Raw genomic sequence first — 144,179 nt, forward strand, 5'->3', positions numbered from 1 at the left:
TTTTAAATATGATATTTGCATAAAGGGGTGATATGTGTTGATGTCCGGGATTTATTCTAAGAAATTCAGCAGAGTAAATCAAGAAATGATTTAAAGTTTAGAATGACTCAACACAGGAGAAAAAGAAGCCCGAGGAGACAGGGCAGCTGTCCTAGGTTGAGCAGACTCTGACTGCTTGGCCAACCCTGAATACGTACTTTCTGAGTATTCTAAAGGGAATGTGGACCAGCATAAGAAAACAGTAGGTACCTAATATAAGCTGGATGGATATATGGATGGAGTCTTTGTTAGGATTCAACCTAGAACAGGCTCTGGTTGATCTGCTATCCCATATATTTACATCTGTCTGCCTTTAAGCCCACCATGAGACAATTCAAGACAGGTCTACCATAAGACAATTAAAAATTCAGACATGAAGGAGTGGTGGTATTTGCCTGTAAGCCTAGGTAGACGGATTTTGATTTCCAGGCCAACCTGAAGTATATAGTGAGACAAGGAAGACAGAAAGAAAGAAAGAAAGAAAGAAAGAAAGAAAGAAAGAAAGAAAGAAAGAAAGAAAGAAAGAAAGAAAGAAAGAAAGAAAGAAGAAAGAAAGAAAGAAAGAAAGAGAAAGGAGGGAGGGAGGGAGGAAGGAAAGAAAGAAAGAAGGAGGGAGACAGGGACGGAAGGAGGGAGACAGGGACGGAAGGAGGGAAAGGAGGGAGGCAGGGAGGGAAAGAGGAAGGAAGAAGAGAGGAGTGGGCAGGAGGGAAGGAAAGGAAGGGAAGGGAAGGGAAGGGAGGAAGGAAGGACAAAGAAGGGGAATAAAAGCCAGGCACTGGTGGCTTATACCTATAATCCCCAGCTACTCAGGTGGCTGAGATCTGAGGACCACGGTTTGAAGCCAACCCAGGCAGGGAAGTCTGTGAGAGTCTTTAATAAACTACCTCAAGTGCTCGCTTTGGCAGCACATATACTAAAATTGGAACGATACAGAGAAGATTAGCATGGCCCCTGTGCAAGGATGATATGCAAATTCGTGAAGCGTTCCATATTTTTAAAAATTAAATCCCCCAACAAATCTTCAAAGAAACAACTGCTCAATAAATAAGTGGGCTAAAGACAAAGAGAAACTTCTCTGAAGAGGAAAGAAGGATGGCCAATAGACACATGAAGAAATGCTCAACCTCTCTAGCCATAAAAGAAATGCAAATCAAAACAACATTGAGATACCACCTCACCCCAGTTAGAATGGCTATAATCAAGAACTCTAATACCAACAGATGCTGGAGGAGGTGTGGACAGAAGGGAACCTTACTGCATTGTTGGTGGGAGTGTAAACTTGTTCAACCACTTTGGAAAGTAGTATGGAGGTTCCTCAAAAGACTCCACATAGAGCTCCCCTATGACCCAGCAATCCCACTTTTTTGGGGGGCATTTACCCAAATGATCACAAACAAGCCCACACTAAAGCCACCAGCATGACTATGTTTATTGCAGCCTTCTTTACCATAGCTAAGATATGGAACCAACCCAGAAGCCCCTCAGTAGATGAAGGATCAAGAAAATGTGGTATATATACACAATGGAATTCTATGCCTCCATCAGAAATAATGACATTGTCCCATTTGTTAGGAAATGGAAAGCCTTGGAAAAAATTATATTAAGTAAAATAAGCCAGGCCCAAAGAAACATAGGGCCCATGGTTTCCCTTATTTGAAATAACTAGTATATGTCTGAGTCAAGCAGAAAAGGTCAGATAAGTTGATGTTAGGGAAATGAACCCTAAGATACGTACTCAAATGTTTTTTTTTCTTTCATGCGATTGTTTCTAACACATTTATAAGATGATTTCTTTGTTGCTTTGTATGCCCCTCCCCCATGGTATAACCCCTGCTTTCACTGTATTTGATGTTGGTATAATTTGTGGAGGGGAAGGGAAAAATCAAATCATTTAAATAGGGATACATTTAAATAGTGTCATACATTAAATACATTAAATAGATCATTTAAATAGTGGACCCATTGCAACAATGAGACGTACAAGTCATTATGTTGAAAACGAACTTTACAACTTTGGTGGGGGGGGAGGAGGGTTGGGAGACTGGGGGGAGGATGGGAAGGGATGGGAAGGGGAAACAAAGGAGGAGGCTACAATGCTTGATAAGAAATGTACTCATTATCTTGCCCATGTAATTGTTACCCCTCTGTACAGTATTTTCACAATAAAAAAAAGAATTGTGAAACACACACAACTTTAAAATAAATAAATAAACGACCTCAAATCCAGAAGAGGGGCTATGGCTCAAGTTGTAGAGTACTAGCTTTGAGAAAAAAAAGCTCAGGGACAGCACCCAGGCCCTGAGTTCAAGCCCTAGTACCAGCACCTTTAAAAGGAAAGGATGAAAGGTGGTCAAGGGTCACCTTTTGTTTTGATTTGTTTTTTTCTTGTTAGTTGTGGGATGAGCCAGTGGTGAGCCACCAGTGCCTGGCTAGGGAGTGACGATTTATGGAAGTGTTTAGGAGGCCCTCTGAGGTCTCCATGGATACTCTGTCTCCCCAATCATAAATACTTCTGTCTCCCCAATCCAGAAACCTCAGTTTCTCCTACATGACCACATGATGGGGTTTGATTACTTCTTAGTCTCACAGTTTTGGGTCAAGATGAGGTGGCTTACAATCACCTGATCTCACTTTGGGCCTGTTGGTTCCTTGTATCCTCATCCGGACAGGTGCTGAGCCTGAGACACCCTTATGTTCTCCTAAGCTTCCAGGTCAAGATATGCTGCAGGTGCTTAGTAAGAACTTGTGTCCTAATGATAAAGCCTGCCTTGGCTGAGCTCTTACCATGGACAAGTGTGTCACATCTCCTAACACTGGTAGCCTTTCAGGTTTGCACAGTAAAACGTAATCTCAGCCAGACTTGGTAGCCCATGCCTATAATCCAACTATTGAGAAACTGAGGCAAAAGGATCTTGAGTTCAAGGCCAGCCCAGGACAAAGTTAAAGACTCGAGCTCAAAAACACAACAAAAACAAACAAAAGGGTTGAGGGCATAGCTCAAGTGGTAGACACTTTCAAAACAAAGCAATCCACCAAAATAGATGACAGGTGTTGGTATGAGAAGTTGGAGCCGTGGGGCATGCTGAGGACAGGGCCCTGGGAATGGATTATTGCCCTTTAAAAGAGTTCCAAGGCCAGGTTCTCCTTCCTGTACTCAGCAAGAAGATGAGGAAGAAGGCAGTGATCAGGAAGGGCCTGCCACTCACAGCAAAGCTGCTGGCTTCTTTTCTCCAACTTTCTGGTCTTCAGAACTGTGAGCAACAAATTCCTGTTGTCAGATCACTCTCGATGGACTAAGAAAGTGAGATACCTCGCTTGTCTCTCCAGAGAAAGTGGTTTGTTATTTTTCACTCTATTTCCTACCTCTGCTCGCACTGTGGTGTTCCAGTCACAAAGTGGATTCACAGTCTTACTATCCCGTTCCTGCTTCACTTCCTGTAATATCACTTGGCCATGCTAGTGGCCCCTGTAGCCTCAGGACTGTTTGTGTCCTAGGGCTGGGGTGGGCTGCAAATATGACTAAGGAAGCCTTGAGCCATCAGGGCCTGGGGGTAACTCAACAGGCAAACCCAGTCCCACTTAGACTCTTCCAACCAGGCCCATGTTGAAATGATTATTTAAAACAATAGCTCATGTCCTTTCTTCCACAACCCTTCAGAAGCTCATTATAGATCCAGATTGGCAAGTGTTGCCTTTTATGGAGGCCTCTTTTTCCAGAGGTCACCCTGGGAGGTATGTCCCAGGGTGCCAGTCACTCCTACTCAGCATGGGGGTGGGTGAGTGGGCAGTTTGGGCTTTTTGTCAGTCATTAGGGACAGAGGCCTTCCCTCAGGGTCCCACCGGCCCCTGCAGTTCACACTGCTGGTCTTTGCTCCTGTCTGTTACTGGCGCCCAAATGCTGTTCCTTTCCCCGTAGTGGAGGCTGACGTTAGATAAATACCAGCTGTCATGGGCGAGTTCTGCCCAGATTTTCCACTCCCGAATGCATCCTTTCAACAGGTGTCTGGTGACACAGGACCATGAGGCCCTGTCTGCCTCACAGATGTTAGGCTCTAGCCACAAAACCAGAAAAACCTGGGGTGGGATGAAAAAAAAAAAAAAAAGTGTCCAGATTTCACTGAAAATGGAGCTTTCCAGGGTTGCTGACTAAGGTGTTTTCTTTCCAAACATCTGAAGCAGTAAACAGATTGTAAATTAGGAGGGGGTTACAAGATAGTAGCTGAGGGGAGCAAGGCCTCCTGTCTTCGCGGCAGGACACAGGACATTGGTGGCCCAGGAAGTTGGATTAGGACAGAGGGAGGGTGGGGGAAGGGGAAAGGAGATGAAGAAGGCATGGACGCGACGCTAAGACCAGTGTTAGGTTGGCTCCTCATTGAGCCAACATTTTATTCTAGCAGGAGGTGGAATGCGGGGCCTAGCCTTTCTTTTAAACCAGTAGATTAATGATTTCCACCCAGATCAAAGTCCGAGTTCTCAAGGCAACTTGGCAAAAAGGAAAGCAAAGAGCTGGGTGCTGGTGGTGCATACCTGTAATCCTAGCGACTCAGGAGGCTGCGATCTCAGAAATGTGATTTGAAACCAGCCTGGGCAGGAAAGACCATGACACTTACCTCCAATTAACTACCAAAAAAAACTGGAAGTGGAGTTCTGGATAGAGTGCTAAGGGACAGTGCCAAGGCCCTGAGTTCAAGCCCCCATACCAGCAACACACACACACACACACACACACACACACACACACACACACACACACACACACACACACACACACACACACACACACACACACCAGCAAATTGCAGGCCTGCTCAAGCACCCTATGTGATATTTCCTATAAGCATAATGCAAGGAGGAAATGGTTCTTGGGAATGCTTCTCTCTGAGTAGAAATGCTGACTGCACAAAAATGTCTCTCTTGGCTTCTACCCATGGCTTGAATTGGTAAAAGGGAGCCCTCCTGTGGCTTTGCCATCCTGCTGGCTTTTTTAGGGTTCAGGACCACAGCAGCAGGAGCAGCTTCCTTTTTCCTCTCTCCAATCACCCCAACAATGCCTATACCACTGCCAGCTCAGATAGGGAAAACCGTGTTTGGCTAACGGAGAAACAGAATGAGATCAATAGGATGCTGGAAGCTGATGGCTGGCTGGGCACCAACCACAGTGACTGTGCATCAGCCTTTGGGTACCCTTGGCACATCAGTTGTAGTTTAATGGCTCTGTTGGGATGTCGTGTCATCCTCTTTTGTGTGTGTGTAGGGGGGTGGCTCTCAAGGTGAATGTGGTCTCTGATCCCTGAGCCCCTGTGAGCCGTGCTCAGGCCTGCTCAGACACTGAGTGCTCAGACACTGAGCGGTGCCCTCTGGCCTGTGGCCATGCACACAGGGCCCTCTCTGTGGCCTGGTCAGGATGGCTTCCAAGGAGCCCATAGGGTAGACAGCAGGCACAACATAGTGCCAGGCAATGTTCTAGGAGCTTAAAGACTTTGTTGGGTGGTAGTGAAGGATTTTTCCCAATAAGAGAGTATTCTGTTGGCATTGTGGAAGGTTAGATTGGGAGGATAAAGGCGGAGGAAGATCAGGAGGCTATGACCACAGAGGAGAGGTAGAAGGCCTACAGCAAGGAAGTGGGATTTAGAAGGATAACATAGGTCTAAGAATGAGAGGAGAAGATGGGGCATTGAGTAAGAATACATGTGGGCGTGGCCAATGGAAAGAGGACCTGTCAAAGGTCAGAGGTGGGGCAGGGGCATACAAGAAGGTTGTGGTACTCGTGTCTTGTGGTGCCCTCTGGAGTGTGTGTGTGTGTGTGTGTGTGTGGCGGCGGCGGTGGGGGTGGGGGGAAGTTGCTGCTAGGCCAGCAGAGGAGTGTTGTAACTCAGGAAGAGGAGGCTGGATGTTTTGAGGTAGATGTGGAGAAAATACTGTGTCAGAGAGAACAACCTTTTTTTCTGAGATGGATGTAGGACAGAGACATGGTATCTTTTGGGCTTTGGCAACCCAAGTCACTAATCTCAACACGCAGTAAAGTGGAAGAGGCTCCTGAGATAAGCCTGACCTAGAGGGCCAAAGGAGTGAAGGTTACAGCTCACACTGCCTTTTAGGGTTTCAACAAGGTGACCACCACTTTCTACCCTTACTCCTGACAGCAGAACTGTAGCGATAGCTCAGTGGTTGAATGCTTGCCCCAGCAAGTCCTGGCCTCAGGTTATAGATGTGTAATGTGCAAATCGGTTTGTTTATGCTTCAGTTTCCTCAGCTATGAGAATGGAATCATCTTTGGCTCTTAATTTTTTGTAGCCATGGAATCCCTTTATTACACAGAATCTTCTGAGGTTGCTGTTCTGCCGCCTATGTGCCAAGTGTGGTGCTGCAGGGACACCCCCTGCCCTGGGAGTGGTTTGGAAAGCATTTGGTCAGCTTATCCTCCAGCCCTCAAAGTCTCTGGTTCTTTAAGGTTTCCTCCTTAGTGATTTTTGGTTTAGGGTGCTGGAGACTGAACCCAGGGTATTGTGCATGCTATTCACTCTACTACAAGCCACACACCCCAACTCCCACCTTACATTTTTTATTCTAAAGATTCCCATTCCTCATTACCTGGAGAATCTAACAGGTTTTAGGCAAGAGACAGCCTAGATCTTTTGGCTGGCTAATGGCAGAGCTGTATCTAACACACAATTCTTGGTGTTCCTTTTACCTTAACTCGACTTCTACCCATGATTATCTTAGCAATGTTCTATCAAGATTGCTGAAAAACCCTGTCCTGTTCTCAACATGTTCTTTTCCTCCTTGGAAAAGCATCAGGAAGCACTAGATCTACTCTGGGGCATTGCATCTTGAGACAATGGTTCTGACACGCATTTCTCTGGATGTGAACTTTCTCAGTGGCTTTATATGGGCTGAGAAGTGGGAGATATGAGTCCCAGACTTCTGGTTCCCTCCATGATATGTTCTCTATTTCCTTAGTACCAGAATCCATCCAGTTGAAGATGGTCTCCCAGATCAGCTAGATATGATGCTACCACTAAGTTCTGGCTAATAGACTGTGAGTGGAAGTGTGTATGCCTCAAGGGAAGTCGAGTGCAAAAGAGAACTTTGTCACCCTTTCATCCATGATGGCCAGTGGTGGGGGTGAGGGAGTCAGGGGGAGAGGTGTGGGAAAAGGGAAGGGTCCCTCGCTACCATTTTCATTCTCTCCACCACTGGTTGTAAGAACATTATTTATTACACCACTAATAAAAAGAATCCATTGCCAGTTTAACCCTTCCATTGCTATAACACACCTCAATTCTAGAGAAATTAAAATGTGACAAAAGGATGACTCTTATTACACAAAATGCAGTATTTTAGATTTTTATTCCCCACAGCTAAGCCTAATCTTGATTCAAAAAATATGAAGGAAGGAAAAGATGACAAGTTCTAAATAAAAATCATAATCATGTAGAGGACAGGAGTTTCTATCAGAAATAACTCATAAAGAGTAGTGACACACTGAACTTCAGCAAGTTTTCCCCTCTGCCTCACTTTGGATTAGGCTGGGTGTTAATGGCTCGCTGGCTGTTTGGATCTGGCCACAGCATGGGGTGAGACCTCTGGTGTGTGCACTGATTTTAGAGTAGGACGGACACAGCTGACCACTACATCAGTGTGAGGGTTGGTCAATTGGGACTCTTGCTCCGTGGCATCTTCCCCTCTCCAACTCTGCAGGTTCTTCCTTTCCTGTGGGACTGTGAGAAGGCATGGTAGCTGCTGCCAGAGCAGCTGATTACCAGAAACTGATAGTTGACTCCCTAGGATACCAGGGAGGCGCTCAAGGCCCCACCAGAAAGTCCCCTATGAGTGTTCGAGGTACAGTTTGAGCCTAGGTGGCTGCAGAGTATTTTTGGTCATCACTATTGAAACAGTGACTTTAACCTAGGACAGTCCAATAGTAGGGTCTGTTGTAATTAAAACAGCAAAGACCATTATGACATACAACAGGCAAGACTGGATTACTGAGAGGTGGTTATAAGAGGAGATACTTTGTAAGTCATTAGAACAGGGCCACCTGATTGTTTTCCAATAACAAGCTCTTGCATTGTTATTTGATGTTATTCTTTCTCTAGTCCCTGGGACTTCACATAGATTTTGTTGCAGCTATGATCTACCACTTCTGACTGCTTAGGTGCCTTGCATCTCCTCTCATTTATTTGTTCATAAACTAGCTCTGGCTGTGTACCCTAGACTAGCCTTGAACTTTGGATCCTCCTGCCTCAACCTTCCAAATGTCAGATTCATGGGTGTGCACATCTTTTATTTAATATGTCAGCTCTATGAAGTAGATAGTATTGTTCTTATTTGTTAGAGTGAATATAATTCAAGCTCAGAGACTAGCTTTTACTAACATAGTAATAAGCAGATTTGCTAAAGTTCTCCTGAAATCTTAAATTCTCTTCTTCCACATTTCGGAAGAAGACATTCAGAATGTCTTCCTTGGATGAGAAAAGTCTGGGAAATGGTAGATGTCTGGATAAGCATCATGTCATGGTAGACTATGTGTACACTACACTCAGAGGAGTATTGCTGTAGCTGTATACCCTGGCAACCAGGAGCCTGTTGGGTAGAGGGGCAAGAGCCCACTGGGGCACTCCTGTGTGGGATGAGGAGAGCTGCTATTGGCGATGACCTATTCCTTTTGAAATTAGGATGGGGCTTTTGTCTGAAAAAAATTCTAAAAATTATTTTTAGAAATCTGTTCACCTTAATTTCATGCATACACTTCCTTGGAAGGGAAAAAAAATCCCTGCAAATCCTTATTTAACCGCCAATAATCTGAAGACAATGTTACAATGAATCATGAGAATTCTTTGATCATTTCTTGGTAAACATATAAAAACAGCTCAGCTACTGAAAGCACTATCTAATTCTTAAAGACCAGTTCTAAATTTTTCTGATTTCAAAAAAGTACAAGTCCTATCAAATGATTTCCTTTGGAGTTAAAATACATTAGTTGCATTTTCCCTCAGATACCAAAATACAAAGACAACAGGCAAATTTCTTTTAAATTATTTTATTTTTGTGTAAGCTAAAAGGAAATTTACACACTGAAATCTCAAAAGACCTTGGGCATGCACATTAACCCTGTTAGAGGTTCTTCTACATGTCTCTCTTTTTTCCATAGGAATTTCCCCAAACATTTAAAACCCATAGTTTTCACTGTATATACAGCCTAAACCATAGCAATCTATGATTATGTCATTTTACACTGTGCAAAATCCTCAAAAAATAGTGGTACAATAGAACAAAAATCAGTACAAGAAAATTTCATTGTAAGACATTCATAAAACTTGGTCCTTCTTCAAATCAAACAGATTTAAAACAGACACAATCTCTTTGACCCCTCCAATCAAGTTCTGACAATGATCCATATCCTATAGCAAAAAGAGCCATCGATGAAGTAGCTAGCAAAAGGTCAAATAGCAATATGCCAGATTGAAAAGATTTAAAAAAGAGCCATAAAATGTTAACCAAAGCCAGATCTGAAACAAACCCATCACACACAAAATTAAAAAAAAAATTAACCAGGGACTTTGGACCTTATTTATGATAGCAAAAGTAATCCAACATGTGACATGAAAAAGTAAGAGGGCATTCAATGCAACTGGAAAAGACTGAAGGGGATTTCAGACAGTGGAGATCTGAGTTTTTTAAATTTTTTTTTTATTTCAAAAGTTTTGTAAGAAGGACACCACCAGTGTATTTCACAAAGACATAAATGTATACACCCCAGCAACACAAAAAGAATAAATCTTCAAAAATGTTCATCCCCGATTATTTACATTTTTCTAATATAAATTTAGGACTTCAGTATGTAAATAAAATATACATTACTATGTATACCTTTCTAGTGCGGCTTACCAACAAATCAGCTGAAGTTGAATTTTTTTTTTTTAATCAGAGCAGGTATGCTTTTGATGGTATGGAAGGGAAAGAGGAGAGAAAAAGGATTTGAAACTGTCCAGTTCAGCCCGTGATCAGTCGGCCTGTTCTTGGGAGCTTGTAGAAGGTGTTAAGGTGGCAGGGAACATCAACACCTTGGCATGCATGAATGTCAGGTCAGGAAGGCTGGCAATCACCTTGACAGCTTCTTCACTCAAGTGTTCTTCTCTTTTTGGTTTCCTATGAATGGATGAAAAAAAGGCAAGTGTGTTCATGGGACTTTGCTGTAGGTTGGATGGGAGAAAGCCATTCTCAGGGTGGGGAGTTAGCAATCTTTGGTACTTAAGCAAAGACTGGTACTTCCTTTGGTGTATGTGCTTCTTGTGCCCCGTGCTGAATCTCTTATGAACAACAACAAATGGGCTGCTTTTGTATTTTTGTTAGGGCTAGCACATACACACAGTCAGTCACATGTACAGCTCACCTTTGCGTACGGCTAGAAATACCTGCCCAGGCATAGAGCAGTGTAATGGTGTTAACATTCTAATAACACTCCATCTAATTGGATTTTCCCCTACCCCTGTGAAACTTACCAAAATTACCTCCACACAAAACATGTGGCACAAGGTATTAGAAGTCATCTTAACCTCAGGCTTTCTTTATTCCCATGGGAAACTCCAGGAGAGGGAGCCCTTGGCCTGGCTGGGATACAGGCAGGATCTTTACCTCCTATGGTCTTTGACATGACATCTATTTTACCACACTGACCCCCAGTGACCAGTTTGGGGCCTAACACAGATATGCAAAATGCCTGCTAAGCCAGGTGGACGAGCTGTAGGAAATGCCAGTCAAATGTGACTCAAATGAGTTATGTAGAAAAAAGCGGGAACTGGTGGCTCATGCCTGTAATCCTTTCTATTCAGAAGGCTGAGATCTGAGGATCATAGTTCAAAGCCAGCCCAGGCAGGAAAGTCCACGAGACTCTCTATCTCCTATTAACCCCCAGAAAACTGGAAGTGGAGCTGTGGCTCAAACTGGTAGAGCACTAGCGTTGAGCAAAAAGAGCTCAGGGATAGCACCCAGGCCCTGAGTTCAAGCCCCACAACCAAAAAAAAAAAACATAAAAAACAACAAAAGGGATGGAGGATATAAGCTAGCTGAGAAGGAACTGAGGACATGCAGCTGGGAACAAAATCTGGATTGAATATTGGTTTGTACAAAACAGGAACAACAGTGTCTGTGAAATATGAATCCAGCCTGAATCTTTTATGAAATGAAAACTCAATGAAACCGACAGATACACATCATTGAGTAAACAAGTTTAATTCAGTATAGATTATATCTGATTTTTGTTTAAAAAATATAGGTAAGAATTTATCATGGAAAAGAGACTTGAAAAGAATGCACAACAAGGGAGTCACAGTGATTTAAATGTTAAGAATGTAAAACTTCAATTTTCTACCTTCTTACAATATGACTTTACTGCTTTTGTAATTTAAAAAAAATGGCTATTTGACACAATAACAAATGAGACTGTCTAGATGAATTTCCCCTTTTGTGGAGTACAGCTGGAATGGGCTTTAACAAAGAAACAGTGTGTAAAAATTAGTATAGGTTTTAAAAAAGCACAATGCAACTAATGTTACATTTTAGAGGCACTACCTGGAGGCAATGTAAAGTTATACTTTTAAAATTCACATAATTTACATTTGTGCATTTGTAGTTATGGGATACATATGCCAGTCTTCATAGGTAAGAATCTAATTTTGATCTTTATTCTCACTGGTTAAAAAACAAATAACAGGGCTGGGAAGGTGGCATGCATGAGGCTCTGGGTTCGATTCCTCAGCACCACATAAGCAAAAAAAGCTGGAAGTGGTGCTGTGGCTCAAGTGGTAGATTGCTAGCTTTGAGCTGAAGAGCTGAGGGACAGCACCCAGGCCCAGAGTTCAGGCCCCAGGACTGACAAAAACAAACACACAAAAACAAAACAAAGGGTGAGCCAATGCAACAGCGATACTCACAAGACACTATGTTAGAAATGAATTTTACAACTGGGGGGGAGGTAGGAAAGTGGGAGAAAACAAGGGAAGGGGTAGCACTGTTTAACAGAAATGTAACTTCTTTGTACATCACTTTTACAATAAAATACAATATTATTTAAAAAAGAAATTGTTTCTAATGCAAGGTTGATTAGCTTGGTAGTATGGAAATAGTTCTTGGAGAACTCTGCAAAGTTCTATTTGGAAATGATATTTCTATAATAAAACCTTTTATTATAGATTTATACAATATTATTAATAAAATTTATTGGGAGAATAAAATAGAACACAACTAAAAGGCCAGGAAGAAACTGTGTTTCTATATCCATTTCCCCATACATAACAAGCATGCCAAGATCTTTCCATAATACTGGGACAACTGTACATACACATGTAAAGACAGACAGGCCCTCTATGTCACAACGTATAAAAATTAATAAAGAATGGATCAGACGTAGGTATAAATCTTCCTGAATTAGGCAATGGTTTCTTAGACCTAAAGTAAAGCAACAAGAGAGAAAAAAATACATACAAATTGGCTCCATCATAATGAAAACTTTGTTATAATGGATGCTATAAAAAAAATACAACCTGCAGAATGGGAGAAAAAATATGTAGATTATATAGCTGATAAAAGTCTAGTATTGGTAATTTATAAGGAACTCTTTCAAATTAAATAATTTAAACACAGGCAAAGGGACTGAGTGACATTTCTCCAAAGAAGATACACAAATGGTTAATATTGTTAGCCACCCGGAAAATGCAAATAAAAAAAAGACAGTAAAATACCATTTCAAATCCACTAGGATGGCTATCACCAAAAAGAAAGACAGTAACAAGTGTTGGTAAGAATGTAAAGTTGAAAAGCTTATATAATTGGTAGGACTTTTTTTTTCCCTTAAAAAAACTATTATTGTAAAGGTAATTTCATAAGTCAGGTAATGAGTACATTTCTTTTTGTTGTTGTTGGTGGTGGTGGTGGGGCTTGAACTCTGAGTCTGGGTACTGTTCCTTGAGCTGAGCTCAAGGCTAGCTAGTGCTTTACCACTTGAGCCACAGCACTACTTCTGGTTTTCTGGTGTTTTACTAGAAATAAGAGTCTCACAGACTTTCCTGCCCTGGCTGGCTTTGAACTGTGATTCTCAGATCTCAAACTCCAGAGTAGTTAGGTTGACAGGCGTGAGCCACCAGCACCCGGCTGTACATTTCCTTTTAGACAATGTTATCCCTTCCTTGGCTCTCTCCCAGTTTTCCCTTCCCCCTGCTCACAAGTTGTATCATTTATAGTACCGTACTACCACTGCATTTGTTTGTTATCGTGGGACTTTAAATACTAAGACTTAAGGATATCTGAACTTCTCACTATTTTCAAACAGCATATTTTCCTTAAAAAAAAAAAAAATCGAAAGTTGGCACACTATGTTTTCAGTTTCTTTTTCCTGTGAGTGTGTGTGTGTGGGGGGGGGGGGAGCCTTGGAGTTTGAACTCAGAGCATAACATTTGCTAGGCAGGTGCTCTACCATTCAGCCATATCCTCAGCTGTTTTACTTCAGTTTTCATGTATAGTCATGTGTGTGCGTGCGTGTGTGCATGTGTATGTCCTTAGCTGGAAGTCAGGGCTTGGGCTTTTTTGCTTAAGACTAGTGCTCACTCATTTGAGCCAAAGATCCACTTCTGGTTTTTTGGTAGTTAATTGAAGATAAAGAATCTTATACCCTTTTCCTGGCTGGGCTAACTTTAAATCACCATCCTTAGATCTCAGTCTCCTTACCTTAGTAGCTAAGGATTACAAGCATGAGCCACTATCTCTTGACTGGCCTTGCATTTTTTTGCCTGGGGTCAGCCTTGGACTTTGTTCTACCCATGGTCTCTTAAATAGCTAGGATAAAAGATGTATGCTAAAATGCCCTGGTTCACTGATTTCACTTTTTGCTTGGGGTGGCCTGGTACTGTAATCCTCCTGATCTCTGCTCCTGAATAGCTGGGATTATAAACAGGAATATTCATGCCTAGTTTATTTTGTTTTAAATATAAAGTTGGGGCTAAGAGTGTAGGTAAGTGGTAGAGTCTGCTTACCATTTACAAACTGCTTTTGATTTTGTTTTTTTTTTGGTCATGGGGCTTGAACTCTGGGCCTGGGTGCTGTCCCTCAGCTCTTCAGCTCAAGGCCAGCACTCTACTACTTGAGCCACTGCGCCACTTCCAGTTTTATGAGTGGTTTATTGGAGATAAGAGCCTCAAGGACTTTTGTGCCCGAGCTGGCTTTGAACTTCAATCCTCAGATCTCAGCCTTCTGAGTAGCTAAGATTATAGGTGTGAGCCACCAGCACCCAGCTACAAACTGGGTTTTGATCCATAGCACTTTAATAAGTTAGACAATTGCCAGAGATAATTTACTGCAACTTTACCATTGCCCCTAGGATGCATGTGATAGCTTTAGCTCATTGTTTTAGTTGAGAATAAGAGAAAAATGAGAAAGACTTAGTGATAGGGGTTGAAAAAACACTCTATACACACAGTATGTTTCAAGGGTAAGTTTAAAAATCAGGAAAGCAGGCTAGTTAACGTGGTTTGGAGCTCCTCCTAATGGTACAAGGAGTACTTTTCAGCACTGGAACTTTAAAACAACGGTAAGACTCCAAGGGGGAAAATGGTGAGGAAACAGTAGGTCTGTCCCAGGAACAGCCTGACAGTGAATATATCAGGTTGGCTTTAAAGTCACACATGTGCATTTATTTGCTTTCAGTTAACATATGTAGAAGAAATGGATGAGAAATTAGGAAGAGAATGTTACCTTGAAGAAATGATTTGGAAAGAGAAGTTAAATGCCTGCACCAAGCCCATGATAGCTACGCTTACAAGGAGGTCCATGTAGTAGGAGGCTTTGGTAGTGCCAAGTGGCACCATGATGACTCGGGGCAATGGAGGGAGTCTGTGGACAGAAAGGGCCTGCTTTCAGGCTACGTCTATTCTAGGGGAAAGTAATATCTGTTGATTTAATAAATATGGTTTACAATATAGTTTTAAATTTATTTATTTTTTGGGGGGGGTCCAGTTGTGGGGCCTGAACTCTGGGCCTGGGTGCTGTCCCTCAGCTCTTCAGCTCAAGGCTAGTGCTCTACCACTTGAGCCACAGTGCCACTTCCAGCTTTTTTCTTTTTGCTTATGTGGTGCTGAGGAATCAAACTCAGGACCTCAGGCATGCAAGGCAAGCGCTCTACCACTGAGCCACCTTCCCAGCCCCTGTAGTTTTAAATTTAAGATATAGCTTTAAGACAGAAAAGAGGAGGTGGATTTTTCAATAAAATTGATAAATGTGAATTTAACATGTGAATGGTATGTGTTTATGCAAGAGAAAGCTGTACTAATCTCCCAAACAGGTAACTAACATGTAACTACTCTTCATTTATTTTTTATGCAGACCTTGGGTCTTGAACTCAGGGATTGGGTTCTGGCTCTTGAGCTTCTTTTGCTCAAGGATAGTCCTCTACCACTGGAGCCAAAGCTCTATTTCTGGCTTTCTGGTAGTTAATGGAGTCTCATAGACTTTCCTGACCAGACTGGCTTCAAACTTTGATCCTTAGAGTTCAGCCTGCTGAGTAGCTAGTATTACAGGCATGAGCCACTAGTACGTGGCCCAATATTCCTCTTTAAAATGCTGATGAATTATGGATGCAGAACTGGCAGGTCAACCAACCAGTATTTGCTCTTATACAAGTGATATTCTGGCTCATTATGACTGCCTTTCTATTAAGAACTGGCTTATTATTCTTACATGTCAAATCAATGGGTTATTCCATTGCTTACTTACATCAATTTAAAGGTTTCACAAATCCTATGCTTGAGGCCCTATCTCTGGTTCCAACACTGATAGTTAACTGCTTCTTTAAAGGCTGTATCACTAGAGTTAACTGCTTCTTTAAAGGCTGTATCACTAAGAGGTTTCCAGGAAGCTTGAGAAGGGAGGGTTTCACAGAGGCCTGGGGATTTAGCTCTGAGGAAGAGTGCCTGTTTAGGAAGACTTCATACCTCCATCAGTGAAAATCTGGAAATATGAGTGGCTATTTATCCTATGTTAACTTGGAAGTAAAAAAAAATTAGCCTAGATGCACACACTATGAGTATGAAACTTGGTTCCCAAAGATGAACTTAGTAATCATGAAGGAAAGAGAAATGTTTCTACAATGACTTCCAGATCTCAATACTTTAATCAGAATTATTTTCTCATCAATGTGGCTTTTTTTTTTTTTCTACAAAGTTGAGGGAATTGGGAGAAGGGAAGGAAAAGCCAAACAACATCTGTCAGTCCTTTCCAGACTTATGAAATAACTCTGCTTTAACAAAGTTCATTATTAGACATAATTTGGTAACATTTTCTTAGGCATCTGTTGGCTTTTAAAAAATATAAAGTAGTTTAATACAATATCCTGAAACATTGCCAATTTACACTCCTTTTGCCTTTGGTCTCAGAATTCAACATTAGGGTATAATTAACACTACCTGCTTATTTACCTGGTAGATGTGCTTGTCTTCTCTACTGTGGACATGAGTCTTGCAAACGCATCAGTCACTTTGAGGCTTGAGGTGGAAAGTTCCAGCTTAGAAGTTGTTAATTCATACAACTCTGGATCCACACCTTGTAGTATGAAATGACAGTCAGTGATGGCAAACTGCCTGGGTTACTCAATTAGCCACAATCTAAGATGCAGCAGCAATGTTCTGTAAACATCTGAGCCTCTCACAAGTTCAACCCATTTTTAGAACACTGTGATACTGTGTTTATTTTTTAAACTACAAAAATAAAACTACTATTTTTTAAAAACTCGTAATTTGAATTACATTTATCTTTAAATTTATGTAGTACCTGCTTCCCAAATATTTTAAAAAATTTCTACCTTCTATAGAAAACTTCAGCTTTGGATTGTTGTCAGTGTTTCATAAATAGAAACTCTATTTTTAAACTCCCAATTTTTAACTTTTGAGCCTTCCTCTACTTCCCTAGCCATTTTTTCTTCCTTATTTTCTTCTACAGCAAGAGACTTGGAAGCTAATATAAACTTCAAACATATTTAATGATTTGGTTATTCTACATGACTGTATTTACTTAATATATTATAAACACATTAAAAAATGAACTATTACTCAAATCATCAAATGACCATATTGTTCTTTTTCAGGTAAGAAGTGGAAAGGAAAAAATAGTTTCAGAAACAGTGACATCAAAGCACTACTACAAAAATTCTTACCTCCAGGTTATATTTCTATAGTCTTATATCTAAATTTAGCAGCCTATAGTTCAAATATCTAATTAAAATTCAAAAGGAGCCTAATTTAGAGAACTGAAATGCAAAAGTCTACAATTAAAAATCCTCCCATCTTCACAAAAATGATTTATGATTTTTATAACTGTAATATAGGCTTATATTAAATGATTACAGAAACACTAGAAAAGCTAAATATTTTAACTTACTCTAAACTTTGGGTAATAAATACACTCCAATAAAAATGTTTTTAATACTATTCTCCTTGGTTCTACCAAATTAGAGTAGAAACTTCAGTAGTTGTACACTATAAAGAAAAGTAGACTGTAAAAAAAATGTTTTACTCAGTGTTGCATGTCTGTCTATCTATGTATCTGTCTGTCTGTCTGTCTATGTATGTATGTATGTATGTATGTATCTATCCATCTATCTACCTCTTCAATTTTTACTTGTTTGGAGAGGAGGGGAGTTATAGGCATTTCAGTTGTCTGTGGTGGCCTTGAACTCCTCAGCTCAAATGACTCTTCCATCCCTGCCTCCCAGGTAGCTGGACTATAGGTGTGCATGGTTGTACCTGGCTGGTTTTATTTTTTTTTAAAAAAACCCTGCAAGACTGGATTATAATCAAACCTATTATACCTAACAGACATATTTATACTAACAAAGTCCCTCTTTTTAGGATATTTCAAGGTAAAAAAATCACAATTGGCTTCTTTCTCTGTAGATGACTGGCATATATAAACATAGAACTCAGATGTTTACAGAAACTGAACAAGCAAAAGCGGCTTCCATAGTTATCAAGTCCAAGGGAGGAAGGCTATAGAAAATGTAAGCTGATTCTTCCAAGTTCTCAATATTTCATTAAGGTATAGTTTCAAAGTGTACTTATTAAATGGTTTCTCTGGTTCTACAGTAAGTATACGGACTGCATTTAAATGCACAAATGTACAAAATCATGTCTATAAAGGGATTCAACAAACCCCAGGCATTTTTCCTCCTCTACTATTAAAGGTTAGACTCCAAGAAATTGAAGATTAAGTTGATGTCTAATCATATAATGCAGAATAAGTAATTGCATTTGACTGCCATCAGGAAAGTGCAAGGGAAATCTTAGTTGGGCTTATTAGATACTGGCCACTTGGCTGTCACATAGTAAAGTGGCTCATTAAAAATAGGGCGGCAACAACAACAACAACAAACCCTAAAAGATCACTCCCTCATCTTCCTTTTGCTAAACAAATAAATATAACCAAAGGACTCTTAAAATCCACCATAACAAATATGGTTCAAGTCTTCTGAAACAAAGCAATTACCTAGTATACTCTAATAATTGGAGAGTACTTTTTTAATGAAGTTTTTTTCTCCCACAGAACCTTAATGAGGCATAGTTTAATTACATAATTAAAGCTAGCCAACCAAGTTCTACGCCAACCTCCTAAGAATCACACACAAAATAACCGCAAGCTAAGACAAAATGACTTTCCCAGAAACAAGTCAGAAAAAGTGCAAGCAGGTGGTAAAATGTCACTAAGGCAGGTGTTGACACCTGTAGCTTGATGGTAAGTTTTAACAAAACCTAATAGCAATAAAAAGCCAAAGCAAATCTATTATAATCAAATTTATATAGCAGCTAAAGCATATTAATAGAAATACTTAATAGAAATATTTAAATGGGTTCCAAGTAAAAGAGGACTGAATTTTGACTGTGCTAATTCCACTCTCATTATAGCTCTACGCTTTTCAAACTGCTTGCTCTTTGTGCAGCTGTGTACACTGAGACTGACTGCCAGCTCAGTTCTGTAATGTCTTTGTGTTGCCAGATTATTTGTGTTCCTATGGATGGCTTTAAAATGAGTTTTTATGTAAGCAAAAATTAAATCTAAGTCAAAATTTAGATATCCAAAAGAAAAAAAGTAGCCTCATAACCTGCAATTAATATAGGTTATGACTAAATAGCAGCAAATTTTAAATGGGAGCTTCAGAATTCTTGGGACTATATTAATAAAGGAAATTCCCCCCTTATTTTGGCAATTTTTTGGCTGCTCCCTTTTATTCCATTAAGTATTATAAAATGTCATACAACTCTAGTTCATTCCAAAGATCGAATTAATAAGTAATTTAAGTAAATAGTAAATATCATCTTGAAATCAGAAGCAGACAGACTGGTTTTTTAAATATACTTGTAAAATCTTGAAAACAAAGAAAAAGGGAATGAGGAGCTTAGACTTTAGAAAAGTGCAGGGGCTCGGGTTTCACGGGACACTTTCCTAACTAGATCTGAGAAGGGCATCCCGGGTCCCTAGCTTGCCCACAGCCAACTGTAATTCTCCCCACATATTCCACTATGTTTCCTAAACTGTTGGAAGTGGGTGACTGGTCTATCCAGTGGAATAGAACAAATTCCCAGTAACTAAACTGGCTGTGAAACTGGCCACTGGTTGGGCACTGAGGGATCTTTGCTATGCACTCAGTAGCCAGCATTCATATAGCACCTAGTGGTTGGCTGATAAATACTGGGCATTATTACCAGATCATCATTTGGGATAATAAGGACTCATTAAAATCAAATACACTGTAACATAAAAATGACATTATAGCTTTTAATCTTTTATTTAGTTAGAAAATGGCAAAGTACATTAGTCTTTAGGTCAATAAACTTAGCCTCTGTATAACAGCATTCCAGTAACTTTTAATTTCTATCTTTTAGTAACTTATAGCAATTTTTTCTACTATTCTGTTAACTTTTATTTTCCTCTATGAGAAACCAGTAGTGTATTTTCTACATAAAAATAGTATTTCTGTGTTAGATTATATAAATTATGTGCTAGACTTCAATATTCTGGAACCTAATTATGTATTTAGCAGCACTAATAAACAAAATGCTAGAATCTGTAAAGCTTCTATCATTACAGGTACTATGTAAAATCTTTGTTGTATACTACTTTTCGTCATTGTTGTTTTGGTCTTGGGGCTTGAACTCAGGTCCTGGGCACTGTCCTTGAGCTTTTCTACTCATGTCTAGCACTTTACCACTTGAGCCAGATCCACTTCCAGCTTTTTTTGGTAGTCAACTGGAGATCAGTCTCATGGACTTTCCTGCCTAGGCTGGCTTTTGAACCTGATCCTCAGACTTTAGCTTCCTGAGTAGGTAGGATTACACCGTGAGACACCATGGCTGACTACTAAAATATTCTTATATTTCTAATCTTGTACTTTTCCTAATGGTTTTTAGAGACTATGCCCTTAAAAAGAAGCATGTAAAAGTAATTTTCTATTCTGAAGGGGTGAAAAAAACTTGCCCTGTTTTTATGATATCAGGTCTGTATAATACTAGAAATTACTGTCAGCTTTGAGTACTACACTGAGAAGGTTTTTTTAAAAAGATATATTTTACCAAAGTTATTTGTTGTGGTCAGATACTAGAAAAGAACAGGTAAATGAAAAAGTATTAAAAAGACATAGAATATCCAATCTACTTGTTTCCTTGTTTATAGGAAAGTCGTGTTGTGGTCATGCTTTTAGTAAATCAATTAGAATTGTGGTTTTAACACTCTGCTGACCTGGGATTGTGGTGCTGCTGCTAGAGCTACTGTCATCCACGGGCCCAAAGAAATCAAGGTTCAGAAGAGTGGAACCTCCACTAGCTTGAAATTCAGTGACCGTGTTGGTAGGCAGCCACACAGAAGGGAAGCCAAGGGAGGAGGGGTTATGTGTAAAAAGGGGTAAGACACACACTTGAACATGCAGGTTATAATTAGTAATCATTACACATCTTAAAAAAAATCAACATTAAAACAATGTGTACAGTATTAGTTTTTCACCACTAAGGACATTTCTAAAGTAACAATTTAATTCAATGTACATTTTCTCATGTACAATGTAAAGAATATAACACTCAGAAAAGTTTTGGTTAGTTCAGTTCTCTCAAAACTGAAAGCCATACCAGAAAGACCACGGGGAAAGCGTACCCGTTAAAGGGAAACAATACTTTAATCTCAACCCAACATTAGATCACTGTACATGCCCAAATAAATCTTTCATGTTAGTAATGTTGGTTCCTAATTAATGATTAAAAGCAACAACACAGCTGTCAGTTTTAGGACATGCACCAATACATCAACTTAGTTTTATTTTTATAACATAAGGAGTGCCATAACTGCCCTACCCTGATGCACAAGCTGTACTGTTCCCCTTTAACTCTGCAACAGTAACCAGAAATAGTATACAGTTTTAAAGAAGTTGGTTGTTAATAAAAAGCACTATGATTTGACTGAAGACACCAGACAACATCAAAAGGTGCATCCAGGCTTTCCTTCAGCGCTATGTTATTCAATTGGATGCTTTCCAGATATCCTAGGACCCCATCTATAAGACAAAACTCAGTGTTTTAGACAATGGTAATGATAATTGCCACTGAGATGATGATGACAGGTATTCTAGACAATGACTAAATAATTTAAGTAGCACAGGAGTAGAAGTAACTATATCTCAGGGTCCACTGGAAACTCATGGTGTAACCAGTAGCAACTAGCATTGTGTGGTAAAGACCCCGTATTACTAGAACAAGTTACTCCTTTTTCAGAATTTTCAATTAAAGCCACAAGCAACATCAGTGATCTCTGGAACTGCCTTACTAGAATCTGGAGATAAGTTTTAAAAAGGGATCAAGAAAATCATTCAGTTTCCATTTGCATGTAAGTGCTCTATAAAATATTATTAAGTCTGAAAACTACTTTGAGTCAAATATGGATTTGTCTGCACAATGTTTTTGGTTAAATAATTGTGCTTTGAAGCAGCCTGTAGCCACAAGACTTTGCATCCACAACAAAACAAAACAAAATCCCCTAAAACACCATAAAGTAAAACTACAGAAAAAAATTGACATAAATTTGTTCTAGCTAAAATATCATTTAAACTATCTAGATATTGAGAAAAAAAACAGGCTTATTTCTGCTTTAAGATAAAGAAATTAAAACTTTACTTTGCTAATACTAATTATATTTGGACATTGATACTGTTGATAATAGCAACAGTTACTATTCAGAAAGAAAGCCTGAATTTCCAAAGAGGTAAGAATAAGAAGTTATGTTCAAACAAAAAGGGAAATCAGCAGAGAGAAGTTTGTCTGAACTTTGTAGCTTTCTTAGCTCTAGCTCTGGTGCTAGAGGCTCTAGGGAGAGACGTACCATCTAAAGGGTTAGTAAGGCCGCTGCTACTCCAGTCAAACTGGACGGGGGGTAGAGACTCCTAGAGTTGAAAACCAAAAAATCAAAATTAATCAGTACAGGTGTAACAACAAAGAATCCTTAAAAAAAAAAAACAAACAAAAAAACTATTATAGCAAGACCTAATATTAGGCAAGGAAGTACCTACAGACAAAATTGGGATAACTTAAAACTTCAGGTTACTTGCAAGTATTACCACAAACTAAAACTGCAAAATTTATGAACAGTTCATCTGAGAAGTGGAACTATATTACATTTTCAAACAAATTTATGGACTTATTCTATGTCACAATTTCAATGTATTCACAAATCACAATTTAAACTATTAGGTTGATTACAAGAAAAGTATTTTAAAAATTAGTGATTAAATTTATTTTAAAGGACTAGTCATTTAAAATTTCTTAACATAAATATAACGCCATTAAGTATCATACTGAAAGTAGGCTGAATTGTTAGTGTTACTAAGTAATTAATTGTATAATCTTGTATAATTAATTTAGTTCCTCTCCTACATATAAAATGACAAGGGTCAAAGTCCAAGGTCTCTAGTTCTTTACAACTTTCCAATCTCTCCCCGCCCCTCCCCCCTCCCCATTTGAGCCACACTTCCAGCAGAACTCTCTGCCAGTTAATTGGAGCTAGAGTCTTTTGGACTGCCTTTGAACCACAATGGTCTGTCCTCAGCTTCCTGAGTAACTAGGATTATAAACGTAAGCCATCGGTACCTGGCACAACTTTCTGATTTCAAAAGAAATTATGGGCCTATATAAATGGAGCCTACATTTTTTTTAAATGCTGATTTCAGAAATTTAATTCATTATTCTTTTACCTTTTTTGGAGAGAGTCTCACTATGTTGTAGGGTAGTCTCAAACTTGTTATCTTCTTGCCTCAGTCTGCTAAGTGCTGAGATGGTGAGTGTACAATACTTTGCCAGATGTTTATTTCATCAAGTTCTCTGACTTAGAAGTTATTTAATCAGATATCAGATTTTTTTTTTTTCTGAGGCATATTCTTGCCATGTAGCCCAGGCTGGACTTGAACTCACAAACCATTTGTTTCCCAAGTACTGAGATTATGTATAGTATCACCCAAGAATTTTTAAGATAATGAAAAAGAATTATCAAAACTAATTTAACCTAGGTTTGCTAAACATACCAAGATAAACAAGGTTAAATATAAAATGGAAGGCAGTTTGAAAACATTTTAAAAATTAGCAGTCACATTTTAAGAATAGAATGAGAGGCCAGGTGCTGGTGGCTCACGCCTGTAATCCTAGCTACTTAGGAGGCTGAGATCTGAGGATCATGGTTCAAAGCCAGCCTGAGCAGGAAAAGTCCATGAAATTCTTATCTCCAATAAACCACCAGAAAATTGGAAGTGGTGCTGTGGCTCAAGTGGTAGAGTACTTGCCTTGAGCTGAAGAGCTCAGGGACAGCACCCAGGCCCAGAGTTCAAGCCCAACGACTGACCAAAAAAAAAAAAAGAGGAAAAATTGGTATTTTTATTTGTCTTTCTTGCTTTGAAGACAGTTAACTTACATATTAATAGAATCTTCAGTTGCCTTTTTATTGAATGATACTACTTACTACTATGCTTTTTTAAAAAAATTAGGCATTATGAAAAATCTATACTTTATTTTTTTTTTTTTTGGTAAAGAAACTTTTCTGTAGGACAGGAGCATCTTGTCCTATATTAATACCATGTTGATACCTGGGTTAGCAATGATAGAAACATTTTGTACACATCAAACTGACCTTTAGTAGAAATGCCTGGAGGTTGAGGAATGTATACAGGAAGTATAACATTAGCATTAAGGGTACAGAGGTTAAGCTAGTAGGGAAGAGGGAGTATCAACTATTACAATTCTTCACGATAGAGATGGAAGACTGCTCAGCTGTTGACTGCTCAAATTTAGATGAAACTACCCATGTGACAGTGATATAGAAATACACATATTATGCCAATACTTTTTCCTGGTTTTTATGTTACACTATAATTATGTAAGATATAACCACGGGAGACACTGGTAAAAGGACATAGGCTATCTCTGTACTATCTTTGTAACTTCCTGTGAATCTATAATTATTTCAAGTAGGTTAAAAATAATGCTGGTGAAATCATAGTTAATCTTCAGCTTAAGCAGAAGATTAACTAAATTCAACTTATTTCACTTTTGGGTAAGTTAGGAAGATGGAAAACAAAACACCTAAGCAAAACATAAAAACCTAATGACATTTCACAAGAAGTAAGCCAATGGCTTTAAGCAGGCAATGGCTTTAAGCAATGTACTATGAATAATTACTGCTACAGAGACCAAAAGCACTAAGGAAACAAAGTCATAACATAAAGTAGAACAGGGAAACTGGAGAAGGGAGATTTGGTTTCTAGGCCTAGATGCCACTGATGATTTTGAGTAACCATATAGCCTTTCCAAATATGTTTGCTTATTGAAAAAACAAGGAATGGTATCAGATAATCATATTTTTTTTCCAGTATTAAAATCCTGATTCACAACTAAAGTAGTCCCATCAAGTGGCTCAAGGAAGGAAGCTGCTTATAGTGACTAGTTGGATAACTCTAGTCAAGGTTAACTCTACTGCAGTTAATAGTGTGGTTGAGTATTAATTGCACTGGCAGGGGAATCAATAATGGCATCATGAGTAATAGTATGCTTTTGAAATTCAGTAGATAAAATAAACAACAGATATCACTGCTATTTATTACATGAGCTATTATTATACTTGAGCTATCTTACCAGGTAGCAGTAGCTTAGAAAAAAATATCAATTGTTTTGGAAACAGGGTCTTGCTATATACAGTCCAGGCTGGCCTCCAAGCCTCCTTGCCTCAGCCTCCTGAGTTCTAGGACTGCAATATGTGTCATGATGTTCAGCTCATTAAGTTATTAGTAAGCTTTTAATTATTTATTTACCTAGACAGAATCTTGCTATACAGTCCAGTCTGGCTCAGAACTTGCTAAGTAGCCTACATTGACCTTAAATTCATGATCTGCCTTTAGCTTTCTAAGTACTGAAATTATAAGCATGCATCACCATGCCTGGCTAATAAGTCTTCAAATTTCCTAGTAAGAGATGTAATGATCACAAGATTGACAAATCCACCCCAAATTGGTGATTAAAAAAAACCAAAAACCAAAGCCAAGTCATTGGGTAGCCAAACTAGGATAGAATAGGCAGACCCCAAAAGTATATAGTCATCATGGAAATTATAACAACTGTGCTAAGTTTGATAGTCACTGTTTAAGAATACATGTTTTATAGGGGGGAAGAGGGAGAAAAATGAGGTACTAAGTCTTTCCTGACACAATTTGTTCAGCTTCTAACTATATAGGCCATGACTATTTGATTTGAAAAATAACAGCATTGAACAGTATTACTGCATGGCCAAAAATTAAAATGAAAATTATATACAGCATGCCTAAAACTAGAGTTAAGGAAGCAAGCAAAACAATAAGTATATTATGAAAGCTCCATTTTCAATAAATGTACTAAGTACTTACTATTTCCTAATAAATAACATTGTAGGAATAAGAATGTTGATCAAGGGAGAAATAGAAATGCACTGTGGGAGAGATACTTTTGGAATCTACCTGGATAAGGCAGGCCTGTGAGAGAAGTTGATAGCAGAAGGCAGGATACGGAAGGTAACCGAGGACAGATTCTACCTACTGAGTTGTTTTGTCCAAATCATATTTTTTGCTGCTCAATCACCAAAAAATCCAGGCATTGTACTCACCAGGCCCCCTTGCCCACTAATTCTGTACCAGAAATAATCTGACTTCAAGAATAAACCACAGGGTAAGACCTGCATTTTACGTCTTTTCTATAGTATGTTTTCGAAACATTAATTCTGCAGGGGTTAGGTAATTCCCCACTCCCCTGCTAAAAGGATTGTGTGACCTGTAAGTTTGAGGAATGTGATATGCATTTCCAAGTGTGATTATAAAGACATGATATATTTCCAGATTTTACCCTAGAAGCTTACTGTAGTGATTCCTGGGGATTTGTGTGCAACAGAACATATTTTAGGAGAAAAGCTGTTCAAATGTCAGATATAATTGAAGAACATATTTTGGAAATGGTAATTTTCACTTCAAAATATTTACCCCCTAAAAGTAAGCAAAAAAAAAAAAAAAAAAGTCCATTTTTCCCCAGATAAAAAATGAGAGAACCAGGTGCTGATGGCTCATGCCTGTAATCCTAGCTATTCTGAAGATCTGGAGGACTGAGCTTTGAAGCCAGCCAGGGCAGAAAAATCTGGGAGACTCCATCTTCAGTTAACCAGAGAAATGCTTGACTGGAGGTGTGGTTCAAGTAGTAGAGCACCAGATGAGCAAAAAATGCTGAGTAAGAGCTCAAAGACATGAGTTCATATTCTGGTGCAAGCACAAAAGCAAGTGAGAACTGAATAGTAAACATGGTGGGCTAAACAAGGTAAAGGATAAAGGTAAGACAGCTTTTGTTGATTTATAAAACTTCATAGAATTTCAGGAAAAACCACAAGAGTCATGAAAGGCTGGTATAAATGCAGTGTGTACTTACAGATTTTTCTAATTAAGATCACATAATGTTCAAACTTTAAAGATACCTACTTGAAACTCTTGAAGATCAAAGGCCTGGACTGGTTTAAGGATCTAATCACCATTATCCTGTTTGCAAATTCTACCTTTGTTTTTGAAAATTACAGATAATTTGTCTACTACATTCTAAGAGATGTTGATGAACAATCAAAATCATGTCCCATTATAAATCAAAATTTAGAAATGTAAAACTAAAGGCTAAATATTAAGGACAGTAAAGTAGTAGGTGCAGACATGTTCATACATGCACCAACATATCTATGGAAATGTAAGTATTTTTACCTGGAACTGATCAGATGGACACGTGTTCATCTCTGGTGTCATGGTGGTTGTCTGACCAATGGAAGCAATTTTTTCTGCAGCTGACAGTGGTTTCAATGGTTCCTTGGTGGGCTCTAACATACCCTGAAAAAGGTATATTAGTCATTACTTGAAGGAGGGGAGTCAACCCATAAACTTTATAAAAAGATAATCTAGAAGAAAAAAAAATCATTTGCAAAGTGCTAAAGACAAAAAGGAACTATTCTTATATGTTGTTTACAGAGAATCTGTTTCACAAAGAGTGTGAGGACCTGAGTTCAAATGCTTGTACTGGCATCAGAAAACCATCTGTTCCACAATGTCTTTAGAATCCAAAGTATTTAATTTTTTATTTATTTACTTTTTTTTTTTTTTTTTTAGTACTAGGGTTTAAAATCAGAGCTTTGTGCTTGGTAGGCAGGTACTCTACCACTTGAGCCAGACCTTCAGTTCCTTATCAAGGAGAAAATACACTAGTAATTACTAATGTCAGCCTAAAATTTCAAATCTTTTAAAATTTTTATTATTTGTATTTGGCAGTACTAGAGTTTCAACTCAGCTTTCTAGCTCATGGCTAGCGATCCCTACTGAGTCAGGTCTCCAGTTATTTTGCTAGTTAACTGGAGATGGAGTCTTGCAGACCTTTCTGCTCAGGTTGGCTCTGAATCAATTGTGATCCTCCAGGTCTCAGCCTCCTGAGTAGCTAGGATTACAGGCATGAGCCACAAGTGCCTGAATAAAAGATTCCTAATTTGAATGATCACTTATACCCAAGGCTCTCAAATTGTGATCCCCTATCAGAATCTCTGCAGTACCCAAGAAGTTGTCAGATGTGTAAACTTTCAAGCTCTACCCCAACCATCCTGAATATGGTCTAGGGGTAGTATCCAGAAATCTGCTGAAGGCAAGGTTTGAGTGGTAGAGCCTAATCAGTCTAGTAAGCACATACTTCCAGAGTTCAAATCACAGTACTGTATAAACTGGAAAAAAGAAAAAAAGAAAAAAAAAGCCTGAGAACCAAGAATTAAATGATCATTTTGAGTACTATTATTTCTCTAGAAGAAATGAAAAGATTACTGAACATCTCATGTATAAGATGCACCAAGAGAAAAATTTAGGTATAATTAAATTTTTTATTTTCCAACAAACAACTTAATGAAACATGAAGACACATAAACATCAAACTTTAAAATATAACCAAGTCTTGATAAAGAACAGAATGAAAATGTCTTAGCTTTCCAGGATGGGCATATATTAAAAAAATTAACTCATTTAAATTATTAATGGAAAAACAAAGCATTAATTATGAATCCTGGATCATTTTCATTTACTATAATTTGGCATTTCCAAGCTTTTATACATCTGCATCTTCAATATTATACTATTTAATACGTGTACTAAAACAAGTATTTTTAGAGAATCTGATACTTTCATTTCTTTCTTTCTTTTTTTTTGCCTGTACCAGGGCTCAATCTCTGGGCTTGGGTGCTGCCTCTGAGCTCCTCTGCCCTACCACTTCAAACGCAGAACTACTTCTGGCTTTTTCTGTGACTAATCTGAGATAAGTCTCACAGACTTTCCTGCCTGAGCTGGCTTTGAACCACGATCCTCACATCTCAGCCTCCTGAGTAGCTAGGATTATAGGCATGAGCCACCATTACCCAGCCTTCAGAATCTTTTTTGAGAAGTTTAGAAAAGAATGAGTCCTTCAAAAATGTGTTTTTACAAAGAGTTGTAAGTGCCAACATTACCAAGGTAAAAATAATTTTGAATATAAAATACAGTATCTATACTTAATAGGATATAAAAATGTCCTGAGATTAATATTTAGATTTATGAGATCAAAAAGCAAATTATACATAAAATATATCCTTCAAATTACAACACTGACTACCCTTTTAAAATATATTTCCATTTCATATTATACAAGATGATTTTACAGGATAAATGATAAATACATTGTATTTAGACACTTGTATACTCACCAATCCTGCTGCATACATGGGCACTATTACTGGCTGCTTCTTATTGCCCGTGAAGAGCTACACACGTGTTGGAGAGAAAGAACAAGTATTTACAGAATGATCTGTCATATAATGTATTTTGTATTATTTATTACACTATGACTAATAAATATTTTAAACTTCTCATATGGAGTTATATGCTCTTAAATTTTTCCTCTTATAAAAGTGGCTAAAACGACTACCTTTTTGTTTTTGTGCTATTCCTGGGGGCTGAATTTAGGACCTGGACACTGTCCCTGACTTTTTTTTCTCAAGGCTAGTGTTCTACCACTTGGGCCATATTTCTACTTCCAGACTTTTTTTTAACTGGTCATGGGGCTTGAACTCTGGGCCTGGGCGCTATCCCTCAGCTCTTTAGCTCAGGGTGAGCACTCTACCACTCGAGCCACAGCACCACTTCCAGGTTTCTGGTGGTTTATTGGAGATAAAGACTCTTAGGGACTTTCCTGCCCAGACTGGCTTTGAACTACAATCCTCAGATCTCAGCCTCCTGAGTAGCTAGGATTACAAGTGTGAGCCACGGTTGCCTGACTCACTTCCAGATTTTTGATGACTATTTTGGTTGGTTGTGGGGCCTGAACTCTGGGCCGGGGCACTGTCCCTCAGTTCTTCACCTCAGGGTGAGCACTCTACCACTTGAGCTACAGCACCACTCTTGGTTAATTGTAGGTAAGAGTCTCATGGACTTTCCTGCCTAGGCTGGCTTTGAACTTTGATCCTCAGATCTCAGTTTCCTGATTAGCTAGAATTACAGGCGTGAGCCACTGTTGCCTGGCTCAGATTTTTGATGATTAATTGGATATAACTATCTCATGGACTTTCCTGCTTATACTGGCTTTACACCATAATCCTTAAACCTCAGCCTCCTAAGTAGCTAACATTACAGGCATGAGCCCCTGGTGCCCAACTTATAACTAACTACCTTTAAAAAAAAAAAAAAGAAACATTACTTAGAGAAACATTTAAGTAGATTTCTGTTTAGACATCAACATATTTAAACTAAATGAACATTTTAGCTAATATTACATTTTCTGGAGAACTAGATCATCATAGCATGAACAGAAATTAACAAAATTTAAACATATATACGTTGATTAAATGTACTAACAAACTCACAATGTTTCTCGTATCTATTCCCAAGGAACACAAAAGCTTCTTGTTGCTGTGGGAACCACCCCACTGGTATTTCAAGCCATGTGCATCATGGATATCCTGTAGCTCCGTCCAAACATCCAGCAGTTCTCTGAAAAGACCAGGATGAAAGTTACTCAAGAGCTTTCACTATGAATTCTAATTTCAATATGAATAGGACATATACATGCCAATTAATCTTGGGTCTAATGTAAGTGTGCTCATTTGAAATAACAAAAGCTCATTATCTGTGTTGATTTTTTTTTTTTTGGTGCTGGTACTGGAACTTCAATGTGTGGCCTCATATCTCTAGAGGACAGCTTTTTCATTCAAGGCTGAAGCTCTACCCTTGAGTAATACCTCCTTTTCTACCTTTTTGCTAGTTAAATGGAGATAAGAGTCTCATATGTCCGCCCAGGCTGGCTCTGAACCTCAATCCTCAGATCTTAGCTTCCTGAATAACTATGATTTTAGATAGATAAGATAGATAGATATACACACACATATATATGCATGTATATATAATATACACATAAAGTATATATTAAAGTATGTATCTAATCTTATACTCTTTTTCAGGTTCTAAGCTTCAAGCATTTCCTAGTCTACATGTGCCAATCTGTAGACTGACTTTGCATATAGCTTCCCTTGCCTCTGGCCAACTATGGTCTGAAACTACTAAAAGAGAAATTCTAGTAATAATTCCTAAGTTGTAACTGGATGCTTGTTCTGGCCATTTCCCTCATGCCATGCTCATCTAACATCACTACAGATGGTGAGAACCATTCAGTATTTTGAGAGAGAGCAATCATACAACCTACAACTGTTACATTAGTTTTACTAGTTATTGGTTACAATCTCTTAGCATGCTTGATTTATAAACTGGAGTTTTATCATAGGTTAGATAAATAGTGAAAAAGGAAAAAAGAAAAACAACCCAAAACCCATCACCCACTCCTGCTTTCACTATATTTGATGTCGGTATAATTTGTGGAGGAGATGGGGAAAAACAAGTCGTTTAAGGATACAGGTGGACCTGATGCAACTATGAGAAGTACAAGTTGTCATGTCAAAAACGAACTTTACAACTTTGGTGTGTGTGGGGGGGATTGGGTGGGGGGGCGGCTGGCAAGGGATGTGAAGGGTAAACAAAGGAGGAGGCTGCAATGCTTTATAAGAAATGTACTCATTATCTTGCCCATGCAATTGTAACCCCTCTGTACAGTATGTTCACAAAAAATAAAAATTAAAATTAAAAAAAACCCCATCACCTCCTCCCCCCAACAAAAACACAACAGGACTTAGTACTATTCAAAATACGAAGATCTTGCAACATATCTGCTATGGATTAGGAGTCTACCATGACTACTACTACTACTACTACTACTACTACTTTTAGTTTACATTTGTTATATAGGCAAATTTTTCATTGTTACTTTTCCATATGTTTATCACAATGTATTCCAATCAATTTCATACACCATTTTCCCTAGTACCCGTCCCCAAATAATTTCAACAGGTTTCATTGTTCTATTTTCACAGTTACAAATAATCTATTTCAATAGTATTCAACCTACCATGACCACTTCAATACCTGTGTGGTATTGGGTTGATGCACCATAAGTATTTTAGCTATAAGCGCCATAGTTCTTGGTAACTTGTTTCTATTATTTGGCTCCTATTATTAGTATTTTCTATTTTCTATTTTATGGTATGTATTATTGTTTAGTCACATTATTTCCTCAGAAAGTTTTGGATTTCAGGTTTTGGATTAAGAATGATCAACCTATGTCAAGTCCAGGAAAAGTTTTATAAAGCAAACAAGGAGTTGGTGAACAATATGAGCAGTAGTTATATGATTATAAAGAGGAAAAACTAAGAAAAATCAACAAAAAATGAGGATGCAAATATACTGGAAAGATGAAAAGAACTAGTATAGGTAAAACCTAATTCTCATTTAAGTCAGTAATAAAGGTGCATGCCTGTAATCCTTGTATTTGGGTGGCTAAAGTAGGAGGATTGCAAAAGAGACTAGTTTTAGATACCGATGAGGCCCTGTAGCAAAAACCCCTCATTTATAATACTTGGAAGTCAAAATATGTAACATTGAGTAGAACACTGATTTAGCAACATCAAAAGAAACAGTTCAAGGGCTGAGAGGTGTGGTTTAAGTCGTAAAGTTTGTGCTTAGAACACAAAATCCTGAGTACAAACCCCATATTGTAATAAATAAACAAAGCAACCTCAAAGGCAAAGGAGTTTTTTCATTGTCTTACAGTGTAACAGGATTAAACTTCAACATAGTAATGAATTAGAACTTTAATGCTGCATGGTAACCTTCTAAATTAGAACAATTGAAATTAACATAACCACATGTTATCCTAGAACTACTACTCACCCACTTTCAGCTAAGGCCTCTCTTGTTTTTACTGGCAAGGTGCTTGTTTCCAGCAAGTGCTTCAGGGAAATAACTTCCTCTTCAGCATCAGGGACAGATATGGAAGGAAAACATGCTTCGAAAATTCGCTCCAGACGGTTTAACAAAGCTGACTGCATCAAAACACCACACAAAAGTTTATTTTCATTTCTCTAGTTTTAATCATGTGATAATTTTATCATGAACACACACACACACACACACACACACACACACACACACACACACACACACACACACGCTATCCAGTAAGAGAGTGAGGGAAACCTCCCCTCAGGTATAAAAAAAACTAAATGAAAGGACTGTAACTCCTCACTGAATGCTTTTTTAAAAATGGTGCAAATAGAATAGGGAACAAATAGAGGTAGCTGCATTCCAAGAAATCCTATCTGGTACTTTATACACATTATCTTACTTCTTCCAAAATGAAATTACCACTGTATTATATAGTAAGAAAGTAACTTCAATGTTTGAATAATCTTCCCAATACTAAGTAAAAAAATCAAACAAAAAAATCCAGACAGTATTCATATTCTACTACTCATGTATTAGAGTAAATCTAGAGGTAGAGGAATGGTGAGATTGGATGGTATCACAGCTGATTAGAACTTTTCCTTGAAGATAAACACTTGAATTGTAAGATCCTTTTTGAAATATCTCAGTTGCTAATAGTGTAAAATCAGAGTAGGAAAGAATATATCTTTTTTTTTTTTTACTGATAAGAAATTCAGTAGGTAATTTATCATTTTGGCAATCTTCATTACCTTCTGTATTTTCTTTGTTACATGTGTATGTGTATTTTAAAATAGAAACCTTTCCTCTAAGAAAAGCCTTCAGATTCATTCCCTAGAGTATTTTCATAGAGAAAAAACTCATTTTGGAGTACTTTATTATTTTAAACTTGTTTTATAACTTTTTTTTGTATCACCAAGTTCACTGTTTATGTGCAACCTACAGAAACATTTTTTTCCATTTTCTGAACTGTATTTCAGATACATATGCAATATTCTTGAACACAGCCCAATGTACTATTTAAATAATAACTAGGAATACAAATTGTTAATAAGTTAAAGTCTGTTGGAAGATTAAATGTACAATCGAGCTGATACCCAGTGCAGAAGAAACATTCCATACCACCACAGTATTAATATATTTCCTGCCAAGTAACAAAAACAACATTAAATTCTGTTATGAAGTATAGTCAGTAACAAGAAAAAAGGAAAAGGGAACATTTTTATACACATATTTTCCAAGCCAATCTTCCTTTTGGAAGCTACGTTAGAGCAAAAAAATTTAACACTGCATAATTGGTCTCAAGGTACTACTCTTCTGCTAAGTCTACAAAAGTTACTCTGATACCACCTTCATTATATTTATGAGTGAGAAGGGAAAAGGTCTCATTCTCAATTATGAACCCTTAAGTAAAGAGTAGACTCAAGATCCCAAGGCTTGTGAAACTTGAGTGTGTCAAGGGGACTCAGCACTTACTTGTTTCAACAGGGGGAATGGACAGACATGACTCTGAGAGGGATCAGGTAACTACCTAATTGGAAACCTGATGAGAATTTCTCTCCTAGACAAAGAAAGTAAATAAAAACTCACCTATGACCAAATTTTATTTCTCTGTAAATTCAACCTTTATTATATCCTCTTTGTTATCTTTCTAATGTGATGGAATAAAATGTTTTTCACTGGAAGAAAGCAATGACCCTAAAATATATTTAATCAGCTGGGCAATACTACACATAACTCTTAAGTCTTAGGTATACTAGCAAAGATTATCAAATGAATGTAATGTTCTTGGGGAAAAGAAACATTCCATTAGCCTAATCACCTCAAATTTTTACTTCTCCCTCAATCTTTTCTCATAAAGGATATAATGTATATGGAAAAATTTTAAAGGAGTTTAACATATCTTTAGGATTAGAAACAAAATTTGATTGTTTCCATCCAGGAAATGTGGCAGACACATCTAATCCCAGTACTTGGGAGGTGGGTAAAGGTAGAAGGATTGTAAAGACCTGATTCTAAAAGTCCAAAATGACAATAGCAACAATTTGGTTGCTTCAAATTTTTTGCTGAATGAAATAAAGCAGGGATCAGCTATCTATTCAACAGAGATCCAGACAGTAAATATTTTATGATTTAAATATTTTAAACCTTGCAGCCCATCGATAAACAAGGGTGTGTTCCAGTAAAACTACTTACAAAAATAGGCACTAGGACAGATCTGTCCCCTGGGCCATACTCTGCCAACCCCTAAGGTAGAGCAACGAATAAACATTAAGTAGCCAGAATCTACTAACAGTCTTACCCATAACAAGACAAAATTCAGTTCTGCAAGGAAGTGGCTAATAAACATTTCAGTTAATTTGTTCTTTCAAAAGTATCAATTTCTAACTATTCATGAAACTGATTTAATGGTAAAATTTCCTGCTGTCTTGTTCATGGTAGTAAATAATGCAAATTGGTATTTACTACTAGTTAATTCCAGTAAATAAATGCCTTTAATAGAAGGTTGTAAACCCAGGTACTAAGACTCAAGCTCTGTATTTATAACCTGGAGAAGCCAGGGTCTGTCTCACAGAGTGGATGATAAACTCCTTACCCAGTGTGTCAGAGGCTGAAACTTTTTATCATTACTACTATTATTGTATAGATGATATATTTAACAATAGCTTGCCAGAGAATGAAAACCAGGCTCAAAGCTCATTAAAGGTCGGGTGCCTGTGGCTCATGCCTGTAACTGTAGCTACTTGGGAGGCTGAGATTGGGAGGATCACAGTTTGAAGCCAGCCAGAGGAGAAAAGTCCAAGAGACTATCTTCAATTAAGCACCAAAAAGTAGAGGTCAAGCATCAGAATTGGCACCTCCCCTCACCCCCCCCCCAAAAAAAAAGCTCACTAGGTCAGGCTCGGGAGGCTCATAACTGTAATCCTAGCTACTCAGGAGGCTGAGATCTGAGAATCGCATTCAAAGCCAGCTCGGGCAGGAAAGTCCATGTGACTCTTATCTCCAATAAACCAGTCAGAAAACTGGAAGTGTGCAGTGGCTCAAGTGGTAGAGCGCTAGCCTTGAGCTGAAGAGCTGAGGGACAGCGCCCAGGCCCAGAGTTCAAGCCCCATGACTAAAAAAAAAAAAAAAAAAAAAAAGTTCACTAAAGATGTTTCTCTACACCTGTTTAGTTTTTAAGTCATATGCAAATACTGGCTTCACTCCATTAATTCCTATCATATTAGAGTGAAGCAAGAAATTGGACCCAAGTTTTTTGCATCTTCTCCAATATCTTTCCAGTGAATGTGTGTTTATGTAGTTAATTTTCAAGTAGCTGTATATATTTTTCTTTTTAGTAATACAAGAGTTCAAACTCAAGAGCCTTCTACTTGCTAGGTCAGTTCTTTACCACTTAAGCCATGTCTCCAGTCTTGTTTTGCATTAATTATCAATCTTTCCGTTCTCAGTCTCCCAAGTAGCTTAAAGGGCAAAAATAGGTACTCAGTTCAAATATCTATTCTTAAGAGTCTTATGTAAAGACAATCTATTACTGCTATTCCTTCTTGCAGTACTAGAATCTGTTATTGCTACTCCAAGTTTTAAATTTTGGATATCAGTGTTTGGTTTATTGGCATTTTTTAGTTGTCTTGATTGCACTAGGAAAACAAAAAGTTTGAGTATAGGTAGGTATGCTGAAGAGCATTTTGCTTTCCCCAAAAGACAATAAAGCTAAAAGTTTAAAAGAAAAAAAGATGGAATATAGTCCAAGTAAGTTGATAGAGAAGACAAAAATAGAGAAAACAAAGACTTGATAAAGAAGACAACTAATATAATGAAGGAAATAACCTTTCATAAAGAACAGTTTCTCTTGTGACCAAATAGATTCTTAGAAGAAAGATTTTAAGAGACTGTTACATACACATTACACACACACACTCTCTCTCTCTCTCTCTCTCTCTCTCTTTTTCTCTCTCTCTCTCTCTTTCTCTCACTTTTTTTTTGGTACTGGTCCTGGGGCTTGAATTCAGGACCTGGGTGCTATCTCTGAGCTTTTGTGCTTAAGGCTCACATATTATACCACTTGAGCCACAAGTCCATTTCCAGCTTTTTTGGTGTTTAATTGGAGACAAGAGTCTCACAGACTTTGCTGCCCGGGCTGGCTTTGATTGAGATCCTCAGATCTCAGGTTCCTAGAGTTATAAATGTAAGCCATCGACATCCGTCTTTTTACAGACAGGAATTAAACAAAACAAAACCACATTTCTAACTATTTTAAGCACAAAATTTAGTGTCATAACTAGAGTCAATACAGTAAAATATTAAGCTAGAATTATTCTGTTTATGAATAAAAACTTGGTTTATAGTACCCTCCTTATGTTGACTTCTTTTATTTATATAAATAAATAGCCTGGAAATTTTTGTTTTGTTTTTGTTTTGTTTTTTGTCGGTCAGGGGCTTGAACTCTAGGCTTGGGCACGGTCCTTCAGCTCTTCAGCTCAAGGCTAGCGCTCTACCACTTGAGCCACAGCGCCATTTCCATAGCCTGGAAATTTACAGAGAAATTTACTCCTACTTTTGTTTCAGTGGAGATAAAAGCTAATTTAAAAAACCTGTAGTTGAACAATGACTGCTTTAAAAAGAATTGTAAGGTCTTGTTATGTAAACCAGACTGGGCTCAAACACAGAATTTTCCTGACTGAAGTACAGTTTCCTTATGCAGATAGGCAGTATATGTAAAAAGTAAACAGCATCAGTCTAACCCAGTTTAGGAAAGATAATAAATTCAGCAAAGATCAAAAATGCTTGGTGAACATACTCAGAAACTAAAAAGCCTGGTGTAAGATGGGTTTTGTTTAATGTTTACATAATACCATATTCCAGGCATTATTCTAAATGTTTTATAAATATTAGCTCATTTAAATCTCTTAAAACATATAAAAAAAATTTTTTTTCCTGGAGAAGAAAGTTGGTAAACAGAGCAAGTCAGGCTCAGAGAGACAAAGGGCACTTGTTTTCACTCATATGTGGAAGATCTAAAATATACTCATACATGAAAACACAGGGCATATGTATATATAATAAATGATCAAACTGCCTGAGTATGGTATACACAGGGGTGGGTTTCAATGGTGTAACAACTTTGAACTAACAGATAGTTTAAAAATGAATACCAGGAAGCTGAAACATGTCTTGTTTGAGGGGGCTAGTGGGATTTTAGGGGAGCATAACATGGAGATAAATGGGGGCAAATGCAGCCCACTCAATGTACATGTGAAAATGGAACAAATGGAAGTTGAGGGGCAGGTAGAATGCTAGAAGAGGCAACACTGATCAATATGCCTTGTATATATAAACTGACAAGTTGAATTGACTCATACTATTTAAAGATGACAAAAATAATAAAAGAAAAAGGATGCACCGAGAGGTTAAATTATGTTTAGGAAGGCTAAATAATGTGTACTAAATTTTTTAAAAAGTATTTTCATTCAAGACTGTAGGGGGCATAATTGTTCTACTTATGAAAAGTATATCTTACTGTCAGCCATCTAAATTATTCTTGTATGTAGGCTGGACCTATTTATATAATTATATTCTGTTGATAACAACAACTATATTCTCTATATATTATACTTGATACTGTACATGTATTACTTGATGAATGTTCTACAAGACACCAGATAATTATCTTCATGTTACAAACAACAAAAGCTCGGAGAGATTAAGATCATTAACCAAGTATTACTGCTGGTATCTTGCATAGCTAAGTGTACCACACAAAGTGTATGTTGTTTTCATCAAATCATAATCTTTACTTTTGGAATTGTTCAAATATTTCTAGGTATAACATTGCTGAGGTGATGTCTAGGCTTTAAGTGCACACACAATTACCATTATAAATAGTTACGATACTAACTGAATAGAAAACTAAATACAATGATCCTTAAAGACATTTAAAATTCAATAATTTGTTTAACTCCAAAACGTAACAGGAAATATAGTCTTCAGTTCTCCCTTCAATATGGAACAAGGAAATTGGTAACTGGCTTAGATGAATACCAATTTATGATAATGAAATTGGTACCTGGCTTAGTTGAATACCAATTTATTTAATTTCATCATGCTGTTTTATTCAACCATATATCAAATTCTAAGTCTATCAAACAGTAGTATATTTTGAATATTAGCATTTGAAGAACCAGGGGTCTGATAAATACAGAATTGAAACTCAAAAGAGCTTCAAGCCAAGTGCCAGATTCACATTTTAGTTTCTCTATTAGTGCCCAATGGGGGAATGCCAATAAAGTGGTGTGCTACTTGCACAAACATGTACTTGTATTAAAAAATGTTCTTAGGGGGGCTGGGAAGGTGGCTCAGTGGTAGAGTGCTTGCCTTGCATGCATGAGGCCCTGGGTTCAATTCCTCAATACCACATAAGCAGAAAAAGCCAGAAGTGGCACTGTGGTTCAAGTGGTGGAGTGCTAGCCTTGAGCTGAAGAGCTGAGGGACAGCGCCCAGGCCCAGAGTTCAGGCCCCACGGCTGGCAAAAATAAAATAAATAAATAAATTAAAAAAAAATGTTCTTAGGAACCAAAACTATTCTGAGAATATGAATTAGCCCAGAGCAGGAGCTTTTGCTTTAAAAATAGCTTGAAATCTGAGTTTATTGTCAACAGTAACAACTAGAGTTACTTCTATACAAAATTGGATGGATTTGCTTCCCTATTCCTTTCTACTATTAACCAAGCAATACAGTTAGCAATACTATTTTTTTTTTAGGTTTGGGACTAGACTTGAACTCAGGACCTGATACTTTTACTCACTGGCTACAGCTCTATCAACAGAGCCATGCCTCTAACCCTATTGTTGTTTTTTTTTTAAAAAAAGAACATTTTCTAGTAAATTTGTTTTGAGGTTATTTAGCAATAGCTAAACATTTACTGAGCATTTATTAAAAGTAAGTCTTTTTCTTTCCTATTTATTTGCTCATTCATTCACTAGTACTGTGGCAGCAGTGGAGTTTGAACTCAGGGCTTAATGCTCTCACTTGGCTCAACTTTTTTACTCATGGCTGGCACTCTACCACTATAGTCATACCTCTAATTCTGGCTTTTTGCTGGAATTTTTGCCAGCCTGGGCTGGTTCTGAACCAAGTTCCTCAGATTTCAGCCTAAGCAATGGCTAGGATTATAGGTATGAACCAGGGTTGGCCCTTGCCTTTGAACTAAACTGAAATAGAAATATTGGCTCTTTTTGGATCTTAAGGTTGCTGGCTTTTAGAACTTACACTACTGACTCACCTGGTTGTCAGGCCTTAGGGCTCTCCAGCCTACTGCCTATATTTTGAGACTTTTCAATATCCAGTAAGTCCCTGTCAGTTTTGTCATCTCTATTCACACAGACATCCTATTGGTAATGTTTCCCTAACTAATAGACCTATAAAAAGTAATAGACTATAAAAGGAGTAAATGTATTAACAAGTCTAAGCTTTCCAGACGGATGTATAAGACCAGAAGCACCTTCTGCTTCTTATGCCACTCATATGCATATCTTCTTTATATTATCTTGTATCTAAGGTAACTTAAAATTCCTTCAATACATTTTCTAGTCAGTTACCTTTTTTTGCTTTTAGGGAGCAGAAGCTGATTAGTGTCACTAGTTTTAATATCAATAGCATTAGGTTTTGTACTTATGTGCAAGTTTAGAAGAAACACAAAATCCACTGAGCAATTTAATCTTCTATGTAAGATTATACCTTGCCACCATTAAATATTAAGTAAGATATCAAGTACAATCTATACCTGTATACTAATCAATCTTAACTTGAAGCTATATACTAGAATAACCCAATTATAATATTCACTGTACTCTAAAATGATAATTTTTCTCTATTGGCACAATTTCTGGCCAACTCTACTAAAGTAATTCTATTTTGGAAATAAAGTATCAAATTTTCCAAAGGGAAACCAACAAAACAAATGCTATCCAAATATTTAAAGTAACCAAAGATCCCTAAGGCCAAAATCATAAAATTTACTTGCTTTATTTTGTTGTTTACTCCTGTTTTCAGTCAATGTTGACACACAGAAGAGAAAATACACAAATGTATGTAGTTAAATACATAAAGATGAAAATATAGGATAGACAACATTCAATGTAAGAATGCTGATTTTTCTGATGAAAAACCAGTAACTCAAGAGAGCACAAAGCAAATTATTACCATTTTTCTGTTTACCTTTTTTGTGATGATATTCAAAGCTCTCAAAATTAACATTCAGCTGAGAACATTTCCCTATTAGTATTATCAATTAGATGACTAATATTTAAAAAATGGCTTGTAGTTTCTTCTTCCTTTTCCTTCCTCTCCCCTCCCCTTTCTTTACTTCTTTCTTTCATACTTTCAAATAAGTTCTCTTTTTACTTTTCTTTAGGAAAGCAAGGAAAGAAAATATTCATTATATGTTATTTTATAACCTTTCAATGTTTCAAAAAGGAATTATGAATAAAATAACTGTGTGTGTGGATATGTATATGTTTGTGCATGTGTGCGCTGATAATGGGGCTTGAACTTAGGGATATGCACTTTCTTTTGGCTTTTCTGCTTTATAACTTAAGTTATATACCAAATGGAGTGAAAAGTGGAAATAATCTGAGATGCCAACTATATCATCTGCCTGACTTTACAAAACGAAGAACTTTTCTCCATGTTGTTTAACTGAAGTAACTGAGCTCTGAATTCCAAAAAGCTTTGAAGAAATCCTCACAACATTTTGTCAAAGTACAACTTGGACAAAATACTTGATGGCACTTGCTTCAGGACACTAAATGTAGCCAGGTAAACTGCAACAAGAATAAGTCATTTCATTGCTTTCCTAAATACTGCACTAACTAGGACAAACATTTTTAAAAAATTTAATCAGCTTGATTTTAATGAGTCTACACCTTCTCTAAAGGATGAGTAAGCATGATGTATTTTTCCAGCATTATCTGAAGATTAGGAAAGCAAGTCCAGGGAGTAGTCTCCTTCCAGCAGCAGGATAAAAATGAAAACCACCATTTAATCTTCATTTACTTTTTACTTATTAACCTAACCCAGTACTTTCTTACTTCAATGTTCTTCCCAAACTCCTTGTAGCTCCCTTTAGCAGTTTCTTCTCTAAGCCTACCATCTTCCTCCAAATTCTGTCATTAAAAAATCCATCCTGCAGCAATAGAAGCTTTGAGGCTTGAGCCAAGCAAATCTCAAAAAGTATTATGTATTTTGCCTCTTCTATTCAGTTTCTATTATTTTTTACAAATAGAATCATACTCCAAAATTTTTATCTTTCTGCAGACTTTTGTCATTCATTAAACTTTTAAGGTACCAAGTAAAGATGCAAACTCAGATCTATCAGATCCCATGAAGCCCTTATACTGTATTCAGTATCAAATTATACATAAGTAACTTCAATAAATTTGTATGAAGTAAAGTATCATACATCTGAAGTAGTTATACTTTTAAACATTAATTTTTTGATGATGTTAAAATTTCTAAACTACAAATTAAAGATCGTTCAACACTAGTGTCACTTTTGGTGAAATGAAACTAAATAGTAAAATGTCTAGGTCAAAGCCAACAGTCTTCATTTTGCATTATAATTAGCTTACTTCTTACTACAAGGTACCACCTCAATAATAAATTACTCAATAGGAATAATACACATTAGCTAAACCATATAATAACTAAATTAGCAAATAAACCTGCTCGGATACCCAAAGTTAGCTGTGTACACCAAGTAGCAATTTGGTCATTTCTCTGAGATTGCTTAATGTGTCAAAGGTACCAAAGCAATGATGCATAACCACTTCAAATAGGGTGTCAGAGTAAACAAAAAGCACAAAATTTTTAAATGCTTTCAACTGAAAGCAGGTTTCTTAGCAAAAAGTAACTGGAGAAATAAAGTTTGTGGATCTGATTTCTCTGACAGAAGAATCAAAGAATAAAATACAGATGCTAAGAAGTAAAAATATTCTCCCTCATACATCTACTCCCCAAGAGGAGAAAAAGTATGTTTATACTTGCAAGAAATTATAAGCAAATCAACAAAAGTAAGTCAGCCAGTACCATTTCTTATTCTAGGACTAAGTCTTAATTCATCTCACACTCTCATTGAAAACACTGTTGAAGCTATTAAGTTACAAGGTCCAAATTTGCTATTTCCCTGCTATTCAGATCACTATAACCTTCAGCCCAGTATGAGGTTTAAGATTCTGCTTGTTTCTCTCCTGCAATCAAACTTCAATTTCCTTGATCTTTGAGAGACAAAATTAACATTCCTTTTCCCTGATGCTTAAAATAAATCTTCTAAACCTCAGCTTAACTTTTAAAATCAATGTAAAGGTAAAAACAGAAGAATTTAGTAGAATAATTAGCTAACAAAAAAAATAAATGCTATTTAAATTCACTAACACTACAAATCAGTGAATTTCTATTATTGGCAAGGATAAAAGTATTACCAAGTGGGGCTGGGAAGGTGGCTCAGTGGTAGAGCGCTTGCCTTGCATCATGCATGAGGCCGAGTTCGATTCCTTAGCACCACATAACCAGAAAAAAAAAAAGTCGGAAGTGGTGCTATGGCTCAAGTGGTAGAGTGCTAGCCTTGAGCTGAAGAGCTGAGGGACAGCGCTTGGGCCCAGAGTTCAGGCCCATGACTGGACCCAAAAAAAAAAAAAAAAGTATTACCAAGTATGTCAGGTGCTGGTAGCTCACACCTTTAGTCCTACCTACTCAATAATCTAAGTTCTGGGGACTGCAGTTCAAAGCTAGCCCAGACAGAAAAGACTGTGAGATTTTCATTTCAAATTGATCACCAAAAGGCCACAAATGGAACTGTGGCTCAAGTAGTAGCCCACTTGCACTGAATGAAAAATTCAGGGACAGCACTTGGTTCCTAAGTTCAATTTACAGTACTGACATGCGCACACAAACACACACACATAGGTGCACAGTGGAAATTTTCTTAAGCTGAATTAGTAGTCTCTATGACAATTAAGATGTCATTAAAAAAAAAGAGAAAATTAGTAAATACCTGAACTGAAGTGGCTGACTCCTGTAAATGGCCACTAGCAACTGTTCCTTTAGAAACTGCTATAGGGACACTGTGCATCTTAGGGGTTCCCACAAAATCAGTGTTTTCATCTGTCCTATGTGACTGCCAGACTTCTTTACGATGATGAGATTCGGTAGCTTGCTGATCTCCAAAAGCAGCCCAAGAACAACCATCTTTCTGTTCATCCTCAAAAGCATTCCAGCCTACAACTTGGCTAGGACCAGCTGAACTGAAGTCTGCAAAATCATCCGAGTCTTGAAAAGCACTGCTGTCATCCTGAATATTTGGCACACCATCAAAATCTCCAAACTCGCCATCTTGCTCATTTTTCAGTTTTGAAACAGGTTCAGTGCCTGTTCCACTAGATTTTCTTGCCAATTGACATTCCTCTGATAAACCATCAGAAGTCTGTTTTGGGTTGGACTCAGTAAATACCATTTCCTCTTGGCAAGAAACAGCATTTGTATCCTCAAATTCTCCAAACTCATCGCCTGGTTCACTAAAATGTGGAAGGTGCTCTGAAGACTCTTCAAAAGTGACATCGCTCATGGAATCTTGAGTACCAGCAACAAAAGGTGGAGTAGTGCCACTGGCTGTGCCAAAGTCACCAAATTCATCTTCATTGGTATCATTGCAAGTCACAAAGTCGTTACTACTATCACCATTTTTTATACTTACAGATTCATCCAAAACATTTTCTTCAGTGAGATCAATGTGAGGGCTTTGGGAATTAGTAAACTTGCTATTTTCTTCTTTGGAAGAACTAACTTCATCAGCATCAGAAGTCTTACTAGAATCCATGCATAGGTCAGTACTTTTAGAAGTAAACAAATCGAGGTTTTCCTCAGTTTTACATTGTTCTCTCCTAATGGCATCTGAATTATCAGCTGAATCTCCCAAGTTCCAAGTCTCTAATTGAATACTTGAATTAAAAAAATCATCCCTTTGCAGTGTTAGAAGGTCTTTTTTCCCAACACTGAAACCTCTACCAGTCACTTTGCAGGTTTCTGAACCACAAATTTGTTGCTCTTCCTCAGTGTCTCCTTTATCATCAAACCTTCTAACCAAAGGCATTTCTTTTACAGAATTAAGTTCATTGACTCTGTTAATTTTGTTGTTTTCCTGAACTGTTACTGCATCTCGATCATTTAAAATTGCACATCCCATTTCTTCTAATTGTATCCTTTCCTTTTTGGAAAATGTGGCAAAATCTGCAAATTCGTCAGCAGAATTAGGTGCAGAGTCTACACTGTACTCAGTACTAAGAGGCTTCCTTCCCTTTGAATTAACTACATTGTCCAGATCATCTGTTCCCTGAGGATTTACAGTTTCCAACCCTGCAAATCCATTTGTTAGAATCTCCAGACAAGGAGGTTTTTCACCATTGCAGCTCTCTAACTGTTTGTTTTGATGAACAATGTTCGTATCAGTTCTAAAATCTCCTGGAGAGAAACTTGCAGATGTCCCAACATTTTGTCTCTGTTCTACTTTATTTAAATCTCTTGGACTTTCCATACCATCAATGGAAGCATCTGAAGTTTTAAAAGAAATTATTTCATTGCTGGTGGTAGAAAGTAAAACATCAGACTGTCCTTTCATAGGATTAGGAGGTTCAGCAGTGATATCCTTATCATTACCATTCTTAATGGACTTAAAGCTTGTAAGGCTATCTACATTTTCTGAGAAATCATGAATTGGCATAAAATGGTTTGAAGGTATAAACTCTTCCTTGGGACGAGTATAATCTGGTGCATCAAAGTCAACAAACCCTATACCAGAAGGGCTAACTTCGGAAAATCCACCAAATTCCCCAAATTCATCATCATCATCATCCTCTGCTCCATTGTCAAGTGGTGGGGGGGATGAAGAGTACATTCGAATGATGTCTGGCTCCATTGTTTACTTGCTTGCAAGTAATTAATTAACACCTATAAAAAAATAGATTACCCATAATATAATCTTTCAGCATTCTTTCAAAGCAATTTTAAAACAAGGCAGATTTATAGTTCACTGTACTATATTTAAAACATTTTTCATTTAGATAACTTTACTGGAAAAAAAAAAGGTTTTATCTGTTATAGTGTATATAACATTATCAAAGCCATTCATATTACATCAATGAAATTGGAAATTACAGAAAATCTTAAATATACATTTACAAAAGCACAACAATAAAATTCTCTCTCAGGTACATGCTTATTCTGTGAAATTTTCTTTCAAATCACTGGGAACTCAGTGTTAGCCTTCAGGATTTGTATTCATTATTAATATTTGTCACAAAAAGTTTTCTAGTAACTATTACAACTATGTTCTTCACTTTGCTTTTCAACATTTATTTCTCTCTATAGATGTCTGACTTAGGATAACCTATAACCTTGATAAACACCTAAGTTAAAATGATCATAAAATGAAAATGCATTTGAAATATTTAACCTAATGAATTCCTTAGCTCAATAACACAGTATATGGTTGTGCAAATATGTAAAAACTCTATGTACTTATTTACCTTCATGATCACATGCCATTGGGAGCTGCAGCTTAATGTTCTTAAGAGTATCCTATTGCATATCACTAAAGCAGGATAAGATCAACATTCTAAATTCCAAGCAAGGGCTGGGAAGGTGGCTCAGTGGTAGAGTGCTTGCCTTGCATGCATGAGACCCTGGGTTCGATTCCTCAGCACCACATAAGCAGAAAAAGCCAGAGGTGGGGCTGAGGCTCAAGTGGTAGAGTGCTAGTCGACAGCTGAAGAACTGAGGGACAGCGCCCAGGCCCAGAGTTCAGGCCCCATGACCGACAAAAAAAAAAAAAAAAAAAAAATATAAATTCCAAGCAAATATGGTTTATACTGAATTCATATTGCTTCCACACTCTTGTCAAGTTGAAAAGTTGAATAAATTAATGAAGACAATGCAGGATATGAAAAAGCACTTCAATAAAGAGAAATTTCCAAAAAAGACCAAACCTTAGAAATGAAAATTAATAAATCAAACAAAATGAACAAAAAGTTGCTATCTTCACCAATAGACTAGATAAAACAGAAACAAGCATATATGGTATTAAAGATGATAGATGAATTATCACACTCAAATAGTAATAAAGAAAAAAAATTGTGAACAGGACATTTAAAACCTATGTGACATGATTTGAAGACCAAAGGTAAATCAATCATGAAAACAGAAGATTTCTCAGTAGAAAATCTAAAGTTAGTGAGGGCATAGGATTATGCTATTTCAAGTACCAGCGAAAGTAACTGCCAACCTAAATTATTATATCAAAGTTATCTTTCAGATTGAAGGAGTAATAAAGGCCTTCAAAGATAAACATAGACCAGTATTATGGAAGATACTTAAAAGAATCCTACATATAGCAAGAGAAGCAAGGTAGACACAAAATCACAAGGAATAAATCTTGCTAGAAGAGCAGATAAGAACATGAGAATTAGAAGAGTCAAATATGATTAATTTAGCAAGTCATCAACCTCTAAGATAAATATCAAGACCCAACAATATGCTTCCTGCAAGAAATTCACCTCATCAGTAAAAGCAACCACAAACCAAATGATAAGATGAATAATGATAGTACAAGCAAGTAGAATCTGAAAGCAAGTGTTATAAATATGCTCTCCAAGAACCACTGTAGTCACAACAATAGACAAGAAAATAAAGAATTATCTCAGTAAGGCAAAACTTACTTCTGCAGAAGGGTGAACCATCATAAAGATCTGGTAAGTAAGCACACAGTGCAGGAAGGCTGCTTTGGTATTTATTCTTAAGGCAGAAGGCCCTTCAGACTGACTGAACTCAGGTTTACAATCTGCTCATGACTGGCTAGTTTGAATAGGGTAAGATATATTTATATAAGGTGTATATTAAGACTTTGAAATAAGATTAAGAGTAGTAAAAGTAACCTCAAAACATAACCATACCCTGGGTTATTTCTTGAACAATCTAAGATGTGTCTTCTGAGGAATGTCTTAATTCTACCTTGGAAAAATCAGTTAAGACAAAACGTTACATTTCAAAAATCTTACCTTATCCCAAAGTAGAAACTTTTAAGCAACATACTTTGATAGATAAGGCAGTTTCTTATATCAGTAGCAGCTCCAATATCTGATTAATAGACAAAATCAGCCAGAAAAGACAAAGTTACAAAATTTTGATAAGTGAAACAATCTACCAAGTAGCTATAAGTGTAAATATATATGCCAGACTGCAAGAGTATCACATTTTACAAAATAAATACTACGGTATACAAAATGAAAGACAGGCCAAAGTAATAATACCGGATGCCTTTAACACCCTTTTTCAACAACAGATCATATGGAATTCCCACCCATAAAAATCAACAAAGAGAAACTAGAGTTTTGTTATAGATCAATTGTACACAAATAACAAGTGACTTTTTTCATATGTGAGACATAAAACAAGTACAAAAATCCTAAAATGATATTTTTCCATCTTATCAGATTATAGTGGAATGAAACTAGAATCAACAGATAGCCAGATGTTTGTGGCTCATGGCTATAATCCTAGTTATCCAGGAGGCTGAGATCTGAGGATCGTAGTTCAACGCCAGTCCAGACAAAAAAGTCCAGGAGATTGTTATCTTCAATTAACCAGAAAAAAAAAGGAAGTGGAGGAGTAGCTTGTGGCAGAGTGCCAACCTTAAGAAAAAAAAAGAAGCCAAGTGCAGGTGGCTCACGCATGTAATCCTAGCTACTTAGGAGGCTGAGATCTGAGGATCACAGTTCAAAGCCAGTGTGGGCAGGAAAAGTCAAAGAGACCCTTATCTCCAATAAACCACCAGAAAACCCGAAGTGGCTCTGTGGCTCAAATGGTAGAGCACTAGCCTTGATCTGAAGAGCTGAGGGACAGTGAAAAAAAAAAAAAAGACTTCTCAAATAACCCAATGATGTGTATTTCAAGGTTTTAGAAAAACAAGAACAAGCCAAACCCAAGATCAATAGAAGCCATAATAAAAATCTGCATTAAAATAAGTGATAAACCCAGAAAACAATACAAAGATTCAGTGGAACAAAGCCATGGTTCTTTGAAAAGATAAAACTGACAAAAAGGGATACATATATGAAAGAAGGAAGTAAAATTATACTTATTGCAGAAATGATTATTTACCTAGAAAACACTAAAGATTTACCAAAACAAATTACAAGAAAAGGCAAGGCTAAATAAATAAAACCTGAGGTGAAAAAAGCAGACAGTACCACAGACAGCATTAAAATCATAGGGATATTTTGAAGAATTATATGCCAATAAATTGGAAAATCTAGAAGTAGACATATTTCTAGACACGTGACCTACCAAAAGAGAAACAAGATGATATAAAATATCTATAATAACAAGCAATGAGATTCTGTCTCTCAACAAAGAAAAAATGAGGACTAGAAAGACTCATAGTTGAACTCTATCAAGTTTTTAAATAAACTATTCCACAAAACAAAGATAGGAATACTTCCTAACTCATTTTATGAAGCTATTATTACCCTGACACCAAAGCCTGGTGAGGGTAGAACAAACACAAAAATCAGACCTATATCCTTGATTAAAATAGATTAAAATACTTACAAATTGGATTCAACAACCTACTAAAGATATCACACATCATGATAAAGCTAGTTTCATTCTAGGGATACAAGGATAGTTCAACATTTGAGAATAAAAAAAATAACACAATATATAAATGAAATCAAATAAAAAAAATCAAGGACAAAAGAAAGACAAATGAACTTGAACTTTGACTTTTCTTTTTTCTATTGGAAAAAGCCTTTAGTAAAATCCACCATTCTTTGCTATGAAAATCCTCAATAAACTAGGTATAATACCCGAAGATATAAAAGCTACTTATTGCAAATTCATAGTTAATACCATCATGACTGAGAAAACTAAAAGCAGAAAAATGATAAGGCATCCACAGTCACTATTCTTATTCAAAATATTACTTGAAATTTTAGCCCAAACAATCTTGCATGAGAATGAAAAAAGACACAAACATAAAAGGAGAAAGTGAAATTATCTCTAGTACAGATAAGATTCTATACTTGGAAAACCCTAAAGACTCACCATTAAAAGTCTCTTAGAACTGATGAACAAATTCAGCGGAAGCAGGATACAAAGTCAACATAAAATCAACAAAACCAGTAGCTTTCCTGTATACCAATAATGAACTAAGAAAGAAATCAGGAAAACAGTCCCATTCACACCCTCAAAAAACAAAGCCAAAACAAAACCTGGAGAAAACATCTGTAACCAAGGAGGTGAAAGACCTCCAGGATGAAATTTACAAAATAATGAAGAAAGATATTAAAGATGACACTCAAAGATAAAAAGATCTCCCATGGTCATGAATAGGGAGAAATCATTTTAATTAAGTGGCATATACCCAAAATGATCTACATATTTAATACAATCTTAACAGTTTTCACAGATCTAGGGAGAACCCTCCCCCCCCCCCAAATTCACAAAAGACCTTTAATAGCCAAATCAATCTTGATAGGGAATGGGGGGAATTGCAATGCTGGAACCATAATACCAGATTTCAAAATGTACTACAGGGCCAATGAAATAGTTAGTGCAGGGCTGGGAAGGTGGCTCAGTGGTAGAGCGCTTGCCTTGCATGCCTGAGGCCCTGGGTTCGATTCCTCAGCACCACATAAGCAAAAAGAAAAAAGCCGGAAGTGGTGTTGTGGCTCAAGTGGTAGAACACTAGCCTTGAGCTGAAAAGCTGAGGGACAGCGCCCAGGCCCAGAGTTTAGGCCCCACGACTAGACCCCCCCCCAAAAAAAGAAAAAGAAATAGTGAGTGCAGATATAAACCCATGTGGGGGAGGAACAGGGGAGGTAGAAGAGGGAAGGGATAGTAAAAGAAAACCAAAGGTGGGGGTAACAATGCTCAACAAGAAATTTACTCATTACCTTACTGAGGTAACTGTAACCTCTCTGTACAGCATCTTTACAAGAAAACAAAAATTTAAAAAGAAAACACTATAGATTAAAAAAAAAAACCCATGCATCTATATGCAGATTCTAAACAAAGCTGTCAAAATCATACATTGGACAAAAGACAGCCTCCTTCCCAAAGTCCTGGAAAAACTGTATAACCATATGTAGAAGATTGAAAGTAGGTTCCTATCTGTACAAAATATATACCTGATGTGGCTCAGTGGTAGAGTGCATGCCTTGCATGCATGAGGCCCTGGGTTCAATTCCTCAGCACCACATAAACAAAAAGCCCGAAGTGGTAGCGCGCTAGCCTTGAGCTGAAGAGCTCAGGGACAGCGCCCAGGCCCAGAGTTCAAGCCCTCCAGCCGACAAAAAAAGAAGGAACAAAATATATACTTGAAATGGACCAAAGATCTCAATATAATAATCCCAAAGTTTGAAAGTACTAGAAGAAAACATAGGAGAAACTTCCATCCATCCATCCATCTATCTATCTATCTATCTGAAGAACTGAATCAAATTGAAAAATCTCTGTACAACAAATGAAACAATAGAGTGAAGAAGCAGAAATGAACAATGAATATCTGGCAAAGGCCAGATATTCTTTGGCAGAGGCCTAATATTCAAAATATATGATGAACTCAACAACAACAACAACAAAACAAACCAAGTAATCCAACTGAAAAAGTAAATGGTCTGAACAAATACTTCTCAGAAGCGCCACCAATGGCGGGGCTCTGGTGGCTCAAGTCTGTAATACTCAGGAGGCTGAGATATGAGGATTGTGGTTCAAAGCCAGCCCAGGCAAAAAAAGGCCCCAAGAAACTCTTATTTCTAATTAACTGGAAGTAGAGCCGTGGTTCAAAGTGGTAGAGCGCTAGCCTTGAGCAAAAGAAGTTGGGGACAGCACCCCAGCCCTGAGTTCCAGCCCATGACCATCACCAACAACAAAAAAGTAGTGCAAATGGCTAATAAATACATGAAAAAATGTTCAGTACCTTTAGCCATGAGAACCAAAAGTACGTGTCATCCCCCTCAGGATAGCCACTGTGAAAACAGAATAGAGGTTGCTCAGAAAACTAACTAGAATTACTATGTAATTTAATTGACTAGTCCTGGGTAGATAACTTCAAAGAAATAAAAACAGCTTACAGTAGAGATCTCTGCCCACCTATGTTTATTGCACTGTTTACAACACTCTTCCCCTAATTATGAAGTTTCTGTTATTTAAAAACACCATGCCGCTGCCGCAGGGTGCTGGTGGCTCACACCTGTAATCCTAGCTACTCAGGAGGCTGAGATCTGAGAATCACAGTTCAAAGCCAGCCCAGGCAAGAAAGTCTGTGAGACTCTTATCTCCAATTAACCACCAGAAAACCCGAAGTGGCACTGTGGCTCAAGTGGTAGAGTGCTAGCCTTGAGCTGAAGAGCTGAGGGACAGCACCCAGGCCCAGAGTTCAAGCCCCATGACCGACAAAAAACAAAAACAAAAACAAACAAACAAAAAACACTGTGCCACTGTCAGTCAAAATTTTGGGAAGAGCCCCTTACAAATATTGCTGGTAAGAGTGCAAATAATTACAAGGTTTCTAGAACAAAACATAACTATACTATGTAAACAGCGCTATCCTATATAAACATGAAACAAAATGTTCCAAAGAAAGCATTTAAGGAAATTACAATATCCTAGCAATGAGATATACAGCTATTAAGGGTGTGATTTTTTTTCCAAAAATTTAAAAATCACTCATAATGATGGTGTATGCCAAAAACACAAAAAGCAGCTTGAAGGGGTTTTTACTAGTCAAATCAGGAACAATTTAAGCACACACAAAACAGATAACCTTTTCAATGAGTACTCACAGGTTTAAACATGTAAGGAATAAAATGAAAATTAGAAACGGAATCGAATATTTATATAGTTTCAAAAGGCCTCTGTAAAATATACTTAATTAGAATGGGAAAATATTACTCTACAATGCTAAAGCCTGACTCTATTCTTACCAAGGATTAACATGAATATCATCAGTAATGAGAACCTGCAATTCATGTACCACTTGAGGAGATGCAGTGAGCACAGGAGATGGAAAGAGAATCGGAATCATTTGTGAAATATTTTAACAAAGAACTTGCCTTTGTGTTTGTGTGCAGTTTTGTCCAAATGTATTTCTTATACAGAGTGTTTGCCACCACTATCAAGATACAGAACTCTCCTCTTCTGTCCTCCATCCTTGCTCAATCTGCTTACCACTTTCCACTTTCTGTTTTGTGATTTCAAAAGTTACGTACATGAAATCATATGGCAGGTAAACCCTTTAAAGTTGACTTTTGTCACTCAGTATCAGGCCTCTGAGGTCTACTCTAGTTGCTGCATATACCCATAGTCAGTCCTCTCTACTGCTGAGTAATGTTTCACTGAATAGATGCACTAGATTGTTCAACCATTTATCCCTCAAAGAACACCTGCTTTGTTTCTAGTGCTTTACTATGATAAATAGCATTGTAACAAAGATAGTAAGAATGTTCAGATATAGGCATTTGTGTAAATCTAAGTAGTCATTTCCCTGGGATAAATGCCCAAGGAATGACTTGTAGAAATCTGTAAGTGCATATTTAGTCACAAAAAGTTGCTAAACTATTTTCCAGAGTCACTGTGCCATTTTATATGTCCATAATAACTAAGTAGAAAGAACTATGTATGATGTTGTTCTCTAACAGAATCTGTGTGTAGTTAAACTGCTTTTTCCAAAACCTCTGATTGTCTTAAAAGTGAAATAATTTATTGGCTCAGGGCCTATTTCAAAATTAGCTGTAAACGCAATACAAAGACATGAATCAAGAAATCTGTAATGAAGGCAAAAACACAGGAAGTAGTCTCTCTTTCTGTCACACCTTGGCAAGGTGCTATATTTTCCCTTTCATGCTATAGACATCTCTGTGCTTCTCAACCCTGTGTCCTATTGATAGGAAGAACACTGGCTGCTGTATGTTCTCTAGCAGATGTTGAAGCAGTGGTTGATTCTGGTTCAACTTACCCTTCAGAAACCCTCAGAAAATACCAGGCATCTCAGGACTTTCCAGAAAATTCTCCTGTACAGGCCAACTCTACTTAAAAGTAGCTTTATGCTAATTAATGTTATTCCTTGTATAATGAATTTATAAATTAAGTTTGACTTAGATTATTCACTTTCTTTTGAACACAGAAAATATGGGTTTTAAATACTTCTATTTAAGATGGAACTTTTTAAAAGAGAGTTGTAAGGAATAGATAAGCTACTTTAATAATGTGCCTGGCATACAACAAACTCAGTAATTGTTCCTCATCTTTTGGAATGAAGTACTTACTCCACACCAAAAGGTATGCTCATCCTGAGGGGGGGGAGGGGAGTGAGGGGGAAGGGATGGGGTGAGAGAAAGAGAGAAAGAGAGAGAGAGAGATGGAGAGCCAGAGGGAGTGCCAGGGTTGTGTTTAACTTGCTATTTCTATGTCTGCTTAGTCCAAGATCTGTTAAAAGGGAGTAAACAAGTAATAGGCCCATTGTCTTGGTAGCTAGGGAACATTCGAGCCACAATAAATACAAATATTTGGCACAAGGGGCTCATTACTGGGTAATAAATAGAGTATGCTAAATAAATCAGAGCAGAGTACTTTGAAGATTTGTTCATGGAGAATTCATAGACTTGTTAAGATGACAAGAGACAATGTAAGTCAGAGAAACAGTCTACAAGTCCAGTAGCCATCAGTAATAGACTTGAAGCCTGTGCCAAATTAGCAGTCATGGCAACAGAGCACAGTATGTGTAAAGGTGATTCAATATTAATCTTTCACCAGAAGAGAAGCTGCACTTGAAATGGCCCTCGAAAAGAAGAGATGATGTGTCTGCAGGCTGGATGGAAGCTCTTGAGTCAAGAGGCAAGATGGGCTTAGGAAGGTGAAGGAAAGAAAGAAGGAATGGAGCTGTTAGCTGAGATTTTTTTTTTTTTTTCCATTTAAAAATAGGATCTCAGCTGGGTACCAGTGGCTCATGCCTGTAATCCTAGCTACTCAGGAGGCTGAGATCTGAGGATTGTGGTTTGAAGCCAGCCAGGGAAGGAAACAAGGAGGCTCTTATCTCCAATAAACTACTCCAAAAAGGCAAAAGTGATGCTGTGACTTGCCTTGAGCAAAAGAAGCTCAGGGATAGCACACAAGCTCAGAGTTCAAGCCCTAGAACTGGAAAAAAACAAAAAACAAAAAACAGTAACAACAACAACAACAAATAGGTTCTCAAGAAGAACAAAGTTAGGCTGGTAGAACACCTGCATAACAAATTTGAGGCCCCGAGTTCAAACCCCAATTCTGCTAAAGGGTGGTGGGTAGAAAACAAAATGGGGAACTTAAATTATCAGATAACAAAAAATGCCTACTGCAGTATAATATGGAAAGGATGGATTTTTCAAGCATAATTCACTCACTGAATATACACATGGAAGACAAAACATTTTGATTCTACTTACCCTTTTACATAAAAATGAGCCTAAATAGATCATAGGCCTAAATGTGAAAAATAAAATTCTTCTAGAAAAAGAAATTGTAGTGATCATGAGGGAAAAAAATACTTCAAACAAGAAACAGGAAGCACTAAATAGACTGATAGATTGGACATCAAAATTTTCTTTCCATCAAAAAGATGCTATTAAAATAGTGACAAGGCAAGCTGTTACCTGGGAAAAGCTACTTGCAATACCAGTCATTGTTAAGAAACTTGTATACAGAATACATAAAGAATTCCTATAGGGGGGTTGGGAAGGTGGCTCAGTGGTAGATCGCTTGCCTTGCATGCTCGAGGCCAGGGTTCAATTCCTCAGCACCACATAAACAAAAAGAAAAAAGCCGGAAGTGGCGCTGTGGCTCAAGTGGTAGAGCACTAGCCTTGAGCTGAAGAGCTGAGGGACAGTGCCCAGGCCCAGAGTTCAGGCCCCACTACCGGACCAAAAAAAAAAAAAAAATCCTATAGGCTAATGTGAGACAAGCCAAGAGAAAAAAAAAAGCCAAAGCCTGAACAGGTATTTAAAAAGAGAATATATCTAAATGTCCAATAAACATATGAAAAGTCATCAGAGAAATGCTCACTAAAACTATGTGAAGAGGCAGGACTGGTGGCTCATGCCTCACTTGGGTGGCTTATCCTGGCCTTTTGGGAGGCTGAAGTTCCAGGCTGGCCTAAGATATATATTAAGACCACATTCTACCCATTAGGATGGCTAACATTAAAACTAAATCATTCTTATCAGAATCACTTTGGCTAGGAACAACTGTAATTCTCATACTTTATTGATGAGGGTGTATCTAGAAAACTGTTTCACAGTAACTATTAAACCTATACCAAACTTGAGCTGGGGGCTCACACCTGTAAGCCAGTTAGAAAGGTCATATATGAAGTTTGAAGCTAGCCTGGGCAAGAAAATCTGTGGGGGTCTTATCTCCAATTAACCATCAAAAAGCTGGAATTGGAGCTGTGGCTCAAGTGGCAGAGTCTGGCTAAAGTGGAAAAGTGCCTGTCTGGCAAGCACAAGACCTAAAGTTCAAACTCCAGCACTGCAAAAAAAGCCTGGGTGGAATCAAAAGTATATAGTCCTTACATATTCCTCAACGGTATAGTCAGTCCCTGCCTCTGTCCTATCCTTTCTTATTCTACACTCAGGTATTATCTAACCAAAAATCTTGGGGCTCCTATTTGGTGGTGGTGCTATTTGTATCTCCTAAGTAAAAGCCCTCTAGGAATCTCCCAGAATCAAACACCATGTAGTTAACTTGTCCTTCTTGGTAAGCTAAACACTTGCTTAACACTTAACTTGCAGGAGAAACCCCCATTCTTTATGGAGAACCAGTCCAGCTTAATCAATGTATATATATCACATTTCAAGGCCCAACAGGCAGACCTAGACAATACAATCTAGCCTTACCAGGACTCTTCACTCCAAACTTACTTTATAGAAACTGAGTTGGGGGCTAGAGGAGAACAAAAACAAGAAAGTTAGTGATAAGGGAAAAGAAAGACAACTTTATGGGGCTGGGAAGGTGGCTCAGTGGTAGAGTGCTTGCCTTGCATGCATGAGGCCCTGTGTTCCATTCCTCAGCACCACATAAGAAAAAAGCTGGAAGTGGTGCTGTGGCTCAAGTGGTAGAGCGCTAGGCTTGAGCTGAAGAGCTGAGGGACACGGCCCAGGCCCAGAGTTCAAGCCCCACGACCGGACTCCCGCCCCCCCCCCCCCCCAAAGACAACTTTATATTTATCTGCCTGACTCTGATAGTAAACCATAGTAACAAGGTATATTTAATGGATCACACATTCAAAAATGTTTTAAAATCACAGTCTAAAAATCAAACCAAACAAACAAAAAACTCCCCTTCATTTTAGAAAAATAAATTAAAATGTTATATAAGCAATTAAGAAATGGAACAATTAAGTTCAAATTCTTCATAATCTTTACCGTAGTACCAGAAATATTACTGTAATATCTGTATGGTAATTTCAACATGATGTCAAAACCCTCTGTCAATGCATCTGCCCATCTAGCCTACATTTCTGCTTTGTTTACTATGTCTTAAAGAAAGACCATAGGGAACCCTAATGCATTGTTGGTGGGAGTGTAAACTTGTTCAGCCACTTTGGAAAGTAGTATGGAGGTTCCTCAAAAGACTCCACATAGAGCTCCCCTATGACCCAGCAATCCCACTTTTGGGCATTTACTCACACAATCACAAACTAAGCTATTCTAAAGCTATCAGCACAACTGTTTATAACAGCATTATTTACCATAGCTAAGATAGGGAACCAACCCAGATGCCCCTAGGTAGATGAATGGATCAAGAAAATGTGGTATATTTATAAAATGGAATTCTATGCCTCCATCAGAAAGAATGACATTGCCCCATTTGTTAGGAAATGGAAAGACTTAGGAAAAAACTGTATTAAGTGAAGTAAGCCAGGCCAAAAGAAACATAGGTCCCATGGTTTCCATTATTTGAAATAAGTAGTATAAGTCTAGGACAAGCAGAAAAGGACAAAAGCTATGGACATATGACCATATAAGATGATGTTAAGTGAAATGAACCCTAAGATAGGGACACAAGTGGTTTTTGCTTTCTTGCTATTGTTTTTGTTGTTGTTGTTGTTGTTGTTTTTTGGGAGGGGGGTGTCCTGTCGTGGGGCCTGAACTCTGGGCCTGGGCGCTGTCCCTCAGCTCTTCAGCTCAAGGCTAGCTCTCTATCACTTGAGCCACAGCGCCACTTCTGGCTTTTTTCTTTTTGCTTATGTGGTGTTATGGAATCGAACCCAGAGCCTCAAGCATGCAAGGCAAGCGATCTACCACTAAGCCACCTTCCCAGCCCCTCTTCCTATTGTTTTTAACGTATTTAAAATGTACTATGTGATTTTTTTTTTCTCTTGTATGTTCTTCCCCCACAGTATAATAATCCCTGTTTTCAATGTATTTGATGTCCGTGCCCTGAATTTTTCTAATTTGGGGAAGGGAAGGGAAATAACAAAATGCTTAAATAAGGATACAGGTTGACCCATTGTAACAATGAAATGTACAAGACACTATGTTGAAAATGAACTTTACAACTTGGGGGTGGGGGGGAGAAAAGGGATGGTAGGGGGAAAACAAAGGAGGAGGTAACAATGCTTGATAGGAAATGTACTCATTACCTTATTCATGTAACTGTAACCCCTCTGTACAGTATTTTTACAATAAAAACTATAAAAAGACCATAATATCATTTATGATATTTATATAAGGCTTTTACATTTATTCTATACTACTTTTACCAGTTTGCCCAGGATAGGTAATGAGTGGTCTTTACTCAGCACTAGAGATTTCATTATCACCACAATCAGTAACTCAATCTGTTAATCCATCTAAAATAGTAGATACAATAAATTCATTACTACCAGTGATTGTACAGTCAGTAATCATATTTTTTCTAGTGTAAATAACAGACAAAAAGGCATATATTCATTTGCAGCTTTTTAGGATTATACACTAATAAACTCAAGGAAGATCAAAGCAACCATTAGCTAATCAAATTTTGATAACTGACTTCAAACATTACAGAAATGATTGGTAGCAAATATTAGAATTATAATTTTCCCCAAAAGGTTTCCAAGTTGTTCATAAGATTTGACATTTAGAAGGAAAAAAATGACTTTTACAAGATGAAGAAAGTATAATAGAACAATGCCAAGAAACCAAGCTTTTTCAAAATTATTGTACATAGCAAATATGTACAAATGAAAACAAGACCAAAATATCTTTATACCTAAATTGATCATCCTAAAAAGGTAGACTGCCAAAAGGGACAACAAAAGTTTGCTTTCCTGGTTTTCATATCAGTAAGGATAATTCACAATGGTACAAATATCACATACATACCATCAATTACATGAGCAGCTACACATACTTACCCTTCAGGTTTGAATTACCTAATAAGAGTTATCATTTTAGAAGTTAGTTTTAAAAAAACTTATGAAAACAATTTCTTTGAACATTATAAGTACATAAGTCTGTAATAATACATTAGTGATACTTGAGTAGTTTTGTGTAAAAATTAAACACAATACATTAATAAAATTAGATCCTAAATTGTCCTATCAACTGACTATAAGGTTTGCAAAAAGGAGATTACCATGTGGTTCAGGCAGAAAAGAGTTTATTGGGAGGAGAGCAAAATGTTGGCCCTCACAAGTTGGAAGGGGAGGGGGGTGGGGAGAGGAAGGAAGAGGAAGGGAGCAGAGGAGGAAACTTGTGTTGAGAGGGATTATATAGGGAACTGTAGGGAGGCGGGGTGACCACAGCAGATACAGAAGTGATCTCAGAATCTGGGAATCTCAGAACCTCTCACTGCCCAAAGGAGGCTTGAAGGGGCTGTTCAGTAAATGACCTCAGTGGATGATGAAGTGACCTCAAAGTCTGGGGTGCTTTCCTGACTCACAGTCAGGTGACTGACAGATGATTACTGGTTTCAAGTAGGTGATAAGGCATGTGCTGTCTTTCAGGAAGAGGAAGGGGGGGGGGGGGCTGTTCTCCTGGGCAGACCTAACACTGACCATATTTGAGAACCTGCTATTTTCCCTAAAAATGACTTCAATTTGAAATGGAACAAGTAATATAAGTTAGCTAATTACTGATAACAAGGGCAACAAAACAGAAGCAGCAGTGAGGACACATACATTAGCTCCTGGAAAGAATTTTTTCTTCCCTGGGACTCAGTTTCATTTGTATAACAAAATAAATTAGCCACTATAATTTTCTACTCTCATATCCCTGAAACTACAATGAAATAAAATCTATGAGTATTTCTTTTTTTTTTTGGTCTGGTCGTGGTGCCTGAACTTTGGGCCTGGGCGTTGTCCCTTAGCTCTTCAGGTCAAGGCTAGCGCTCTAACACTTGAGCCACAGCTCTACTTCCGGCTTTTTTCTTTTTGCTTATGTGGTGCTGAGGAATCGAACCCAGGCCCTCAGGCATGCAAGGCAAGCGTTCTACCACTGAGCCACTTTCCCAGCCCATGAAATAAAATCTAAACTAAGAGGCAGAAGAACTCTCTCAAATTTATGCCTTCACACACACACACACACACACAAAACCTTGCTTACATCCACCAACTTGTCTTTAGAGAATTCCTGGACCTTTTCTCTTTTTGTTCTCAATTGTGGTTCAGGGACTCTTCATGGCCAATAATTCTTTCTCTTCAGCTAAAGGTGTTTAAGACTCTTGAACCCTCTAAACAAAAGATTTCCCTCTGTGCTCCTCTAGTGCCCCTCACTATAGAGTTTCTTAATCTCCCCACTCAGTCCTGAACTCTAGCATACTCTGGCTTCCACCCCATGACTTCATTGAAACTGCTCCTGTAAGTTCCTTGAGTTCAAGACTGAATGTTATGTGGCTAGGGCACAGGCTTCTGTGGCTGCCGCTGCATCTTCAGGGCCTAGCTCACAGTAGGACTGAATACATTATTGTTCTTGCATTTATTCTGACTGCTCTTGAATGTGTTCACTAACTCTGGTTTCAATGTTCCCACCAAATAAAGTTAGGAAACATACAAACCCAAGCTAAACGGGGCTAAAATGTGATGAATATGAAAGAAAATGAATGCAATTCTTTGTACTACAAGCTATCCAGAGGGGGGAAAATATATTGAGAGAGGTGGTACTTTTTTTTAATTAATTAATTTATTTTATTGTGAGAATACTGTACAGAGGGGTTACAATTACATGGGCAAGATAATGAGTACATTTCTTATCAAGCATTGTAGCCTCCTCCTTTGTTAAGAGGTGGTACTTTTCGAACAAGCTAGGGGGAAAAAAACTGAGGGAGGACAAAAATGTGTTAGTGTGTTTTTAACAGACCTAATTGCTTTCAAGCAATTTTTTTTTAGCATAAATGGAGGTGTCAGTTCAAGATCCTGGACACCAGAGAGTGATGCTACTCTGGATAGCCCACCTAATTCCCCTTGTTCTCTTTTCTCTGCTCCCCCAGAAACTTTCTCTAGTACTTCATGAAAACTCCCACAGGAGGTTCTGCACTTAGCTGATATGAACATTTGACAGGTTTTAATTTTTTTTTATGGTTATGTTTTAAATTAAAATTAAAACTTAATTTTAAATTAAAATTTCTTGCTATATGTTTCTAGACTGATGAGTTAAGCCTTAAGAGACCAGGATATTCCAAGAATTAAAAAAAAAATCACAGAGATGTACAAGTTGTAATGTTGAAAAACAAACTTTACAACTTTGGGGTTATGGCTGGGCGGGGGGAGGGGAACAGTTGGGAAGGGATATGAAGGGGAAACAAAGGAGGAGGCAACAATTCTTGATAAGAAATGTACTCATTATCTTGCCCATGTAATTGTAACTCCTCTGTACAGTATTTTCACAATAAAAAAAAAAATCACAACTACTTTGTGGACTTTCAAAACTAAATACTGCAATTCTAACTAAAAAATGCACACATTGACAGCTGTTCTTTGGCAGTGCTGTTCTATATACAATTACAAACATCTGTCATAAGAGCAAGTCATCTTTTAGAAAAAAGAATTATCTATTAAAGTTATAAAACTGCAACCTAATGTAGTTATAACTCAATTACCTGACTGACAGGTAATGAAGTAGCTAAACCTCATAAATATGGCCTTAAATATTGACTGTACAATAGCAGATTTACACCTAACTAACTTTTCCCAAGTAATACTAGTTTCATTTTAATTTTTCCTCTGATCATCCATTAAAGATGATGTAGACATATGAGGAAACTAGAAAAAAAAAGCAGGCTTAAATAAAATTATACACAAGTCACAGGTAAGAAAACACAATGACATTCTTGAAGGGATTATAAAACAAAGCTTTGTCAAGATCCAGGTGGACTCTGCACTGATAACTCCTTGCAAACTATGGAAAGAATTCCATGGCAAACAGATTTCTAGCCAGATGACCTTTTTAATGGTGCTTTTGCTTCATTTGTTTAAAGTTTTACTTTTCCCCAGGAGGTAAAAAGACTAAAGGCTAAAAGCAAAAAATAGAAAACACTTATTATTTGCAACCTACCAAATACTTTTGGTTAGACATGACTTGAGAATTAGCTTGTCATATGATGAAGAATCTTCCAATTTTCCCGCACATAATCCAAAGAATTCATCTTACATAGGACCCAGCATATATATTTTTATATGTTTTTTATTGTAAAAATACTGTACAGAGGGGTTACAGTTACATGAGTAATGAGTACATATCTATCTTATGGAGCATTGTCACGTCCTTTGTTTTGCCTCTACCATCCCTTCCCTCCCTACCTCCCCAACTCCCCCCCTATATTTTTTAAGTTTCATAAATCAGTATTTACTGAGTGTATTCAGATTGTTTTTAGGTGGATTTCATTTTTACTTAGAAGTTGGTGATGACTCCCTAAACTGATATTAAAAACAGAAATAAGTCCTAGTCCAAAATATAAAAAAGTATTCTTTACTTTTCCATTTCCTCTAAATCAATGGTTGCTTCCAGCATAACAAGTGAACAGCTTCCTGATCTGAAGCTTACAATTAAGATGGTTATATTATTAACCAACTAATTTGCTAAAAGTTCTTTCTTTCTTTATAGGATTTTTTTGTTTTAATATCTTAGGACCTCATTATTTCAAGCCAAACTACTCTATTCTACTTGAAACTACTTTAGTCAAGATTTCTTCTTTGCTCCAGAGAAATATGTCACCTCTAAGCTGCTGTATATATCTTCTCTTCTAGTCTTTGTGCAAAGAATCCATTTACTAAGCCTTTAAAACCCTCCCCAGGAATGATGTTTTCTATGAGGTCTGGAGAAATGAGATTACTTACAATTACTGAGTTACTGTGTGATACATACTACACAAGATGCTTACTCGTGGAAAGTAGGGCTCTAACATCTGCACTGGTATTCTTTTCATTACGTCATGCTGCTTGTCAAATTTACCTTCCTTCTTTTGTAAATTTAACAAAGCAAATCATATTATCTTTATTTCCAAGTTTTTCTCCCATTTTATGCTCTAAAACCAATGGTTGTCAACTTTGAAGTTTGTGTGTGTGTGTGTCTTTAATAAACTAGGTAGACCTTGACATCTGTACATTAAAAACAGTTTACAAAGATGATACTATGGCTAGCTAAGGCTGAGAAATACTATGTTAAACTCCCAGGGAAGACAAAAATTTCTAAATTGAACTGGCAAAATTAATGATATAGCTAAATCAGTCAAACTACCTTTTAAAAACTGTTATGACAGCACACATATTGTTAAAAGGTTTGCTGCTTATATTTTTCTGAAAATATCATTAAGAAATTTAGTATTCTGGGGCTGGGAAGGTAGCTCAGTGGTAGAGTGCTTGCCTTGCATGCATGAGGCCCTGGGTTCAATTCCTCAGTACCACATACGCAAAAAAGAAAAAAGCCAGAAGTGGCATTGTGGCTCAAGTGGTAGAGTGCTAGCCTTGAGCTGAAGAGCTGAGGGACAGCGCCCAGGCCCAGAGTTCAGGCCCCATGACCGGACCCAAAAAAAAAAAGAAAAAAAAGAAAGAAAGAAAGAAAGAAATTTAATATTCTTGAGATTCAAAATGCCAGCACCATTATGGCTCACACTTATAATCCTAGCTACTCAGGAGGCTGAGATCTGAGGATCACGGTTCAAAGCCAGCTGGGACAGCAAAGTCCATGAGACTCTTTTATCTCCAATTAACCACCAGAAAACCAGAAGTGGTGCTGTGGCTAAAGTGGTAGAGCACTAGCCTTGAGCTGAAGAGCTGGGGGACAACACCCAGACCCAAAGTTCAAGCCCTACAACCAAAAGATAAATACATAAATAAATAAAGCATTCCCAACATAAAATTTTCAGTACTTCTCTTTAAATTCAACTAAGAAAATTTACTTAAAGGAATAAATGTAATTACTCTAACAACCCTTGAAATAAGAAGTAACTATTTCAGGTAACAGCCTAGATTTATGGGAAACTTTCTGAAATATTTAATTACTAGTACTAATCAGAGAGCCTATGACTTTATTTCTTTTTGAAGATTTACATGATATGTGTATATGTGCAAATATATATAATTTAAAGGCCATAGTCTTATTTTTAAAAACCATGTTTAAAAACTAATCAGAGTTAGAAATAAACTTTGAGATGAATATATGAATAGTGACTAAAAATTGCCTTCCACTTGCAAAAACCACTTATTGGTCATCTAACTGAAATCTCAGCTTTTTATTTAGGCATAACACATTGTATTTCAAGTAAATGTCTGAACCTAATGAGAAAGTTGTTTTCTCTGTTGCACATAATGTCTAGATGAATCCAAAACATGGGAACATGTACAAAGCAATGAATATTTAAATATTCTGCTTAGACTTCAGGCAGGACAAAGACTTGAATTTTAAAACTTGAAGTGTGTGTGTGTGTGTGTGTGTGTGTGTGTGTGTACACGCACCAGAAGTGTGTGTGTGTGTGTGTGTGTGTGTGTGTGTGTGTGTGTGTGTGTGTGTGTGTGTGTGTGTGTGTGTACACGCACCAGACCTGAACTTGACCGCAGGGCCTCAGTACTGTCCCTGGATTGGATTTTTTTAAAAAACTCAAGCTAGCACTCTATCACTTGAGCCACAGCTCCAATTTTGGCCTTTTGGTGGTTAACTGGAGAAAAAAAACCAGAAACTTTTTTTTGCCCAGGCTAGCTTCAAATTGTGAGTCTCAGATCTCAGCCTCCTGAGTAGCTGGGATTAAAGATGTAGAGCCACCAATGTCCTGCCTGATTTTTCTTTCTTTTCTTTTTCTTTTTTTTGTTGGTCTTGGAGCTTGAACGTAGGGCTTCGGTGCTGTCTCCGAGCTTTTTCACTCAAGGATTATGCCCTACCATTTTGAGCCACAGTGCCACTTCTGGTTTTCTGGTAGTTAAATGGCGATAAGAGTTTCACCAACTTTCCTGCCTGGGCTGGTCTAACTGTGATCCTCAGATCTCAGCCTCCTGAGTAGCTGGGATTACAGACATGAGCTCATGTCTGTAACTAAGTGTTAGCTACTAACACTTAGCTAATTTTTTTTTAAAGGAACAAAATTCAATTATAACAAGTTAAAAAAAAACAGAAAAGCAAAGAAAGAAGTCAGGTACAAGGCTGGGGAGGTGGCTCAGTGGTAGAGTGCTTGCCTTGCATGCATGAGGCCCTGGGTTCAATTCCTCAGCACCATATAAGCACAAAGAGCCGGAAGTGGTGATGTAGCTCAAGTGGTAGAGCACTAGGCTTGAGCTGAAGAGCTAAGGGACAGCACCCAGGCCGAGTTCAGGCCCCACAACTGACCAAAAAAAAAAAAAAAAAAAAGGTCAGATACTGGTAGCTCACATATGTAATCCTACCTACTCAGAAGACTGAGATCTAAGGATCATGGTTTGAAGGCAGCCCATGTAGGAAAGTCCATGAAACTCCAATTAACCACTAAAAAGCCAAAAGGGTATAGTGTTAGCCTTGAGCAAAAAAGCTCAGTCAGGAAGTGTCCAGGCCCTGAGTACATATCTCAGGATTAGCATGCACTCAAGCACATACACATACACACACACACAAGATGAGCCAGGCACTGTGGCTAATACCTATAATCTTAGCTACTTGGGAGGTTAAGAATGGGAGGATCACATTTGAGACCAGCCCTGGCAGAAAAGTTCATAAAACCCTATCTCAATCCACAGGTAGGTGCTATGGCATGCACTTATCATCTCAAGCTATATGTGAGGCTGACACTGAGAAGATCCAGGTGCCAGGCCAGCTCCAGCAGAAAAACCCTTGAGATTCCATCTCCACAGGGCAAAGCTGGAAGCTACAGCTCATGCCTCTGATCCCAGTTAAAATGGGAAGCTTTAAAGTCAGTGGGAAGTCTCAACATGATGCCTAGTTGAGAAGCAGGAATAACCAGTGAAATCTAGGCTGAAGGCATGGTTCAGTGATATTGCACTGCCTAGGAAGTATGAGGCCCTGAGTTCTGGCCCTAATATCCCCGCACCCACCCACCAAAAAAAGAGTTAAAATCTCTCACTCTCTTTTTACTGAGGTCTGAACTCAGGGCTTTGTACTAGCTAAGCAGACACTCAACTACTTGAGCCTGCCAGACCTTCTTACTCTGATTATTTTAGAGATAAGGTTTTACTTTTTGCCTAGGCCATCGTGAACCTTCATTCTATTTACACGTCCTATTTTAGATGGGGTGACAGTCTTGCCCTGTTGAGATGAGGTATTATGAACTTTTAGTTTTTTACTTTTTATATTTTCTTTTATTAGCATCAATTAGTTGTATAAGGGGGGTTACATTTTGACATGTACATGTACATTCACAATGTATCTTGGTTAGACTTACCCTCTCCATCAATCTCCTCCTTTCCCCTTTCCCCAAGTCAATCTCCATAAGCTCCATTGTTCTGGTTTCACATATGCACAGAACATATTCTGACCACATTCATCCTCCTTTACCCTGTTCACTTTCACTTTCCCCATCCCCATGCCCCAGTCATTCCAGCTTTCAGTGAGTTTTGCTATCTTCATTCATAGGTGTACTATACTTTCTGCATTGTTCATCTTTTAATATGCTCATTCCTTTCCCCCTCTATCACCTTCAAACAGTCACACAATTGTTCTCCATCTTCTCTCTGAGCAGATAGATATGTGCATACATGCATGTATATAACTGTATGTATACATATATATATATATATATATATATATATATGATCCTCTAATTTATGTATACATTTATCTTTTCAGTTTACCATCTACTTATGAGGGAGAACATGAGACTTTAGACTTTTTCCCAGACTGGTCTGGAACTATGTTCTTCCTGATCTCAGTCTCCTGCATAGCCAGGATAACAGGCATGTGTTAGTGCACCCAGCTATCTGTTGAGATCAGTCTCTTAACTTTTTGCCCAGGCTGGCCTCAAATGGAGATCCTCCTGAACTTCCAAGTAACTAGCATTATAGTGGTGGGCTACCAACAAATTGTTTTCTTAAGTAACAAATTTAATGCTTAAATTCACTCTAAATCCACTAGTAAATTAGGGTTTTATATTTATTGGTAATCACTAGACATTTTATCTTTATTTTGATCATATAAATGTAGTCTCCACTACATTTATCTATCTGGAAGATACTATTTTATATACTTGGTAGTGATAGTATACCGTCACAGAAGCAAACTGAGATAGATTAATTTTTTTTTAATTTACATGTTTTTGCTTTTCCTAGTTAATTTTACTGGCTCTACCAATACCAAGTTTCATAGTCTCACGTTTTCCCTCATAGGTGGACAATAAACCTAAAAGATAAATGTATACATAAATTACAGAGGATACATATACATGCATATATGCACAGAAAAAAAGAGGAGAATGTGTATATAATTGTGTGACTGGGGGTGCTAGAGAGGGGAAGGAATGAGAATATTAAAAGATGATCAACACAGAAATATAACACACCTATGAATATACATCTTTCCAAACCATCAAATAAGCACTGTGTAAGATTACTTGATTACATATTTGTCCATCAGTAGTACTTATCTGATCTTCTTTCTTTCACTTTTACAGAGATACTTGAAAACAAACTGCAAATTTCTTGAACTAAATTGTCAAGTTAGTAGCATAGTCTGCCCTCTATAACCATAAGTTCTTCATGTGAAAAAAAATCAAACAACTGAGTATTAGAAATAAGGAAAAACGTGCCTGTACTGAAAAACATTTAAAAAGCTTTCTTGTAATAAACAAAATAGTATATGAATTATTTATACAGTATCTACATTGTATTAGGTATTCTAAATATTATTTAGATGATTTATATTATGTGGAAGAAAGTGCTTAGATAATAGGAAAATAGTAACATTATTTTTATGGGAATTGAGTTTTTATAGATTTTTGGTAACTGTATGTATGGTAGGCAGTAGTATCCTTAAATTCTCCATGAATGCTGAGGGAAAGCTTATGCAGGCTGTCTCCTTATTCAACATTCTGTAAACATGTACCTATGGTTCATAATTACTAGACTGTAGGGCTCCCAGGTTTATCCAGCCAAATCAGTTGTCTGCCAAATCCTTTCACTTGAATTTCCTATGACATTAAACTGAATTTAACAACAACACAGCTCAGGGGGTTAGGAATCAGATGGAGGGAGGTACAGTTCAGTGATGGATGCCTGGTAAGTATGCACAAGGCACTAAGTTCAACACCAGCACCACCAAATCACAACAAACTAACAAAAGACGACATAGAAAAAAGGTGGTACTGGTAGCTCCTTTCTATAATCCTAGCTGACATCTAAGGATCGTAGTTTAAAGTCAGACAGGAGAAGGAAAGTCCACAAGGTTCCAACTAACCATCAGAAAAGCCAGAAGTGGAGCTGTGGCTCAAGTGCTAAGAGTGCTAGGCTTGAGCAAAAAAGCTCAAACATGCCCCTCCCTACACTCCCCCCCCCCCCCCCCCCCACGAATAGATCTCAAACTCTTCTTATACCTTTGTCCTCTTCCAGGGTTCTTTAACTCAATGAAAGACTAAATCAGAAGCATAAGAGGTATATTTGATAAAACTCTTCACAGTCCATTATCTCTAATATTTATATATACATATAAATATTATATTATATTAAATATATACATACATTATATATTTATATATGCATATGTATGCATGCATCTATCTATCTACCTATCTATCTATCTATTTTTAACAGTCCTACAGTGTGAACTCAGGGCCTGGTTGCTGTCTACCTGTCTACCTACCTACCTACCTACCTACCTACCTACCTACCTACCTACCTACCTACCTATCTATCTATCTATCTATTTTTAACAGTCCTACAGTGTGAACTCAGGGCCTGGTTGCTGTCCCTGAGCTCATTTTTGCTGAAGGCTAGCACTCTACCATTTGAGCCACAGCTCCACTTCTGAAGTTTTGGTAGTTAATTGGAGATAAAAGTTTCTGGACTTTCCTGCCTGAGCTGGCTTTGAACCATGATTCTTAGATCTCAGCTTCCTAAGTAGAATTACAGCGTGAGTCACAAGGCACGCAGCTCTAAAGAAAGTTTTTAGCTTGTTTGTGAGAGACAGAGAGCAGGAAGGAAGGGAGGGAGGGAGGGAGGGTTTTAACTAATGAATCTCTTAAATACACAGTATCTCCAGCTCTGACTTTAAATTGTCATCATCATCTAGAGTACTCTCTCCAGTATTAATCATTTACAACCCAAGCAATCTTTTTAAAAGTCAAATATGGACAAATAAAGATGTTTTCGAAGTGTTTATTGGACATAGCCCTCAATGTCACAGTTATCCCTAAGGTCATACAGTTAGCTCCTTTACTACCTGTTTTAATGTTCTTAGCCAGGCTTCCCTTCAGTAAGAGACAGACAACATTCTCTTATGCCACAGTCTTTCACTTGAATTACTCTTGCCTGAAACAATCATGTACATTCATCAATTTTTAGGTGAGGGATCAAGCTTTATAACATCTTTGTTTGAGGGGGGGGAGGGGTCCAGTCGTTGGGCCTGAACTCTGGGCCTGGGTGCCGTCCCTCAGCTCTTCAGCTCAAGGCTAGCGCTTCTACCACTTGAGCCACAGCGCCACTTCCGGCTTTTTTCTTTCTGCTTATGTGGTGCTGAGGAATGGAACCCAGAGCCTCGTGCATGCAAGGCAAGCGCTCTACCACTGAGCACCTTCCCAGCCCCTTTCTAACATCTTCCCAAGTCCTCCTATACATATTTTTTTCCGTATGTAAGAATTGTAGTAAGTTATCATTTGTATTGAAATAATTCAGAAAATTGCTGTTCAAACTGTACATGTCATGAAAAACATATCAAGACGCTTAAATATAATCTGTGATTTAAAAACAAACAGCCTTCTCCCACCCCCCAAAAACTAATGTATTTAGTAATCTAGAACAATAAAATGAATCTTACATTTCTTTTCTATAAAGTCAGTGTTCATTCTAGAGTAGCACAGTCCAACTGAAACATAAAAACTATACTCACAAATTTAAATTTTCTAGTAGTTACATTAAAAGAAAAATTAATAGAAGTTGTTTTCTATAATCATATGTACCTGTATCTATCATTTGTATGTATATATTTTACTTAACCCAAAGTATTAATTATTCCCCCTTTGGAGAAAGGGTCTCACCAGCTAACCTACAGTGGTGCCCAACTAATGGTCATTCTGAATAAGTGAAATTACAGGAAGATACCACCACCACCCCACCTGCTTTAAAGTACTATTTTACCATGTAATCAATATAAAACATTATTAATATAGTTCACATTAGATTTTTTTAATCTGTATGCACTTTACACTTTTATATGGACTAGCTTCATTTCAAATACCACATGTGCTTAGTGATATTGTATTACACTTACTATAGAAGATAAATCTGTATTTCTTACAGATTCAGTTACTGTTTTTGTTGTTATTGTTATTGTTTTGTGCTGGTCCTGGGGCTTAAACTCAGGGCCTGAGTTTTTATGTTCAAGTGCTCTATCACTTGGGCCACAGCTCCACTTCCAGCTTTGTGGCCATTAATTAGAGACAAAAGTCTCACAGAGTATCCTGCCCATGCTACCTTCAAACTGAGATCCTAAGATCTCAGCCTCATGAATAGCTAGAATTACAGGGAGCTACCAGCACCTAACAGAATTGGTTTTTGTTTTTCTTTTTTGGTGCTTGTACTGGGGCTTGAACTAGGTCCCTCAGCTTTTCTTTTGTGTTTAAGGCCAGTGCCCAGCTAGAACCAGTTACTTCAAAAAAGAACATGTACTAAGAAAGTATAACTTCAGCAGGGCAAGAAATGGAGATGTTTACCTCCAATTAACCACTTAAAACCCAGAAGTGGAACTGTGGCTCAAAAGTGTGTAGAGCCCTACCCTTGAGGCAAAACAAAACAAACCTCAGAGACAGCGTCCAGGCCCTGAGCTCAAGCCCCAATACAAACACACAAAAATATACAAATAAAAACAGACAAAACCACCACTGGAAAAACACAGTGAGAAATGGCAAAATAACCTGAAACTACAGAGTCATTAATTTTTTTTTTGGCGGGGGGGGTCCGGTCGTGGGGCCTGAACTCTGGGCCTGGGCACTGTCCCTCAGCTCTTCAGCTCAAGGCTAGCACTCTACCACTTGAGCCACAGCGCCACTTCCGGCTTTTTTCTTTTTTGCTTATGTGGTGCTGAGGAATCGAACCCAGGGCCTGAAGCATGCAAGGCAAGCGCTCTACCACTGAGCCACCTTCCCAGCCCCGTCATTAATGTTTTATAGATCCTACTAACATGAGAAAACAGTACATAAAAGAAAAACTTACATGATTCATACATGGGTACATGTGTGTATGACACACATATTTACTGATGAGAGAATCAAATGTAAATGGTTTTCACTTTCTCTTTGTAACACAATGATGAGTGGTATTTCCCTTCTATTATTCCTTTTAACAGCAATAAATTATTATTATCATTATCACTAATTAATCAGTGCTAAGAGTTTGAACTCAGGGTCGTACACTTGATTAGCTGGAGTGTTTGCTTGGCTGGCAATCAACCACTTGAGCCATCTTCCAGCTTGTCTTTCTGTTAACTGGAGATAGAGACAAACCCTAGGAAACTGAACCCAGGGGCCCTGCACATGCTAAGCACTCACTCTATCACTGAGCTACACACACAGCCTTGACAGACCTACTTTCAAATCTTACTCTTCTGGATCTCAGCCTCCTGAGTAGCTAGGATTACAAGTATGAGTTATCAGTGCTCCTTTCAACTTTTATTACTGAATGCTACTTTGTGCCAGACATTAAAACAGATGGGTTCTTGCAATCATGAGCCATACTACAGTTTTCAAATTTTTCTAGAATGCTATCTTTCATAAGTTTAATAACCAGAAAAATATAGTATAGAGTAGATAATTTAAGCATATTTCTAAATTTGAATATAGCCTGAAACATTAGTTTAAATGACTAAACAAATCAATCTTTAAAATAGTATGCATAAGATTTCATTTTGGCATAAATACACACATATAAATATATTAAAGATGTATGGAAAAATATTTACTATTATATAAACTATTAACAGTGAGAATTCTATTTTTGTTTTTGTTTGTTGGTATTGGGCTTGAACTCTGGACCTGGGCACTGTCCCTAAGCTCTTCAGCTCAAGGCTAGTGCTCTATCACTTGAGCCACAGCACTACATCCAGTTTTCTGGTGGTTAATTGTAGATAAGTCTCATAGACTTTCCTGCCTGGGCTGTTTTGAACTCAGTTCTCAGCCTCCTGAGTAGCTAGGATTAAGGCGTGACCCACCAGCGCCTGGTGAGTTTTATTTTAAAATGTGCCTTTTCCTTTTTTATTTTCCACAATGCTTTTTGTTTCTGTAAAAGACTATTTTTTAAAAATTATATATACATATATGTGTATATACACACACACACATATATATATATATATATACACACATCACTATTCACTCAGCGTCTACTATATGCAAAACTGAGCAAAAGGAGTCATAAACTTAATGAAACTTACAATTAATTAAGGGAACTAATTCAACAGGACAGTAAACTTAAATATACAAATTAAAATTTAGCCATCAAGATTCTAAAAAAAAGCTCAATCACACTTGATTGGGAAGGGAGAAATGGTGAAAAGAAGTAGTTTCATGAAAGAGAACAAATTTGAAGTGAGAAAAATTAAATAGTAGGGGAAAAGATAAGCACCAAAGATCTAGCATGAAGCCATTATAAAGGCACAATAAGACCTGTCATTGAGTCTGGTTAGAATACAGGACAGGGCTGAGCACCCTGGGTCAAAACTAATCCCATCTAATTAGGAGGTGGAGTTTAGGAGGATCACAGCTGGAGGCTAGACCAGGCAAAAAAGTAATGAGATACCAATTTTAGCAGAAAATCATGATGGTGCTACACTGCATGCTTACTGCCGGGGAGGGAGTGAGGAGGGGGAATAAGGGGAACAGGAGGATTGCAATGTGTCCCAGGCAAAGAATCTATCTAGCAATAGTAAGCAAGAGGCCCTGAGTTCTAAACTCAGTACTGGTCCCATCCCCAGGTAGGACAACTAAAGGGAGTAGGCTGTGGGCTGGAATAACAGTGTGGCAGCTTTCAATTTTCAGAAGGAAGTGCTTCTGTAAATGTTTTGAATTTAGCAATGGAGAGATAGACATTTCCAATTCAAGTAATTGTTCTACCACCTCTTATTACCTCTATTGATACCCCCTTAGTTCTAGCCACTAGAATCTTGGAACTGGTAACACCGTAAACACCTTTAAATTGAGTATTTCTGCTTCCACTCTTTTATTCCTGGTCTACGTTTCTAAACATCAGCCATATAGCTCCTTTTATTTGAGGAGATGCTGGGGATTAAACCGAGGGTTTTGCATGTGGCAAGTATATTCTACCACTGACAGACAGACAGACAGACACAGATTGAGGGGGTTGGGGGAATAATGGGCATTGAACTCAGGGCCTCCTGCTTAGTTGGCAGACACTCAACCATTTCAGCCATACTCCCAGCCTTTCTGCTTTAGTTATCTTTTAGGATAGGATCTGGTATTTTGGGCCCAGCTGGGACCATGATATTGTTCACAATTCCACAGGAAATTAGTCTCCCTAAATTTTTATGCTGGTCTCAAACCACAATCCTCCTGTTCTCTCCTCCCAAAGTCCTTCTGACAGCATTAATTATCTCACACCTTTACTCAAAAACCCTGCAGTTATTTCTCATTGCACATAAATTTAAGTCACTAGACTTTTTTTTATAAGGTATCTCCAACATTTTGCACTCACCTCTAATACTGATTTTATCCCTACTTCTTATTTGCTCATTCTACTCTAAATACGTCAGATTTCCCTGCCATAGATAGTTTGACTAATCTGCCTCTAACACTTTTAATTTGTTCTGTTTCCTTCAGGTTTTAAGCCTTCTCTAACCCTATCCTTCATTAAACAGAAACTTCCACTAATTCTCTCCAACCTCAGACTATCCCTAACCCAAAGTGGAAAAGGGATATTCCCATACTGTACAAACTGATTCTTTTTTCTTCATATTAACTTCATCTGTAATTTTTTTTCTTCTTTATCAGCTTGAACTTAGGCCTCATGCTCACTCAACTTGTGTATCTGGCTGGCACTCTACCACTTGACCCATTTCTCTAGCTCTGTTCCTTGTTGGTTATTTTGGAGATAGAGTCTCAAAGTCTTTTCTGCCTGGGCTGGCTTGGATCCTCTCAATCTCAACCTCCTGAGTAGCTAGCTAGGGTTCCAGGTGTGACCCACCACTGCAATCTTATTGCTATTATTTTCTGTCCCAAATACATACAAGCCTGCATGTTTGTGCATGTGTGTATGCGTGAACACATACACATGAAAACAAAGATCTAAGAGGACAGAGATTGTTTGTTCATTTCAGTATCCTAGCACCCAGAAGAGTCAATCATAGCAGTGTTCAGTACACTCTTGTAAGAAAGAAAGGGAGACGATAACATGGTGATAGCAGTTATTTCATTGAAATACCTTGTAACATGCTACATTTATGTGAATATAATCTATAGAAAATCTATCCATTTACTACATAATTTTCCACTAATACAGTGCTTGTAAATTAAGCTCTAAACACATAGACTTTTAATCTATTAGCAATTTATCTTTAAAAAGCTTACCTTTAAGTTATTATTTGGAATGAGGGAAGTTGTGAATTGTAAGAATAGATGTGCATTTGTTTTCCTTCTCTTTTCACTTCTCTGGAACCAATGAGCAATGAATCCTCATGGCCCCTCTTCCTCTCCAACTGAATAGTTTCTGACCTTTTCTCTTTCCCACAGAATTAACCTAGTCAGGATACCAATAGGGTATGGCCAGAAATACAAACTCTGCTGAGTGCTGGTGGCTCATGTAACCCTAGCTACTCAGGAGGTTGAGATCTGAGGATCATGCCTCAGCCCAGGCAGACTCTTATCTCAAATTAACCACCAGAAAACCAGAAGTGGTTCTGAGGCTCAAGTGGTAGAATGCTAATCTTGAGCTGAAGAGCTATGGGGCAATGCCCAGGCCCCATAACCAACAAAAAAAAAGGGGGGGGGGAGGAAATGCAACCTCAGTAGTTATAGAGGGTGTTAAGATGGTGGTAGCAATTAGAGGGGAGCCAAGGCAAGAGAAGTTAATTCAGAGAAACCTGGAGAAACTAACTGTTTTTTTCCCCTCTCAATACGGGTCGGAAACTTGAGGGACTTAAGCATGTTAGCCAAGCACTCTCCACTTGAGCTGCTTAAGTCCTCCACTACACTCTCTTCTATTTCTTGAGATAAGAGTATGTAGCCCAGGCTCAGCTCAAATTGGAGATCCTCCTGCCTCTACCTTCTGAATGTTGGGATTATAAGCGTACACCACCATGCCTGGCTGCTATTTTTCATTCAAATATGTTTAAGGTAGAAGCTTTTAAAATACAAAACAACACTAACTTCTTCCCTGTTCTCTTCTGAAACAATGCTGACAGACATGTCATGCTAACATGTTTTGCAGTTCAACACCTAAACTTTAAATATTACCATGAAAGATTTCAAGCATATAACAAAGCATGGTGGTGAGTGAATAATGAAGTACCTACCATGCAATTGTTTTTGTTTTTGTTTTGTTTTACCAAATATACTTGATTTTTTTCTAAAGATTCATTCTAAATTTTACATGTTCTAAAACCATATAAATGATCTATTATATCCTTACTCTGTAACTTACCAGTTGTTTTCTTTAGGCAATTTACTATCTCTGTGCCTCAGTTTCCCCTGGAAAGAAATGGGGACAGCACTACCTATTACAGTCTGTGAGGATTAAATGAATTAATATACTGCATAGAAAGCATTTTAAAAAGTATCTTCCTGAGCTGGGATTGTAGCTCAGTGACAGAGCGGTTGCCTAACATGTGAGGGGCCTGAGGTTTCCTCTGCAGCACAAACAAAAACAAAAACAAAACAGGAAGTTTCTTGTTCATGGGAAGCAGTGCATATCATGTTAGCAATAAACATACAAATTTGTAAAAGGACCTGTGATTATGTGTGTCTATCTATAAACATATGCTAAGAAAAGTGTAAGTACAAAAATGTTATGTGTAAAATCCATATAATGCCAGATGTTTTCAAACTTTCTTTAAAACCAAATTACGAAGTTGAAGCTGAAAAGGCTCCCTAGCCTGTATATAGAGGAATTGAAGGTACTAACAATAGAGAGAAAAAGCTTTTTTGTTTAATTTACAAACGAGGTAACATTAAAATCAAATATAAATTTTTGGCCTAACTAATTCATGATGATTTTTAAAATATCTAAATACTTTGAAGCCTTCTTTTATGTGATTTGAGAGGAGGGTTAGGAGACAAGGGAAATTTCCTTAGTGAGATGCTACTGAAAGACTGCCTGTTAAGCACTATTTTTCTTGTGTTTTTTTTTAACTAAGCAGAATAAAATTTTAAAATGTTTTAAAAAAGGATTCATTTAGATTATATAATTTTTATAAAAACTGGATTCAGTAGAATTTGGCAATGCAACACATTAGCTTAGTTTTGCATAGGACCATTATCATTTTAGTGTCTAGGTAAAGAGATCAGAAAACGTCAAAACTTTAGTGTCCTACATACTATCTGGAATCCAGTCAATTTCTTTCAAGAGATTTTTTTAATGACGTGTATTTATATGTGTGTGTGTGTGTGTGACTGAAGACAAATTGATCTAATTCAATACACAGAGAAATAGCTATATTTAATGAGTATCTAGTAGGCATCATTTACTGGTCTAGAAATTTTTATGCAGGATCTTGGACGGCAAGTGAAAGATCTTCATGGAGAAAACTTAGAAGATCACCACAGATATCTTGTTGAAACATGTATACTTCTGCAAAGTGCTAGAAACGACTAGTACAAAGGACAACATTTAAGCCTGGTGAAACAAGTAAGTCGTAAGTAAACTGTGCTAACTACTTCAAAGCGGTGGAGTTGAAATAATTGTTTCACCTAGAGTTTTCCAAGTATTCACCCAGCTAAACTGAAAGCAACAATTAAATGTAACAAATGTAACATCAAACTGCGAACCTCTCCCCAAGCGGGGTGGAGAAAAAAAAAAAAACCCACAACAACAACAACAAAAAAACTCGGATTATGAGAAGTAGCCCGTGGAAAAGTTTTGTGTAAAAAAATGTACTTCTTCTCAAGTGAGCATTTCGAAACGGAACTAACGCTTCCATCCCTTCCCCCTCCCTCCAGTAAAATATTTACAACTTAAAAAGAGTCCTCCCTGCAACCCCTAAAGAAGACGGGAAACCAAGGAATGACTTGAATACACTGACAAGGAGACCACAACTATTCTCACCGTTCTCCAAAGGGAGAAAGAACCCAACACACTCACCCTCTGACCCTGCCCTGAGCAAGAAAAGGCGCAGCACCTGCCAAGCCGGACGCGTAAAGAATAATGGCTCAACTTTCAGACGTAGATGGTTTCTGGAGGAGTTCAAGGAGAGATCAGAAAAAGTCTCCCGCCTCCGCGCCCCCCAAAAGACGATGTCAGTCTGGGGGCGGGGGGGGGGGTCGTCTCCGCTGCTGGCGGGTGGATTCCAAACCCGCGGGGCTCGGCCCCCTCCGGTCGCGGCCGGCCTGGGGCCTCGGCGCCGCGGGCAGTGTTTACACCTGTCACGAGGGAGGGGAGGGGTGGGGGGTAGGGAGAAGGAGGAAGCCCGTGCAAAGCCCCAAACTTCTCCACAGCTCCCGGGAAGCGGCGGGCGGGTGGCGGCGGCAGGCCAGGGCGAGTCCGCGGCGGCAGGACCGGGATGGGCTCCAACTCCCCCGATCGGAGCCTGCGAGGGCGAGCCCGGACCGTGCCGTGCGCTTTCAGGCGCCGCCAGCGGCGTCCCCTCGCCCGCCGCGTAAAAGAGCAGAGCCCGAAGCCCGCAGGCCCGCAGAGCCGGCTCGGTCCCGCGTCCCCGGTTCCGCGGCGGGCAGGTGCTTCAGGCCAGGGCGAGGAGCCGGCTGGTGGGCCGGGCCGGGTCCCCGCACCCTCTCACCCCGCGCGGCTGGGGGAGCGGAGCGGCCGCGTTTACCTGGCTCGTCCGGGGCGGCCGCGATGGGCATGGCTCAGGGGCCCGGGGAGGAACTGGCTCCCCGGGGAAGGACCGGCTACTCGGACGTAGAGCTGGCGAGAGCGGAAGGCAGGCTGTCCCCAGCCCTGTCAGCGCAGCAGCGCCATGGACGCCCACCCGGAGTTTCAGCGCTGCCGCGGGACCCCCATCCCACTACCCTCCGCCCTCTTCCGCCGCCGCCTCCTCCGCCTCCTCCTCCGCGGAGACCCCCGCCCACTCCACACACTCTCCCATCATGCAGCGGGGGAACCGCTGCCGCCGATACGTCACTTCCGGGCGCAGGTGGCTAGGTCGGGGCCGGGCGCTGGTGGGTGCGGAGGGTTGGGGAGGGGAGGAGGACACTAGGGGAATTGGTGTCACCGAACGCTTACCCCTGCGCAGGCGCCGTAGCGCCGAACGTCGGCCGCCATTTTGGGTGAGGGCAAACTGCCCTTTCCTTGTGAGTCACTGAAGTGTTAGAGATTGACGTCCGCCCGCCCGCCCGCCCTCCGCCGCCCGCGGAGTCGCTGCCGGCTGCGGGGCACCGACGCTCTCCAGCCTGGTTTGCCGTTAGGGTTCAGCCCGGGACCGAGTGGTCTCCCCCAAATGAAACCAAAACAATCAGAGGTTTGGGAATACAGAAGCAGATCCCCACCAAAAGAAAACAGCCACAAAAACCCTGCAGGGCCGCGTTCATCAGACTCTCCACGCTAGAGTCCCTTTTGTTTTCTTGTAAGCCAGCCGGAGAGGAATCTGACCGTCCACAAATAACAAAGAGGTGATGGCGAGACCCAACGCAACAAGAGGACGCGGCGTCTCTGACTTTGCTAACGAACGGCGCCGGGGGTCTTCCTCCACCGGGCTTCCATCAACTCGAGCATCTCCCGGCACTGCTCCGGCAGAGGTCACGCCAGATGCTTTTCCAGCGCCCGTCCTGCCCGGGCAGTTGATTTGTGCACTCTCACCCCCCTTTCCCCTCCTGGGTTATGACTCTGTTAGATACTCTCCCCCACCCCGCCCCGGTACGCACGGGGGCCGGGGGGGGGGCGGGGGGAGGCTGCTGGGTTGTTCCTGCAGCAGATGACGGGTGAGGACTCTACCGTACAAACCAGAACCCGCCGGCTCCGCTTTCTGCCCACGTGTGCCGAGCCTCCGCATCCATAATCTCAATGATTTAAAATAGTTCCCACACAGCAAAACTCAGCCACGGGGTGGCGGGGGTGCGGGGGGAACAGGACAGAAAGCTACCGTTCATCCTAGACAAGTGTCCGTCCCTCCCTCTGAGGGAAGGAATTCTGTACGTCGGGGACAGAGCAGGACAATAGCAGTTGATCACGGTTTAGCCCGCTATCGACAGTCTCCTAGACAAATTAACTTGGAGCACGAACACAGACCTGCGCTGGTGCTTTTGCAACTCAAGTCGCTGCAAGATACACGGAGGCCGTATCACTTTAAATTAGGGTACCAATTGCTTTGTGGTGGTGCTGGAGGTGTGTGTGCGCGCGCGCGCGTGCTGTTTTGTTATTGCTCAGTCACGAAAGTGACAAAATCTACAAGGGCTTGTCAAATTTATCCCTATTGTATTTCGCCCCCTGCTGGTTCGTTCTTGTGCAAACTTGAAATATATATATGCATACACACACACACACACACACACACACACACACATACATATATGTCACTATAAGTGTTTATTGACCGGGAAGAAACAAAAATATTTATGTGTGTGTAGAAACTGGAAATGAATTTATTTTGAATAAGCATGCTTGTTTTTGTTTAATAACTCTACTAAAGAGAAATTTTGAGATAAGAGCATATGACAAGATCCTAAGGCAGACGACACTAAGAAAATGCTTAAATAAATGAACTTTAAACTGAAATACTAATAACATTACAAAGGAAACCTTGCTTTTGGGGAAAAGTCTTCCTGATTTCATAGATGATGTACAATTACAAAATTATTTTTGTAAATTATTTGTCACTTTTATTTACTTAAGAATAATTTAAAAATCTGTAAATTGAATAGCTATTTGACTGACTTGTGAATACTGAATACAATCAGCCAGTAATTTAATACTCTTACAGGTAATTCTGAAAACAACCTTCTAATGTCTACAAAATTGGGTTACAAAAAAGCCTGTGAATGCTTTTAACATGATAAGTATATGGTTACATTCTCATTAAAATCCATTGCATTTGATGTCAATCAATAGTGTTGTTTTACCTTTTAAATATATGATTATAACTGTATTACCTGACATTTGACATCAAGAAAAATAATAAAATGATGTTATTATTTGTTGTTTCTATTTCTTTCTCCTGCATAGATTTTTTTTATAAAATTGTAATTATAAGTAGATTCTGTATCCCTGATTTTCACCTAATATTGTATTGTCTTTCCACCTATTGTATAACATCTTATAAAAGCTGTTTTAGTGGCAACATCATAGTCAATGGAATAGACAACATGATTTATCTATTATCCTATTAATGAATATTTCCCATTTTAACTAATACTTTGATGAAAAATTTTATATGTAACTTTGCCTAATTTTTCTCACTATAAAATTACTGAGCTTGGGGGCTGGAATGTGGCTTAGTGGTAGAACACTTGTCTAGCATGCATTAAGCCCTGGGTTTCATTCCTCAGTACCATATAAACAGAAAAAGCCAGAAGTGGTACTGTGGCTCAAGTGGTAGAATGCTAGTTTTGAGCAAAAGGAGCTCAGGGACAGTGCCCAGGCCTGGGGTTCAAGCCCCAGGACACACAAAAAAATAAAATTACTGACCTTGGTGTTGATGGTTAATACTACATCGCTAAGCTAGTTGGGAGGTAGAAATCAGAAAGATCGTGGCTCGGACTGGGAAGATGGCTCAGTGGTAGAGTGCTTGCCTTGCATACATGAGGCCCTGGGTTCGATTCCTCAGCACCACATAAGCAAAAAGAAAAAAGCCGGAAGTGGCACTGTGGCTCAAGTGGTAGAGCGCTAGCCTTGAGCTGAAGAGCTGAGGGACAGTGCCCAGGCCCAGAGTTCAGGCCCCACGACCAGACCCAAAAAAAAAAAAAAAAGATCAGGGTTCCAGGGCCCCTGGGCAAAAAAGTTTGAGAGTCTATCTACAAGTGTTAGTGTACACCCAAAGTCCCAGCTATTGGAGGAAGTGTAAGTAGGAGGATTGTGACAGGCTGACAGGAAAAGGAAAGACCCTATCTCAAAAATAGCCAGAACAAAAAGGGTAGAGATATGGCTCAACTGGTAGAAGGCCTGCTGCCCTAAGTTCAAACCACAGTACTGCCCCCCACAAAAAACCCTAATCACTTACTGATGCTAAGAATGTTTTAAAGATATTTTATCATGTCATATTTTCCTAAAAATTGTACCAATATGTAAGGCCATCAGTAAAGTCAGGAGTGTATTAATTTTTTTTTAATTTTATTTATTTTTTTGTGAACATACTGTACAGAGGGGTTACAATTACATGGGCAGGATAATGCGTATATTTCTTATCAAGCATTTCAGCCTCCTCCTTTGTTTACCCTTCACATCCCTTCCCTACCTCCCCCCTACCCCCCCCCCCAATTTCCCCCCCCCCCCCCACCAACATTGTAAAGCTCATTTTCAACATGACCTTGTACTTCTCATTGTTGCAACAGGTCCACCTGTATCCTTAAACGACTTGTTTTTCCCCATCTCCTCCACAAGTTATACTGACATCAAATATAGTGAAAGCAGGGGTTATACTGTGGGGGAGGGACATACAAAGCAACAAAGAGATAATCTTATAAATGCGTTAGAAACCAATGCATGAAATAAAAAAGCATTAAAATACATATCTAAGGGTTCATTTTCCTAATATCACATTATCTGATCTTTTCCGCTTGACTCATACATATACTAGATACTGCAAATAAGGGAAACCATGGGACCTATGTTTCTTTGGGTCTGGCTTACTTCACTTAATATAATTTTTTCCAAGTTTTTCCATTTCCTACCAAATGAGGCAGTGTCATTCTTTCTGATGGAGGCATAGAATTCCATTGTGTATATATGCCACATTTTCTTGATCCATTCATCTACTGAGGGGCATCTGGGTTGGTTCCATATCTTAGCTATGGTAAATAATGCTGTAATAAACATAGTTGTGCTGGTAGCTTTAGTGTGGTCTTGTTTGTAAACATTTGGGTAAATGCCCAAAAGTGGGATTGCTAGGTCATAGGGGAGCTCTATGTGAAGTCTTTTCAGGAACCTCCATACTGCTTTCCAAAGTGGTTGAACAAGTTTACAGGAGTGTATTAATTTTTACCATCTCTTCTGCAGCAATGAATAGTGATTAAAAGAGAAAAAAACCACTAGAGTAAAATGCAAAAGAACTTAATTCACATTGTATTATATAAGAAATCAAGCAAGCAAGTGCCAAGTTCTAAAATATGTGATATTCTGGAAAGGCAATATAACAGACCTGGATCTATTTTCACCATGGTTTTGTATAAATTACTTCAGCTTGATTGACTTCAGTTTCCTTATAAATCTACGAGAAGGTGGAGCTAGACCATAGCTTCTCAACATTCACTGGGCAAGAACTATTTAGCACATGTAAGTCCTCAAGAATATGGACAAAACTTGGGCCCTTTCGATGTAAGTCCTCAAGAATATGGACAAAACTTGGCCCCTTTCGATAGAAAACACAGACACTGAAATCTCTAGACTCTTAAAGGTCAGTCATGAAACAGGTTCAGTGAGCCAGGGCTTAAGAAACCTGCTAGTGCAGGGTGTGGTGTGATAATGCATGCCTGTAATCCCAACTACTTGGGAGGTAGGAGGCTAATGGGCAGAACACACAAAACCCTAGCTGAGAAACAAAAGGAAAGCAAAAGGGGCTGAGAGCAGGACCTTAAGTGGTAGAGAGCTTAAGTACAAGACCCTTAGTATAAACACCAGTACTGCCCTTCCCCAATAAAGGAAGAAAAGTAAACAAAATTTCAGAATGAGTAAAATAGGTTGTGTATTTACTATGTGGTTTTATGCCAATGTATTCTGACTTATGGATGCACATTTTTAATAAAATATAAAAATACAGATCAGAAGGATGTACACCAAATTTATTAAGGCCTATTATGTATCAAGAAGTACTAAAGAGAGCATCTGTAATGCATGATATTTTACATTTTAAAAAAGATTTGAAGAAAGGAAACTATAATGTCAGGCACATATGTAATTTACAATTTTCCAGTAGCTATATTTTTAACTTAAGTAAAAAGAAATAGGTGAAATTGGTTTTCATAATGCATTTTATTTAATCAAATATCTAAAATAGTTTGGCATGAAATACCTTTAAATTATTAATAAGATAATTTATATTATTTACAATACACTAGAAGGATTGCTTTAACATGCAATAAATATCTTTAAATTATTAAGTAGGTAACTTACATTATTTTGGTACTAGGAATTCAAAATCCTGTGTATAAATTCTACCAATAGCACATGAGCACATACCATATTACATAGGGGTTTTGTGATAGCCATTTTAATGTATTAGTAAGAGGAGTCAATTTAGGTTTGAAACCTCTTTCCCCTAAGTCTAGGAAATATCTTTGAGGTTCTTTAGTTAAATGTTATATATCAATGCCAATTCTCATCCTTTACCCCAGGGGCCTATCCTCCACATTTTAATCCTTAGAAAGTTTTATAAAATTTGGTGGACATAAAATTCAAGCTTTTGAAACTTTTGCTGCACTAGAGCATTGCCTTTGTTAAAAAAAAAAAAAAAAAAATCTACATGTAGCCAGGTGCTGGTGGCTCAGGCCTGTAATCCTAGCTACTCAGGAGGCTGAGATCTGAGGATCATGGTTTGAAGCCAGCTAGGACAGGAAAGTCCGTGAGACTCTTTCTTATCTCCAATAAACTGCTCAAAGAAAGTGAGAAGTGGCACTGTGGCTCAATTGGTAGAGTGTTAGCCTTGAGCACAAAGAGGCTCATGGATAGCACCCAGGCCCTGAGTTCAAGCCCCAGGACCAGAAAAAAAAAAATTATACATATCTTCCTTTTTTTGTAACTCTACATCTATCTTTAACTTTCAGGAATACTAGGTTCAGTGGAAATATAGCAGTATTCCAATAATGACAATACTATAGAATTTACAGTTGTATGAAGGCCAAGATTTCTATCTTGTTTACTTTATATTCTCAACTTCAAGGACATAGCCTACCACATAATTGCTAGTAATAAATATTTGTTCAATAAATGACGTTGTTTTAGAGTAATTTTAGAAAAAAATTTAAATGTCATTGTTAATAGTTTCTTGAGCCTTGTTATTTATTATGTGTTGACTTATACTTATCAAGGTATGATATCAATTTATGATCCTATCCTTATTTTTGTAATTTGTCCTTGAAGGTTAATTAGAAATTAACTGAATATGTATTCAGCCCTAGGCTGAGAGATTAATATAAAAGAGCAGGCCTTGAGTCTTACCCATAAACTCAAGAGTTTACAGTCCAGTTAGGAAAACAAGACCAATATGCCTGAAATGATTATTATCTTGAAATTAGCGATTTCATCAAATGGACAACAATTCAACTGTGAGCTGCCTAGGACTAACAATAGGAATTACTGGAATTCAGAGAAGAGAAGATCTGTTAATAGCTGGAAAAGGCTTCATTTTGGAGATGTGTTGGCCCCAGTGTACCCAAATGGTTCTGTTGAATGATGTTACTCCAGGCTTCATGTTTCCTAACACCCATTCAGAGTACCAGCTCTTGCTTACTGGAGGAAAGTGAGCTTTAATTTTATGTTGTTTCAGTAAAGTATAGTTTGTCCAAGCATGGCTCTTTTATTTTTTTAACACTTGAAGTATGTCTCTGTTTCCGGCCTTTCATCTTTCCCAGGCTTGCTCCAAACCCTATCCTCAAATCTCAGTAGCTAGTACTCTAATCCTGAATAGCTAGGATTATAGATGTGAGCCACCAACACCCAGCATCAAGCATTGTTCTTATTGTTTTAACTCCTGAATTTTCTCTGGCTTCTTTGGAGTCTAGAATCTCATACCTTGTGTAAAGCACTTGAGAGTTAGGGGCCCACCACTTTTGCTTTAACATCTAACACTTTCCAGGTTCCCTCAACTCCCAGGCTACTCTAATGAGTATCCCTTCTCCAAGTCTTTATTAACAGCAATGCTCCATTATAACTACCTGTGGAACTTCCCTGACTTCCTTTTCCCATCCCTTCTAACCAGGTTAATGCCACTGACTCAGAAGCTCTTCCCTCCCAGAGCTGATACTCCTTCAAGACTGTCACTCACACCTTTCTTGGCTCATCCTAGGCCTGGGATACAAGTATTCTGGAAGCTGCTCTCTGGTGCCAGAAAGAGAGGAAACTACACATATAAATAGAATATTAGACCTGGTGCCGGTGGCTCAAGCCTGTAATCCTAGCTACTCAGGAGGCTGAGATCTGAGGATCATGGTTCAAAGCCAGCCCGGGCAGGAAACTCCGTGAAACTCTTACCTTCAATAAAAACCATCAGAAAACCGGAGGTGGCCCTATGGCTCAAGTGGTAGAGCACTAGCCTTGAGCTAAAGAGCTGAGGGACAGTGCTCAGGCCGAGTTCAAGCCCTACGACTGAAAAAAAAAAATAGAGAATTAAGTGTGAAAGTACAGGATGGAAGCTCAGCAACAGCACAGAACCTTGCTAAGAACTTTCCTCTACTGCTTAAGTCAAGATAATGCCCTACTTCACAGAGCTGCCATACAGGTGAGATGAACTAAAGTATGTAAAATATTCCAAAGTATATCCTTGTATTGGTCTCTTAGTGGAAAACTACTGTCACGAATTAACTTATCCTTCAAACCAGTGACTCTCAACTGGGGTGATTTTAACACCACTCCCATCCCTCACTCTTAACATTGTGACACTTAGCAATGTCTAGAGGTATTTCTGTTTGTCATAATTGAGGTGGAGGTGAACTAGCACCTATAGATAGAGGCTAGGGATGCTGCTAACTAGCCTACAGTGCAGAAGATGGCCCCAACAACTTTATCTTACCCAAAGCATCAGTAGTGCCGAGTTTGAGAAGCTTTGGTCTAGATGATTCATTCAGAAACTGCTGATGTTGCCTCTACTAATTTTCCGCTGAGACTGCAAATACTGGACTCATCAGGTGTCTGCTAAGATCATTCCTGGAGCCACACTGTCACACTGGCTTTTCAGACTGTGTCAGTGGGCAACTCTCTTCCATCTGTGCTTCAATTGGAGTGTTAGAGCTGACAGTGTGTGCTGGCCTCAAGCACATATCAGGTACTAGATCCTAAACTCTTATAGCTCAGTAAGTACATTAAATAAATATTGGTGTGCTTCTTTTGCAACCCAGATCTAGGTTGGCAATGCATAGTTGTAATCCCAGCACTCAGGAGACTAACACAGGGAGATCTCAAATTTTAAGCAAGCCTGGGATCTTAGCAAGACTTTGTCTCAGAAAACAAAAACAAATAAAGAAACTCAGGCTAGACTTTGCCAAGGCTGAGGCATGAGAGATCTATGCAAAGGGTATGCTAGGAGCTTCTTCCTCTCTGGAATACAGGAGTCTTTTCCTTAGACCGTAGCTGGTATCAAATCAGTGAAGGGCACTTTTGTGTGTGTGTGTGCTGGTCCTAGGACTTGAACTCAGGACCTAGGTTCTGTCCCTAAGATTTTTTGCTCAAGGATAACATTACTACTTGAGGCACAGCTTCACTTCTGGCTTTTTCTTTCTTTCTTTCTTTCTTTTTTTTGTAGTTAGTTGGAGATAAGAGTTTCACAGGCCTTCCTGCACGAGCTGGCTTTGAGACATGATTGTAAGAATTCAGCCTCTTGACTAGCTAGGATTATAGGCATGAGCCACCAGAACCCCGATGAAAGGCACTTTTTAGCTTTTCACTAATACCATCAAGTTCCTCTTCTAAGGTGAGAAATTCAGTCCAAAGCTATGGGCTGGCAGCTGGCAGCAGTATACAGACTGGCTGTCATGTCTCTCCACACCTTCTGTACTTTGAATTCTGTCTTTTATTATTTTGCTACATCCACCTTGGTATGGTACACATTACTTTGCCCTAGTAGATCACCAAACTAAAAGACAAAGACTATCTGACACCACGAGTCTCACAATGGGTATGATGCAAGTAAGGTGCACAGATCACAGATAAATGATACAGGTCACAGAAGTACACAGTAGTCTTACCAAATATGTCTATCTGGAATCCACATGAGGTTTTAAATCTAGCTTCCACTTTACAGGAAATACTGGAGGAGCAAGTTAAACAACACCTCAGGAAATGATCATAAAAATCTAGTACATGGATATTCTTGCTTAAAAGAGACTTAAGAGAAACAATAATCAAATGTTGTACATGACTCCTGATAAGATCCTTATTTGAGTCAGTTACTAAAGGAGAAATAATCGAAGAAAACTGAATATGAACTGAGGTTAAATAGTTTAAATATGTATTGTTAGTGTCTTAGATATAATAATAAAACTATGGATATGTACAATAATGTAGTTACTTTTTGGAAATGCCACATCCACTAATTAATTTATTTTATTTTTGTGCTAGCCTTGGGGGTTGAACTCTGGGCCTGGGTGATTTCCCTGGTTTTTTTTTTTTTTCCTCTCTCAAGGCTAGTGCTCTACCACTTGAACCACAGCTCCATCTTCTGGCTTTTTGGTGGTTAATTGGAGATAAGAATGTCATGGACTTTCCTACTTAGGCTGGCTTTGAACTGTGATCCTCAGATCTCAGCCTCCTGAGTAGTTAAGACTACAGGCATGAGCCACCAGCACCTGGTGGTAGTCCAGAAAAAAGAAACTCTACATACACAGATACAATAGAATTACAACTCTGCCCAACAAGGAGCAGTTATAATTCAGTGTTAGAAAGAGAACAGCAAGACTTACAGAATTCTATTTTTTTCTACTTTGCACATCTTCATAAGTAAAAGAAAAGAGAAGCACAGAAACAGACAGCTTGAAATACCTGAATATACAGATGAGGTCTGCATTTATGTATTTTGAGGATTCCATTCCCTAGGTAATCATTGTCAAATACACATTTCCCAGCCTGAACAGATCTTGTAAAAGGCTTCAAGGATGTCAAAAGCAGAAAACAAATAAGGACTGCAACTTCGGAATCAATTATAATTAGTTTAAGCCCTCTAATGTGCACAAATACAGTGGAATTACAACTCTGCCCAACAAGGAGCAGTTCTAATTCAGTGTTAGAAAAAGAACAGCAAGACTTATATTCTCATGAGTAGTACACCACTTAAGTGGCAGTACAGCTGACATCTTCCAATTCAATTCTCTCTGGTGCTTCTTAGAAGTTGAACCCTTTTTCTATGTTTGGAAAAAACTTTTTCCATCTAAATGGGAAACAAACCTTTTCTCTAAATGTAAGAGCTGCAAATGCCTGTTATGGTGAACTCAAATGGCTTAAAACTTTTTTTAAACTGTAGTATTCAGTATGTGCTAACTTGTGGCTTGGTTTTGACCAATAGAATGGGTAAAAATGATGCTATAAAACTTCACATTAAGAAATAGGGAGTTTTCAGCTTTATTGCTTATAAATCTCCCTCATGGGAGGGAGATACTATGAAAAAGCATACAATTTCCCTCTGCGAATTGTATTGCAAATGTCCGATTTATATGTAGAGGCCCTAAGGAAAAGAATTGATGTGTCCTGGCTCCCTGCTCTTAGCTCCCAGACAACAGCTATGTAAGGGATACATCTTGGATCCCAGGCTGAAGGCCTTTAAATGAGTAGAGATGCAGCAGATATCACTTCGGGTAGAACTTTCTAGTTGAATTCATTAAGATATAGCAATGCTAGTTGATGCTTTAGGCTACTAAGGTGTTTTGTTATGGAGTAGTAGATCATGAAAACATGCAGACACCTACTTTTTTTTAGCTTTCTTTGCAATGTAGCTACAGGCAAGTAACCTCTGCTGAGCCAATCAGATCTCTCTGCTGTGGACTTTGATTTTTTTCCAATGATGATGTGACCAGTTACAGTGAAATTGAACTTCTCAGGTGGCAGGGGCTGGTTGCTGTTTAGTGCCTAGAACCAGTGGTACTTGCCAGGTCAGCTTTAGCAACATCTCACCAGCCAGACCTCTGGCATGATTTTTTTTTAAAAAGGTTTGGCTGTGTATACTCAGAGTCTGTTTTATTTTTTCTAAGGAATTCTGATATCTACCTAATAACATTTTAATAAATTTCTGCTTAATTAGCCCATGTTGACTTCTGTTGTGTGGATTAAGAACTCTGGCAGATAATCCTATTAAACTAGTTTTTGTTTATTTTTTCCCTCTTTACATAAAATTCAAAGCTAAGGAATTACTTCTTTTGGAATCCTTCACTTACTCCCCATCCTCAAATCTGATGCACTTCTTATATAACTGGAACATATTACAATATTGGCCTTACATGCACTGTAACTTCTAATTTCCTGAACTGTCTACTCCATTAAACTGATAGCTTTAAAGGAAAGGACTATTTTTCATCTCTATATCTCAAGTGTCAAGTATAAAGCTTATCTGGCATTCTCTGGATGAATAAGTAATTAAATGAATCAAATTAATGCTATGAATTTTAGTATGCTTATAATAGTAATACAAACAGGCATCATTTCAAAGGTTTTAAAAAATCATTTTTATTCTTGTCATAATAGAACATTAGTAAAGACCTACTGACAATAAAAATGAAACAAATTTTAGAACACTACTTTTAGAAAAATGCCATGGTAAATTCTTTTAAGTTACTGCTATCTATATTATTAATAAGTTCCTTCTCAACCTAGTAACTGTCCTCCATTTATGTGTTGCCAGAAAAAAAATGCCAATGATTTCTTCTTTTTGATGTAAAAATATTAGAAGAATGGGTTAAAAACCCAAGTTAGATGATTTGCAGAGGCACCAGCTTGCGTAACCCCATCTGAGGACTTGTGTGCCGTGAGGGTATATATGACGGTGTGCGTTTCCTCAGGGAAAGGGGAAAATTCCTTCCATGTCTGGGCAAAAGTCTGGATGCCTGGCCATAAGCTTCTGCAGAAGTGCCCTGCATGCTCCTCCAATTAATCCCATAGAATGATGCCTCCAGACTCCTTCTGTGTGTCTAAGGAAGCTCACCTGCACTTTGCTTACTCTTTGTAACCTTTGATCACTAGAGCTACTTCACATTTGTTGACAAGGATTAACTCTTCCTGCTCACTAACTAAAGGTTAACTCTCATTGTCTGTATTCCTGTAAAACTGTTTAAGATTAACTTTCTGACTGAAGATTTACTTTTTATGCTTGTGTGCTGTATATAAGCATGTGATGCTCCATTAAACTTTGTCTATACCTGCATGGTGTAGTCCACTTTCTGCCTATCAGACACTGCATTCCTGGGTCTCACTATGTGAACAGCAACAGATAATGTTCCCTAGAGTATTTTAAATATTAGGGAAGAAGAATTGTAAGAAGTGAATGAATGATAGGTATTATGGTGCTTTCAGCCTTATGATTTAGTGAAGTCATGGCAAACATGTTTGCATTTGAGAAAAGTGTGGTGTTAAAGGTGAGTGAAAATATTTGGATCACCAGAAATCTAGCTGCTACATCAGGATCTCCAGGTATGGGGCTTTGGCATCTCTGTCATTCAGAGTTGCATGAGTGAAGGTGATTTGCACTAAGACAAAGGGCCATTGTTGTCTTTTGGATATTAGCTATTATCTAACCACCAATCAAACATTATATAATACGTTTTGGTTTTAATCATGAAATTTGTTCCCAGCTGGTCCCTGTGAGGGAAAGTTCTAGAATCTGAAGGAGGTAGGGCTTACCTGAAGAAAGTAGGTCATTTGGGGGCATGCCTTAAAAAAGCACATCTTGCCTTGGTTCTTTCTGGTTTCTGCTGCTTCCACTATAAAATGAGTGGCTCTCTTTACTTCCTGTCCACCATTAAATGAAGAAGTTCCTCCACCATATGTTTCTGCTGTTTTAATGTTCTTCTCAAGTACATGGAGCCAAGCAATCATGGACTGAACCTTCTGAAACCGTGAGCCAAGATAAATCTTTCCTCCTTTAAGTTGTTTCTGTCAGGTCTTTGGTCACAGTAATTAAAAAAAAAACTAATCCACATGTCAAGTTTTGATCTCAGAGCTTTGAGGACATAAAGATGAACAAAATACTCCCTATCTTCTAGGAGTTTGCAGTCTATATGTATATGTGCATTTTAAGTTTTGTATAGGTTTGTACATTTTCTGAATATACTCTACTTCAATGAAACAATTCCTAAAAAATCCTTGTTTCTACTTCATGGATCAGTATGAAGTCTAGGTGAGAGGCTGTAAATGAAGCACTGAACACAGGGGGATTACACATGATAAATACCAACAGATGGTGGTTATTGCTACGGTTCTCATTGTTATTTTATTTTATTATGTTGTATGATTAGCAGTGAGGAGACAAAGCCAGTTAGCTGTATGGACTGGAGACAGACAATGCATGCCAAGAGATGATGATATACCCATGAAATTTGTGGACCTTAAGTCTCCTGGACATCAAATGGGTCAGTGTTTCAAGTTTGCAAGGCCCTTCCTGTGGTTTACAAAGAAGTTCTTGGAATGGAGCAAGGCAGGATTGAATTTTGGGTCATTTGCAAGTGTAAAGAAGAACCCATAAGCCAAGTGCTGGTGGTTCATGCTTGTAATCCTAGGTACTCAAGAGGCTGAGATCTGAAGATCATGGTTCAAAGCCAGCCAGGGCAGGAGAATCCACTCTTATCTCCAATTAACCACCAGAAACAAAACAAAGCAAAACCGGAAGATGTGCTGTAGTTCAAGTGGTAGAATGCTAGCCTTGAGCAAAAGAGCTCAGGGACAGCACCCAGACACTGAGTTCAAGTTCCATGACCAGGGGGTAAAAAAAAAAGAACCTGTAAAACCCATATACTAGGAAATTGAGGCTGGTGGTTCTCAGCTTCTAGAAACTTTTCTGAGCTTACCATGATGCCTTTATCTTTACATTAGTCTTAGGCATTGATGATGTTCAAATGTTTGTCTAATGAATGCTCACATGTGTCTCAAAAGCACCAACAACATTGTCTATTATTATCCCCATATTTGTGTCTACCCTAAAATCATTCAAGCACTGACTTTACAAAACTACCTACTGAGATGATCCCAATTACTTTTGTAACACTCAGTGTAGAAAACTGTTACTGCAGCTTAGTTGTACCAGTTCCATTACAGATAGGCAATTTGGATCTATAGTCATGAATCTTCCAAATCTTTCAGCCAAGTAGGACAATGACTCTCTGTTGGAGTGTTTTGCAAAACTCCTTTTGTTAAGCGGGTGTCAATTGATCACTGGTCTATGAATTATTTTGGACCTGGCCACCCTTCCATCTGTTATTTTTTTTCAGTCCAACCTCCTCCATATTCAACCTTGAAATTGCTTCCACAGTAATTATCTATATTACAAATCTAATTGTGTCATTTATTACCAAAAATACTTTGCTAGATTTTCCCAAGCTGCTTGCATGATAAAAATAGAACTCTTGTGCTTAGTAAACAAAATCATTCATAATTTGTTACCAGCTCTTGTTATATTATCTCTTCATATGCACTCAATTACTCAGATCTCTCTAGACATTTTTTCAAGCAGGCATGCATTTCTCCACTTGATTCCCTCTACCTAGAACACCTTTCCCTTTTTTCCCTGGTGAATGACTACAAGTCCTATGGGACTTGCTCAAATATCACCCCCTTCAGAAAGATGTTTCCGACTTGCTGCTCTGAGAATATCCTTCTACTGGATAACACTTACCATGTAGCACCATAATAGTTATGGTTCTTGAGAGAAAATGAAGATAGTATTAGGGAATATGAGATATTGACCTTAACCAGATCAAAATTAGGTATATATGTTAGTAAATTTCAGAACTCCGTCTCTACCAAGATAGTGTAAGCTTTAATAACACTTGGGTATATTGTTTAAATGCAGAACCTGACTCAGTAGGTCTGTGTGACACTGAAGACTATGCATTTCTGGCAAACATCCACATGATGACAATGGAACTGGTTGAGGTATACACTAGTAAGCAATAGGTGATACTATATCAAGGGCATGGTCTAGGTGCTGGGAATTCTAAGTTCAGCCCATAGTTACTCTTGATAAGAGACTCATGGATTAATTGAGACGTGAAGTATACACAGAGAAAGACAAACAAGTGTCAGATAATACTGCAAAACTCCTATTTCTCTTTCTAAGGGGCAAAGGGTTATTAAATCTAATTTTTTATGTCACTACCACACCTCTATATATCACCTTTATAATAATAAAAATTTATTTTAAAATATTATAAAAATTCTCCATATTGTGTGACCTGGCTAATGCCCACACAGCCTACTTTGTCAAGTTACATAACAACAAAACAACAAAAATCTAACTTTGCTATTGGTGTCATATAAGATTATGTTCACGTGCCCAAAGAGATGTTTAGAAAGATGGGGATAGTGATTTAAATGTTTTAGAGATTACTATGTACCATGAAATTCAGAATCTATCTTTGCCAAGAATTCTCCTGTGAATAAGGAGGAGGCACATGAATATTCGGTACAACCATTTGTTACAGTAGAAGAATGGATTAATGAAATATGGTGTTTAGCACTTAATAAAAATAGACCTACATGGAGAGCACAGATCAAGCTCAAAAGAAAAGTTGGAAAAGAAAGCAAGTCATCAAGCGTTGTAGCATGTACCTATGGTCCCAGATCCTGGTGAACCTGAGGTAAGAGAATTGTTTGACACAAGCCCAGGTAATAGAGCTAGACTCTTTCTCAAACAGCAAACAAAAGAAAGCAAGTTGTTTATTCATTCCCAACATAGTGTCTAGTGAACTATACATCTTGGGGGGAGGGGAGCCAGAAGGGGAAAATCTTGGAGAGAAAAAGGGAGTGAGTGGCACTATTCAAAAGGAAACTTACTCATTACTTGTCTTGTGTAACTGTAACTCCTCTGAATATCACTTTTACAATAAAATTTAAAAATAAAAATAAAGCAAGTTGTTAAAAGGATGTGAATGACATAAAATTGCCCATGTAAATTTAAAGCTAAAACACAATGTAAGTTATTTGGAAATACGAAAGCATAAAAGGAACATATTTCACACAAAACTTCAGGATAAAAGAGATTGCTGGAAAGAAGAGGGCTGTTGAGAGTTGGGTAAATCTGTAACGAAGAGAGTTAAGGAGAGTGAGTGGAGTTTGTGAATAGATGAGTGGCTCTATATACTCCTTTAAGCTGAGCAAGGCTGGAAGAAGCTCAGTCATCTCAAGTCTGGCTTCCAGACTGGATTTTTGGCAAAGGTGGATAACCTACATTCCTTCAGTGGGTGCTTTGTTTAAGTCAGTGCTTCCGGTGTCACTGTGTCCTTCTTTCCCTGGAGTTTGCAAAGTCTTTCTTAGAGTTGGGGGAGGTAGGGCCAAACGTTGGGTCCTCCTCAGGAGGACCTATAATCTCCACATGATTAAGCTGGGTTTGTTGGTTCTCAGCCTGTGGTGGCGAGCCCTCTCTTTCCTTCCCACAATGTGGTTCTTATGAATAGCAAAGCCTTCTTTTCAAATTCCACATCTAACTTATTTTTTTCCTCACAGCTTCTATTTTTAATTTATCATAGCTCTAAATTACCTAATTAAAAAAATAAAACTTAAGTTATAAAAATGCAAAAAGCAAAGAAATATCTCTGTCAGGTAATATAATAGCAATACATTTTAAAAAATTTTTTATTGTAATTTGCCACTCCTGGGGCTTGGACTCAGGGCCTGGGCACTGTCCCTGAGCTGCTTTCTTGCTCAAGGCTAGTGCTCTATCACCTGAGCCACAGTGCCACTTCCGGCTTTTTCTGCTTATGTGGTGCTGAGGAATCGAACCTAGGGCCTCATGCATGCGAGGCAAGCACTCTACCACTGAGCCACCTTCCCAGCCCCAAACATACACATTTTTAACAGTAAAGGAAAGGTAATGCTCTATATATTATTTCATGACCTGCTTTTCTACTGGAAATAGACCAAATGCCTTTTGCTAGTAAGTATATAAAACAGTTACTAGATTCTGGAGTGTCTGTGTTGCATTGCACTGAATGAAAATACTTGATTATTTACACTGTTTACTGTTTGGTTGTATTGTGTGTCAATTTGAGATATTACAAATAGCACAACAGAATTTCCCATGGCACATACTTGAAAACTTAAGCTATGATTTCTTAGAATTGGAGCTGTAAGATCAAAGGATGTGCATATTTTAGATAATCTATAAAAACAAAGCTCAAAAAAGACATAGACAATATAAACTGGCATAAAGAAAATCTCAAACATTCCACAGAGCTTAGAATTCAGTAATTATTTTTTACTAAGAGTAATATGGAAGATTATGACATAAGACATATGGGCTATATAGTTCAAGTGGGAAACAATATTGGATTGGGTAAAGCTCAGAAGGTAGAAGTCAGTATTGAGGCATCATGATTCCTTTGTATTCCCCACTTTTTTGCCAAGTGACTTGTGGAGACCCCCAGTAATGGGAAGTGCTGGTGAGAGGGCAGATGGTGGAAGGAATCCTGATGTCTCTTCCATATCTCTGTTTCTCTGCTTTGGTGCCCTCTCCAGCGGTGATTGTGCTGCCTTCCTGCCCTTTTCTGTATGGCTCTAGCTCTCATCAGGCTTCTAGGCTGTGGTAATAATTTGCCCCTCTAGCCTATGGGTGTTGATGGCTTCCAGCTGTTGCTAATTCCTGAATTGCATCTTTGGCATGTGAGTACTTGTGACACTGTGCAAGTACTTGTGACACTGGAGGTTTTGAACTTCCCCTGTGGCTCTCTAACTGGGTCCTGATTGAGAAATATACTTTTTGAAATACTTTACATTTTGACTTCTTTGGGAAATGGAGGCATGGTGTTGAAATGATCAAGGCAGTGTCTCAGTTCGTAAAGCAGAGGCTAGAGGTCTCTGAAACTCTGAGGGACTTTTCACAAATGATGGAAACTGTAGAGAAGACCTAGCTTCTTCTAGGGATATGAACAACCGCCATCTGTCCAGCTGGGCTGACATACTCACCAGCAATGACTATACTTAAATGTCTTTTCTTGTCTGAGGAGACACCCTGGTGCATCTTTAGGATGACATAGTAGCACAGAATCAAAATATGACTCGTGGTTTTTTAAAAAGCGTTTTCTTTTTGCTATTGGTCTGCATTGTGTTATAAAATATTTTGTGGTTATAAAATAATATGTATCCATTGTAAACAGTTTGGAGACTAAGGAAAAAGCCACATTTAAATTTGAAAGGACAGCAACAAAAAAAGCTCAAAAGTATTTATCTTCCCTTAAGAAGAGGATTGTTCTTTATTAATGGATTCTACGAGGCCAACCATTTGTATCTGAACTATTTGTTGACTCAATGTTATGTTGTAAGTGCCCTGCTCTTTGCTGATAAGAAGCTGAAGGGAGGACCTAATGAACTGAACAAGAAGTCTCTGTTAACGGACTACTGGGATGGTACAGAAATCTCAAGTGAGAATAAATCTGTCTGTGTGCTGATATCTATCAGGTATTTGTTATACAGAAAAATGGAATCATCTTACTCCAGGCATAGTTTGGGGAATCACTTTTTAAAAAATTAACAGATTTCCCTGTGGTCACTAATTATAAGGGGCTAAGGAAACCATTGTTGCTAAATTGCTCTTGTGAGCCTTGTCCACATGCAATGTAAGCCTGTAATATCTGTATGGACAGAAAGGTTTGTGACAAAGGCTTAAACAGTCACCACAAGCAACAAATGTAGCAAGTATTCACAGTCTACAGATTTCCTATGTGATGAATGTATCACATCAGGTTATATATGTATATGTATATGTGTATAAATTCAAACTATCCTTTCTCTTGCTCTCTCTCTGTCACTCTTGCTCTTGCTCTCACTCTTTCTCGCTCTTCCCTTTAAGACCATACAAGGCTGAAGGCTTGGCTCAAGTGGTAGAGCACTTGCCTAGCATGAATCAAGGAGGCCCTTGGTTCAGTCTCCAGTACCCCAAGTAATACAACCCCCCTTCCCCATACAAAAAACAAAAACAAAACTATACAGTGTGGCCTCTGGTGTTCCAGTCATCAAATATCAGCTGTGTTAGCTTCCTCTTTCAGTAGTTTAAAAAGGAATAAATAAAAGTTTTTCTGATAGTTTATAGACCTAAAATTCAATGAGGAATTTTATTGCTTCCACAATATGCCAAAACAAACAAACAAAAAACCTCAAGATATTCTGAGCTGAAAAACTGCCTCTAAAAAGTAGTGATTATGTCCAACCCATGACGATTGTCAGGGTAGCTGATATCATGTCCTCAGACTAGTTTTTCTCCCAGTGCCATCTGCTCTCTAGCCTGCCTCTTCCCAGGCTGCTGCCTACCCAGGACTGGCTCCAGCTCTCTCCTGCTTCACCTCTATGCCTACACCTGCTCAGTATTTACCCTCAACCTGATCCAATAAGGCCAGGGGGTTGGGCCTCAGCCAAGCCAGGCTACCTGTTGTTCCCCAAGCCAAACCATGGGGTGTCTGAAAACATCTATGTTGTTTCTAGTTCTATTAATTTAATAAAAAGTCAAATTATTTTACTCCAGACATAGTTTTAGAGAAATACTCTTTTTTAAGCTAAAATACAATGTATAGTGGACATTTCCCCTATTCATTCACACAATGATTTTGCCGTTAAAAGAGAGATTGAGTTCAGGGCCTCCTACAAGTGTTTAACCATTTGAGCCACATTCCCAATCCTTTTACTTTTATTTTGTTTTTTTTCAGATAAGGTCTTTGTACTTTGGCCCAGGCTTTTTGGGACCTCAATCCTCCTGCCTCTGCTTCTTAAGTAGACAGGACTACAGGCATGCACCACCATGGCCAGCATTCCCTTATTGGTAATATTTTTTTATGATTACATTGTACTCTCTGACTATAACCTGTATTTTTAACCAGTTTCCATGTTGGATAACAGTAAGGTGTCTTGAGAGTATTTTATTCTGAAATGATGACTTGATTGCTTCTTGACATACTTTGTCTGGGAAATGGGTTAAAAAGTGGGGAAAAAAGTGAGTAGCAAGTTTGAGCATGTCACAAGCTCAACAAGGTTAGTATTAGGTGATCTGAGAGCATTTCCAGTTGCAGCATGACTTAGAAATAGGTTGAGAGTGAAAGGAGGAGGAAACAGCACAGCTGAGGAGTAAGACAAGGCCTACATCCATGGGCAGACCCTATACCTTCTTCCCACTCTGTTCATTATTAGGCAACCAACACTATCTCCCAGTTATTGACGTGAAGCCAGAGAAACCCTATGGGAACTCACCTATGCCTCACCTAAGCTGTAACTGCTATCTCTTCTATGTCTTCCTTTGGTAAAGCTGCTTGGGACATATTTGTGAGGGTCTTTTATTCTGTCCCAGAAGGTCTATAGCAATAGGGCATGTGCTTGGGTTCACATTTTGGTTTTGAACTCAAAAGTTGGTTTCTTAACCACTTAAGAGTTCTTAGAAGATAAAAAACAACAATTAAATTAGAAAAGCTAACCTGTCTGGCTGTACTTCAATGTAATTACTCAGCTTTATTTCCCAGGAGTACCCTATTGTATTCACTGAACTCCATACTGTTTCTACTCTTCCAAGACTATGTCTTCATAGTATCCCCAACCTCATAGCTCTTTCCGTCCAGTCTCTTTCCATCCAATTTTCCACCAGCAGTTTCATAAGACACAATTATCACATCTGGCAGAAGTTCTAAAGATTAGTACAGCCTGTTCCCAAGCCTGGTTTTCTCTAAATCATTTCTTTACCCTTATGGTTACTTTTCTTCTTCGTCTATTCACCTTCAGTCATCACTTAATGTGGAGATGGTTGTTTCCTACTAGACACATATTGCAGACTTCAGTAATTATAGCCATTATAAGTTCAGTAATTATAGAAAGATGTAATAGAGTACTCTCTCACACATTGTGTGTGTGTGTGTGTGTGTGTGTGTGTGTGTGTGTGTATTAAACTAATCTTTTCTTTTGCCTGTAACAGGGCTTAAATTCAGAATCTCTTACTGTCTCTCTTGGCTAATACTCTACTATTCCTCCAGTCCTGTTTTTTTAATAGTTAAAATTAGAGATGGAGTTGCTTGGACTTTTCTGTTCAGGCTGGCTTTGAACCACAATCTTCCAGGTCTCAGTCTCCTGAATAGCTAGGATTACATATGTGAGCCACCAGCACCTGGTTTTTAATTGCAATCTAACACCAACTCCAAATAATGAAATACTTCAAGTTCTTTTTGTAGCATATATTTGAGTCGCTTAATTTAATGAGTTTTATTTTCGATCCAGGGATGAATGAGGAGGAAGGCTTACATTCCTGTTCCTTCTGCTGCTACTCATCTATCATCCAAGCATGGCTTTACTTTTCAAACTTCCTTCATCCTTCGCTGTTCTTGGCTTCTTTTAGCAACCTGCCACAGGGCTTCTGTCTGACCTGTGTCTTTCCAGGCTACATTACTTAATTTTTTCTCTCAGGACTAAGTGAGGGTACCTCTCCCCATTGCTACCAGCCCAGAGGCTGCCCTTTGACAAAGACATGAAGCCACAGAGTGGCCCAGTTAAAAGATGGAAAGAGGTATCACCAGCCCCCTAGCTGATCTCTAGTACAAGCAGCTTATATCTCTCTTCCTGACAATCTCTTTTGACCTCTTTCTGGAGAATTGTGTTGTCACTTACCAAGACTTTCAGCCTCCATTTCTCCTGCAATTGAGGTTCTCAGTCTTTCCACAAAAGCCTGGGAGGAAGAAGCTAGGCATTTCATTCATAATTGACCACAGTGTGATATGGAAGGCAGTGGGAGTGTGAGTAAATGTTCTATGAAGCTGACATAAATGCATCTCCCAACAAAGCCCAGCTGCTGCTGTCTATCACTGACTGTGTAGAAAGCTGACTTTGTTTGGAATGCTCAGTGAAGAGATTACCAGAAAGTCAATGTGTCAAGGAGTGACTTAGGATATCAAGATAGATGGGAAAATGGAGATCCATTTATTTCATTCGTGGTGTGTATGAATGAGTGAGTGCTGGTGTGTGTGCTTTCTTTCCATTGCAAAGAGAAGACCAGGCTCCAAAGGGAAAATGATAACTGTTTCTTATGAATGGACAACTTCATTTTTCTAAGTATTGAAAATGTATGCTAATAGCTATGCTAGGCATTACTTAGTCCTTTAAAGATTTCTATCAGATTTCCATATTCAGACGGACATTCCAACAAGCATTGTGATCAGCAGAGACCTGCAAAGATTTCTAGAGTCATCAATCTGGATCCAGTGTATTTTCTAGGTTTGTTTGTGTTTCAGATTCGTAAGTAAATTTGTTGTCACAGCAACCCTTTTATTTCTCGTGACCTGTTACAGTCTTTAAGGTGACTGCTCCAAACCCTCTCATTCTTTTAGACTCACACATGACTAACTCCACACTTAAATTTACTGGCAAGGTCAAGGCCTCAGGTCCCTACCTACTATCTCCATTTAAGCTGAATTAATTGTCCATCCTTCATTTTTTCTTTCATTCTTTCTCACTATTTCTAGAGAAAGATAAATCATATCTTTGTTTATAAAGCTTAGCTTTTTAAACCCCCCCTCCACAAAGCTTAGCTTTATTTGAGGCTCCTGTCTTTACTCATAATTCTCTACCTCTTCCTGTTTATCTCTCTCTCTCCTTTCTGGCTTCTTCTGGGTGTTGACCAGGTCCTGTACATTTCTGTACACTTGGGTGTTATACCATTGCCTGGGCAGAGGAACAGCTATGTGGGTTTTTGTTTGGAAGGAAGGGCATTAGACAGCCCCAGCATCCACAGAGAGATTTCTTCTTACTATTTATTGACGGGCATATAAATAATACTCAGACCAAGTTTTTCTAACATAAGAATCCAAGTCACTCCAGATCCAAGACTATATCTAGGACTGAAAGATAACATTGGATATTGCCAATTTTCTTTGGTTGATATTAGTGGTGGTAATGGGGCTTGAACCTGGTAATGGGCTTGGCACTGTCCCTAAGCTCTTTCACTCAAGGCTAGCATTATACGAACCTGGTAATGGGCTTGGCACTGTCCCTAAGCTCTTTCACTCAAGGCTAGCATTATATTATTATTTGAGCCATAGCTCCACTTCCAGTTTTCTGGTGATTAGTTGGAGATAAGAGTGTCATGGACTTTCTTGCCTTGGCAGGCTTTGAACTGTCATCCTCAGATCTCAGCCTCCTGAGTAGCTAGGATTATAGGCATGAGCTACCAACCAGCATCCGGCTTTTACCACGGTGTTTATAGCACCATGTGAGCTCTTTCTGACCTTTCTGGCTCACTGGCTCATCTGTTGCACGTGCTACCAAAGTCAAAATACCCCAACTTACCTTCAGGCCAATTCCTTTTCTCTCAGTACATCTACCTTTGATTTTATACTTATTCCTATGCTTTCTGAAGAAGGCTGCTTTTCTAGTGTAACTAGAAGGATATTAGGTCCTAGCTGGTATGGTTTATTTTGAGTGACTTTGAAATGTATGCAAGCCTTCATAGACTGCCCCATCCTATTCAACCATTTGGAAGGCAGGGAATGGTGACAGTAACTACACTTGTTTATGTTAGAAGTTACATCTTTGGTCATTGCTATGGGAACAGTCATGCTCATTCTATGGGTCTCTTGAGGTTCTTGCATTCTTTCACTGTTCAGCTTGCTTCCTTGACCTTAAATTCAAGGGCAAGTCTTCTGGTCCCAGACCAGAAGGCCTATTCCTTTGGGAGGCTCAATACACATTAATATGCAATGATGACTAATGAGGACATGTGGGAAGAATGATGGCATTGGGAGATTATCATTTGGCCACCACCACAGCCATAATTGCTTCAGGCAAGGCTCATCAATAAAAGCTAAAATTAGCGGGGAAAAGGGTATTTATATACTGTCAAAGTGTCCCCCAGTAAGATGTTGATTGAAAAGATAAAAATGGTAATTTTACAGTGGAAAAATCAGAGAAATGTCACCTTAACCAAGTGATCAAAGGGAATATCAGCATTAACAGGACAAGCAGGCATCATGTGCCTCTTGACATGAAGCACAGAGAAGGCCACAATGTCACTTCTAGGGTTTTCTTTTCTTTTTCCTTTTGGCAGTGCTAAGGTTTTTGAACTCAGAACCTCACACTTCCAAGTGCTCTACCACTTGAGCCAGAACTCCAGTTTACTTCTGGAATATTCTTGACAAAAGTATGCAAATTGTAATGTAAATGTAAGCACCAGGAAACACCAACAATGTTTATAAAGCAGCATGCTTATATTCTAAGGGGAAAAAATCAAAGTCAAGAAAAGTAAAGAAGGAGCTCTTTCAAATTAAAGGGAAATAAAGACAGGACAACTAAATGTGTCAGGTTTCCTATTTGATTCTGGACCATAAAACAAAAGCAAAAACATTAGCACCTAGAAAACAGCATTGTTTAAATGTCAGTTTCTTGAGTTTTACAATTGTATTATGGGTATATAAAAGACTGATTTTGTTTTCAGAAGATGCACACTGAAATATTTAGAGATTAAAAACTCATCATGTCTGTAATTTTTTAACATTTCAGAAAATACTTATCTATATGTAGAAAAAGACTTTTTTGAAAAAAAAAAAAAGTCAATGTGCTTGGCTGGGGCATACTTAAGTGACAGTACCTGCTTAGCAGGAATAAGGCTCCACGTCCAGACTCCCTACAGCCAAAAAAAGAAAGATAAACAAAAACATGTGTGTTAAAGCAATAAAGGTTGGAGAATTTTAAAAGCATATATAAGAATTATTTATTTGCAACTCATTAGCTTGAAGTTATTTGATAATATAAAGTTTAAAAACATTTCCCCAGGCGCCAGTGGCTCACGCCTGTAATCCTAGTTACTCAGGAGGCTGAGATCCAAGGATCACAGTTCAAAGCTAGCCCAGGCAGGAAAGTCCGTGAGACTCTGATCTCCAATAAACCACAAAAAAACTGGAAGTGGGGATATGGCTCAAGAGGTAGAGTGCTTGCCTTGAGCTGAAGAGCACAGGGATAGTGCCCAGGCCCAGAGGTCAAGCCCCACTACTGACAAAAAAAAAAAATCATAATAAGAACACTACTATTTACTGAGGATGAAGAATACTTAGCAATATAGGATCTTTTTCTTGTTCTTCTTCTTCCTCCTCCTCCTCTCATCTTCCTTCTCCTCCTCCTCCTCCTCCTCCTCCTCCCTCCTCCCCCTCCTCCCTCCTCCTCCTCCTCCTCCTCCTCCTCCTCCTCCTCCTCCTCCTCCTCCTTCTTCTTCTTCTTCTTCTTCTTCTTCTTCTTCTTCTTCTTCTTCTTCTTCTTCTTCTTCTTCTTCTTCTTTCTTCTTCTTCTTCTTCTTCTTCTTCTTCTTCTTCTTCTTCTTCTTCTTCTTCTTCTTCTTCTTCTTCTTCTTCTTTTGTCAATCATGGGGCTTGAACTCTGGGCCTGGGCACTGTCCAGGGCTAACACTCTATCACTTGAGCCAGCACCACTTCCAGTTTTCTGGTGGTTTTATTGGAGATAAGAGTCTCACAGACTTTCCAACCCAGGCTAGCATTGAACCTTGATCCTCAGATCTCAGCCTCTTGAGTAGCTAGGATTACAGGCGTGAGCCACCAGCACCTGGCTATAACATCATTTAATCTTTATTTTAACCCTATGTGATGGGTACACTTCTCTTCAAATTAAAGATGAGGAAACAGGTTTAGTAGAAAACCTTGGCCAAAGTCATACTGTTAGCAGTACTGGAGCCATAATTGAAACTGAGGCTGATTCCCAAGCTCAACTACTTAACCTCTGTGTCACATGCAATTACTAAAGATTGCTTAGATAAATCAGCCACCTGTCTGGGAAGCTCAGCTCTCTGGGAAATTTCTCAATGATATCATATCATATTGTCATATCCAGTGGGGCTCTGGCTGAGACTACATGCAGTTTCTAAATATAGCTTTAAACAAGAGTAGGACAGACTAATATTTCTGTTTTAGTATCCTTCCCTGAATACATGAGAAGATGAGGCTTTCTAGCTTTCTTGCAGGTGGACAAGACTATATGACTAGTGCTAGCCAATAAAAAAATAAGCAGAAGTGGTGTGATTCACCTCTACAGTCAAGCTTGTAGGGGCCAATGTGACACCTCCAAGCCCCCTCAATGCTGTCTACAAGTTGAAGTGGCAGAGACACAACATGCAATAACCTTCACCATAGAGTCATTTATTAAGGAGGGATGCCTGTAATGTATGGATCAGAGATAAATCTGTCAAAGCCACTGAGCTCAGGGCATTGATTCATGATCATGTCCTAGTCAAATTTGTATAAGCACAAAGGGAAGCCTGACAAGAAGCTAAATGAAGGAAGTAGCTGGGACTGAGTCTAAGGAGGAGGCTAGGAGCTGGAAGGGACTGTGTTGAGCTGGAGATATATGTCCCACGATGGGAGAAGAGCCAAGATCAAAGCAGATCTAGCTCATTCTTGAATGAAATAATTTGGGTCCAGCATTCCAGATCTTAACTGAATATTTTTTTTCCCCCAAGGAAAGCCAGAAGCCTAGATTTTGATGTGGAGCTCTCAATTCTTAGTTGTTGGCAGCTAATACAGATGGATCAAACAAAATAAAAATGAAAAACAGGCATTCATGCTGTTTCCCAAACATCACAGGTGTATTGAAGCCTCTTGAAGTACCTTCTGCTGAGACTCTGGCAAAGGAGACTCTGCTCCTTCTTTTGCCAAATGTCACCTTTTTAGTGACATTTCCTAACCAGCCTCTTTGAAACTATACTGCCTCCTCTTTCCTACCTTATACTCTCTCCCTTCTCCTTGTGTTTATTTTTCTCTGTACTTTTTATCCTCTTCCAAAATGATATCCAGGTGTACAGGTGCACACCTGGCATCCCAGCAGTCAGGAGGCTGAGGCAAGAGGATGATGTGTTAAAAACCAGCATGGGGGCTGGGAAGGTGGCTCAGTGGTAGAGTGCTTGCCTTGCATGCATGAGGCCCTGGGTTCGATTCCTCAGCACCACATAAGCAGAAAAAAAAAGCCAGAAGTGGCACTGTGGTTCTAGTGGTAGAGCTGAAGAGCTGAAGGTCAGCGCCCAGGCCCAGAGTTCAGGCCCATGACTGGACCTTCCCCCTCCCCCCCAAAAAAAAGCCAGCATGGGCTACATAGAAAGACCTGTCTAAAGTAAAACAAAATATAGAATATAATAAAAAATAAAACTATAAACTTTAAAATTTTATTGAGTGATCTGCCCACTATAATGAAAGTATATAAAGGCCAGGATATCCCACTCCTCACCCCTATTTTTTTTTTTTTTTGGCTGGGCCTGGGCTTGAACTATGGGCCTGGGTGCTGTCCATGAGCCTCTTTGTGTTCATGGTGATTACTCTACCACTGGAGCAACAGTTCCACTGCTGGCTTTTTTGAGTAGTTTATTGGAGATGAGAGTTTTATGGACTTCCCTGCTTGGGCTGGCTTCGAACCATCATCCTCAGATCTCAGTCTCCTGCAAAACTAGGATTACAAGTGTAAACTATGAGCCCCTGGCTGGATATTCTCCTGTTTATGCCAAGAGATGAGAGTAGCACCTGGCACATAGTGAGTGTGGATAAATTTAAAAATGGAACACCCAAGCCAGGCGCTGGTGGCTCACGCCTGTAATCCTAGCTACACAGGAGGCTGAGTTATGAGGATCATGGTTCAAAGCCAGCCCTGGCAGGAAAGTCCGTGAAACTCTTATCTTCAATTAACCACCAGAAAACCAAAAGTGTTGCTACGGCTCAAGCAGTAGAGCGCTTGCCTTGAGCTGAAGAGTGCAGGGACAGCACTCAAGCCCAGAGTTCAAGCCCCAGGACCAAAAAAAAAAAAAAAAAAAAGGAACATCCACCATGGGGTCAGACAAAGCACATCTGGAGATTTGATTCTACTCAAGCATCATCAGTTCACAACTTCTGTTTCTGACACTTACTGAGCAGTCCTTGAGGGGTGGGGTGGGGAATAAGTGCCATTTGAATTTACAAGCTGTTTCCTGTCTCCAACCAAGTCAGTATTTGATTTATTTTGTTCTGGGAGATGGATCACAATGAGCTTTAAGAAAAGCATTGTTCATTCCAGGGTGCCACATGCCTGCGTAGGTCCTTACAAAATACAGTGACAGCAGTCTACTCTTTATTACCCTGCTATAAATCCTAGGTTTCTTGCCACTCAAATTTCTGTCTCCCTTCTGGCTTGTGGATTAGTCCTGGTTTTCCCATTCCCTGCTGTTTATTAATTTGGTTGCATTGAGTTTCTGTCACTATGAATGAGGAACCCTGACTAGTAGCATTTACCTCTGAGGGAGCTTTTACTTTTCTTAGTCTTAGTTTCCCTACTTAGAAAACTAAGGGCTGGGCTTGGAATGTGGCTTAGTGGTAGAGTGCTTGCCTCGCATGCATGAAGCTCTGGGTTCCATTCCTCAGTACCACATAAACAGAAAAAGTTGAAAGTGGTGCTGTGGCTCAAGTGGTAGAATGCTAGCCTTGAGCAAAAGAAACTCAAAGACAGTGCCCAGGCCCTGAGTTCAAGCCCTAAAAAACTAAGGGCTAGAACTCAAAAAATCTTCAAGATTTTAGCGTTTTAGAATTCTGAGACATTTAAGGCTCCTCCTCTATGAGCCTACACATTTTCTTCTTTGCCTTTGATGATCATTGGTTCTGTGGCTCTCTCTGTCCCGTGTGGAGTCTCACCACCTGCTCACACCTCCTTTGCACTTAATTACTCTTATATTTAGGGCCTACCCCTGTCAGAAGAGCCACTGCATTTCTCTTCTAGTAACTCAGCATATATTTCCCAACCTGCTGATCCCAGTGGCCTTTTGTCTCCCATGTGTCTCCTCCTCTTCTGGTTCTGCCTCACTAACGTCTTGTCATCTACAGCATGAAGACTGTTTCAGGTCTTTACATCCCAAGACTCTGTCTTGTCCTCCCTTCTCTGCTTCCTTTTAATTTTCTTGGGTAGGAATCTTATTTTATCAACTCAGGTTAGAAAGTTACATTATTTTATTTTCTTTCAATCATAATAGAAGCTAACACTGAGTTTCCAGTTGGTAGAGCGCAGTCACCACTAGGATTTCTGCGTTTACCTCAGAGCCAAGAAAAGTCCCAAGGATCTTATCCAGAGGCAGACATTTGGAGGAGACCCTCCAGTTCAGGGTGTGCTGGTCACTGGGGATACAGTCATTTTCCTAGCCCACATGGCAGCTGTTGGGCCATACTTGGGCATGAAGATAACAACAGTTGACATTTATGGAATGTTTCTAAAGTGCCAGGGACTTGGTGTTGCTTTACAAAAACACTTTTGTATGAGGCAACTATTCTTTGATCTAGTACGTTCTTTTCCCAAATAACAATTCCCCCTCATGCCTTTCATATCTGCTTAGAAACTACTTTCTCAACAAGATCTACTCTGATACCTGTCTGGGGCTTATTCCAATGACTCCCCCTTTCTCTGCTCTACTTTTGTTCCCATAGTCTTTTTCATTTTCTAATACACAATTCCATGTGGTTTACCTATGAACAAGCATTTATGGCTCAGTGTTTTCCATAGCGGCAGGATTCTTGGTTCCTGTCTTCCAGTCCTCATTAGATGGTAAGCTCTAGAGTTTTTATTAAAATTTATTATTACAGGCTTAGTTCTGTCTCTCAACTCCTAGACCAGCTCTTGGCACATATGGGTAAACAAATGTTTTAGGGTGAGTAAATAGTCCATGTTTTACAAACAAGGAAACTGATACGATCATGAGAAATAACTATCCTAAGTCACACACCCAGCAAATGCAGAGCTTTGGTTCAGACACAAGCCAGTTGATGTCTTTTCATGCTATACTATCTGTGTGTGTGTGTGTGTGTGTGTGTGTGTGTGTGTGTGTGTGTGTGTGTGTTCATCAGGGTTCCAGATCTTGTTTTAAACATTTTTATTATCTTCAAGGAGTTGTTTAAGGTAGTTGCCATTCACAAAGCAGTTTAATACAGTGAATCTTGATCAATGTCACCCCTTTCAATAGTCTCACCCACCCCTCCCAACCCACCCTTTCCCTCACTTGTCTTAATTTTTCGATTATGCCTTGAATATCTTGCCATTTAACAATGCAGCTTGGTCTGTGTCATCACTTCAATATCTTCATATCCCCCCTTTTGACAGAATCATGCTATACTATCTTTGTGGACCTGTGTGTCCCCATGCTTAAATCTGACTTCCCTAGGCATAGTTCCCTACCACTCCTCCCAGAAGTTCTGCTATCTCCCAGGGCCACTGGGAGAGCTCAGAGTGTGGTCCCCAATCTCAATGAACTGGCGAATTATCCTCTTCCTTCAGCTTAACTCGTCCTTTCCTTATACATGCCTCATTTCCAGAATACCTAATATAACATGAAAAGGTTGTGTTTAGACCAGGAAAGGAGCTTAGATGCTAGAAACATTAGCTTTCCACTTTTCATGAGGCCAAGATATGGAAGGGGAACCACTTTTGTGGAACAGAAGTAGTTCTGAGGCACGTGTGTGTGTGTGTGTGTGTGTGTGTGTGTATGTGTGCAAGTGTGAGTGTGTGTGTGATCACTCTTCTTGCATCCTAAGCTTTCATTCCCACATCAGATACAATCCTAGCCTTCTTTTCATCCCAATTTGGCAAATCCAGCTATGCTTCCAATATATGCTGAAGCACTTCTGAGTGGAGCAGGCCTGCTGCCCACGCCCACTGCTCAACGGACAAGTGTGAAAAGGGCTGCCTTCCATTACGGGATGTTCACACCCAGCTTCCTGCATCCATGCAGCTGCAGCCTCACATCACAGCCTCCCTTAGGAAAAGAGACTCCTCCACACTTGAGTTAGAAGATATAGTTTTCTCTTTTCTCTTTGTGTTCTCCCAACCCCTCCCACCAACTAAGGAAGGCAGGAAAGAGTCTGTGGGAGTGATATTTTGAAACAAAAGAGCATTGAACCTGTTGTACAAATAATGAGAGGGATTCAGAAAGACCTTCTGTGTCCCAGAGTGCAGCTCTGTAAACAGTGTTCACATGCTGTGAGCCCCTCATTTTTTCTGCTCTTTGAGAGAAAACTGTGTCTTCAAAGTACAACCTCCTCTCTTATCTCCAATTCTCTAATGATGATCACAAAGATTAATGACCACTATTAATAAGGGTGCTATCCAGCTGGGAGCCAGTGGCTCATACCTAAATCCTAGCTACTCAAGAGACCGGGATCTAAGGATTATAACTTAGCCCAGGCACAAAAATTCATGAGGCTCTTATCTCCAAAAAAAAAAAAAATCTACCAAAAAATGCTGAGAGTGGGGCTGTAGCTCAAGAGGTAGAGTAAAAGAAGCTCAAGGACAGTGCCCAGCCCCTGAGTTCAAATCCCAGGATAGGCACCAAAATAAAAGGGGGGTTGGGGTGTTGTGTTTTTCCCTTCTCACATATCTCTTCTAGAGATATGTTGTATATATTGTGAGAAGGGGAGGGAACTCATTCCCTTTATTATAACATGTGTAACATGCTAAGAAGACCCTGATGCTTTTCTGTGCCCTGTGGCTGGACTGAGGTGGATGTATTTCCATCCCTGAATGCTTCCTATGTCTCTAATGATTTTCTATCTTTCTGAGAATGACAAGTATTTTTAAATACTGGGGATTGATTGAAAAATAAAAAACCCTGTTGTCATCTTTTTGCAGCTGGACTTTGTGTGTCCCATCTCTGAGTGAGGGACAGCAGAGACAGTTGTGGCAGAGAGAAAGCTGAATGTAAGTAACATCACTCCTGGGGAGAGAAACATTAGACAAGGTCCTATAGAAACTTGAGTTGTGGGTCCAAACTCAGCTGTGACCCAGTTGCAGGGCTGGGAGAGGCAGATCTCAGACTTTGTAGGAACCTGGAAAACCTGAAGACTACGGAAAGGAAAAGATTCCCTTTTCTTCTGATGCAAATTGGGAGGATTGGGGGGGGGGGAATCTCCCCCCCCCCCCTTGGTAAATTGCCTTGGGCAAACCTCAATGTTCTCCTCGGTAAAAGAAAGCGAGTTCCTATTGTACTTCTGAATGAAAGCCTATGATTTACAGATGACTGAGACAAGAGGGGCAAAGGGTAAAGCCTAGTCATGGAATCCTGCTCCCAGGGGTGGCTACTCCACTCTGATCAACCTTGAGATTATCTCAGACTCTCATGAAAGGCTTGCTAAAGAAGACTGCAGGGTCCAACCCAGAGTTTCCTTTCAGCTCAGAGATTTTGCTTCTTTTGAGGTCCCTGGTACTACTGCTACTTCTATTATGAGGTTCACATGCTGAAAAACACAGGTCAAGTCCACCCACTGCCTGGTGACAGGAAGTCCTCTGAGATATGGCAGAGCTAACTAAGATGGCAGTCTTCAGGATACCTATTTCTTCCACTATGGGTTGACTGAGCTTGGTTCTGCCTCGATCTAAGAGAAGGGCAACAGTAACTTCTTAACTTCTACTGAAATACCCTTATCTTCTGACTGGACCAGCAACTGGGGCCCATCTCAGGATGGTTGGTCCTCTTGTCTGAGCATCAAGCCTGGGCTGATGAGAGCTTTACTACCTGAGAGAGGGCAGCTCCATTTGTTCTCTCCTCCAAAGGACAAATTGGGAGTTTCTTATTCACTTCTGTAGCCCTAAGGCTACTTCTTGACTCGGTGCCAGGGTCCAATAATGTTCTAGAAACAAAATATTTGTGCAAGATCTAGTAAAAAGAGAAAGGCAGGAAGTGCTGGAATGAAGTACAGTCAGTTTTAGACATGGTCGATCTAACAGGCAACTATTGGTTCCAAATGCAAAAGCATCTTCTGAAACTGGGTGATCAATTCCAACTTTCTCCCTTCTGTAATGTCACAGGATGCCGGAAAGAATCTGGGTAGGAAGAGATTGCAGGAGCAAGGGCCAGCCAGCAGGGGGAGCGTCCACCTTTGCACCTTAGCCTCTTGAGGAGGTCCCTCCCTTCTTTTTACTCTTGTTACATAGTGTAAGATGCCTCAACCTTTTTCAAAACAAGATGAGAACAAACCAAAAAAATATATACAAAATGTCCTAAACCAAACAAAAAAACCTTTTCTTTCGGTAAAGCAATCAGACAATATACACCAAGTTCAGAAGAAAAGTTCCAGCAGATGACAACTCCTCCATTCTGGAAGCTCCATACTTGGCCAGTATGGTTGAAAAAAGCCATCTGGGGACATGGAAGGAGATGTATAAGCTCTAGTGAGACAGCAGGTGTATCGGTGGGAAAGAGGTGAGACTACAATTCTTCCCTCCATGCAGTCCATCAAGCCGTAAAGTCAGGGTTGGACAGATTACTTCAAGACTCACCCTAACAGTTAATTTATCTAGCTGTATATACTCCATTTTCCACTACCAATAGATTCCAGTCCAGGTATCATTTAGAAGATGTGAAAGTACACAGTGGCTCTACTACCAGTAGGGACATACAGGGTTGGGACTGTAACATCTGGTTGGGTCTCTCTAACTACAGCCCTGGGTTTGTACTCTTTCATTTCCAAACTCGTCCAAAATTCCTTTAGTGATCATGAGGCATGATCAGCATTTGAGATAAATTTGGATATGGGACAGACAACTTTAAGTGATTCAGCTGTAGACTAGTCCACAACAGACCATGGCAACTGCTGACCTTCATTAGCAACCTAACCTGGTAGCTGGACAAGTTCTTGCGATATGAGCCTATATCATGATGGGTCCTCAAACTATTGTTTTGCTTGGTCATGGAGATTGAATTTGGGGCCTGGGCACTGTTCCTGAACTCTTTTGCTCAAGGTTAGTGCTCTACCACTTTGAGTCACAGCACTACGCCTGGTTTTCTGGTGCTTAATTGAAAATAAGAGTCTCACAGACTTTCCTACCTAGGCTGGCTTCAAACAGTGATCCTCAGATCTCAGCTTCCTGGGTAGCTAGGATTATAGGTGTGAGCCACTAGTGCTGGCTAAGCTTTTTTTTTTTTAATCACTTCTCTCTCTTTTTTTTTTTTTGGTCCGGTCGTGAGGCCTGAACTCTGGGCCTGGGCGCTGTTCCTCAGCTCTTCAGCTCAAGGCTAGCACTCCACCACTTGAGCCACAGCACCACTTCCGGCTTCTTTTCTTTTTGCTTATGTGGTGCTGAGGAATCGAACCCAGGGCCTCAGGCATGCAAGGCAAGCTCTCTACCACTGAGCCACCTTCCCAGCCCCTAAATCACTTCTCTTAAACTAGTTCTCCTTTGTCTTATCCATCTGCTTTAGTGGTGTCATCATTCACAAAGTTACCTGAACATGAGACTTTCTAGCTCTTTTCTACACATATTCAGCCAGCTAAAATCCTGCAACAGCCCCCCCCCTCAGTGGTACTGAGGTTTGAACTCAGGATACCTGCTGGCAGGTACTCTGTCACTTTGAGCCATGCTTCCAGTTCTCATTCTATCTCTTAAATAATCTCTAGCCCTTCTCCTCCAAGGAGTCTAATCACGACTCTCTGGATGGCTAGCAGCCTCTGTCTTATCTAATTCCCTCTTCAAAACTGATTCCAGATGGCCTAAAACACCATATCTCATCAATGGACTCCTACTGCTTAAAAATCACTGTTTGCCATGCATGGTGCCACATACTTATAATCCCCACACTCAGGAAATAGAAGCAGAACAATTGTAAGTGTGAGGCCATCCTGGGCTACATAGCAAGTCTTGGTCTCAAAACAAGCAATAGATGGACAAGAGGAATTAAGGATTAACATTTTTAGGTTTTTTAAAAATTTAATTCATTCCAGTCATTTGTGAGACCACCACTGTGTTCATCTTACTATGCCCTGAGTTGAACTCTAGTAAGCACAAAACAGCCTTCATTCCAGTATTGACTTTGAAAACCTCACATCATCTAAGCCAGGTGTGCATCTTATTTCTTTTCCACTCAGCATGTGGATTCCAAAAGCATTTAGCTTCTTTGACTAAGAGTTATAAGAAATGAGATGCCACACAGTCAGACCCATGTGGTTTAGCAAACTGTCCCAGAGGTCCTGGCATTAGTCATCTGGGTGAGAATTCCCAACAGAGCTCATTTTCAAGCCTCTCATCAGACTCTGGCTGATGAGAAGAATGTGGTCTCAGAAGTGGGGAAATGATTCCTATTTTAACACAAGCTCTTGTCCTATACACATCTTCATAAGGCAAGTTTTTCTGAATGCTTTTGGGCTTTTGTTTGTTTGGGGGGTTTTGTTTGTTTGTTTGTTTTTACAGTGCCAGGGATTGAACTCAAGGCCTCACGCATGCTAATTAAGTGCTGTGCCCCTTAGGCAGATCCCCAGATCCTTATTTAGCTTTACACACACACACACACACACACACACACACACACACACACACACACACTTCAGTGACTGATTTCATCTCTAATGTCTGCATTTGGGGGGTGTTTGCCACTGCATTTGACAAGACCTGACAAGTAGCTACTTAGGATGTTCTTGATGCTGTGACCACACTTTCTCCAAGATGAGGTGAGGACGAGCTGGTTTAGTGTTTATGCACCCAGGCAACCGTCATGTTTACTGTCCCTGGTCAGCTTCCAAACCAGCAGACACCACGCCCGTTAACATAGGTTCTATGGCTAGTTGCTGATGGGTTGGTCTGCCAGTTGCAAGGAATTGATTGCAAGGAATTTTTGCTTCAGCAATTGGTGGTTTCATCTGAGGAGCAATTTTTACAATCATACATTTGAGTTTCACCTCACAAAAATCCTTAGTGCTCAAAGATGATGAAACCAAAAGGTGTGGTGTGCATTGAACAGATTGTCTGCTTTTCCTGCAAGATCGTTTGCTCGAGGTTGGATTTGCTGAGTTTCTACTGTATGTTTGGCATTAATAGGCTTCAAAAACCAAAGCTAAGCTACGGTGAGCCAGGAATGATGAATATGGGAGCAGATAAATGGAATACAGAGACATTGGGCTAGAAAGCTTAGAGGCAAGAGTGAAGTTGTGTGCAGGATAAAAGAAGTGGAAGGCAGTTGGGGAGAGTTGTTGAATAGTTGATATTTGAGCTGGGTGCAAAAGCAAGGAAGAGCATTTTTTTTTTAAAGAACAGTATGAGTGAGGTACTATGTATGCTTGGTGCTTTATCTTCACTGACTAATTCAGACCTTACAACAACCTTGTGAGAAGGAAAATGTTATTATCCTCATTTTACAAGTGACAAAGCAAAGACTTATGAAGGCACCTCACCAAGGTCACACAGCTTGAGTGAGGAAGTTGGATCTTGAGATATGACCAAGTTCATAGCTTACACTCAAAGACCATTAGGTATCATTAAAGTGATCATCACTGAACTCAGGAATGCCACCTCTAAAATCGTTGCTCTTGACTGGGGTGTTGTTGTGTATCCAACAGCTGTGAAAGAAACATGTGTTGGGGCCTTACTTGGGGCCACTAGAGGCAATTTGTGTGGCATTTTTACAGTCTTGAGTATTATCTGTCTTTAATTATGAAGAAGGTCAAGTTGGTGTTTGGCTCCTAGCAGACCCAGGAATGAGCTTGTTACCTTTTCTGCATACCTTTGCCTTCAGGCTTCTCCTCCTATTCTTCCCTCACTTTTGTGAAATCTATTTCTTGGTAAAGAATTGGATATTTGAAGTCTGAATCTTATAACTTGAAATCTGAACAAAATATGGAGATCATTTACTTTGGTGCCTTGATTTTACAGATGCAAAAACTGTGGCCAAAAATAAGTAGAAGAGCCCACTGAAACTATTTCAAGTAAGAAGAGGAAGAAAGATATATTAGCTTTTGCAGTAGAACTTGCCTCCAGAATTTAAAAAAAAAGTTACATGTGGCTATGTATATACTCTCTTTTATCTTGAATCTTTTGTCTTTGCTTCAGAACATGATCACCTACAGGAAAGGCTCAGACTTGCAGTGTTTCATGTTAGTGATTTCCCATGAGAGAATTTGAGAGGGAAAGGTTCTGATTGGTCAAGATCTTGGGTCACATGGTTACTTCTTGAGCCAATCACAGTGCCAAGAGTATGTGCTATGATGCTTCACTAGTCCTGGGCCTTAATGTGGAGATGGGGGCACTGGAAGAGTGGCAGTCCTACTAGAATCAAACGTGGCTTTAAAGAGGAAGGAGCATTACCCTTACCGGAAAGATACGCAGTGAGGTAGTCAACCTTTTAAGATTGTCCCCAATGATGATCATCTCCTGATATCCAGGCCTATATGTAATCTCCTCCCCTTGAGTGTGGACTAGACCTAGTGACTCATTTTTAATGAATAGTATAAGAGAAACATAATGGCACATCACTTCTGAGATTATCTTATACAAAGCCTGTAATCTCACTTGGAGGAAGCCAGTTCCCCATGTTATAAATTCTCCTGTGGAAAAGACAGGAGGGTGGCAATAGCCAGTGGGGAACAGAAGTCCTCAATCCAATATTCCACAAATAACTGAATCCCACCAGTTATCAACTAAGAGAGCTTGGAAAAGACTATCCCCACCCCAATAGGGAAGTGAAGGCAGGCCTGATACATGGATGGAAGTCCTGTGAAACACCCTGCAAGGCCCAAATTTCTGACCCACAGGAACTGTGAGAGAGCAGATGTGTGTTGCTTCATGTGGCTAGACTCTGCAGGAATCACCTCCAGAATTACCTCCAGCAGTTGAAAACGAATGCAAGGAGAAAGACATTGAACAGATAAAACCTACAAGAACCCAAAATACCACCATTGCTCTGGTTTCTGATTATCCTAAGCATCTCCTCAGACTTTTCCTTCCAACCCTGTGCTCCTCCTTGCTTCCCCAACCCTTTTCTCTTCTTTTTATTTCCTCCCATTCTCATACTTTTATAAGAGCCAGCAGTGAAGGGGGAAGGGACAGAGAAAGGACATATATAATAACAAGGTCTGCCACGTACCCAGCACTTTGCAAACCATATTCCATATTTGATCTCCTTTAACCATTTCCCCAAATGTAGCTAGGCAGTTTTATTTTAAACAAACCTATGCTACACACAGGAAAATTGAAGCCTAGAGAGCAGACATGGTTTGCTCAGGATTATCTGCCTGGGAAGTGGCAGAGCTGGGACACAAGCAAAGCACATTCATCCCACTGCAGCTTTCTATCTCCTGGCAGGCAGGTAATTGCCTTTATCCCATAATAGGCTCTGTTGGTGGAGCAGAAGGCTAACTGTGACATCAGGGCCTTTACTCAGAGAGGGCTGACCTGTTTGATTGTACAGCATTCACCAGATTAACTCTGTTCTTTTCTTTCTGGGCCAACAGGTAAATTTCTAACCAGACTAGCTGCCAGCTGAACAAGTCTCTGGGGATGGAATTCCTTCTTTACTCTTCAAGTCTCATTGTTTCTGTGATAAACCAAAGGCTGAGCATGCCAAGGAGGGCACAGTGCCACCAGCTTACACAGGAGGCTGTGACAGAGTTGTTTATTGAGGAAAGCTGACCAGCTCAGTGGAGGAAGTGAGCCAGGAATTTCAGGGCCAATAGAGAGTATCCGGGGCTTTTCTACCAAGAAACAGGACCCTCCTCTCCCCTAGTCAGGACTTGGACTTAATGAAGACTGAATGGAGATTGTTTGTGGTATAATTCTGATTCCTTCACCAAGATGGCTGAGCAAGAAAGGAAGCAGAGTTCTTGTCTGTGGAAGATAGCAGAGACCAGACAAGGTAAAGGGCTTAATTTCAAGGAAGGAGAAAACTCATTTCCTTGAAATGCTCTTCTGGGCTATAAGGCTCCACGCTGAACTGCATGGTTCAGGGACAGGGCAGGCAGGCAGAGCTCCAAACCTTTAAAGACATCATTTTTTTTAAAGGTCAATTGCTTTTTTTCCTGAAGAGGATCTTTCTAATAAGGACCTCAGACATGGGTAATTACTAATCATGATCTTGAGAAAATGGCCTGGAAAGGAAAAAAAATACAACAAAATATGAGATCAATTTCTCATCCAGGACCTACCCCATACTCCTTCCCGAGTTGTTCTCATTTAGGGGTCCATTGATGCATGGCTCAGGCTTCCAGATCCATCTTTCTGCTGGCTGCTCTCTCCTAGGTCAGCATTGCCACCTGCAATCACGATTCCTGGGGTCAAACACGGACTTTGGGTACAGAGAAATTTTGCTTTTGGCATTAGTTGTGTGACCTTATGAGCCCTGCACTTACCATTCTTTTTGTCTAAATCTACTTCTTTAAATTGGATTCTTCTCCACTTCAATGTGGCCCATGCCTCTTCCCACATAAAAGCAACACCTTTGGGTGGCCTTTTGTAATTTGCCAATGGGTGTCTTGTTTGCTTCACTTGGTTCTTTGTGTACTCTGTAATGGAGGCATGTGGAGACCTTGGTGGATCTTATCATTAATTGTGTCAAAATTCTCATCAGTAAACCAAGGAGATGGAATTACCCAGGGATGAAGCTCCTCAGAAAATCAAGGAAGTTATGTACCTCAGTCTGTGCATCTCACAGAAGAGAATAATTTGCCAAGTGCTAGTGGCTCATGCCTACAATCCCAGCTACCCAAGAGGCTGAGAACTGAGTACTGTAGTTTGAAATCAGCTGAGTCAGGAAACACTATAAGACTCTTGTCTACAATGAACCACCAAAAAGAGCCAGAAGTGGAGCTATGGTTCATATCGTAGAGTACTAGCTCGAGGACTGCATCTAGGCCCTGAGTTTAAGCCCCAGGATACACACACACACACACACACACACACACACACACACACACACACACACACATGAGAGAGAGAGAGAGAGAGAGAGAGAGAAGAGAGAGAATAATACAAGAAAAATTAAAAACAACAACGGCAAAACAAACACCTAGTAAAGTGACAGGAAAATTTATTAAGAAAAGCATACACTTTGTGAAAGCAAGTTATTTCTAGGCATGATGACCTCCTGTTGTTACATTTTTTAGTTAATATATATTTGTATATACACACATTTATTAATCGTCTGTCAAAAGGGATATCTGACAAAGATTTTCTCCCATTCTGTAAGTTGTCTCACTATTAATTTTCTCTTTTGTTGTGCAGAAGCTTTTCAATTTGATAGGATCCCATTTGTCAATTCTTGCTATTTTTTCCTGGGTTAGTGAAGCTTCACTCAAGAAGTCATTTCCTCATCTCCTGCATCTTGACATGTTTCTCTTCTTATTCCCTGTGATACTCTGTAAGTTTCAGATCTCTGATCCATGTTGAGTTAATTTTGGACAGGATAAGAGATGGGAATCTAGTCTCAGCCTTCTACTTGTAGATAGTCAGCTTTCCCAGTCGCCCGTTTTTCCAGCATGATTGGTTAAAGAGGCTGTCTTTTCTCCACTGGATGTTTTGGCATCTTTGTGGATGATGAGATGACTGTAGCTGTATGGGTTTATTTTTGGGTCCTCTGTTCTATTCCCTTGGTATGTGTCTGTTTTTATGCCAATACTATGTTTTATGTAAAAGTGACGTTTTGATATACAGATTTATAGTGAAATGATTACTACAGTCTAGCAAATTAATGTGGCCATCACCTCACATTATGTGTGGATGTGTGTAACAGCGTCTGAAATACCATCTTAGTGTATTTTCACTATATAATATAGTATTACTGATCCGAGTCTTCATGCTGTATATTAGATCTCCAGATTTATTCGTGCTACCTAACTTCAACTTTATGCTCTTTGACCTACCTCTCTTCATCGTGAGGTTAGAGGGTCTCAGGAGGGTCACCGTTAGGTGGGCAGCCAGGGTGATGCTATGGTTCTCATTATTCTGCAGAGGAAAAGTAGGTCCCAGTGAGGTTAGCAGGGCAGGGAGTAGCCACTCACACTCACCAGCAGGGCTGTACGACAGCCTGACCCTCCATCCAGCTATTCTGCCCCTTCACAATGGGTATCCTTGTTTCCAGCCAAGCCTTAATTGTCTTCGATAGTTAGCAAAAGTTTAGCCAGCTCTGAGAGCATGTCTGATTTTCTCCACTCTCCTTCCAATAATTTGGAAGTAATTAGCAAGCAGGACTAGGATATGAGAAATAGAGTCAGGAGATCATGGGGTTTTAGTAGGCCTAAGATGGTTTGTGTATAGAAACTATTTGATATAATTCACCCCTCTAGACTAGAATGAAAAACACCTTAGAGTATGTTTAATAAATAATCTTTTTAAAAGTTGTGGGAAGCTAGCAGTCAGATTATAAGTTTGAAGCCAGCCTGGTCAACAGTGAAAGCCTGTCTTAAGAAGAAAAAAATTACACATGTAGCAATCAACAGGAAAGTTCCAATAACTTAGCACAACACTTGCTACTCAGCAGTTGCACAACAAATACTTGTTGAAAGATGAATGAACTCATATGTCCTGAAGAAAAATTAGGAAGAGGAGAAAAGAAAGACAATAAGATTCACCCCTAGCTCTTAAATATATATATGCCATACAGCTTTTTAATAAAAGATTTGGACTGGGGTTGTGGCTTAGTGGTAGAGTACTTACCTAAAGAGATGATTTTTTTTAATTTTTATTTTTTTGTGAACACACTGTACAGAGGGGTTACAATTACATGGGCAGGTTAATGCGTACATTTCTTTTTTTTTTTCACAAATTTGCGTGTCATCCTTGTGCAGGGGCCATGCTAATCTTCTCTGTATCGTTCCAATTTTAGTATATGTGCTGCCGAAGCGAGCACTAATGCGTACATTTCTTATCAAGCATTGCAGCCTCCTCCTTTGTTTACCCTTCACATCCCTTCCCAGCCTTCCCCCCCACCCCCCCACCCAATTCCCCCCGCCTTCCCCCTAAAGAGATGATTTTATAATAATATAATTTTCTTTTCCTTCATTCCCCCTCAATTTCCTTCCCTACCTTCTTTTCTCTTTACAATATTCTGGGAATGTTGTTTGTAGTAGTAGCCAAGAATTCCCCTCATCATCACATGTAGTTACTGAAGCTGATCTCTTAGATGGCTTTCCAGTGTTTCCCTATTCTAAACAGGATACAATGGATTCCTTGGAACTTCAGTCTTGGAGCATATCTTAGATTATTTCCACAGGGTAAGTTCCTAGAAATGGAATTCTTGGCTCAAATGGCATATACATCTTTAATGTTTTTGGATGCCTTCTGCCAAATGGCCTGACAGCAAGACAGCACTAATTCATACTTCTACCAGCACTGCTGAAGAGTTTGTTTTCAAAGGTGCGATTTAAAAAAAAATGTGTTATTCTGCTATCTTAAATGCTTGCTTGCTTTATTTATTTATTGCCAGTCCTGGGACTTGAAATCAGGTTTTAGGAGCTGTCCCTGAGCTTCCTCCCCGTCCCCTGCCCCAGATCTATCATTCTTGTGTACTTAAGCCACAGCTCTACTTCTGGCTTTTTGGTGGTCAATTGTATATAAGAGTGTCAAGGACTTTCCTGCATGGCATGACTTCAAACCTTGATCTTCAGATTTCAGCCCCCTCTTCCCTATCCTACTCTAGTTGTGAGCCTCCAGCACCTAGCCTCAAATGTTTTTAATAAGACTGTCAGTTCTTCTGGTCCAGGTGAGACTGCTTCCTGGCATCTTAGTGCTTCAGCTAGATGGCACACAGGCAGGTGAGTGGGAAGATTGTCAGGAGGATTTGTACCTAGAGTAGCCATTTGGAATCTCAGTGCCTGCATCTTCTGCAGCTCTCAAAGTTTTTGACAAGTGAAGCAACTTTCTACACTGTTTGGCCCAGAACTAGGTAGCATTGAGCTCAGGGGCCACAGGATACGATGGCTGCCAGAGCTGTACTGACCATGTGAGGTGCAGAATGAGTTCTGAGGGCCACGGAGGCTACTGCCTCCCTTCTTCCTACTTGGGAACAAGATGGATTTAACTTATTGCTTTGGCCCAAGCTTTTGATAACTAGGTTCTCTATTGATGACAGATCTATAAATAAATGGAGTACCGAAAATGATATCTGATGACAAAGCTTAAATCTTAAAGCACATTTATGGGGACAGAAATCCAGGCTGCTGATGTTATAGATAAGGCTGCAGAGACTATTCATAGTACACATGAAGACCCTTAGGTCACACACCTAGTCACAATTGGGAATTGTTTTCCCACACTTTTATCATTTGGACTTTCTGTTGCCTTGTGATGAATATTTTCATCCTTTCCATCTCTGGTTATAGCATCTTCAACAGAATTGTACCATGTCGGGGAAACCTAACTCATGATAAAAACTCCAGGCTTGCTGAGTGCTTCCTGGACTGGCAACTGGTATAATCCATAGAGACCTGGACCTGATGGCAGACAAGAGGAGCCCAGCGCCCTCCATCAGCCAGAAATGGACGTGAAGCAATGGGCAAAGGAAAGTTTTCATTGTTGGTTTGCATGCACATGAGCACGCACATGCACATACACGCAGTTGATGTTTGCATTCAGGATCTTATATTTGCTGTGCAGGCTCTACCACTGTGTCATATCTCCAGCCTTTTTGTGTGTATGTGAGATGTGGTCTTTCCTCCCTTGGCTAGTCTGTGATCCTCCTATTTATGTTTTCTGACATAGTTGAGACAGACAGCTATGTTTATCATGTCCAGCTTTTTCTGTTGAGATGGGGTCTTGCAAACTTTTTGCCTGGGCTTGTCTGAAACCATAATCCTCCTGATCTCAGCCTCCCAACAAGCTAAGCCTCCTGGCAGGTGTAAGCAATTGTGTCTAGGATCTTTGTTGTTTTAAGTCTCTGGCATTCTAGCCTTGTTTATGACAGCAGCACACCATCCAAAGTGAAGAGGAGTGGGGAAACTGGTGCAGAAAGTTCTCAGGAGCAAAACTGGACCATCCTGAGCACTCCTCACATCCTAGCTCCATCACTCCCACACAGAATTTTCAGTTAATGGAAGAAATAAAGAGTTCATCCTCAGGAAGTGTGGGTGGTGAGAAGAAGCCCAGAAGATCTGTCTGTGGAGACAAATGTAATACACGTCCCAGAGCCACAGATGCCCTAATACGAGTGTGGAACTACAGAACCACAGGCCTTCTCTGTTCTGCCCAGTCTCAGTAACATATGCAGATGTAACGTGACATTGCCACTTCCATGGCTGGGTTGGACCTCCTACTCACCAGAGGGCCAAATGTAAACACTGTTCCTCTGGTCTTGTGAGAACCCTGATAGACTTCGGGAAATGAGGTCTACCACCCCCATTCTCATTATCCCATCCCATTCCCTTTTGGGTCAATAGGCCTACTTTCTAACCTGACCTGGAAGGCCCTTTAGGATTCTTTGCCTTCCTCCCTTCCATAGAGATGAGCAGACCTTCCTGAAGAAGACAGAGAATCCCAGAGCCCATGGGGAAGCCTCTTTCTACACATGTATCTGCCTCAGGGACAGTAGGTACACCAGGCAAAGTTGGCCCTTGGCAACTGTTTTAGGACAATTCTGCCAGTCTCACACATCACAGATGATAAAGCTATCCCTGTTGTCTTTCATCAGATTCTGTGCTGGAAGCATCCCTGTGGATGCGGGCCTCTGCAGTGCTTCAGCAGACCGCTGCATTTGCAGACGGTGTCAATTCACCTGCAGCACTGCTTCTCGGCTCTGTTCTTTGGTAGTGAATCTGGATGGAATTGGCCCCCTTTCTCTTTATATATCTGCTTTCTTGATCCTTACTGTGGAATTCATTTTCTTTGTTGGTTACTTCATGACTCTAAGCAGGAGAGAAGTAGGAACTCTAGCTAGATTCCATCTCAACATCAGCCTTGAAAAACTAATTTTAAGCACCTGGCCTCATCTTTCTGGGACTGTTTTCTTCTTTAGTTAGATAACAATGTCAGATTCCTCAGGAATGAGCTCCCTGCCTCCTGCCAGTCCCTATCCTTTACTTTAGACTTGGTTCCATGTCCCAGACCCTCAGGGCACACATGCTGCCTTTCTGGATGTTTCTGTGCATTCTCTCCCCGTCCCCCATCCTCCTGCCTCTCCTAGTACTGGGATTTGAATTCATAGCCTCTCACTTTTCTTGCTTGCTTCTTTGGCTGATGGTCTACCCTTTGAACCATGCTTCTAGTCTAATTTTTGATGGTTATGTTTGGAGATGGAATCTCAAGCACTTTTTCTGCTCAGTCTGGCTGCAAGTAATGATCCTCTGACTCTCATATTCCTGAGTAGCTAGGATTATACTAGTCTTTGGCTCTGTGTATTCTTTACAGATGTCTTCCAGAGGCAGGGCCTCATCTCCAGTGTGAGTGATTTTTGGGGAAGACCAGGCTGCATCCGGTGAGCACACTAGAAACAACCAGCCACCCAGAGTTTGTCTCTTTGGTACTTGACTTCACTGGGACTCTGATTTGTCTACATTTACTACAGAAGTAGGAGTTTTCCTGCTTTAAGGCCATGGAGTAGTGGTGGAGTAGAATGTGCTACTAGTGTGAAAAATCATCAGCTTCCCATCTTCCTTTCCCAGGCAGCAGGTGGTTCATAAAAATGTGTGCCAGGTCACTGAACCCCATTCTCCTGACCTAGAAAAGGCCCAGAGCTTGTTCATTGCTTTGCCAGGGAGTTACTTTTTGTGGGAAAGAGAAAATCTTTCTCTTCTAGAGCCTTTCATGAGTAGTAATAAGTTCTAGAACTGTGCTCTTCAGGTAAAGATGAAAGCTGTTCACATAAACGGATGAGACCTTGAACCTAGCCAAATAAATCAAAACACAGTCTTAGAACCTGACACTTGCAAAATGACTTCACAACTGCTCAGAAAGCAGGATGGGACAGCATGTATAGCTGAGACCCAGCTAATGAGGAGGAGCATGTTTGGTGAAGACAACTGAAACAAATGAAAGCCAAAGCAAAAAAGAAGGGGGGCAATTAGTCAGGCTCTTGAGGTTCCCCAGAATTACATCTGAACAAGCTCATTAAGACCTAAGTGGTCGTTTTCCATCTGGTTGGAGCTGTTGGGTGCATCTGGGTAGTTTGTTGGAATAAGGATGGCATGTCACTGTTATGTTCCTGGCCACTAATTAATCCCTTCTGATCACTGCTGGGAGGGGGGTCAGGCACTAAAGCCTTTCCTGAAGAATCAGGCAAGTCAGTAGCTAGAGTCCCATCTCATCCTTCAGTACTCTTGGGGAGGAAACCACTGTCTCAGGCCACTAGTTATCCTTTGTGAGTTGGTTCCCACTCAAGTCTCCTCAGCCAGAGGCAAACATACTACCCAGACATGACACCCAAGCTCCCTGGACTTATTTTCCTCATTTGTGATGTGAAATCCTATTTTGCAGATTATGAACTGCTAAGGGCCAAGTCCAGAATAGAATTATCAGGTGGAGCTGTGATCAGCACAATGTAGTTTTAACAGTGACTCCTTACTGAGCTCTGCTTATGTGACAGGCATTGTGCTAAGTGTTGTATGGATCTTCTCTTGCTTAATCCTTGTTGTAATCTTGTCAAGAGTTTTGTAACCCTGTATTACAGATGAGAAAGTAAGACCAGACTGGCCAGAACTTATCAAGGAAGGTCAGATAGCTGGTAAGTGGCAAGGGTTGAAGCTCAATCTATCCGTTCTCATGTTCCTGTCTTTTGCATTCAGAGAAACTGACCTTCCCCTCTAAATATTGCTATATCAAAAAAAAAATGTACTTCAATTGCTGAGCCAATCAAATGAAGAAGAATCCCAGGTAATTTTACTTCTAAGGACCAAGGGAAGCCAAATGCTGTTTTAACCCTGGCTGTGTAAGAACTTGGTGTTCTACTATGACCTATAGAAGGAATTTTTTTGGAAGGCAGAAGGTTTCTTTTCCTACCAGAAGGTCCAATGGGGGCAGAGGATGTTTTAGGATGTTGTTTCCTTCAGCTTCTATGTCCACTGGGTTATTGGGTCTTCTCTGACTCCAGATATATGCAGGGAATGCCTGTGGAAAGAAAATGAAAGACTTTCTCAGTACGTTGGAAGAACCTAAAGGCTGAGTAGCTCTTTGTCAAGGCCTCCTCTTTCACCTCAGCAGCCAGTATCCAATCATTCATACGGTTATTCTCCATCTTCTCTTTAATCCATGGAAACAATTGTAAAATAGCATCTGGTAGGCCAGCTACAGGCCCATACTGATCTACATAGTTAAAATTATTTTGACTTACTTGCAACATAATTGTTGGCTATGATTTTAAAAGAAAATACAAACGCTCTGGCAATGAAGACTTTAAATACTTTTATAGCAATAAGCACTATATAAGGGCAACTGCCATCTGCCCATTTTACTTATTCAAGTTGTCTGCTTCCCTACCCCCTACCCTCAGTGGCATTTAAGTTTGTGACCTTTAATTTTTCTAGCAGTAGACTTTGCTACCTCAGTCTGTCCAGGTAATACCATCAAAATAATAAAACATCAAACCTGAAGACAGATTTTTAAAAAGGACTTATATTTTCTCAGTAGTATTCATATTTCTAACTTGAAAAAAGCAAATTGAATACTTTCACATAGTTATATTTATATGAATGTTCCCAGTAGGAATCATTTTCTACTCTTTGCCCATCATTTAAAGTTTTGTTATAGCTTCTCATAACACAGAAATTTGCCCTATTAGGTCTATTAGGAACTTGTGAGTTTCTGTTGCTGTTCTTTTGTTTTGTTTTGAGATAGGGTCTCTCAATGGGGCCTAGGCTGGCCTTCTTCTAATCTTCCTTTCTCAACTCCTGGATGTTGGGATTATAAGGACATGCTACCATAACCAAAAGATAAGATACATATATACAATACACACATATTTCATTCATTCATTCATTCACACTCGCTCTCTCTCTCCAGTGCTGGGGATCAAACTCATGGCCTTGAGCATACTTAGCAGATATTCTACTGCTGAATTACATCCCCAGGCCCTCTCTACATTCTTTATGCTTTCTTTATTAGAATTGACTCAGAAGATCTGGATGTAGGAGACACAGAGGGAAGATATAAAGAACAAAAATTTCTCAGGCAACAGAATTGTGGGGGTTAACTAAGAGAATATATATAATAGTCATAGCAGCACTTCCTCAGCAAGGAACTCTCGATAACAATTCTCAAATACAAATTCTCAAGTAATCCTCAAATAATTGTGAAAATTTGCATGTATCAGGAATTAGCCATCGATGTGACCAGCCTCTGAGATGGCTCCCAATGATTCCCTGTCTCCTGGGTATTCACACTTTTCGTGTAGTTTCCTGTCACACTGGATATGGCTGGCCTGTGTAGATAATGGGATGTTGTGGGAGTGTGGCAATCTCAGCTGCCATATTGTGAAGGCATTTCAGCCATCCTATGGAGAAGTCCATAGGAGTGAGTGGGCCACAGTGGAAATGTGTTAGTCATAAATAAATGCTTCCGATTACCCCCTACAGTTCCCTAACAGACAGCTCTGCCCTGCTACTTGGTGGTGGCACTGGCATTACCACTGACAGCAGTACATATGACGCTGAAGACAAAGACCAGGTAGGTGCTGCAGCAGCTGCCAACACCTAGAACTTGGAATATGCTCAGGAGGGACTGGTTATCTGTAGGACTGGATGATGAATACTGGCTGTGCAGTTGCTAGCTCACCCTGCAGTCCTCTAGGGAATGGGTATCACAGCAGGTATTAGAGTATCCCTCTTGTTGGAAAATTCAGGTGTGGCACCACTGAGAGAGGCCTGTGACTTCAGAGTCAACATTTCCTTTTCAAGCTTCCTGAAACTAATGGCCTTAAGGACTTAAAAAAAATGTTCTTTGTACTCCGGACTTTGCTTACCCAGCACCTAGACAGATGTTCTCTCACTTGAGCCACACCCCCAGGCCTTCTAACTTTCATTTTCAAATAGGATCTTGCATTTATGCCCAGGCAGGCCTGGATTGTAACCCTCTTATTTTTGCTTCCTGCTAGCTGGGATGGCAGGCACACATCATTAGACACAGATTTTTATTAGCTGAGATGGGGCTTTCAAGGAACAGTTTGCTTAGGCTGGCTTTGAACCAAGATCCATCCTCCTCCCCTCCATTCCACCTCTGCTTGCTGAGTAGCTAAGATTACAGGCATGAGTCCTGAGAACAGCTAGCCTCAAATTCCTTATTCCTATAGGAGAACCCTGATGCCTAAATGAATTGACTTTCATCAGCTTTCCAAAAGTACTAGACTTTCCCAAGTTTGAGGATGAATAAGGGTTAGGGTTAAACATGAACTTCTATCATCCTGATAACACCAGAAGGTCCAGGCCAGAGAGAACCCCAGCACATCAAATGTTCTATACCCCTAGTGTTTAGTATCATAGCCACTAACCACAGGTAACTATGTAAAGTTTTAAGTGCTTAAAATGAAAATGGAGTGGAGGAGGAACAGTGAGCAAATGTAGTCATTAGATTCAATATACATTAGAACTATATAACTTGAGGCTAAGAGTGGCAGGGGGAAATGGGGGAAAATAAAGGAAGGAGTGACATTGAACAAGAAGCATTGTACTCAGAACCCGACTTATGGAATTGTAACCTCTTTGTAAAACTACATCATTATACTAGTAATACTACTGATAATAAATTCAATTCTTCAGTCATACTAGCCACATATATCCTAGTGCCCCGTGGCCACAAGTGATGGCTGGTGACTGTCTTACCACGCTGTGCAGATTACAAGACATGTCTATCCCTATGGAAAGCTATATTGGTCAAGGCTGTACCTAGAACTATAGCTCACAAAGTAGCTATTCTGTGCAACAACAAAAGTTTACCCTCAGGGTAAACAGTGGAGGTCTGTTATCCATGGATTAGGTACAAAAGTCAGCATACCTAAGGCAAATATATGGCAAAGTCAGCATAGATAAAGAGATCAGACAGGAAGTTAGTAAATGCTGATGAAGACAGGGTAAGCCCAGCTGGGATCCTTTAGGCCCAGGCCCCCTCCTGGATTACCCCAGCCCACCTGAAGCTTTGTCTTCTCTAAACTACCATAGCATGAAATATTTGCTCACATGACATATTTGCTTGGAGTATTTATGGACTTCATTTTTACACACACACACACACACACACACATCCAGTCTTTCCAGTTGAATCACAATTTCTTCAAGGGCAGATGGGATGTATCTTTTGATCACTTTTTATAACTCACAGTGTCTAATATGTTGCTGTGTTTTAAAAGTTCTCTATTCATGCCTTAGCTCCAGTATAAGTGATTCCCAGTTAGTATAAGTGATTCTTATAGGAAGAGAAACTGTGGGCATGAATTAGCCACACAGATATACTTTAAAAAACACAAACTAGCCAGGAGCCGGTGGCCCACACCTGTAATCCTAGCTACTCAGGAGGCTGAGATTTGAGGATCTTGTTTCAAAGCTCGCACCCTCTCCCATCCCCAGAGGCAGGAAAGTTTGTGAAATTATATCTCCAAATAACCACCAGAAAACCAGAAGTGGTGCTATGGTTTAAGTGGTAGAGTGCTAGCCTTGAGCTGAAGAACTCAGGGACAGTGCCCAGGCTCAGAGTTAAAGCTCCATGACCAAGAACAACAACAACAAAAACCAACAACAAAATAAACCCTACAAACTATATAAAAGGGAAGCATTTGCCCTTTCAATTAGGAAGATTAAAAATGATCAATAATTGACTTAATTTAGATGATTGCAAGAGGATTCCTAAAACAGGAATTTACATCATTCACAAAAGCAAGAAGAATGTTAAGAGTATCTTAAACAAAGCTGTAAAGTGACCACAATTTCTGGCTTTTATCAGAGCTCAGAAGAACAAATCTATTTCCAATGTCCTCCAGTGAAAGGCTGTGGTTTATGTTCCAAAGCATGTATGATTCCTTTATAAATTTGAGGATTAAAAAAAGAATATGTGTTAAAAAGAATTTGTTGATGTAACAAACCACAATACTCCATGAAGGTTCTCATTAAAAAATTGTTTTCTACGGTTCCTTATTTTGCACACATCTTCTTCATTAACTTTTTATTACAGCATCAAATGAGCTAAAGGTCATTTTTATTGCATAAAGAGTAATCCCTACTTTTTAATATTGGAATAGCTGTTTTAATAAAGAGTAAAAATAATCCCAAGGTATAGTTTACAAATACTCAATATTGCCTAATACACTTAATTTTGTTTATATTACAAATAAGATCCCCATGAAATTATATGAAAAACATCTTACAGTGAATTAAAATAGTCTTGGAGATGATGAGTACTTTTTTCATGCTGGTATTGGAACTCAGCCTGTACACTGTTCCTTGGCATTTCTACTCAAGGCTACTGTTCTATCACTTGAGCCACATCTCTGCTCTCAGCTTTAAAAATGTTTTCTTTTTTTATTATTATTTTTAAGTAGTTACACAAAGGAGTTATCAGTTAACAAAGCAGTTTATTAATATACTCCTAGCTTTTTGGTGATTAATTGGAGGTAAGAATCTTATGGGTTCACTTCGAACCATGACTCTCAGATCTGTTTCCTGAGTAGTTGGAAATACAGACATGCAATAAATACTTTTTACACTGTTTCTTTATAGAACTGTGAAGGATTGTCATGGAAACTGGTGGTGTTATTTTAAACTTTGGCTCTATTGGCTTTAAGAAATCTTTCATTCCTGCACCACCCATTGTCACCTTTGGTTCACCAAATATGTTGTCACAAGAACCATTGCAATCCTTATTCCCACAGGAAGGAGAGGAGAATGGATGGCGGAAGCACTTATCTAAGTATACTTCCCAGCTTCCGGGGGCCCAGGCACCCTGCTTCCACCTCTCCATCCTTATACCAACTGACTATCACCTCCTCTGTTTCCCAGAGCAATTGTTTTTGGGTAAGCTATGATGGTTTGTGTGTGTTGTTTCAGAATGAGTGAGTAACAAGTGTGCATCATTGTGTACACCTGGATTTCCAGCTCCTCATGAGGTAGGAGGATAATAGAGTCCAGGGGTTCAAAACCAGCCTTGGCAAAGAAAGATTCTGTCTAAAAACAACTAGAAAGTCAATAGTGGAATACTCATAAAAAGGGAGGTGCTGTGTTATTAGCAACTATTTGTTATCATTCTGACTCATAGAAGGCTTGGAAGGCCCTGAACCCTCACATCATCCTCCAGGCCTATGGCTGGCTACTTCCCAGGGCCTATTATTTAGGGATTGCCTATGTTGCCCTATGAAACAATGGTGCCTCCTTACCCTGTCTGCTCACCTAGTCACCCCTTTTTTCTCCTGGGAGATGGAAGGGTGTATCAAAGTAAGAGCAAGCGTCCGTAGCTATTTCTTCTCCTGCTCTTTAGTTTGGGTAGTGTTTCAGTACCTTAGATACACCCATCTTAATTAATTATGATGTATATATTTCGCAAGGTAGTTCTCTGCCTTATGCAGACTTTTAAAAAATCATTGTGAAATTAATACAATAATTAGGAAGCAAGTGGCTGGAGGTAAGCATACAGCCCATATACATTCAAGTGCATTAAGGAAACTTTTTCCCCCCAAAGTTCCAAGAAAGCTCACTTTGGCCACTACCACTGGCCCTTAGCTTCTTTACAAACTGTAAGTTACTATTTGTCTCATTTGTTAGATGGACATGTCCTGACAATTGTCCGGTGAATAATTACAATGCTTACCAAGAAGTAAATGAGCCTCCCCCAGAATATCTGTCTTGATAAGAGTGTTCCCTGTTTAAAATGGATGTCACAGTGCTTACTTCAGTCTTAACCCAACCCCAAAAGGACTTGGACACAAGTCATTGGAAGCAAGAACTTTCTTTTAATATAGTGTATTTTTGAAGTAGAGGCAGGAGGTAGGAGATGAATGTTGTCAAGTACAATGATATACACTCTCATGACAGTGACAGGATCTTGGCAGATTAGCACTCATCTGTATTGAAAAGCAGTTTTCTCTCAACAGTATCCACAGATCAGAGTTCCAAGGCCCGTACACCTAACAGTTTGATTCAGTGACTGTTTAGGAGTTCCTAAAGGAAGAATTGCCTAATTTTGGCTGCAGACCAATCTTTCCAGGACTTTAAAAACACAAACTCTGGGCTAGGAATCTGGCTCAGTGGTAGAGTGCTTGCCTAGCATGCATGAAGTCCCAGATTCAATTCCTACAGAAACAGAAAAAACCCTGAAGTGGTGCTGTGGCTCAAGTGGTAGAGCACTAGCCTTGGGCCAAAGAAGCTCAGAGATGGTGCCCAGGCCCTGATTTCAAGCCCCATGACAGGCAAAAAATAAAATAAAAATAAAAACACAAACTCCTGAGCCCTACTCTACATTGGCCAAAACAGAATATCCCAGTGTGAAGTTGAACTTCTTAAGTAGGATCATCTTGGGTGATTTTTAAGTTCACTTAAGTTGAAACCACTAGAGACCCTTGTCTTTTTATTCATGGATGGGTCCAAATGCCTAGGACAGCAATAGACACAACTCAGTAAACATCTGTGGAATGAATGAAGGCCCTAAGAGGGTATGGCACTCTAATATTCTAGACCAGGCTGTCATAAAACAAATACAATGTCAATCCCCAAGGTACCTTCCAGGCTTGGCTGGGGGGCAGGAGAAGTTCTCTGTCCCATAGCCTCCATCATCCCCACCTCAACAGGCCTCTGCTTGCCTGGACAGAACTGCCAAAACCATGACAAGGCAAGCTATAATTTAGCCTCCAGTTCTGCCCCTTTAGAAAACAGAGGGATTAATAAAATTAGTTAGGGTATAACTGGGATCCTAGATCCAACATGTGGGAAAGTCTCTGCTACCTACTTGTAAACTAAAGCTGGGAAAACTTTGATAAACTATCTAATTTATCCTTTGAATGACCAAAGAATCAACTTTCCTTCCTAATCACTCAAACCACAGGAAAGAGAAGACAACAGCAATATGGTCTTACGTTATATATTCCTTATGCTAAAATCATGTTTACAATTTCCTAAGAACCCCTGTCCTAGAACTTGAAAGGGTGAGTCAGGAAGGTTGTGAGTTCAAGTCCTCTATGTAGGCTGGGCTACACTGAAACCTTGTCTCAGAGAAGAGAGAGAGGGAAGGACATGGACGGACACACAGCATCCTTCAAGAGAGTGGGTGCATAAACTGTAGCACTCCCATACAATGGAATATTACTCAGTAATATAAAGGAAAACTATTGGAACAGACAGTATGCATGAAGTTCAAAGCCATTATACAAATAAATCAAAAGAAGCCAACTCCCAAAGATTACATATACGTATTATATGATTGTTTTTTATGACATTCTAGGAAATGCAGAACTCTGGGGAGGGAAAACAGATCCATGGTGGTCTGATCTAAGATAGGGGTAGGAGAGACAAGTTATTTACAACAGATAGCACAAGGGCATTTTTTTTTGGGGGGGGGGGGTGATGCATTGATACTGGATCCTAATAACATGATGCTTACATCCTGAATCTATGCACATGTTAAAACTCAGACTTGAATATCAAGAGGTAAATTTACTGCATGGAAAATTTTTATTTTTTCTTTTATTAAAAAAGTACCAACTGTATGTACAACATAAAGCTCATTATGCCTCTGGCAACGCCTAAGTTTTGTTCTGTTTTCTCTCTTCTCTTTATATCAATGTTGCCAATCCACGATTACAGTGGGAATGGCTCGTGCTACCCACACCCCCACCAGCCACACACATACTGTCTATACTAAGTACATTATACCAGGGGCCAAATATGGCATGCAATAAACTGGGAGACATTTTATAGAAAATTCCTTTATTATAGTGCAAATAACTTTCAGCAGTGACATAATGTAACAACACATTTAGCAACATTTTACACCATACAGTAAATAAGAAAGTGTTTCTTTGAAAATATGTCATCATAGGAACATTATTATTATTTCTACATGAATGCTGGAAAATGCCAAGGTTTGTTTTTCTCCAGGCAATAGGGCTTTCTCCCTCATTTTGGATATCTTCTTTTAAATACAAGTGGAAGGAATTGCCATTTAACAAATCATCAGAGTGATCTCTTAGGAGTTCTTAAACTGAGGTTGGCAAGATTTGAAATGAGAGTTCAAAATTTAAAAAAATAATTTTAAGACAATTCTGGAAAACCCCAGAAAGTAGAAGTCACTTTTAATAACTTTGAAGTAGATATACACATTTACCCCAATTTTGCTGCAGAAACAGATTGTCTAAAGCCTGCCTTTTATTCCCCCAGAGCCTGATTGTGATTCCTCAGTTTTTGGTTATTGCGAAACTAGGGCTCTGGTTAGAAATAACTCTTCACATATGCAAATACTTGTCCTGTGAAGGGTTCAATTGCACTTTCCAACCTAAAATTCATACCTTAGACCTCACAAGCTGGGGAAAGGCGTGAACACGTTCCAGTTTCCAGCTAATCATAAGGACAGTGGAATTATCCCCACTACTCATTTAGCTCCACCTAAATCAAACCATCACATCATTTAGATTAATCCCAATAGGCTTACCCAAGAGGTTCCCACGACCTGTAGGGCAATGGAGGGTTGACACTGTATTTTCACATTAAGCTTCCTAAGGGCTTGGCTGCTAATGAGTTTGCAGATAAGAGAGAACAGTCACTTCTGATCACATTTACTCCCTGATTGTTTACGTTCTACCAAGCAGTGCGTAGGATGGTTGGCCACTCAAGAACCCTCCCAAGGAGGTTTCCACCATGAGTTGAATCAAACCCCTACAAATATATTTCAGGATGTCTCTCTACAAACACTCTTTAAAAGTGGCTTCACAAGCCATGAGAAGTTAATCAACAGCTTGAAAATACCTGGAGCCATAGAACAGCCCCCATGCTGACTATGGCTGAATAAGTCAGCTGATACATAAAGCACAGCCAGTTTTGTTGGACAAAGTATCCTTGCATATAAACACCATGGAACTCTGTGGAACAGTTTCAAAGTTGAGATAAATCCAAATGTATCACCTATAAAAAATTCACAATTTTAGTTTGCTCTGTTATATTAGACTTTGGTACTGAAACACTGTCTACATTCTCGACACATAACCATGACCTGGTCATGGCTGTGCCTCTGCATGTTGTGTAAAAAATAAAAAAAAACAAAAACAAAACTCAAAAGCAAAGCAGGACGAGGACATGTCATAACAAGACGCAGTAAGCTGTACAAACAAAACCTAAATTATATATAAATACATCCCACCCCAGCACCTCTTTTTCCCCCTTTCTACCTGACCAAAGCAATGCCAAGAGTCCTTCTCTCCAGGGCCAGTGCAGCTTGTGAAATTCAATTCCCAGGACACCAACTTTCTGTGGCCTAGTACCAGAGACTACCATCAGATTAGTTCCCCAAGTGCAGGGAAACTTGAATGAGTTCATTGGAAGCATTCATACTACTGGCTGGGCTCTAACATTCGAGATCCTAGAAATTAACCTTTCTGATAAACCAGTGGGATCCTTTTCTAATCTGGATCCCATCTTATCCTATCTTCCAAGCGAATATGGTCAGAAGTATCTTCTGTTCTGAAACTCCATAGGCATTGCTTAGGGATTTTGGTGAGGGCTGCATAAGAAAAGTTATACAATGAGCTAACAGCTTAAGTTGGTATAAATTATTTCTAAGTAAGTTATTCGGGGTCATTTGCTTCTGCTTTACACTGCATTCCAGGATCTTTCATATTATACTTTTAAAACTTTATATAATATTCATTTTAAAAATTGTCTACGCAATCACCTTGTACATGTTTTCAACTAATTTAATAACAATGAGCTATTATGCAAATCTAGGGAACAGTTAATCTTAATACTGTGCTAATTCATAGTAAAGAGAAAAAGCAATGTAAATAGAATTTCATATAATTGACAATAACTTGAAAAGCAGTTTTGCCAAATCGTTGCAAATTTTTCCCAAAAGCACTTAGAGCAATTTATGCTGAGAGGTCCAGGGGTATTGAGAATAATCATCCAACAGATATAAATGCACCTGTTCTATGATTATAGTATGTAATTCCCCCTCCCTTGGACCTAAGGTATTTGTACATTCCAAAGTTCATAACTTTGCTGTTCTTGAGACATTGCTCATTCTCTAGTACATATATTGAATATAAATAAATAACTACAAGAAAGCTTCAAGAAATCTAAGTTAACATTATGCTGTGCAAAACAAAACAAAGCCAAAAACCCTCCAGAACCAAAACAAAATAAAGCCCAAACGTTGAACAAACTACATTCTATGTAAATACCCTGACTAAAATGGTGCTTGTGCTACACAATTCCATGTTAGTGCAGAAATGTGTTGGTTTTCATGTACCGTGGTAGTTTTTAATGTCTTTAGCACTTTTGTTTCTAAATAACCTTGCTTGGAAATGACGAATAATTTGCTACCAAATCACAAATCATCACAAATCCATTTTAGTGTAGTCTGAATAAAATCCAGCATTAAGGTATTACTTTGTTTTTGGAGTAATGGCTCGGTGTCTTTGTCCAACAGCTTTCATCTTATGGGCAAACCCCAGTTGTTTTAGACTTGAACTGCACAGAAAGAAGAGACAATGAAGCTTGCCTTTTGTTTGTATAAGTCTCCAGATCTTTCTAGGACACATCTTCCAAACCAACAGTTATGTAGTTTTGACACCTGATCCTACTTGAACTCAAAGTGCTTCAAATAGCGTCAGCCAAGTTTGGTGATCTGGAGGTCCCCATTTATCTTTATGGTGTCAATGGCAGATAATGTTTGAATGCGATGATAAAAATCAAAGAGTTGGTGTCCATCCACAAACACTCTGAAACGTGGGTGCTCACAAAGAATTTCCACCTGGAAAAAACAAAATTATAATCTCAATTTACAATTTAAATGAAATCTGCTGGAGGAAAAAAATGAAAAGAAGTTCATTTTAGCAGAAGGCAGTATTGTCAATGATTCTCAAATATGAGAATGCTCTGGAAGCACAGAGAGTGGTTAGAATACTGATGGCTGGGTTTCACTCTCCAGTGTTCCAATACAGTAGTTCCAGGGTGAAGTCTAAAATGGCATGCTTCCCCCAAATTCAATGCTAATCTTGCCGGAAAAAAGAACACACTTTGTGAACCATTGCTCTACATTACCCAATATCCTTTGAAGATTTAAAAGGGATTAGGCTTTAACATCTTTCCCTGCAATCTAGGAAGGGATGGGAAATAGCATAGATGTGTCTGTGTGGCACTTCAGCCTCTTCTGCCTACTTCTGAATGATTCCATCCCACCTCCAAGGAAGCCCCTCAAGAGGCAGAACTGGTACCCATTAAGCAGCACGTAATGATAGTCTAAACACTGAAACATGGTCAACACTAAGGCAGAGAGAAGGTTGTATAGTAATTACCACTGGACCAAGAATGTGTAATTAACAAGGCTTTGTTAAGCCAAACACAAATACTGATTTCACACAGTAAAACCTTTTTTCTTCTCCTTTTCCTTAAGTAATTCACCACAGAATTTAATTATTACTTCTGTGCTATAATGTGTTTATTAAAATCATTGGTATTTGTCATGCAAGAAGAGACTCCATATGTGATATTAGTCACATCTAATTCATATTATTGCTAAAATTATATCACCAGTCAGGGACTAGTTCAGTCTCATTTTGTTGCTGGGAAGCATTATGTCCTTCTGGAAGCCAGAAGCTCTGGTTGCTCTCGTGAGCTAAGTGTTAAGACAATCACTAAGAGGATGCTCTGGCCAAGAGGGGCCTAAAGAAACATTACTATGCACAGCATAGTAATGCACTGGTATGGAACCAGGTAAGATCATGGGTCAGGGGTATCTTCTCCAGTCTGTGGTTAGAAGGGCAACAATCTCAACTCTATCACTGATGCAAAAGTCATGGATTCTTCTTTCCAGACTCCACAGACTATAAGGGAAGATAAACAATCATAGGCCTTTGAAAATCTCTAGATGCAGAACAACCAGGTAATGTAAGTAGAGCCTGCTTGGTAAGGCTTACTTGTAACATGGAGCTTTTAATTGAGTTGCCATTACTGTGATGTATAGTAACAGGATGTGATGAACATAACTTTATCACCAGGTCTGACATTTCAGTAAGTCCTTTAAAATGCATTATTCACTTGCATCTTTTATTTGGCACTGTCCAGCATAGAGAGGAAGGCTCTGCTAATGCTGCTTGATTAGATGGCAAATTTGGGTTGTGTTTCCTGCCAGCTAGATAGTGAGTAGCAAGTCACCATTTACCCAGGCCCATGGGAAGGAATCTGTCAGCTACTCAGCCTGTGACCATGAAATAGATGCTAGCTTAATTAACCCACAGGGGGAACAAGGGTACACATGTGGCCTCATTAGCAAAGGGAATGAGAGAAAATGAAATGAAAAATCACAAAATGGCTTAAAAGGCCATAATTAATAAGGTTTTGAGCCACTTAAAGGCAGAAGAAAAAAATGAAGGGAATTCTGGATACTTCCTAATATTTATTAGTCAATGAAATATTTGGGAGCAGGTATTTACTATAGGCCTAATACTATTTTGGGGATTACACAGAATAGCATTTGTCATAGTAGCTAAGTATAGTTAAGTACTAATTCTTAGCAATTTGAAGATGTAAAGGCACATGTATTTACTAAATATATGGGCTGAAAATAGCCAAGAGCTAACATGATGAGTATTAATTTCTACCAGCAAACAAAGCTCTTTTGATTCTTTTTTTTTTTTTTCATTATTGGGTGAAAATTTTCCTAGACATGCAGAAATTCTGGCTTCTGAAAGCACTCTTGGCACATACTAGATAAGAAGAACATCACGGCCCTGCCAAAAGTTGGGGCCCAGGCACTTGAGGTACTTACCCTGAATGGCTGGTCTGGGATGAATGGAAAGTAAGGGATTGCTGACTGCTCTTCACCCCTTTCCCCAGAAATACAAGAGTTCCGGAGTAGCTGCCGGTCTGTGAACACAGCTTTGAGTTCAATGGCCACATCGGCAGGAGGGTCTTCCGAGTCTCCACAGGTCAAGCTGATGGCAAAGCTGAAAAGGAAATAGCTGCATTTATTCACAGTTGGAAATAACATTTCAACATGACTCAAGTACTCCTGTGGGGTTTTTTTTGCTTTTACTAGGACCCTACTCTTCACAAGACTACAGAGAAGTAACATTATACTCAAACCAACTGATTTTGTGAGACCAGCTGATTTTGTGAGGCTGATTTAGTGAAATACCCAAGGTCACACATCATTATCTTAATCCACCTCAGAATTCCCAACACAGACCCAGAAATTGACCAGAAGAAATAATGCCTTGTAAAGCTGGCTTCTTATTTATACTGATAGGTCTTGCTCCTAACACTATGGTACAAAACTATGGAAAAAGAAAAAAAAAACAAAAATCCCTTTGGCCTTCCTAAGGGTCAAAGAGAAAATGTGGGTCTATATTTATCATCTCTGATATAAATAGCTGTCTGGAGAAATGATGGCTGGGATTCATACACATTCTTTTCATGGGAACATGGTACTTTCTTGGCACTGTCAATGAGCTAGCTACGCTGTCCACAAAGGAAGGAAGAGAAGATTGAGCCACAACACAAATGGGCAGGGCCTCGCGGCTGCACGGTATCTGAACAGTGACAGGAGCCGTGCCTTACCTCTCTGGGTTGAGGTCTACGATGCCCATCACCAACACTTTCTTGCCTGGTCTCATGCCACCTTTAATGTGCCCACAAAATGGAACGATCTGCAAAGGAAGAGAAGAAAGCGAGTTCACCGACTGTTAAGAGCAAAGCCAGTTCCATTAGAAAATGCATGGGGGAAAAAAAAGAGCTTAGGAAAGAAAAGATAGAGGCAGAGAGACCCAGAACACAGACAAAACCATTTACCAGTCGTGGGAAGTACACGTCCGCTTGAACTGGAGAGCCCAAAGAGTTGTTTAAGTGCCCATCATCTAGTTTCTAAAAATAGAAGCACACAGATTGGCTTTCCTCAGACCCTCTTTTCTTCAGGGGTGGAGGGAGAACAGGGAGGGAGGCAACCCATCCTAGTCTAGCACAATCCAGCAGCCCTCCACAGACACAGAGGCAGTGTCTGCAGATGCCGGCTTTCCCCTAGTCCATTAAATAACCGCACAACCCTCCTCCTCCCTCCCCAGAACAAAACCCCTGCTTTCCTCGGGTAGCTAAGCTGCTCAAGATCCTCACACCCGTCAGACTGAGATCGACTTCAAGGTCGCTGCCCACCCGCGAGCCAGGGCCCCGTGCAGGCTGGCAGGCCCCTGGCCAAGCCCCGCAGCTTGGGAAGCGCTGCGGGCCAGGCCCGTGCTCGGGGACGCGGCTCAAGTGGAGCAGCGGAGCTCAACTTCTCCCGGGAGCCCCCGGCGGGGACCCATTTCTTCGGGGGAATCCCCGGGACGTCGCGGGCGGTGGCGGGGCGCCACGCGCCCCCACGCGCGCGCACACACACGTGCAACACGCACACACCTGGCCGACCCCTCGCACGGGCCGTGAAACGTCGAGGTGCCGCGGTCGCCCGCCAACACCCTTCCCCCGCCCAGCGTCCCCCGGGCGGGCCGTGTGCACCGCGGACTCCCGCTAACAGGTACCCGGCGTGCCCCGGCGCGGGGGGCTCCGGGCCGGGCCTGCGGCTCCTCCCCGCCCTCGCCCCAGCCGGAGCCGGCGGCGGAAAGGGGGCGCCGGGCGCGACCCCCCCCCCCCCCCCCCCGCCACACTCACCACCACGGCATCACTGTCGGCCACGGATCCCGCCATGTTCCTGCGCGGTGCACCGGGACGCACGGCTGGCGGCCCGGCGGCGGGGGACGCTGGACGCGGCGCGCGCGCGGGGAACCCGGGGCGGTCCTGCGCGGAGCGGGAGCGCGGGTCCGAGGCGCGCGTGCACGCCGGCGCGGGTCCGCGCGCGCGCGCGCACGCCCGAGGCCGGCGCGGACCGAGCAGGCCGGGCCCGGGAGAGGAGGAGGGGGAGGGGAGGGGAGGTCCAAGGTGGCCGCAGCCGCGGGGACCCGGAGCGTTTGGCAGCCGCGGCTGCTGCCCGTGTCCTAGAAAGAAAGGTGGCGAGGGCCGCGCCACTCCGGCCCAGGGCGGCATTTAAAGACTGCCGTGCCCGGCCGGGGAACCGGGAGCCGGGATCTGGGCGGGGACCCGGCCGGGCGGCCGCGGCTTGCTCAGCATGCCCTGCCCGCGGGCCATTGGACGGGGGAGGGGGAGGGGAGGGGTTGGGCGAGCGGGAGGAGGGCGGGGTCCGGTCTGCCGTCAGGTGTGGGTGGGGCTGGGGGTTGGGGGAGGAGGGGGGTCTGGCCGGCCAGGTGACAGGTGCCGGTGACCGGTCCGCCCAGCGCCCCGCTGCCTTGGGGCTGCGATCCTCGCGGCCCCGGGTCGCTCCCAGCTGGGCCTCGGGGCAGGTGGGCCGGTGGGAGGTCGGGGCAGCCTGGAGGCCGGAGGTGCAGTTCCTCAGCGGGAGGCTCGGCCCGATTTCTCTCTGGGAATTCCAAGCGAGCGCAGGGAAAGACTGTTGCGTACCGAGGATCAAAGGTCTCAGGGCGTCCCAAAGTCCACGTCTCACTTGACCCAAAGAGGCCGAGGCAGGCAGGACTCAGGTAGGGACTTTCTATCCCAGGAGGCTAAATACCTAAACACAAACAGAGGTAAAAGGGGGCCTGGGGAGGGAGGGCACTGGAGGCCCTATTGAGCAGAGACCCCGCTTCTTAGCCAAGCGAATAAATAGGCCTTTGTTTTTATTCAAGTCTCAGTCTGGGATAGTAAATTTCTCACTGAAAATCTGATATCCTTGGTAGAGTCCTTCCCAGGGAATGCACCCCTTTTATTCTCGAGTACGAATTCCTTTATGGCATTTCCACATTAGGATGGTTATGTAACTTCTTAGACATATCCTTTCATAGGTGACAGCCTTGGCTTACACATTCCATTGTGTGAACCATCGGGGCGTTCTGCACCCATGCACCAGGAGCATGCAATGTGTGACCTGCAATCTCAGGGGGCCCCTCAGAGGCTCCCTTCCGGCCATGGTTACCAAGGAACATCTGCACAGTCTTTTAACCTTATGAACCAGAGCTAATCACGGTCATCTCTGCTGTGTGGGAGCATTACTTGCACATGCCTGTAATCCGGCCATATCCTTTGTGGAAGTGGTTCTCCCAATTAGAGCCTGCCACACAGTTGTGGCTTGCAGTTTTGTTCTGATTTTTTTTTTGTATTTTTTTAAAATTACACTTAATAGTTATTTTAGGGTATTAACTGCTGACACTTTGAGAACATACTCTGATGTATTTCATTTCTTAGAACCTAGCATAGGAAAAAAACCCAGTAAAGTAGTTCTTTGTTACTAGCTAAGCTAAAAATGATACAGTAGTGGTGGTTAAAGAGCTGGTGCCTGGAGTTCAAATCCTGCCTCTACTATTGTCTTAGCTAAGTGATCTTGGAAAAGTTATTTAACTTCCCTTTGTTTCTTCATCAGAAATGATGATGATGATGATGATGATGATGATGATGATGATGATGATGATGATGCTTATCTTGGACTACTGTGAAATTAAGTACCTTGGTTATTTTGCTTTGCTTAGAAAGTTCCTAGTCCAGAGTTGACACTTACGCCACAGAAGTCTTGAGTGCTTGCTATCAATGGACACTAGGGATCTAGCAGGGATATGTTTGTTGAGATTTCATTTTAGTAAGAAAAGATAGGTAATATGTTCGAGAAAATAAGCAGGTAAGAAGAAGAGAGAGGAAGTAAGGCAGTGCTGTTTAGGTGGAGTGGTCAGGAAAGCCACCTCTAGTAAAGGGACATTTGAGAAAACCCCTAAAAGAAAGGGAAGAAAGGAAGGGGTCATTTGGATCTTTGGAGGAAGTAGATGCTGGCAGAGTAACTGCAAGGGTCAAGTCCAATGGTAAGGGTGCAATGACTAGAGGTGAGTTGCTTGATACCCATAGGCCTCCGAGCTGGAGGTGAGTAAGACTAGCTTTTCCCCCAGAGCCATGAGAAGACATAGGAAGTTGTTGAGCCAAAGAGTGACAGTTGTCCCTTGTTGTAGGTGCACCCTGTGGAGTGGCCTTTGGGGAGATGAAAGCAACAACAACAAAACAACAAGGAGGTGGCTCAGTGGTAGAGCGCATGCAAGCCTGAGGCCCTGGGTTCGATTCCTCAGCACCACATAAGCGAAAAGAAAAAAGCCGGAAGTGGTGCTGTGGCTCAAGTGGTAGAGGGCTAGCCTTGAGCTGAAGAGCTGAGGGACAGCACCCAGGCTCAGAGTTCAGGCCCCATGACTGGACCCCCCCCCAACAAAAAACAAAACAAAACAAAACAACAAGGAGGAGGCGGCTTCTGCAGCAGTCCAAGCAAGAGGCAGTGGCCATTTAGATATGGCGGAAGACGTATTAGTAAATTCTTATCAGCATTACAAGCATTTCTTTCCTTATGTTTTTTATTAGCATTAGTTAGCTGTACAAGGTTTCATTTTTACCTGTCCCTATACAATACATCTTGATCAGACTCACCCTTTCCCATTATGAAGCTTTGACAGTTCAGGTCATCTCCCAGTCCCAAATTTCTTTAAACTACAAAATTAAGAACATGGGCTCTTTTATTTCCCCTGTGCTCTTAGAAAGTTCTTCTGGTTCCTGAAAAGCTAGGTAGGTTCCATCCAAATTTCAATGTGTTTGAAAGTGTAAGTTGCTGAATGAAAATGATCTTGGGTTGAATCCAGTGGTAAATGGTTTTGTAAGATTAAGAATAACCTTTGAAAGCCAGGCACCAGTGGCTCACACCTGTAATCCTAGCTACTCAGGAGGCTGAGATCTGAGGATCACGGTTCAAAGCCAGCCAGAGCAGAAAAGTCCGTGAGACTCATCTCTAAAAAACCAATAGAAAACTGGATGTGTTGCTGTGGCTCAAGCGGTAGAACACTCGCCTTGAGCTGAAGGGTGCAGGGACAGTGCCCAGGCCCAAAGTTCAAGTCCCATGCCCAAAGAATAACCTTTGATTTGTTTTGTGAGTGGAGTCTGGGGTATTTGGATTGATGAGGATGAATTTCTTACATTTTAGGAATATTAAAAATAGTACTAAATAAGCTACTAAACGTACCCAGAATACTTTATCAGGGAAGACTTCCATTTATTTAAAAAAAAAAAAAAGTTTGATTCCTCCTCAATCAGTCTAAATGGTTAATTTTTCATCTGGTGAACAGAGAGAGAACCTAAAGAATTTTTTGTTGTAACAAAAAGCCACATAGGATTGAACTCATCTTACACAGGAAAGTGATTAGTAAATTAGTGAACTGTAGAGCTTTAGATTTTGTAGTCTGTAGAATGAAGGATAGGCAAATTTTGCATATGCTTTGATTACAGGCATTTGTTTAAAAAAAAACATTAACCAAGACTGTGACCCATTTATAAAATGCAACTGAAATTCAAGATGAACTGCATTTCTACTAGTGGAAACTACTAAAAAGGTTAAGGAAGGGAGGAGGGCAGTCAAATGTGATTAGCATTAAAAAAAATGTAAGCAGGGCTTTGAAGATGGTA

At 39.7% G+C, this 144,179-nt stretch overlaps 2 protein-coding genes and 2 non-coding genes across 6 annotated transcripts; 1 reads left to right on the forward strand and 3 right to left on the reverse strand.

Moving 5' to 3' along the window:
* The first annotated feature begins 931 nt into the window (after positions 1–931).
* LOC122117527 lies at positions 932–1,038 on the forward strand. The gene has a single exon (XR_006149185.1). It is a non-coding gene; the product is annotated as a U6 spliceosomal RNA (small nuclear RNA).
* Positions 1,039–9,066: 8,028 nt separating this feature from the next.
* Positions 9,067–78,887, reverse strand: Aftph (aftiphilin). Of its 3 annotated transcripts, none has more exons than XM_042691141.1 (10): positions 78,662–78,887; positions 44,035–45,983; positions 32,936–33,087; positions 30,523–30,649; positions 29,368–29,424; positions 27,365–27,487; positions 22,444–22,504; positions 20,818–20,901; positions 16,509–16,632; positions 9,067–10,194 (listed from the first exon to the last, which is right to left on the reverse strand). In XM_042691141.1, exons 2-10 carry the CDS (start codon positions 45,949–45,951, stop codon positions 10,050–10,052), a joined length of 2,790 nt encoding a protein of 929 aa, XP_042547075.1. In that variant the 5' UTR covers positions 45,952–45,983; positions 78,662–78,887; the 3' UTR covers positions 9,067–10,049. The 3 variants fall into 3 exon arrangements, with proteins under 3 accessions (XP_042547075.1, XP_042547076.1, XP_042547077.1); XM_042691142.1 differs by lacking the exon at positions 78,662–78,887 and adding an exon at positions 48,089–48,167; XM_042691143.1 differs by lacking the exon at positions 20,818–20,901 and having other exon boundaries at positions 78,662–78,886.
* Positions 78,888–120,353: 41,466 nt separating this feature from the next.
* LOC122117528 lies at positions 120,354–120,460 on the reverse strand. The gene has a single exon (XR_006149186.1). It is a non-coding gene; the product is annotated as a U6 spliceosomal RNA (small nuclear RNA).
* Positions 120,461–133,412: 12,952 nt separating this feature from the next.
* On the reverse strand, positions 133,413–140,460 carry Lgalsl (galectin like). Its single transcript, XM_042691250.1, has 5 exons — positions 140,358–140,460; positions 139,509–139,580; positions 139,278–139,366; positions 138,487–138,664; positions 133,413–136,470 (listed from the first exon to the last, which is right to left on the reverse strand). The coding sequence occupies exons 1-5, from the start codon at positions 140,391–140,393 to the stop codon at positions 136,327–136,329; spliced, it is 519 nt and encodes a 172-aa protein (XP_042547184.1). The 5' UTR covers positions 140,394–140,460; the 3' UTR covers positions 133,413–136,326.
* Between the last annotated feature and the right edge of the window lie 3,719 nt (positions 140,461–144,179).

Source organism: Dipodomys spectabilis, unplaced genomic scaffold, assembly GCF_019054845.1.
Source record: "Dipodomys spectabilis isolate Male_0828 unplaced genomic scaffold, ASM1905484v1 ptg000141l, whole genome shotgun sequence".
Lineage (NCBI taxonomy): Eukaryota > Metazoa > Chordata > Mammalia > Rodentia > Heteromyidae > Dipodomys > Dipodomys spectabilis.

Coding starts and splice junctions, on each gene's coding strand:
- Aftph (XM_042691141.1), bottom strand. CDS start 45,951: ATGGAGCCAGACATCATTCGAATGTACTCTTCATCCCCCCCACCACTT. Junction 30,650..32,935: donor GAGGCCTTAGCTGAAAGTGG/GTGAGTAGTAGT, acceptor TGGTCTTTTCAG/AGAACTGCTGGATGTTTGGA. Junction 10,195..16,508: donor AAGACAAGCACATCTACCAG/GTAAATAAGCAG, acceptor ATCCATTCATAG/GAAACCAAAAAGAGAAGAAC.
- Lgalsl (XM_042691250.1), bottom strand. CDS start 140,393: ATGGCGGGATCCGTGGCCGACAGTGATGCCGTGGTG. Junction 139,367..139,508: donor ACGTGTACTTCCCACGACTG/GTAAATGGTTTT, acceptor CTTCCTTTGCAG/ATCGTTCCATTTTGTGGGCA. Junction 136,471..138,486: donor TCCCAGACCAGCCATTCAGG/GTAAGTACCTCA, acceptor TGTTTTTTCCAG/GTGGAAATTCTTTGTGAGCA.